This window comes from Oryx dammah, unplaced genomic scaffold (assembly GCF_014754425.2).
Source record: "Oryx dammah isolate SB20612 unplaced genomic scaffold, SCBI_Odam_1.1 HiC_scaffold_13, whole genome shotgun sequence".
NCBI lineage: Eukaryota > Metazoa > Chordata > Mammalia > Artiodactyla > Bovidae > Oryx > Oryx dammah.
This window is the reverse complement of record NW_024070197.1, coordinates 57,161,375-57,305,553: the sequence shown is the minus strand read 5'-3', so window position 1 is coordinate 57,305,553 and position 144,179 is coordinate 57,161,375. Positions and strand designations below refer to the sequence as shown.

Sequence of the window (144,179 nt, the reverse complement as noted above, 5' to 3'; positions counted from 1 at the left end):
TGTCTCCTCGGGTTTATTTTATTCCTCATTTTTCAGGGGTCATCAGATTCTAAAGGAGACCAGAACATTTTTCCAAGATCTCTTTTACATTTGTGGTAGAATAGAACCTAATTTATAATACAGTGATTCATTCATTTATTTACAGAATACTTATTGGATACCTTCTATATGTCAAGCATGAGGCTGGGGTGCTCAGTGTAAGTAACACAACTCCTGTCCCCCAGCAGTTTAAAATTTATTTGGTTCTCACTCTGTGCCAGGCACAGCACTAAATATACTTCACACACATTATCTCAATTCATCTTTACAAGTATACTAAGTTAATTATATTATCCATATTGTACAGATAAGATGTAATAACAAAAACAATGGTGTCGATGATATGAATATCTAGTTGAGGGCTTACCATGTGACCTAAATGCTTTAAAAGCATCTCAGTTTATCCTCAAAAAAATCCCTAACAGCATTATACTGTCCCTATTTCTCAACTAATAACTGACATTTATTGACCACTTAATATTGGTAATATGACCCTAAGCACTCCATAAGCATTATCTAACTTTTTTCAAGAACACCATGAAAGAGACTATTATCCAAGTGCTTAAGGAACACGCCCTAGTTCATATGGCTAGAATTAGTAGAACTGACCTTCTAACTCAGTTCTTTAGAAAAGAATATGATCTTATTAACAATGACACTAGACTACCTCTTGAGGACATATTTTATTCCCAGAATAACTGAATTTCCAAGAAAAAAACAAAAAGATGTCAATGTCCACATTGCAGCCAATACTGAAGAAGGAGAGTTGAGAAATACATTTGGAAGCATATACCTTCTCTATTCACCTTACAGGATTTCCAGATGGCTCAGTGGTAAAGAATCTGCTGCCAGTGGAGGAGACTCGGGAAACACGAGCTTGACCCCTAGGTTGGAACGACCACCTGAAGGAGGAAATGGCAACCCACTCCAGTATGTATGCAGGGAAATCCTACGGACAGAAGAGCCGGGTAGGCTACAGCCCTAGAGTTACAAAGAGCCAGACACGACTGAGCACAGCGCCCCCACACACACACATACAGCTTATGGTTCTGCTTGTAATTTGGTGTCTTCCACCTTGTAAACTTTTAAATATAGACTGAAATTCATCTTCACTTACCATAGGATTTGCATTGCTAGTAGACATGGTCTCTAACAGATCACTAGAAAAGAAACATAAAGGACTTAAAGCCTGAATTCTCCTTAACTCACTGCAAGTACCAATGCTCTCTAGGTAAACTTTGTGCATGCATGCTCAGTTGCTCAGTCGTGTCTGACTCTGAAACTCCATGGACTGTAGCCCACCAGGCTCCTCTGTTCATGGGATTCTTTAAGCAAGAATACTGGACCGGTTGCCATTGCCTTCTCCAGGGATCTTCCAGACCCAGGGATGGACTTGTGTCTCCTGCATTGGCAGGCATATTCTTTACCACTGCACCGTATGGGAAGCCCAGGTAAATCTTTACTTTGTAACATATCAAATTCACTTAAGACTGCCTCTTGAACATTCTTAGAGACAGGTGCAAGAAATATGGAATTTTTGTCTACTATAATGATGTCCTGAAAACTACTCTTCAAAACACATGTGTACATACACACACACACACACTCATTCTACACAGCTGTAAAATGGAATGGAATGGAATGGAGTGCGAAGAGATGAGATGGAATAGAATGAACCAGAATAACATAGAATAAAAAGTCCCAAGTTCAAATGGAATGGGACCGCACAGACTAGAATGTCTAGTAATTAAATATAACAGCATGGAATGGAGTGGAAGAGAAGAGAAAAGAGGAGAACGGAATAGAACAGTTGCGTGACATCTGACTTGTTCCAGCATTCTTCTTTTTTTATACTTGTGGTCTCCAAGAGGCAGAACTTGTGTGAATAGCTGGTTCCTGAGAGCCATAGCAGCTCATGCTGGGCTTTGTAGATCAAATTAGCACCACTCAACAGAGGAGAGTCCACTCCATCAAGGAGACCCTCAGTTCAGAGCATTCAACACCAAGAATCTTCTTTTACTTCCAGGTAGGAGAGAAGCTGGGAAATCCTAAACTGCACATGGTCCCCTTTAAAGCTTTGCCTTCCTTGGAGCTGGAAAGCTCCATGCTCAGGGCTGCTGCTGATGCTGGACATAAAAATATGTCCAGAACAAAGTGCTTTTGAAGTAAAATCACAGATAAAGAGTTCTGGGTCTGGGTAGTCTGCCTACAGCCTTCAGAAACACTACATCGAAAGATCTGGATATTGCTAAGAGGTTATGAAAACCCATCTGACTCTTAGATGTCTCATATCTTCAGAGAAGGCACAGGAACTTCCAGAGAGCACTGTTCTAACAGCTCCCTTGGGTCAGCTTTGGAGCCAGGACTGTTATCCTCCTGAGAGTGACTTTATCCTGCATCATCACGACATCCTTGGGGACTGTATCCTTAAACAGTAGGCTGTGAGCCTGGAAATCAAGAAGGAAGACTGAGTTCAAGAAAGCTGATCTATTTAAAGGTGCTGGTGGGAATGGGGAAGTCTCTGGTGAATTTAAAAAGTCAAAGAGTCTCTGTGACAAGACCACAGTCATCTTACCAGCTTCCCTCAAACATGTATGTACATACTGGTTCTGTTTCTCTGGAGAAGCCTGGCTAATACACTATTGTTTTGCCCTTTCTCCCATTAATTATGTAATGTATGAATGTTTCCCCTATTAATTTACATACATGTATAGATTCGGGCTTCCCTGTTGGCTCAGATGGAAAAGAATCTGCCTGCAATGCAGGAAACCTGGGTTCAATCCCTGGGTTAGGAAGATCCCCTGGAAGAGGGCATGGCAACCCACTCCAGTATTCTTGCCTGGAGAATCCCCATGGATAGAGGAGCCTGGTGGGCATTTCTCCATGAGGTCACAAAGAGTCAGACACAACTGAGCAACTAAGCACAGTAGAACACACACAGTACGGATATAGATATATGTTATTGTTGTTGTTCAGTCGCTAAGTTGTGTCTGACTCTTTGCAACCCCATGAACTGCAGCATGCCAAGCTTCTCTGTCCCCCACTATCTCCTGGAGTTTGCTTAAATTCATGCCCATTGAGTCGGTGATGCCATCCAACCATCTCATCTTCTGTCACCCCTTCTCCTCCTGCCTTCAATCTTTCCCAGCATCAGGGTCTTTTCCAGTGAGTCAACTCTTCACATTGGGTGCCCAAAGTATTGGAGCTTCAACTTCAGCAACAGTCCTTGCAATGACTATTCAGGTTGATTTCCTTTGGGATTGACTAGTTTGATCTCCCTGCAGTCCAAGAGACTCTAAAGAGTCTTCTCCAGCACCACAATTTGAAAGCATCAATTCTTCAGCATCAGTCTTCCTTATGGTCCTACTCTCACATCCATACACGACTACTGGAAAAACCATAGCTTTGACTATATGGACCTTGGCTGGCAAAGTGATGTCTCTGCTCTTCTATTATAATGAATTGGCTCATGCAATTATGAAGGCTCACAAGTCCCAAGATGTACAGTTAGCAAGTTGGAGACCCAAGAGAGCTGATAGTACAGCTCCAGTCCAAATGCGGGCAGGCTCAAGACTCAGGAAGAGGGTTTTAGTTTGAGTTCAGAGGCAGGAAAAAATATTGATGTCTCATACTGAAGGCAATCAGACTGGAGGAAATTCTCTCTTCCCAGGAAAGGATCAACCCTTTGTTCTATTCAGGCCTTCAATGGATTAGATGAGGCCCACCCCACATGAGGGAGGGCAATCTGTTTTACTCTAATTATTTAAATGTTAAACTCCAAAAACACCCTTACGGAAACACCCAAAATAGTGTTGGACCAAATATCTAAGCATCCCATGGCCCTGTCAAGTTGACACATAAAATTAGCTTCCCAAATGGGTTCATTCATGCAAAACAATATCAGACAGCCATTTTTTAATGCAACAGATGTACATATTCCAACATACAAGAATGTCCATGATCTGATGTTAAATTGCAGAAGAGTATATATACTATGTATGACTCTGTGTGACATAGTATATGGTCCCACATGCATAAAAGAGAAAGTAAATATACAAAAATACATATACATAGACATTTTTTGAGTTTGTGCAAATACAGAAAACGTTTTGGAAAGATATACAGCAGACACAATGGTTTCCTTCCTGCCCCCATCCCATCCCTCCCCAGAAAGTAGGGGAAGAATGTACAGTGTGATAGAGAAATTTGCTTTGTTTTGTTTTTTATAATAATCACTAAGATATGCTAGTGAGTGAAAGTCATTCAGTGGTGTCTGATTCTTTGTGACCCCTATACAGTCCATGAAATTTCCCAGACCAGAATACTGGCATGGGTAGCTGTTCCCTTCTCCAGGAGATCTTCCCAGTGCAGGGATCGAACCCAAATCTCTCACACTGTAGGTGGATTCTTTACCATCTGAGTCACCAAGGAAGACCAAGACTACTGGAGTGAGTAGCCTATCCCTTCTCCAGTGGATCTTCCTGACTCAGGAATTGAACCAGGGTCTCCTGCATTGCAGGAAGATTCTTTATCAGCTGAGCTACCAGAGAAGATATGCTAAGTGCTTGCTAAATGCTTCAGTTCAGTTCAGTTCAGTCGCTCAGTCGTGTCCAACTCTTTGTGACCCCATGAGTTGCAGCACGCCAGGCCTCCCTGTCCATCACCAACTCCCGGAGTTCACTCAGACTCGCATCCATCGAGTCAGTGATGCCATCCAGCCACCTCATCCTGTCATCCCCTTCTCCTCCTGCCCCCAATCCCTCCCAGCATCAAAGTCTTTTCCAGTGAGTCAACTCTTCGCATGAGGTGGCCAAAGTACTGGAGTTTCAGCTTTAGCATCATTCCTTCCAAAGAAATCCCAGGGCTGATCTCCTTCAGAATGGACTGGTTGGATTTCCTTGCAGTCCAGGGGACTCTCAAGAGTCTTCTCCAACACCACAGTTCAAAAGCATCAATTCTGCTAAATGCTTGGAACCATGCTAATGTGTTACACATACACAATGCCAATTAATATGCCTAACAACCCTATAAATATGCTCACTTTAGTTTATGGGAGCAGGAACTAAGGCTGAAGAAGAGTAAATAACTACCCCAAGTTCAGAAGACTTGAAGGCTACAGGGCTGCAATTCAACCCCAGGTGTCTGACCCAAGACAGTTCTGCCTACAATGTACTTTATCCCCAAAGAGATGCAAAAATTAAAGATACACATACACATTTGTATATATACTTTAAAACATATATATAAGAAGAGAAAGAATATTTTTAATGTATCTATATAACCTCTAAAAATTTTTTTTAAGAATAGACTCTTATTATTTACTCCAACACAAAAGAAATGGATAAGAACAGCAAGAGGGTAATAGAGAAATGCAGCGGGGAAAAAAATTTTTTACACAGTATGTTTTATTTTGTGTTTCCCCAAAAGCAGAGCCTGAGACAAGGATTTGGGTGCATGTCCCTGGTTAAGAGGTACGTGCTAAGGAAGAGAAAACGCCAACATAAGGAAGTATTTTGGGGTCACTGATGTGGACAATATGCTTGAATCTTCCAGGATTTCTGAGAAGTAGATAAAATGCCTCTCAGAACTTCCCACCCACAGGAGGAGGAGCTGGGTCATTTTCCACTGGCTTCTGACCCCCTAAATGGAAGGCTGTCCTCAGGGGTGTTAACTCCCTCCAGGGAAAGAGTGCTAGGGGTGGTTTGTCTTAAATCAGGCTTAAAGAGATAGGTGAGGAGATTTGACATGAGACACCAAAGGAATCTGTTACAAACACCAAGGGAAAATTACCCAAAAGGGGGACCTTCAGATCATTTTTGCTTTTTAAGCAGTCTTTTTCTGAGAAAAAAATTATGGAAAGTAGCACAGACTATTCATTTTAGCCAACTCTAACTGGTAATCTGCAGGCAAACAGTTCTGAATGGAATGGCAAGGAAAGACAGGACATCCCGCCAACAAAGGTGAATGGGAAAGTCAACCCACAAAAGAGTGTGGCGTCCTTTCGAGAGGCCTTTCAGACACTTGTGATGAACCCCACAAGCTCCACTGCTCTGAAGTGATGCTCAAAGAAAGGAATAAACGGCAGGGAGAGTTTAAAATCAAATTGCATCTGAACTTTCAACTACATTCCTCCTAACAGCTGCTTTGGGGAAGAATCCTGGCAAGTGCTTTTAGATTTTTATTCATGTGCAGACAGGAGAGGAGGTGAGGAAACAATTCTGAGATGAAGAACTCCAAATTATGAGAAGAATGCCAACTGTCAATAATCAAAATAATTCTTCTCTGCATAATCAACACCACGTCGGCACAGCTGCTGACGAAGAAACAATAAACACCAAGTAAAAATAAAAATCTCTCTCTTTTTTTTTCGTGCTACCTTACAAGGAAAATCTGTATTGGAGCAAGGCTTTGTGCAATAGTTCCTGAAGCATGCAATCAACATTTTCTTGAAATTACAGCTGGCATCTTGCATATAGCAAACTTCTTTCTTTCCATGTTGTTATTTATTTATACCTTGTAGAGATGGTTTAATTCTCAATTGCTGGGGCCATCTGCTTGACAATTGATTGCATTCTGCCTGATGGTACACCTCACACTGGAATGCGGAGATTATATATTTCCAGGTATGTCTAAGTTGCATGTGATGAGGATCATGTGATACTTGGGCAGTGCTGCAGAGCAGCAGTACTCAGCCTTGCTATGTTTCATTGTACGGCATCAATCGTTTTGTGGAAGGGGACAGTCTCAGCTTTCTTGAATTAAACATCAGAGAAACCAAAGTCATTAGGGTGTCAAGTGCTGGCTCTGGAATCAAACAGCTTGGGTTTAAAACTGACTCCATCATTTACTATCATGTGACCTTGAGACTGTCAGTCAAACTCCTTGAGGCCTCAATGTTTTCATCTGCTGAATGCAAATAAGAATACTCCCTCAGATGTTTCTGATGGAAATAAAGTATAATAATTCATGTAACATACTCTGTACAATGCATGGCCCACATTAAGGGTATGGTCAAAGTCTGCTGTTAGAACCGCTCTGCAATTAAGGAATATTTCAGCCCTCAATTCTGTTTCCTCTCAGAAAATGGCAATGGCTTCCCTTTGTCCTAGGAGGGCTTCTAATTTCTCCCTAGTTTCTCCCTAATTTCTCCTAATATGATTCAGGTATTCATTTGGTCATGTATGGCCCAAAGAGAGGTTAGAGTCTGGTTCTTTTGGGGCTTATGCACAGACACAAAAGGTCAGGAGGACCCTAGGGAAATGTGCTGGCTGGTTGATTAATGCCCCCTTTCTGAACACATTCCCTCCATCCCCCTGACATTTGATGGAGGTGACTATAGTGCTGTGTGGAGCTGGGCTGACGCTTGGAGATGATGGGGAAATACTCCCTGGGAAAAAGGGCCTCTTGAACTCCTTTGGCTTCTGACTTTGATCCCATCTCCCCAAAAGAAGTAAGAGGAATCCTAATAAACTGTAAGGCTGATCTCAGTGTTCCCACTCTCAAAAATGTATTAATGGCATCCCACTGCTCACAGATAAAGTCTGAGGTCCTAAATATGAACCAATCTCTACAACATGCAGGTGAGGGATATACAGTCCTCGAACAGGTGGAGTCAAGCAAGAGTGGATACAGGTGTGAACTGCAAAATTAACTGAAAATTTCCTCCCTGGTAAAACAATTCTGCACAGTTCCGAGAGAAGCAGGTCACTCAGTCATGTCCAGTTCTTTGTGATGCCATAGGCACGAAGTGGTGAAGAATCTGCCTGCCAACTGAGGAGATGCAAGAGACATGGGTTCAATCCCTGACAGCAAGATCCCCTCAAGTAGGAAATGGCAACCCATTCCAGTATTCTTGCCTGGACAACTTCATGGACAGAGGAGATTGGTGGGCTACAGTCGACGGCATCACAGAGTGAGACACAACTGAGAGACCGAGCACACACACACAATAGTATTATTTACTAGTGATAATTCATAAATTTATCAGCATATGCTAGAAAATGATAAAATCATATTACCTAGTCAGAACTAAGCTCAGGCATCAAGGATATCAAAAGGGAATGAGATGAGAGAGGTAGACGATGGGTAACCAAGCTCAAGGATTGATGCTTAAATACTTTATTCTTAGGCAAGCACCTCAGCCTCTCAATCACAGCCTATTTGTTCTCATAGTACATGTTATTCTAACAGGCTTAATTATCTGGCTTCCAGTTCCAGAACAAATTAGAGTTAGCTAAATTGATGGGAGCAGAGAACTGTTACAAATAGACCTACCGTCATCCCTGAGACATGTAAGACACTCTATCCCTGCCCACCAGCCCTCTATTTCTCATGGGTTTACACCGCCTTTCCCTCCAACATTCCTCATATAATATGATTTCAATTCTCTTTGTCACCTTAGGTCTCTCCTTTAAACCTACTCCATTTTTTAATATCCCCTTAAAGCAAAATTATATACAATGTTGCATGTGTGGCTTGGCCAAAAATTATTGGAGGCCAGGTTTTATGAAGAGGTCACAAACTCAACCACTTCCAGAGACAATGGAATACAGTAAATGAACAAAGAAATCAAGTACAAGACAATAACAAATGGTGTCTCTAATGGTGAATAAATGAAGAGGGAATGCCCAAAGGCATTCTTGCATCTGACACAAGAATATCCAATAGTCTGACCCAGATGATTTATGTAAGCCAATTGGGACATGGCATTTGGCCCAATAAGACTGAAAGAAAGAATGAATATTCCAAGTCCAGGGGAAGAGTGTCTTCATCCCTCCTTTTGGACACAAACAAGGAAGTGTGAGCCATCATCTTGCTCCTGGATGCCATCTTACAGCCTTGAGAGGAGTGCCCACCAGAGGAAGTCAGGACAGGAAGATGGCAAGAACCCATGGCCTGGATGACACCACAAACTGCTGAACTGACCAATCCCAGGGCACACTCAAACTCTTGACTTAAGTAAGAGAATAAATGTTCTCATTGTTTAAGGCAGTTTGCATTGGGGATTTTCAACTTGCCCTCAACAGCATCTTAGAAAGTATAGAATTCAAGTTGTAACATTTAAGCTCTGTGATAACCAAGTAAGACTTAGCTGGTAGTGGTACACAATCTTCAAACACTTGGAACGTGAGACATGCTCTAAGTGTAAAATACTCACAGAATTTAAAATAAGACTTAGTATTAGAGGTATAAAAAATACCTCAGTAGTTTTCATACTGATCACACCTTGAAAAAATGTTTTGGGACATGCTGGGTTAAATAAAATATATTCATAAAGTTAATTTCATCTGTTTCTTTTTACCTTTTTCTTTTAATGTGGCTACTAAAAATTTTTCAAAATTTTATTTATTTTTGCCTGCACCGGGTCTTCACAGATGCATGAGAGTTTTCTCTAGTTGCAGCGAGTGGAGGCTACTCTTCGTTGTGGAGCACAGGCTTCTCATTGCAGTGGCTTTTCTTGTCGTGGAGCAAAACTTGAGACTATATATGTACTCATGTTATAGTTCTACCAAACAGCATTGGTCTAGTTATTGTGCTCTCTCAAGCAGCCTAAGGCCATTAGGTCACATGGAACTATTTACTCATATTTCACTTACTGTCAACAAACATTTCTGCACTTTTCTTACCCCTTCTTTGGGAAAGTCATTTTTCTCCATTCTGTTTTCTATACAGTAATTTTTCTCAGCCTAACTGAAGAACTTACATTGATTCTAATTATCCTAAGTCCACTGAAATAGCCCAAAGGGCATGTTGGAAATTTGGGTGGGGAGGCAATTTGGGTTGTCACATGATGAGGAGGGGCACTGCTGTTATTTGGTGGGCAGGGCCTTGCATGTCTCATAGAAGAGAGAAGACACTTCCCCATGTCATTCCTATAGACGAAAAAATATGCTTATACACACCTGGACAGAATAAAATTCCCTTTCTGTTATAAATATGGTTATTCAGGGGGTTTTTTTTGTTGTTGTTGTTTTTGCATGAGTTTAATGTAAGCTACTTTTCTAGGAATGCAGCTACTGTGAAATCAAGGGAGAGATATGCTTTGTTTGGTCAGAACTTTAGAATTTACTCATCATTTTAGAAAAATCACATCATTTGTAACAATGGCACCACTGGTATCTGAGTCACCAGCATAGTTCAACAGCATTTGAGCTGCTATAGTAAGACAATTTTATGCATATGTCCTAATATATTTATTTCATCCTGATTTCAAAATGTCCAACAGAAAAACTATTGATACTATTCAATTGAAGATTGTCTCACATCTATTAAATCCAAACTAATTCATTGTATCAGAGGCAAGAATCTGGTTGGTTCTGACAAAACACAATGTATGCATTCCTAAAAAGTCACCTCTCCACAGCAAACCACCTGATAAAATCACAGGGCCTCAGGGAAAGTGGAATGAGAGCTGCAATGCTCAGAAATTTCGATAGCAACACATTAAAAAAAAAAGAACCTAATAAAAATGGCAGCGCAGTTTTACACATGTTAAATGGCCAAGGAATACATATGTAACTATAGGCGTGTCATCTTGGAAGAGATCTGAGGTTTGCTTGTGCAAGTCTGAGCAGCGGAAGGGCTGCAGCTTGTGTTATTGTGGAGGAGGCTGAGCTGACCGGATGGCAAGGCAAGCTGTAACACCAGATTTGGGTCAATGTGGCTTCCAACCTGCGGCTTCCCAGTGGCCTGGCGATGCAGAAGACACAGGAGACCTAGGTTCAATCCTTGGGTGGGGAAGAGCCTCTGGAGGATAGCCTGGCAACCCACTCCAGTATTCTTGCCTGGAGAATCCCATGGACAGAGGAGCCTGGCAGGCTACAGTCCATAGTGTCGCAAAGTCAGACACAACTAAAGCGACTAAACAGGCACGCATGGCTTCCAACTCGAGGTGAACTGAGGCGGCTGGCCGATGTCTGGGTGGTGCACACGCTTGTTTTGTGCATTCTACAGGCTGAATTCACGTGGGTATGGTTTTCTGCGTTACCTTTGTGTGGATAAAACTGCGCATAAGCAAACACAAGTGCTCAAATCGTCCCCTCATGTTGCAGTCACATTGAAACAAATTCATGTTTCCAAAACAAGTATGACAGCAGAACTGAATGTACCACATATGTCTCCTAGCATCATTTTACTGTAAAATTGCTTCCCTTTTATTTCTCGTTATTACATTCATGACATTACAGTGATATTTGGGGATTACACATATAATGAATAGGTAGATTATGTCATCTCTGACATTCCTCTCACAATAACAAAAGTGGGACACCAAAATATTTTCTACAGAGAGAGCACTGGGCCTGAGAGGACCGAGAATCTCGGTTCTAACCTGCTAGGCGGTTGTTAAAGGATTGTTGTTCTATGCAATTGTTATTCCTCTTTAGTTGTGTCATCAATAGATCTGGTAAGTGTGTCTCCCATTGCGCCATTCAAACTGCTGAAACATTTTTTCCAGGAAACAACTTTTCCCAGGACAGAACTAAAGAAAGAGTTCAGGTCATGCCACTAAAAATCACCAACACTTCCATCAACCAGCACCCTAAACCTTCACTCAGTACCCAAACCACCGAACTTTTCATAACTGTCCATCGTTTCCAGAGGCTAGCAAAAGAAACCCTGCCCGGGGTTCCCCTGGTGTTGAGCCAGACCACACTGTCCACCACATTCACAGGATCCTGCCATCTAAAATTCTTACCCACATCTATTCTGGGTTTTGTTTTTATAAATGGAGACCTTTGTAAAAGAAAAGGATAGTGATTCTAGGGCTGGAGTGATAGTTCACAAATTGAGTCACTCAAGAAGCATTTTAAAATGCTTATTCCCAGGTCCTACTCCATACCTGGAGGCAGATCCTGGAAACTCGTATTAAGAATGATTTTTACAGGAGTTTCTGATGTGGAACAGTTACACTTAGAAGCAGACATCTCAATCATCATCTATTTCTTCAGGTGAAGAAATGGTGAATACCAGTAAACATGAGTACTATGCTAGAGGCTGGGTTTCAGAGCCAGGGTTTTCTAACTCCTAAGAGATACACAGTATAATACAAAGTAATGACTGTCACAGAAGAAGCAAGTGTTATAATAAAGCAGTTTCTCAACCTTTTCCCCTGATCTCTCCAACCTAAAGTCAAGCTTTTTTTTTTTTTGGCTGTGCCTCACAGTATCTTAGTTCTCACAACAGGGATTGACCCGTGCACACCTCTCCCTACCCACCTACACACACACACACACACACACACACACACACACACACATGCATGCATGCATGCACACATGCATGGAAACTCAAGAGTCTAACCACTAAGCCACCAAGGAAGTCCCAAATCAAGCATTTTTGGATATTGTTTTCCTAATTTCCTCCCACCATGAAATTTTATATACAGTATATTTTATGTATTATATGTATATCTATGTTTTATACATTAAAAGAATATATTTTGTCCCCCAAGAATGAATTTTTGCTCCCTTGGGGACAATATTGGCCCAACTGAGAAGACATGTGATTAAGGTATATAAAAAAGATGCTGGGAGAGCAGAGAAAGCGGTGACTCACTGCCTGGGACCATCAGGGAGGACAGAGGAGGAAGTGACATTTGAACCAGGTTTTGCAGGATGAGTAAGATTTGCCGTCTGGGAAAGGAAGGGAAGTGGTTCTAGAAGGAAAAGCTCTCAGGCATGTGTGTTAAATGTTTGCATAGCACTGTGTGCTCTGAGGTCTACACATCTACAGAAAGACTGGGGAATTTAAAAATACAAATTTTAGTACAACTTTAGATACAAACTGACTCTTAGGAGGTATCAAGGGGAGGTATCACCCCTTTTGGGGGTGAGGGGTATATACGGAGCAGAAGCTGGGAAGAATGTTGAGTTATTAAAGGTAGGTATTTGGTTCCTTTAATTTCAGCCTATGTCTCAGATGGAAAGACTCCTGAGTAATAAATAATAGAGCACACTTTGGGCATATTTCATTCACCACACTCCCAGACACACTTCGAATACCATTCAAAGCAAGTCGTGAGATCTCTGATTAATATACAACACAGAGCTCTCTCTATACACTCTCAAGGGTAAAAAATATTGCTGAAAAGCCAGTTCTTTTAAAAGCTGAGCATCTAACACCACTTTGTGAATGATAATAAACGGCAGGCTAAGTCAGAAGGTAGACTGGCCCTCTGTCTGGGTCTGAAAGTATTATATACACAGAAACACATGGCAGTTCTTCAGCCAAGAGGACAGGATGGTCTTCCAGAGAGATAAGATCTCCTATGAGACTCTTGGTATTTCCCAATTCCAGCTTGGTCAGAAATAGCAACCTTAACTCTCATGGATTGTTTTCCCATTCTGTTTTTTTCCCTTCATACTTCCCATTCAGGCTGCACTAGGAATGTGTGTCTATTTGTTAGTAAAATTATATGACAATTATTTTCCCTAAGGTCAAAGAAGTTTAGGACTTTTCACCAACCCCAGGTCCCTCCCTGGCTTCATGGAGTTTGTCATCCACTGAAAGAGACAAGCATTGTGCACAAAACTATCAGGCTAATTTCAAACGTGATCATGACAAGGAACAAACAGTATCAGACAAATGAAACAAACATAACTTAGAACCCACAACTACACATGCACATCAAGATGCTTTTCACACTGTGCAGGACACCACGGCAAAGACAAATTCATATTATATGTAAGGAACAAGAAGAGAAAGCCATCTTCCTGAAAGAATTATGACCATGTTTGCCCACTCTATTATTATAATTAGAACTCCATCCATTTGAATGAGTACTGTCCAGCATCAGATTCATTCCTTAATGGTCATCATGGGCCCAAAGAGAATTATGCCAGGATACTGCAGACAGCATTGTTTACAGAAGGAAAAGTAATGGCCCAAGTGCCCATAGAAAGGGGATTAGTTACATGGAAAGAGTCTATCTACGGAGTATTCAAAAGAATGTGCTAGGGTTACAGACACTAATATGAAACTACATCCAAAACACTTTGTTGGGTTAAAATAAACAAAATGTAGCATTCTATCCATTTACATGTAGAGTATGCTTCCATTTGTGTGACATTTAAGTAGAGGAATACGGGTTCAAGTAAACTTGCACATACACAGACTACCTCTGGAAGAATACAGAAAAAGTGATAACAGCGGTTGCCTCTGGAGGCAAGAACTGGGTATATGAAGTCAGGAGTGGTAAACAGACATCATGTTCATAATGTTTACTTTACTATTATTAGAAGCTTGCCACATCTGGTTAAAGGAAAATTATCTCAAACATCATATATGGAGAACAGAAGTGTTAACCAATAATAGAAACCATTCATTTTGTAATCTGCTTCCCATCCCAAGTCTGCCTGCTTAACAGCACTCTCTAAATGTTTATTTTTTTTAATTAATTAATTTATTTATTTTTAATTTTTACTTTACAAAGAAATAAGGTCAGTGGAATTGGATGGGTGGAGAGCAAGGTTCAAATACTATTGGGAGGAAGCCGGGAAGTAAAGAAAGGGCAGGGTAGGGGGTGGGGGGAAGTGGTAAAGGCTTGTGTGGCCAGCAGACAAAGCTTCATGGGGTGTTAATCATAAAGACTGGAGGATGCACCTCTTGTGGGGAAGATGATTTTAAGTGGTATATAGACACTTTGCTGGACAAAATTGATTCATGTAATGAAAAAAATCATTCCCTTTTCAAATCTTTTTTATTCCTCGGATACAATAAAAGAGGAAGTCTCAGTTTGATACAAGTATGTCTTTATGGCCTCTGGGTACTCTCCTGGAGTTAAAATTTGATAACAGTGTTTTGACTTTACTATATTTCTTTTCACTCATATCCTTCTTAGTGCAAGTAACTTTAGCTTCCATTTGTGGTTGTGACATAAAGTTTCCTTCTAAAATATATGTAGTTGATTTCAGTTTTTAAAAATGAACCATTTTCAGTGAAAATATTAAGTAACATGAGAGGTACAGGGAGATGTCCAAAACTGTGCATGTGATACATGAATGACTGTTGTTTGGGAAGCTGGTAGTTGAAAGAAAAATTATCCTCAGCCTGAGAAGTTGAGAATTATCCAGAGCTGAGAAGTCACACAGTTATGTAGTTGTGACTATTGTTGGTTTTTCATTTTCATCCTACTGAATGAGCACTAAATAAAAATGAGGGAGGTAATTATTACAGAACTGAACTGAAGCTGCAGTTCAGTTTTCTTTGTCGATGGTATTTAACAAGAATATCTTTAGTATCCTAGAGCCAATTCTTTGGATGGCTAACACTTAGAACCAAGAGTGCAGGCCGAACGCTGAAGGCCTAATTAAATGTATGAGTCTTGCCTTAGTGTGTCACACCAGCCGTTTCGTTGGCCTCCCAGGAGAGAAGAAACACCTCCACTGAAATCACATTTTCCAACTTTCTCCTTCTCCAGTGCAACCACTTTTTCATTAGCTAATCCCAATTAGAACATTTTTTTACTAAAGCCATAAATCTCTGCCACTCTCAATAAGCATAAATTATATAGTGAATAATCATATTCTGTATCTGTCCAAAAAAATAAGAACCTCTTTTTTTTTTTTTTTCCAGTTCATGAGACTCAGAGTTGCTAAGTCAACACTCAGGCCTTTTGATTTGGGTTTCACGCTCTCCTCTCATCTATAAGTTGTCTTAAATGGAACACTTCTCTTAGGAAGAAAATGATCACCAATGAACTTTTCTAAACTTAGCCACAATTAAATTATTCTCTTTCTTCCTTGTTGTGAGCAGTTTAACGGAGTGGGAAGTGCTGGATCATTGTGCTAAAACCTACCTCTGCCATTTACTGCTGAATGACCTGGGACACTCCTCAGCTGGCTCAACTGAGGAGACAGACCTTATAAGATTTTGTTTCAAAATAAATGGAGAAACTAAATATACAAGGTTTAGCACAGTGCCTGGCACGGAGTGTGTGCGCATTCATATTAGCTGTCCATACTGTAGAAATAAAAGTGGTGATTTTTGTTGTTGTTCCTTTTGTGGTCAGCAATTGCTTAACCCAACATTTCATAGGTTAAACTAATTAAAAGAAACATAGCTTATCCTGTGATTGATTTTCAAGCTCATTTACTAGCCATTTCTCTATGGTTTAGTTTAATTAAATTGAGCAGCATATCAAATATTGATTTTAATAAAATCTTGATTAATATTCAAGCAATTATCAAACATGATTTTTCATGCCATTCCTGCATTTCAATGAAACCAACCTAAAAACTAATTTGCTTTTAAATAAAGAACTTGTATATATATATATATATATACACACACCTCAGGCTATTTTCAGAAATAAAGAAAAAATGGCCCCCCAGTCTTTTTATTAGCATTAGCAAAGATAAGACACAATGTCTGACCAGCACTGCAAAACCTTAATCCAGGCAGTCATGTCATTTCCAATCAGTAGTGAAAGGGGAAAAACAAAATAGAATCAATTTCTTTGATAAATGTTAATTTAGCACCCACTTTGTACAAGGCACTGTCCTACACCATCCAACACAAGTTGAGGTTGAAAGAGCTAATCCTGCAGCCAGTTTTAACATGTGTGGAAGAATTCAGCCGCACAGGAAGTCCATTATTTTATGCAATAATAACCAGAGAAGTGCATGTATTTCAACTCTTGAAATTACTTTGTTGTGGAATTTATGTGTATAGGCTCACTCTTAGGAGAATAAGATGTAAATGTGATGGTATAAATTATCAGTAGGATCATATTAGCAATTACCATGAATATAAGACGTTCTGTAAGTTTTGGTTTGATAGTTGAAGTGCTTAAAAATTCTCTAGCCGATATGTATTGCAACAGCGCCACCTAGAGGATTTGTAAAAACATCACAGGGTCACTTCCCCAGACTCAGCCATTCTTCCTATTTAGGCAGAAAGAAAAGTAGCTACTGCATTCTGGGTCTTCTGTCATTTAAAGCAATTCTGTCCACCTATTTGGCACCTTCTTAAATCTTTAGATTTCTATAGAATAGCTAAATAAAATTGAATATGCAGAAAATCACAACACATTTGTGCAGAGGATCCCAATTTTCCCCCTGGAAGAAGGGGAATTGGGTGTGTCCTGGGACATTATGACGTGAACCACAGCAGTCCCCCTCCCTGGGGACAAACCCTCCTTATTCTGTCCTAAATCCCAGACAGGTGAGCACTTAATGCAGACTGGCTATTTGGTAACAGGTCAAAGTCTTATTCCAACATTTATTTAGAAGAGCTGAGAAGTTAACTTTCTATCGTTTACACCAGCAGATCCACTTACTAACTCCTTCTGCTGCCCAGTGTTCTGGGGGTGGAGTTGAAAAGGAAAAGACAGAACATTTCCCATTTTGTATAGTCCTCATTCTCTCTTTTTTTTTTCTTTTTTTAATAATTTTTCTCAACCAGGTAACTGCTTTGGAGGCAAATTAAAAGGATTAATGTTTAGATAATAAGTGAGTTCTTCCTAAGAACTAGCACTCTCCTTGTATTACTTGGTTTCAGAATTCCAGCTGACTCTTCCCTCAGCTGACTGCAACCTCAGAGGGGCACCTTCGGTAAGGCAGGTAGAGTGCTCATCTTCACTGCCACTTGAGGGTGCTGTCTGCCTCAGAACGGACAGATTCACAACTTGCCACGCAAGACAAAATGTAGAAATCTGAGTTAGCCATACCTTCCTGCCTGTGTATAGGAAGTCAGTGTTCCTACCTAAACACACTAGTAAACAGTAGGGAGCCAGTGGAGGAACAGTCATGATGATTCTCTAAATTTAAAGTTAAGCACTTCGACCTAGTTTTTCAAAGTAAGACTAGGTTTTACCTAGAGAACTCTTTTCCCATTCTGTAAGGAAAAGCCACAGCTAAAGTCACACCAAACTGCAATAATCTTAGTTCTCTGAAACATCTTCCATTTTCTTGCCCACTCTTTCCCTTCTATTCAACCTTCACATCTGTTCACCTAACGAGTGTCTCATTCTTTATGACTCACCCTGTGCTATGTGAAAGTTGCTCAGTTGTGTCTGATTCTTTGTGACCCCATGGACTATACAGTCCATGGAATTCTCCAGGCCAGAATACTGGAGTGGGTAGCCTTGCCCCTCTCCAGGGGATCTTTCCAACCCAGGGATCAAACCCAGGTCTCCCTCATTGCAGGTATATTCTTTACCAGCTGAGCTATCCGGGAAGCCCCAAGTGCTATGAAGGCAGGGCTATTCCTATTCTATTCACTGCATTCCCACGTATTCCCATGGTTCTTGTACAAACACTCCATCAATATTTTTGAAGGAACAATTCCCCTATGTAAGTATGATTCACCTCAAGAAGGACTCTGCGGCTTCATACATTATCTCCATCGCTTTGCCTTCCAAACATGTGCCTCAGTTGTGCTTCCTCGCTTACCTTGTCCTCTTAATCCCTACAGTGGTCAGAAGAAAAACCCAAGATTCCATAATGTAAGCTGCTTCTTGCTAGTCAAGGCTTACAGCAATTCCACGTGGCAGCCTGGTCACAATCTCCAGACTGACTCTAGGATTTGCACACTACCCATCTCAGCTACTGAGTCACTGCAAGAGAAGTGGCCAATCAAAATATTATATTTGCAGGACAGCTCTTTCTCAGATGTCTGCTGTTCTCTTAGGAAGCAGCAGTCAACTGGGAGGAAGATGAGAACCCTCCCTCTTTACAAGTAGATAACAAAGTCTTCTCTCTCGTATGCAGTTGGCCTCAGTTCAGTTCAGTCGCTCAGTCGTGTCCGACTCTCTGCGACCCCATGAATCGCAGCACGCCAGGCCTCCCTGTCCATCACCATCTCCCGGAGTTCACTCAGACTCATGTCCATCGAGTCCGTGATGCCATCCAGCCATCTCAGCCTCGGTCGTCCCCTTCTCCTCCTGCCCCCAATCCCTCCCAGCATCAGAGTCTTTTCCAATGAGTCAACTCTTCGCATGAGGTGGCCAAAGTACTGGAGTTTCAGCTTTAGCATCATTCCTTCCAAAGAAATCCCAGGGTTGATCTCCTTCAGAATGAACAGGTTGGATCTCCTTGCAGTCCAAGGAACTCTCAAGAGTCTTCTCCAACACCACAGTTCAAACTCATCACAGCATAAAAAGAAGACAAGGAAGATATTTGTTTCTGATTGGACCACTTACTGTATCCATGGAAGGACTATGATATTTTGGAACTAGGTAAGCGCAAGAGTGTAAAACAGGCACTCAGAGCCATCCTGGGAAATTTCAGAGTGATATGAAATGGGATTTATCACTCCGGACTCTTATTCTGTCAACTGGCTTTTTTGCCTCAGAGACTGTATCTACAAGCTTGACAGGCTCAAGGAGTCACTGTGAGGGCATATCATACACTGAGGCAGGGTATATCAAAGTGCTTGGAAAACTATGCCCAGCTAACAAAAAATAAGAGAGAAGAAATTGTTAACAGAAGGCCCACAGACTTCCCCAATACCAATTATATTTCGTTTTTAAGGGTCTGGAGAGAATATTTCACTGCTTACATCCTCACATGGGTTTAATTAAGAAAGAAAACTTATAGAAAAATTAGCCACGCATATCCTAAATGATAATCAGTAGATTCTGAGAGTAAGAACCAGGTAGAGATCATATAGGGTACAAGAAAGGGGAAACACCATATATAGTTGTGTCATTTTGTTCCATATTTGTAATTATATGGATGGAAATATACATGCAAATGTTTACATGAGTAAACATTTTTCACTCAGTCACCTCAGACAAAGCTATAGTTTTTATTCATTCATAAAAAATGTTTTTATCATAATTACTGAAAACTGGAGTAACAGAATAAGAATTTCCTGAAATAACCAAAAGATATCAAGCCACGGTTTCAAGAGGCACAACAAATGCCTAGCATTTTGTTTGTTTTGCTTCAATTTAGTTTGTTTCTTTTGTTTATGGATGTTCAATTTCTCCAGCACCATTTATTGAAAAAGCCATGTTTCCTTCACCGAATGCTTCTTCACCTTTGACAAAAATCAGTTGGGAATATTTGTGTGGGATTATTTCGAGGTTCTCTGTTCTCTATATATTTCGAGGTGCACTGATCTATATATTTAACCCTCCACCAACATAACCTAGTCTTGATTATTATAGCTATATATCTTGTAATTGAAATTGTATCTTGAAATTCAGTACAGTGGTTTCTCCAACTTTATTCTTCCTTTTCAGAATTGTCTTTGCTCTTATATTTTTTTTCAATACAAATATTAGAATAATCTTCTCTGTATCTTCAAAAAATTTTGCTGGGATTTTGGCAGGAATTGATCCTGTACATCAGTTTGGAGAGAACTGGCATCCCTTCATTTACTTTGATCTTCATTTTCTTCAATCAGCAGTTCATAGTATTAGGCATACAAATCCTATGCAAGTTTTGTTATATTTACACCTGAAGATTTTATTTCTACAAGTTGTTTTCATAGATTCCATGGCATTTTCTACATATTCAATAATCTCCAAATAGGGACAGTTTTATTTCTTGATTTTCAATCTTTTGAAAATCATTTGCCTTTTGGGTCCTTTTCTTGCTTTACTGCACTGGCTAACTGCTCCATCACTGTGTTAAAGGGTAGCAACAGAGGATATCCTTTTTCCCAATTTTTGGGGAAAAGCATTTGTCTTTCAGCATGAAGTATATTAACTGTAGCTTTTTACAGACACTCTTTATAAAGCTACAGTCCATGGGGTTGCATAGAGTCGGATATGACTAAGTGACTAACACTTTAGAAAGTTATAGAAATTCCCTTTTATTCCAAGTTTGCTGAGTGTTTTTTTTTTTAAATCATGAATTGGTATTGAATTCTGTCAAATTCCTCTTTTTGCATCAATTATTAATCATGTGACTATTTTTTTTTCCTTAGTCTGTTAACGTAGTGTATTGACTACTGACTGACTTTTGAATGATGAACCAACCTTGCATTCCCTGGGATAAACTCCAGTTGGTAATGGTTTATAATTCTTTATAATTGCTATTTCTATTTCTAGCTAATATCTTGTTGAGGGTTTTACATGTACACTCATGCAAGATACTGGTCTATAGTTTCCTTCTCTTCCTTTTTTAATACTGTCTTTGGTTTTTATAACAAGATAATGCTAACTTCATAAAATGAATTGGGATGTCTTCCCCCTTCTACTTTTGGAATGATTGTGTATAAATGATATTAATTAGTCTTTAAACATTTTGCAGATTTCTTTGGTGAATCTCCAGTGGAAATTTCTTTTGGGGAATTTTCAAGTTACAAATTCAATGTCTTAAATAGATACTGCTGCTGCTGCTGCTAAGGCGCTTCAGTTGTGTCTGACTCTGTGCGACCCCATAGACAGCAGCCCACCAGGCTCCTCCATCTCTGGAATTCTCCAGGCAAGAACACTGGAGTGGGTTGCCATTTCCTTCTCCAGTGCATGAAAGTGAAAAGCAAAAGAGAAGTCGCTCAGTCGTGCCTGACTCTTAGCGACCCCACGGACTGCAGCCTACCAGGTACACAGCTATTTAAATTATCTATTTCAAACCAGGTTTTTGTGGCAGGTGATTTTAAGGAATTGGTCCACTTCATCTAAATTGTAAACTGTATGCATGCAAAGTTGTGCATAATATTCCCTAACTTTTTAAATCTCTGCAAAGTATGTAGTGGCATTCCATGTTTCATTGTGATATTGCTTATGTGTGCTTTTTTTGTCTTTGTCCATCTTTCTAGAAGTTTGCAAATTTTATTGATATTTTCCAAGTACCAACTCTGATCTTCTCTATTGTCTTCTGGTTTTAAACGTTTGATTTCTGCTCTTATGCTTATGATTTACACTCTTCTGCTTCCTTTGGTTTTTTGTAGGTTCTCGATATGAGAGCTCACTTTAAAATGTTTTACCTTTTCTAATGTAATAATTTAATGGCTATAAATTTCCCTCTCATCATTGCTTTAGTTATATCCCACAATTTTGATATGTTGTATTTTCATTTCCATTCAGTTCACTGTATTTCTATTCTCTTAAGATCTCTGTGATTCATGCATTATTCAGAAATGTGTTGTTTATTGTCCAAGTGTTTGGAGATTTTAATATTACCTGTTATTGATTTCCAACCTGACTCCACTGCCCCTGGAAACATACTCTGTTTGATTTTAGTTCATTGAAATTTATTGAGGTTTGTCTTATTGCCCAGGATGGTATATGCTCTGTGGGTACATGAAAAGAACATATATTCTGCTGGTGTTGGTTAAGAGTATTCTATAAATGTCAAGTAGATTCTGTTGGTTGATAACGCCACGTTCTTTATCGCTGGTAGTTTTTCTGTTATTCTTCTATCAATCATTGAGAAAGGGGTCTTGAAGTCTTCAATTGTTACTGAAGATGTGTCTTTTAATTCTGTCACTGTCTATAGTTTGCAGCTCTGTTGTTTGATGCATACCTTTTTAGATTTGCTGTATCTTCTCTGTGGATTGATCATTTTATCGTTAAATAATTTTCCTTTTGTATGTGGTAATTTTCTTTGCTGTGAAGTCTACTTAGCTGATATTAACATTCTTGCTTATTCTGATTAATGTTTACATGATATTTCTGACTCCTTAGTGGAAGTGACTAGAGAGCTAATAAACACAGCTGGAGGCATCTCTCCACAGGGTTTGCCTGTCCACATGAAGGTGGCTGGTTGCTAGTAGTTAGCTAGAGTACAGTGGTTATTTTCAAAGTATTTCCATCTTGTTGGCTGGCCCTTCCTGATCCTTGGACTCAAGAGTAGGCTTTTGGGTTTTTTGTTTTTCATTTCTGTGCCTATCGGCATTTCTGCATTACCAGCCTCTTCAGTTCCTAGTCTGGGATATAGGAGGCAAAAAAGGAACCCAGGTAACTTACAATCATGTCATTCCTTGGGTCCCAAGGTCCCTAGCCAATCTGCCTGATTTATTCCATCTGTCAAAGTCTTCTTGGGTTTAGACATATAATTTGCAGGACTTTTAGTTATATTCCATGGGAAGAATAGGGAAACATACATCTACTCCATCTTTCCAAAAACAGAAGTCACTGGTCATTTTTTGAAGAATTCTGACAATCTCTTCTTCAACTGGTGTGCTCAGTCTGTATCCATTCAATGTAACTGTTGATAAATCAGAATTTAATTCTACAATTATATCTTTTTTTTCTGATTGTTCCATTTGTTTTCCATCCCACTGTTTGTCTTTCTCTTTTAGGTTATTTGAACAATTTTTAGTACTCCAGTTTATCTATTATGCTATGGAGGCCTGGCGTGCTGCAATTCATGGGGTCGTAAAGAGTTGGACATGACTGAGCAACTGAACTGAACTGAACTGAATGGAGTTTTGGGGCTTCTCTGGTGGCTCAGAGGTTAAAGCATCTGCCTCCAATGCAGGAGACCCGGGTTTGATCCCTAGGTCGGGAAGATCCCCTGAAGAAGGAAATGGCAACCCACTCCAGTATTCTTGCCTGGAGAATCCCATGGATGGAGGAGCCTGGTAGGCTACAGTCAATGGGGTCGCAAAGAGTCGGACATGACTGAGCGACTTCACTTCATTGTATCTGTATAAATTTTTATTGGTTCCTCTACGGATTACACACCTCACTTCAGAGTCTACTTAGAAGTAATACTTGAACACGCGTCAGGTAGAATGTCAGGATACATCCCTTTAGCCTCCCTACTCTGTGTTGTGATTTTATACACTGCATTTACATACTTTTAACAATGCTTTGTTTTCAACCATCAAACATATTTAGAAGACTCAAGAGAGGGGGAAAAATGTCTATTACAGAGGTCACCAAGTTTTTCAGCGAAGATCCAGACAGTAAATATTTTAGGCTTTTCAGGCCATACAATGTGAAGGTAATGATTGGAAATGACCATGTGGAAGCTTCTGGAATGTGGGCAGTGTTCTATTTTCTGACCTGGTTGGTGGTTACATAGGAGTTCACTTTGTGGTAACTTACTGATTGTATATTTTCTTTTAGGCACATGGCCTGTGTTAGTAACTCACCAATCAACTTTTGTGCACCAAACTGTTTTGTGTGTTATACCTAACAATGAAAGTAATTCTGAACTAAATAGACTAGAGACCTTTTGACTGTATTATCAGGAAAAAGAAAGGGGGGGAGTATATAAAGGACATGGTTCTCTTATTGCTCCCTTCAGTCCTTTCTTCTTTGAATAAAATTAACAGACCAGGAAATAGTAACAATTTTCCCTCACCCCTAAGATACTGAGACTATCTACTGAGTGCAGTGCACAAGGATGGAAACTGCTTGCTGGAGTGAGAAGTTTAAAAATGGGAATTGTGAAAAAAATGAGATGAGAGGTAGATAAATTACATTAGATGAACATTTTAAGTGAATAACTGGAGAAGAGGAATAAGAGAACAAAGGGAAAGATGTTTAGTGAGAAAGTCAGTAATACAAATTCTAGATTTTTTTCATAAGGAGGGCATGAAGGAAAAGGAGGTTGAAGAGAAAGTAGTCAAGAAGGGAGAGAGGACAGGAATAGGGGAGGGAAGTTAAGGAGGGAAAGGCTAGAGAAAGAGAAAGCTGAGAAAGAGGGAAAGAAGGGAGCACAGGAATGGAGGAAATAAGGAAGGACACTAAGGAAAGGAAACGACACAGGAAGTGACGTGGCCAGATGGCCCACAGTGGGCGCCTGACACAAGCCAAGCAGGTCACCCACAGAATATCTGTGACCCCTCCCAGAAACTCTCTAAGTGAGATGCTGTCTTTCCTATTTTATAAGTGAGGAAACAGAAGCTCTTATAACTTACTTTACTCACAGAAACACCCTTAGAAACATCAACCCTAGCTGCATGTAACTCCAAATTCTGTGCTCTAGGAAACCATTTAATTACAACAGAAAAGATTCCCTTACAGGAAGTAAATGCTTACGTTACACTTGAGTCCTGAAAAGAATTACCCTAGAGGTGGCCTTTGTCCAAATATAAAGTAGAAAATGGCTGATTTTCTGAAACTCTAAATCTGTCATTCTAAAATGGTACTGGGTCAGTTATAATACTTACTGATGTCACTGACATCCCCTAATTCTGCTTCAGTATTAAGGGCAATTTTCCAGCAAACTGTTGTTGCTGTCGCCATTTAGTCGTAAGTCACGTCCAACTCTTTTACAACCCCATGGATTGTAGCAGGCCAGGCTCCTCTGTCCATGGGATTTCCTAGGTAAGAATACCGGAGTGTGTTGCCATTTCCTTCTCCAGGGGATCTTCCCAATCCAGGGAGTGAACTCGAGTTTCCTGCACTGGCAGACAGATTCTTTACCACAGAGCCATCAAGGAAGTCAAAGAATCTAGTGTATACTTTTTTGAGCAAAATCACTAGCGTACTAGGAGAAGTTGTGTTTAAACTGACAAATAATGCCTTATCTTATGAGAAAATGGGCACAAAGTATACTCCTTGGCTCATTATTTAGTATTTGCCAACTGGTAGGAATGCCAGTTCCTTTATGGGATGGTACTGAAAATACCAAGATAAAACTCGAGCTCATGAAGTTACCTGGATTTCTTCAGATTAAACAGAGAGTAGAAACAAATTATTAGAGAGAGAGACTCCAGCAAAAAATCATCTCACTTTGACACAATTATATGTGAAGAACAGTCGACTTTATCTTTGCATGTACCACAACTTTGGTGGTCACTTCAAGAGTACTTGCAAAAAGTATTATACATGAAGTCTTTCACTTTAGTTCAAAGTTATTGAACTATAGTTAGCATTTACTGTGGGTCAAAAGAAGTGGTGAGGGGATGAACAGAAGAGAAAAAAAGAAACAGGGGTTCCCATATACTGAGCATGGGTATAGGGAACATGATAGATGCTGCCAAGATACTTTATACAGGACAGCTCTGGATATTCATTATAGTCCCTCAAAAAGCATAAAAATTAAACCATGCTGCCTCCAAGGAATAATTAGAAGTGAAAATCAATACAGAGAAAATGGCTCATATTCTCCTCATTGATTTTCTGTGCACAGTGAGTCAAACTTGACTGTTGGTTGGAAGTCAGTTTGGCTACTTCTTATTACTTTTTTCAGCAGTTGGATACTCCTGCCAGTGCCTTTCAATGCAGAGTCTCTCTTTGCTCTAATCACAGCTGTCAGCTATTGAATGAGTTTGACACCCTGACTTCAGAAAGGAGAGGATTCACGGACCACGCATATGCAGTCAGTTCCTTCATTAAAGTTGACTGACATCAGTGATAACATGGTGCACTGCCACTGATTTTTAGAAGCAAAACAAATGGCTGCACAACCAAGTAGGAAACTCCTGGATCTAAAACACCCAGAGAGCCCAAGAATCAGTGTTTATACAATTCATCCAGTATTGCAATAGATGCCTACACTTTTATCACTGAAAAGCATACAAGTTATCAGTGCAGAACTAGATCTGCAAACACACACACCAGCTCCTCCCCCAGAATCTCAGTTGCCCATTCCAAACGACCTTGGCTGGAGTGTCAAGTGTGGAGTGAAAAGGGAGCATGAGTTAGCCATTGTGACTTGGCTTTTTGAGAAGCAGTAAGTTTCTCAAAGGAAAAAAAAAATGAAGCAGAACTAGGGCTTCAGCAAGTGTTTCTGTACATAACATAGTATCAGAAAAGGGTAAGACTCCAAGTTGAAATGGATCATCTAGTCCCAAGTCAAGTTTAAAATTTTTCCAGTGCCTCCCTGACCAGGAAGACAAGGACCTATTCAGATTCTAGATGACTTCCCTAGCAATAACCATGCCTTGTTTGGTGTAACTCACTTATTAGAAACAAAAGCACAAACTGAGTCAGTATTACAGGGAGCCGCTATAGCGGGGTCCCTATGGAGATGCAGTCCCAACTTGACCACTTATTTAGTGCATGCATGCTCAGTCGCTAAGTCATATCCAACTCTCTTTTGATCCCACGGACTAGGCTCCTCTGCCCATGGGGTTTTCTAGGCAAGAATAATGGAGTGGGTTGCCAATTCCTTCTCCAGGGCATCTTCCCCACCCAGGGATGGAACCTGTGTCTCCTGCTTGGCAGGCGGATTCTTTACCACTGAGCCACCAGGGAAGACCTGTCTAGAGTTCAGTCATTCAAGTTCTCTTCAAACCCCAGGAGGAGATGCCAACCCAACCACAAAATTTTCCCACTGTAACTCATGTACACTCTGTCTCTTCCTCCCAGACTACTAAGATATATCAATGCCCCTCGGAAGACCAAGAGACTTGTAACCATCCCTAGTTGACCTTTAACTTGTTTCCTCCCTCAGTTCCTCAAATACCCAGTGGACTGCTCTTCTACGGAGGTTTGCAGAACCTCAGCACTAACCTGCCACTTTTCAGCAACTCAGAAATGTGGGCAAATGGCTTTGTAAAAAATAAAATAAAGTCCTAGTGGGTTAAATATAAGTACTGGGAAGCAGCAGCTCTACAACTGAGGGAAGAGCAGCTTGGGGGTGCTACAACCACAGGAGAACCTAAGACGTTATGATGACACTTCACCTACGGTGTTGGGGGTGGGGAGATTAACTTAATAAATATATATTTACTATGTTCTGCGACTTCACTCTCACTTTTCACTTTCCTGCATTGGAGAAGGAAATGGCAACCCACTCCAGCGTTCTTGCCTGGAGAATCCCAGGGACGGCGGAGCCTGGTGGGCTGCCATCTATAGGGTCGCATAGAGTCGGACAAGACTGAAGCGACTTAGCAGCAGCAGCAGCGATATATACATACCTATTGTGTATATATATGTCTTCAATTATAAAGAAATGTGCTTGGTGGGCGGGGGGAACAAATGTGTCAGCCCGGCACAAGGCAGCGCCTCAGGAACTCCGCGGGTCACAGGGCAGCTGAGTCTATACCTCATATCACCCCGGGGTCAGACGGAACCACCCCGGTTTATTTGCTCCAGAACACGTATCACACTTGGACAGTACTGCTTCGTTTGTCGCGCATTTTCTGTCTCCCGTTCTAGAACGTACCGCAGGCCCAGAGAACGGGACACGGTAAGTGGTCAATAAATCGCTCTTGAACGGGGAACTGGCGGTTACCGAACGCGTACCTCAAGGAATGACTCAGTGAAACTTCGAACGAACGACTCGAAGCCTGGCCTAAGTACCTCAGTTCTCCTCAGCTCAGGTGAGTGCTCGGGGCAACGGTGCCCAGCCCCGGGCTACGGCGGCCGGGAAGGTCAAACCAGTTCCGGGCGGAAGTGCAAGCTCCGCAGGGCCCGCCCCGCGCGCACGCAGGCCCGGGTACCTGCTTCCGGGAGATCACTTCCTCCACTGTCTCCTAGCAACGGCTGGAAGCGTTGTTGACATCCCAGGCCGCAGTGGCGCAGGGCTGAGCCCAGAGTCTCGCCGGCCATAAGATGGTAAATCCGGGATCTCTGTCAACAACCCTCCCGCCAAGGGTGCCGACAGGCAGGGTCCCTTCGCTGCCCAGTTCTCGGGGCCGTAGGGAAGGTTGGGAGCTCCAGAAGCTTCTTGGAGGGGCGACACGGAGACGCTAGAAGGACCAAAAGGGGCGACCGTGGAGGAAGGGAAGATGCGTAGATGGGGGAAGCTTTCTTGGGGAATAGATATCTAGGGGTGTCTTCTGGGAGTAATACTTGAGGAGGAAGAATATCGAGAAAGAGATACGGAAGGGATGAAAGATCCTGAGGGGACTGAGTAATCTCCTCGACAGCGAGGGAAATTTGAAAGGGAAAGAGGCACTGTGGAGGAGAAAAAATCACCCTGAGAGGAAAGAAAGACATGGGACAGGAGCGCAAGGGAATGGAGGAGAGGGGCGAGAAGAAGGAGCTATTGAGAGAAAAGAGGAAGTAGGGATGGGAGAAGGGAGGCGAAGAAAAGGAAAATGGAGAAAGAGGAAAGGTCGAAAAAGAACAAACCGAAAGCGTTTTGGGTGTGTTTTGTTTTTAAAGGAATGAAAAGGTATTGACGATGGGAATTAAGAGACTATATTGGGAGGGCTCAGAAATCACGAAAGGAAAAAACACCTGGGAAAGTAGAGGGACAGGCTGGGTCGAGCAGGGAGAGAGAAGTAAAACAGAAAAAGATAAAGAGGTCAGCGGATCTTGTAAGGAGCAGTGGACATTGTCCTATAGATGGCACAAAAAAAGTAGTTATTTAATCCCCTGTACAGGTATTATGCTTTAGCGCAGTGTTTCCCAAAGTGAGATGCAAACATAAGTTGTTACTTTAAGATGGCTCAGAAATACCAAAAACCAGAGTGAATCACATCAGAGAAAGTTATTCCTCCTTCATTTGTTTCAGCCTCTAGACTATATCCAGGAGAGACTTTCTGGCACTTTTAGGTCCTTTTAATACTTTGGCCACCTCGTGTGAAGAGTTGATTCATTGGAAAAGACTCTGATGCTGGGAGGGATTGGGGGCAGGAGGAGAAGGGGACGACAGAGGATGAAATGGCTGGGTGGCATCGCCGACTCGGTGGACGTGAGTCTGAGTGAAGTCCGGGAGTTGGTGATGGACGAGGAGGCCTGGCGTGCTGCGATTCATGGAGTCGCAAAGAGTCGGACACGACTGAGCGGCTGAACTGAACTGAATGCCACTATCATCTATCATCAAGTAGTTTTTATTTTTCACCTGAAGTGCAAACCTCAGGCTCATAATTTTCACTGGAGTAGAATTTATTAATATGTTCTCTCTTTTTTATGGCTATTTCTGCCTGTGACAAACGATACAGGGTTTGCATTTGTGGTAGTGATGTATAGTTTCCTTTTAAAATGCATTCATTTAAACTTTTAGCAGTGAGATAATTCTAAAAATGTGCTGGGTGAATAATATAGATGTTATTTATAATGGCAGAAATTGAAAACCTGTTACACGAATGCCTGAAATTTAGAAAACACCTGCTATAGTGGTGGAAAGAGGAAATAAGTGCTCCCACCCACATTAGGGTCAAAAGAAAACTGAGTCAAAAGAAAACTGTCTTTTGACAAAAGTAACAACGTTCACCCATACAGTGTTGGAAACAAAATTAGTTTATAAACTCTCATCAAAAGACTCTGCAGAATACTGTTTGAATTCAGAATATCCAGTGATTACTCTGTTATGAAAAATATGCAGGCTGGAAAAATTATTCTTGATTTTAGCATTTGTAGAAGGAAAGAAACTGGTACAATATAGTCTATGCATAAGATTCAGAAAGCTAAATTTAAAACCCAATAATGGGATTATAACATTTATGGTTGAACATTCAGCTTGTCCTGAGATCCAGGCTGTAGTTACCAACAGAATCCTGGGATACATTGTTTTCACAGAATATTTTTAATTTAATCATCTGAACTCCCAATTAGATGACATTTACAACTGAGAATATGATTTCTTACTAAGTGATGCTTTTAGAAGGAAGGAGGTAGTAATATAGCTCTATAAATATTTTTTTAATCTATAATGTAGAAATGGGATTTTTTGTATGAATACAAAAAGATCAATGAATGAAAGATGACCAGGAACAGATTTCTGTTCAACATAAAGGATACTTTTCCAGTGAATAGAGACAGATAAAAATGAAGTGAGCTCTTGTGAGGCAAGATTTCTGTCTCAACAAAAGTTCAGGGCAAGATGTTTTTCAGGGTTATATGTCGAGAATCTTATATAAGTTTGCATATGGGTGTTGACAGTTTCAAAGCTCTCTTCCAAAAGCTGAGATTTAGCATCCAATACCTTAGTTTAAGGAGACAGAGGAGTAGGGATCTTTCTAAACATTACTCTTTTTAGGACTGGGATCACCATGAAGACTCTGGTTAATTTTTTTCCTGATCTCTTCCAGGCAGAGGTGGAGGAAACCCTAAAGAGGATCCAGAGCCATAAAGGGGTTATAGGAACGATGGTTGTAAACGCAGAAGGTAAATACATCACAGGCTGCCTTCTTGACACACAGAAGCAGACCAAGAGCCTTTTTAGTCTTTGAAGTCTTAGGCAAACAGCTTGGAATTTTAAATCAAAAGTATATTTTACATATTTTAGCTGTATCATTTACTTATCAAACATCTATTGAGTGTCTATTAATTACATGCCAAGCACTCTGCTAAGAGGTAGGGAAATAAAATTTTTAATGTATATATATTCCTAAGAAGTGCTGTACATTGTCTAATTTTTAAAGCTTTGGTAAACACTCTTCTAACATTTCAGGAGGAGCTATAAAACTGTTACAACGAAGATAAGAATACCATTGTTGGCAGTTTGCTTTCATTTTGAAATTGTAAAGCATACAGTGTTTCAATCTTCATTTTAAAAGAAATTGTCCCTTCGCCATAGCTAATGAAATCTTTGAGAATTAATTTTAATGTAATTTATAGTATAGTCTTCATGGTTATAGTTTAAGGAGGGCCAATACATTTCCACCTATGAAATCTGTAGACTTATACCAGAAACTTGCCTGTTAACAGTCCACAGAGCCTTCTCTCTGGCACGTTGTTCCATGCTTAGCTTTGGTGGCAGCCTCTTAAAGGCTTCTGCTGGCTTCATTGCTAATTCAGGCATCCGTAAGGGCGAGAGGTGCCACAGATCCCAGAATGTTAGTTGAAACAAGAGTAGCTACTTCACATAATTCATGGTATAACCATGGAATTGGCACAGTGCCAACTCAGTGCTTGGCAACGGACTCTCACTGCTAATCATTATTGTGGAGCAAATCCATCAATAAATATTTATTGAGCAACTACCCACTGAAAGTCTGTTTAAGCTCTGAACTTCAATCCCTTATTATTAAAAATGGAAAATAACCTACTTTACTGATGATGTGACAAGTAAGTGAAATAATAACTGTCAAGGGCCTGGCACAATACCCAATACTTAACAGAATTGTAATGAAGTAGTTCTGTGAATGTGGAAATTTTTAATTAATTTGTACAGATAAAGTATTTGATGTGTTTTACAAAATAATAAAATTTTTAAATGCTCAATGTCAAGAGAATGTCAAGTAATAAATTCACCCAGCTTGAGTGATCAGGAGGGAGAGGTTTTAACGTCAGCCTACAGGTAAAAGAGCTATGCCTAATATTTCCAGGAGGCAGTCCAGTCTGAGTCCATTGTTCTGGTTGAACTGATTTTAGTTCCAGGATTTGCATAAGCTCTATCACACCCACTAAGATTTGAAGGACTTCACAGAGAGGCTGTATTTGTTTTCTTTGGCTGCCATAACAAAGCACCACATACTTAGTGGCTTAAAAAGATTAGACGTTTATTCTCTCTCAGTTCTGGAAGGCTAGAAGTTGAAATCCAGGTGTCAGTGGTCCAGGCTTTCTTCAAAGAAGCACCCTTCCTTGCCTCTCTCCCGGCTTCTGGTGAGTTCCAGCAGTCCTTGCTGTACGCTTGCTTGTAAACGCATCGCTCCCACCTCTGCCTCCATCATCATGTGCGTTTTCCTCTTTGTACTCTCTCCTCCTCTTATAAGGACCTCAGTCATTGGGTTAGGTCCCACACTAATCTAGTATGATCAGTCTTCAAAGGCCCTGTTTCTATATAAGATCACATTCTGAGGTTTAGGGGAGGCTTGAATTTTGGAGGGGACTCTATTCAACCCATCTGGTGGCTCAGACAGTAAAGAATCCGCCTGCAATGCAGAGGACCTGGGTTCGATCCCTGGTTCAGGAAAATCCCCTGGAGAAGGGAATGGCCACCTACTCCAGTATTCTTGCCTGGAGAATTCCACTGACAGAGGAGCCTAGTGGGCTACAGTCTATGGGGTCTCAAAGAGTCAGATACAACTTAGCGACTAACTCAGGTACATTCATTCACCAATCCTGTCCCCGAGGACAATGTATCTAATGGCAGACTTAGTCTAAAGTTCATAATCCTGGCAATATGCTTTAAATATCGGAAAAATATCCATACCTTTTGATCTGTAATTCCACTCCTGGGAATTTATTTAAGGAATAATGAAGAAAAGATTTAGGTGCAAAGGATCTCACAGAGGCATCATATATAACAGCAATAAAGTGAAAGTCACTCAGTCTTGTCCGACTCTTTGCAACCCCATGGACTATACAGTCCATGGAATTCTCCAGGCCAGAATACTGGAGTGGGTTCCCTTTCCCTTCTCCAGCAGATCTTGCCAACCCAGGGACCAAACCCAGTTCTCTCACAATAAATACACAGACAAATAAGTAAATAAATCTCTCCCAACCGTAGGGAAATTTTTAAATTAATTATGTAATATTTACTCAATGAACCATTACTCTATTTAAAATGTTGAAGAATATTTAGTCATGAAAAACTACTCACAATATTAGATGAAAAAAAAAGCAGGAAACGAAGCAGTAACCAGTATTTTTAAATCCTAAATACAGCCAGGCACACATACACACGGAAATTTGGAAGAAAAGGCAGGGATGTGTTAACAGTGATTATCTCTTGAGCAGTTGAATTAAAGATGACTTGTATTTTCCTGAGGTCTCTCAATTAACACTTTTCTCATCCAAGGGTAACACAATATTATTTCTCATACTCATTAACTTCTAATTAACCTCTACTAGGAAAAGGTTGTGTTAAGGTTTGGGGCACTTTTCTGAAAGCCAAATTAACCTTTTCCCAAAAAATATAAATGAGGGGCTTATTTTTATGGTCAGATTATTAACAACCAGAGTGTATGACAAGGATGTTTATTAATAGCATATGGTATAAGTTGTGTGACTCTAATGAAATGAAATACTCCATCTCAACAGCCTACTCAAGTTTAAATGAACGTGCCATTTATTACAATGTAGCTTTGCAGCATTCAGAAGTCCCATGAAATTTAACACTGTAAATATTTAACTAAGCTGCTATTTGTGTGTTCTTGTTCTCTTCCAATGGTTTTAGTTGATTAATTCCAGGCAAATCATTTTAACAGGTTTTTAGGTTTTTAATTGTGGTGAGGTAAGGCTTCTACCATGTTTATACATTAAATCTCATCCTCTGCCATGCTCAACAGAGTCCTTTGGTTTCACTATTTGAAACATAGACTTATCCATGACAATGAAGTGAGCTTATCAGTTTAACCCAGTGCTGAGGGGTGTAGGTTTTGTTAGATTCTTTGTTAACATTTCCCATTTATAAAATAATTCATTGTTTACAATATTACAGTCCTGATCATTGAACTAGATACTGGTGAACATGCATATTCGTTTCCCAGACAGTCATTTCCGTTGTATATTCTTATGTATATAAGCCTGATTTCTGCAGGCTCTTAATTTTAAATATTCTTGACATTTCTAACAATCCATCATTTGAATTTCATTAGATTTTATCCAACCATCCAGCCATTTCCTTTTATTTTTGAAATATAATCTAGCAACCAAAATACAAGTGTACAGTTGAAGAGTAACCACCTTAGTGGGATCATAAAGAGTCATATTTTTAAAGCAGTGTCATAAATTCAGGAATATTGAATTTATACTCTTTGTTCTAGAAGTTACATTTTAGGAATTTATCCTACACACATGTATATACAAATGTGAAATGGCATCCACACAGACATATTCTGTCACCTTGTTTATAAAAGGCAAAGATTGGGAACAGCCCAAATGCTTGTCGGGAAGATATATTAGTTACGTGCATTACAAAGCATCCATTCAACAGTCGCATTATACAGCCATTAAGAGGAATGCCCTAGCCTTATGTGGACTGAAGGCACCAACTTCCCAAGTGTATCAAATGGAAGAAGTTAAGGTACAGAATAGAGAATGATACAGTTAAAGAATACAAACATGAACATATTTAAACAGACTTAGAATATCTCTGCAAGGACACCAGAGAAACTGAGAGGAGTGGTTACCTCGCAGAAGGAGAAGTGGGCGCATTCCCTGCCGTGTGCTAAAATTACTTCCTAATAAATTATTTTTTAATTACTTCACATGGTCCCAAGCAAGAACTCAATAAATATTTGTTGATTGATTTTTTTTCCCCAAGGGTCCACAGTGATATGAAGAACTCCAAGAGTTTCCACGGTGCACACTTATTATTCAGGAAGGCTAGGTCTATTATTTATTGACTTGGATCATGAATAGACTGACTAAGTAGGCCCGAGCATCTGATTCATAATCTTGTCATCTGCACTTTAAATAATTTATTCTGCTTGTATTTCTTTTTTGACACTGAGCATGCAGACTTGGTAGGTAGTCACTCTTCGTGATGCAGAATAAAACTGGTCAAAAGCGCTCTTAAAAGGTGGAGTGCTTGCTCCACTTCCAGTCTCCTGCTTGGTAAAGACACACACGCTGTGATGGTTCGCCAGGTGTGAAAGACAGAACTGACTTCTGGAGAGAAAGTGGCCAGCAAACAATAATACAGAAATTAACAAGTTTTCTATGAAACCTTATTTACTGAAAAGGTTTTCCTTATAAATATTGTTCTCCTCATCTTGTTTGGCAAGACCTACTCTGGAGAGAAAGGATATCTTAAAGGGGAAAGAAAGTAGTCTGTTTCAAAGTCAGAGTCGAGTCTGTCAAAGATTTTCATGAAAAACAAAGTCCCAAGTTAGAAGCACTCATACCAGTTTCTGGAGCTACATTCTCTGAGGGAAAAAACCAAGAGAGCCCCCTTAGCCTTTTTTAATGATGGGCCTTCATTTGGGTTCCTGAGGAACTTGACAGCCATCCCAGATTCACCTTCATACGTCCCCCAACACTCAAGGCACATTTGCAAATCAAATCCTTGGAATTCCCTGGCTTATTAGGTAGCTTTCAAAATAATATGAAGGCCGGCTCTGATTAGATACAATATATGTAAAATACCTGGCACAGCACCTGTTCCACAAAAACCACGGAGTGAGCTGAAGAGAGGCTGGATGGATTTGAACGAATGAAATTATACTCGCATATTTGTCTGTTTTTTCAGCTAAATTAATAGTTTCTGTTTTACACTCATAATGAAACAATAGAGCACACTAGTAGCCAAATTTAATCACGCTTAAACCAAGAATGAGTGCAAACCAGGGAATGCCCAGCCAAACTACAGCATCTCTGTGGCTGTGTTTTCTAGCATAAAAATTAAGGTTTGCAAAATACTGTATGAGGAAGTTACAAAGAAATTCTGAAAACCCCTTTTGATATACTCTCTAGCATGTGCAGATACCCCCTTCTATCTCTGGTCTCAGGAAACTAGCACCATGTCACAAGCGGACTTTTCACAGCTTCTCGCGGTGAACTCACTATAGACCGGATGCTTGCTGCTGCTGCTGTCGCTTCAGTTGCATCCGACTCTGTGCAACCCTATAGACGGCAGCCCACCAGGCTCCGCCGTCTCTGGGATTCTCCAGGCAAGAACACTGGAGTGGGTTGCCATTTCCTTCTCCAGTGCATGAAAGTGAAAAGTAAAAGGGAAGTCGCTCAGCCATGTCCAACCCTTAGCGACTCCATGGACTGCAGCCCACCAGGTTCCTCCGTCCATGGGATTTTCCAGGCAAGAGTACTGGAGTGGGTTGCCATTGCTTTCTCCAGACAGGATGCTTAGGGGAATGCATTTCATATAGAAACGTGTTAAGTTACTACTGAAATAATCAATTAACAACTTCCAAAAGATTTGTGTATAAAAGTGGTCATCACCATTAGGTACGAAAACAAAAACACACAACCTAACAATCCAATAGTAGGGGGTTGATCATGTTATGCTGTATCCAAAGAATAGTAAAGTCTACAGCCATTAAAAATAATGTCGATGGCACCGTCAACAAGGGAAACTTGTATGCTGCCTTTTGAATGAAGAAAAAAGCAACAGCCAAATCTACTTTTATAATTTGATCCAACTAAATTTTAAAATCCATGTGGAGGCAGAAAGATTGGAAGGAAATAAAGTAAAATTGTTCCAGTGAGTAATATGAGTCATCACTTTTTCTTCCTTTTTAAAATTACCAGTATTTTCCAGTATTTCTATGATGCACCTATTACTTTTATAAAAAGAAAAAAAATGTTTAACCCATAATTAAATCTTGTACCAGGCATTCCCATCCGAACGACCTTGGATAACTCAACAACAGTTCAGTACGCAGGTCTCCTGCATCAGCTGACCATGAAAGCCAAGAGCACCGTCCGTGACATTGACCCTCAGAACGACCTAACTTTTCTTAGGATCAGATCCAAGAAACATGAAATCATGGTAGCCCCAGGTAATCTGGCCCATTTCATTTCACATTTCAGGCATCTTTCTACTTTACTGGATAAAGGCTTTGTGTCTCAAAGGATGGGGATTGTGGGTTTTAACACGCACTATGACACATCACGTTCCTCAGTTATAAAACGAAGAAGTCTGAATCTGAAAATCCCTTGAAATCAGTCAAGAAGTTGGATTTTGCCCATTTGTACCTGTTGTTAGTAAAATGTTTAGGAGGTATAGGTTTCCTGTTATGTGAACTCAGCACATGGACCTCCTGAAGAGTGGGAGAAATGTCTCCTATCCAGGGGATAAAGCAGAGGGTGGGTCAAAGGTCTATTGGGTCTCAAACCTTCCCTGGGGCAGAGCCCATTCACTGGGGCCACCAAAAGCCAGCCGCCACAGAAATACTTCTTTCCTCGAAGGAGGTGCATTCACAATATTAGTGGATGTCAGTGTAAAACAGGACTCATGTTCCTAAATCTAGTCTCGAGCAAACTTCTCTATAATGCAGCTGTAAAATCAGAGTCGCCCACAAATTAAATAAAGCTTTACCTGCACCTGTGTTCTCACACAAGGTGCACATTAGAATTGCTTGGAGAGCTTTTTAAAAATTTTTACTGATACCTGGAACACCACCCCAGACCAATAGAATCTGGGGCTGGGCCCAGGTAATTTTTTTTTTTTTTGAAAGCTCAACAGATGATTCTGATGTGCAGCCAGGCTGGCAAACCACTGGTCTACACAAGGTCCAAGCGATGTGCTGAAGAGAAAAGCAGATGAGCTGAAGCATTCACTTATTTAATTTTTAGGGTAGCCTAACACATAAGGTGGGCTCCCCTGGTGGCTCAGTGGTAAAGAATCTGCCCACCAAAGCTGGAGATGCAGGTTTGATCCCTGGGCCAGGAAGATCCCTTGGAGTAGGAAATGGCAACCCACTCCAGTATTCTTACCTGAGAAAACCCATGGACAGAGGAGCCTGGTGGGGAACAGCCCATGGGGTCACAGAGAGTCAAACACGACTATGTGACTCAACAACAACAAATTTTTAGGGTGGATTAACTTTGTCCCTCTCTCTCCACAGATAAGGAATATCTTCTGATCGTCATTCAGAATCCATGTGAATAGACCTGCAACAGCCAAGTCCTGTGATGCCGGGCTGAAAACACTTCACTCTCTAAAGATTCCTGAGATTATAATCCAATCTTTTGGACAGTCCTTTCTATTTTTACATTTAAACTCTTTACATGTCTCATTTAGTCCCTTTTGAATGTATTGTAAATTTGTGATTTAACTATATAATAAATAAGTTTCTTAAAGAAACAGTAGTAAAGATTAATAAAACTAAAAGCTGGTTCTTTGAGGAGATAAACAAAATAGACAAACCTTTAGCCAGACTCATCAACAAAAAAAGAGAAAGAATCCAACAAAATTAGAAATGAAAAAGGAGAGGTTACAACAGACAATGCAGAAATACAAAGGATTATAAGAGACTATTATGAACAACTATATGGCAATAAAATGGTAACCTGGAAGAAATGGACAGTTCAATATTCCAAGGCTGAACCAGGAAGAAATAGAAATTATGAATCCAGTTACAAGCACTGAACTTGAAGCTGTGATCAAAAGTCTCCCAAAAGACAAAAGCCCAGGACCAGATGGCTTCATAAGAGTATTCTATCAAATGTTTAGAGAAGAGCTAATGCCTATCCTTCTAAAACTCTTTCAAAAAATTTCAGAGGAAGGAACACTTCCAAACTCATTCTACAAGGCCACCATCACCCTGATACCAAAACCAGTCAAAGACAACACACAAAAAAGAAAACTACAGGCCAGTATCACTGATGAGCACAGATGCAAAACTCAACAAAAGTTTAGCAAACAGAATTCAGCAACACATCAAAAAGCTCATACACCATGATCAAGTTGGGTTTATTCCAGGGACGCAAGGATTCTTCAATATAGGCAAATCAATCAATATGATATACCATATTAACAAATTGAAAGATAAAAACCATATGGTAATCTCAATAGATACAGAAAGAGACTTGACAGAATTCAGCACCCATTTATGATTAAAACTCTTTAAAAAATAGGCATAGAAGGAATCTACCTCAACATAGTAAAGGCCATATATGATAAACCTACAGCAAACATTATTCTCAATGGTGAGAAACTGAAAGCATTCCCCCTAAGATTGGGAACAAGACAAGGGTGTCCACTTTCACCACTGTTATTCAACATAGTTTTGGAAGTCCTAGCTATGGCAATCAGAGAAGAAAAAGAAATAAAAGTTCCTGGGTAGGAAGAATCAATTCTGTGGAAATGACTATACTACCAAATGCAATCTACAGATTCAATGTGATCCCTATCAAATTACCAATGACATTTTTCACAGAACTAGAACAAAAAAATTCACAATTCATATGGAAATGCAAAAGACCCTGAATAGCAAACGCAGTCTTGAGAAAGAAGAATGGAGCTGGAGGAATCAACCTTCCTGACTTCAGATTATACTACAGAGGTACAGTCATCAAGACAGTATGGTAGTGGCACAAAAATAGAATTATAGACCAATGTAACAAGGTAGAAGCCCAGAAATAAATCCATTCACCTATGGGCACCTTATTTTTGACAAAGGAGGCAAGAATATACAATGGGACAAAGACAGCCTCTTCAATAAATGGTGCTGGGAAAACTGGACAGCTCCATGTAAAAGAATGAAATTAGAACACTTCCTAACACCATACACAAAGATAAACTCAAAATGGGTTAAAGACCTAAATGTAAGACCAGAAACTATAAAACTCTTAGATGAAAACATAGGCAGAACACTCAATGACATAAATCAAAGCAAGATCCTCTATGACCCACCTCCTAGAGTAATGGAAATAAAAACAAAAGTAAATAAGTGGGACCTGATTAAACTTGAAAAGCTTTTACACAGCAAAGGAAACTATAAGCAAGGTGAAAAGACAACTCTCAGAATGGGAGAAAATAATAGCAAATGAAACAACTGACAAAGGATTAATTTCCAAAATATACAAGCAGCTCATACAACTCAATAGCAGAAAAACAAACAACCCAATCAAAAAGTGGGGGAAAGTCCTAAACAGTTATTTCTCCAAAGAAGACATACAGATGGCTAATAAACACATGAAAAGATGCTCAGCATCGCTCATTATTAGAGAAATGCAATCAAAACTACAATGAGATAGCACCTCACACCGGTCAGAATGGCCATCATCAAAAAGTCTACAAACCATAAATGCTGGAGAGGGGGTGGAGAAAAGGGAACACTCTTGCACTGTTGGTGGGAATGTACATTGACACAGCCACTATGGAAGACGGTATGGAGATCCCTTAAAAAACTGGGAATAAAACCACCATATGACTCAGCAATCCCACTCCTGGGCATATACCCTGAGGAAACCAAAATTGAAAAATACACATGTATCCCATTGTTCATTGCAGCACTATTTACAATAGCTAGAACATGGAAGCAACCTAGATGTCCATCATCAGAAGAACAGATAAAGAAGTTGTGATACATATACACAATGGAATATTAGCCATAAAAAAGGAATGTATTTGAGACAGTTCTGATGAGGTGGAAGAAACTAGAACTTATTATCCAGAGTAAAGTAAGTCAGAAAGAGAAATATAAATATCATATTCTAACACATATATATGGAATTCAGAAAAATGGTACTGAAGAGTTTATTTACAGGGCAGCAATGGAGAAACAGACATAGAGAATAGACTTATGGACATGGGGAGAGGGAGGAGCGAGTGAGATGTATGGAAAGAGCAACATGGAAACTTATGTTACCATATGCAAAATAGATGACCAACGGGAATTTGCTGTATGGCTCAGGAAATTCAAACAGGGGCTCTGTATCAACCTAGAGGGGTGGGATGGGGCGGGAGATGGGAGGGAGGTTCAAAAGGGAGGAAATATATGTATACCTATGGCTGATTCATGTTGAGGTTTGACAGAAAACAACAAAATTCTGTAAAGCAATTATCATTTAATTAAAAAAATAAAATTTTACTGATACCTGGAACTCCACCCCAGACCAATAAAGTCAGAATCTCTGGGGCTGGGCTCCCAGGTAATGGTTTGTTTGTTTGTTTGTTTGTTTTTAAAGCTCAACAGGTGATTCTGATGTGCAGCCAGGCTGGCAAACCACTGGTCTACACAAGGTCCAAGCGATGTGCTGAAGAGAAAAGCAGATGAGCTGAAGCATTCACTTATTTAATTTTTAGGGTAGCCTAACACATAAGGTGGGCTCCCCTGGTGGCTCAGTGGTAAAGAATCTGCCCGCCAGTGCAGGAGATGCAGGTTTGATCCCTGGGCCAGGAAGATCCCTTGGAGTAGGAAATGGCAACCCACTCCAGTATTCTTGCCTGAGAAAACCCATGGACAGAGGAGCCTGGTGGGGAACAGCCCATGGGGTCACAGAGAGTCAAACACGACTATGTGACTAAACAACAACAAAATTTTAGGGTGGATTAAAATTTGTCCGTCTAGTCAAGGCTATGGTTTTTCCTGTGGTCATGTATGGATGTGAGAGTTGGACTGTGAAGAAGGCTGAGCACCAAAGAATTGATGCTTTGGAACTGTGGTGTTGGAGAAGACTCTTGAGAGTCCCTTGGACTGCAAGGAGATCCAACCAGTCCATTCTGAAGGAGATCAGCCCTGGGATTTCTTTGGAAGGAATGATGCTAAAGGTGAAACTCCAGTACTTTGGCCACCTCATGCGAAGAGTTGACTCATTGGAAAAGACTGATGCTGGGAGGGATTGGGGGCAGGAGGAGAAGGGGAGGACAGAGGATGAGATGGCTGGATGGCATCACGGACTCGATGGACATGAGTCTGAGTGAACTCCGGGAGATGGTGATAGACAGGGAGGCCTGGCGTGCTGCGATTCATGGGATTGCAGAGAGTCGGACACAACTGAGCGACTGAACTGAACTGAACTGAAACTTTATCCATCTCTCTCCACAGATAAGGAATGTCTTCTGATCATCATTCAGAATCCATGTGAATAGACCTGCATCAGCCAAATTCTGTCCTGTGATGCCAGGCTGAAAACACTTCACTCTCTAAAGATTATAATCCAATCTAAGTGATCTTTTGGACAGTCCTTTCTATTTTTACATTTAAACTCTTTACATGTCTCATTTAGTCCCTGGAGTCCGTGGAGTCACAAGGAGTCAGACACGACTGAACAACTGAACTGAACTGAACGGCCACCAAGAATCAGAAGTGTGATTTTGCCCATTTTGCTCACATGCCCAGGAGATTCAGCAGAGTCCTGTGGGGTGGAGGGGAAGCAGGGTGTCCCAGCCCTCAAGGAGGGTTAAGTGCCTTCCCAGGTTAAACAAGGACAGTAAGAAGTCAGGAGCATGATTCTCAGTTGGATCAGCATCACCACCTGCAAAACTCCTCAGGCTTGTCCCTCCATTGCACTAGCCTGAGCAAACCAGGAGCTGGTTCTGAGCAAGGACACACATGTCTAAGACTGCCTAGATAATTCTGGAAGGGTTTTTTTTTTTTTTAACAATTTTTAAAGTATTGAATTTGTCACAATGTTGCTTCTGTTTTATGGTTTTGTTTGGTGGCCCTGAGGCATGTTGGATCTTAGCTCCTCAACCAGGGATCAAACCTGCACCCCCTGTACTGGGAGGCGAAGTCTTAACCACTGGGCCACCAGGGAAGTGCCAGGAAGCTTTATTTCTACTAAGCATTTCAAACACTCTGAAAACAGTAACGATGATAGAACAAATACAACAGATTTTCCACGACCCACAGAGCATAGATGTCAACTTTTGTCATATTTACCTTATATCCATTTTTTCCTAGTAATTGTTTTATTTTGAGATCACTAAGGTTTCACATGAAATTGTAAGAAATAACATAGATCCTGTGTACTCTACCCAGTTTCCGCCATGGCAGCATCTTTCAAAACTATAGTGCAACATCACTGTTTATAATAGCCAGGACATGGAAGCAAGCTAGATGTCCATCAGCAGATGAACAGATAAGAAAGCTGTGGTACATATACGCAGTGGAGTATTACTCAGCCATTACAAAGAATACATTTGAATCAGTTCTAATGAGGTGGATGAAACTGGAGCCGATTATACAGAGCGAAGTAAGCCAGAAAGAAAAACGCCAATACAGTATACTAACACATATATATGGAATTTAGAAAGATGGTAATGATGACCCTGTATGCAAGACAGCAAAAGAGACACAGATGTATAGAAGAGTTTTTTGGACTCTGTGGGAGAGGGAGAGGGTGGGATGATTTGGGAGAATGGCATTGAAACATGTATAATATTATATAAGAAACGAATCACCAGTCTAGGTTCGATGCAGGGTGCAGGATGCTTGGGGCTGGTGCACTGGGATGACCCGGAGGGATGGTGTGGGGGAGGAGGGGGAAGGGGGGTTCGGAATTGGGAACACGTGTACAACTGTGTTCATGTTGATGTGTGGCAAAACCAATACAATATTGTCAAGTAAAAAAAAAATATATATATATATATATATATAGTGCAACATAATAACCAAGAAGTGGACCCCAATTCAGCCCAGCCATGGAGCATTTCCATAAACACCAGAGTGCCTCATGGTACCCTTTTGCAGCAAGCCCCCAAACCTCTGGCACCCAGCAATCTGTCCTCTATTTCCATAATTCTGTCACATCCAGAAGGTTGTTCAATAGATGGACTCACACAGGACATAGCCTCTTGGGATTGACTTTTTTTCACTCAGCATAGTTTTGTTGAGATTCATCCAAAAAATAAGAAAAATTTCTGATTATTCACTTGAATTAAAAAGATTAAAAAACACAATGTATATATAATTTTATGGGGAGAAAGGAATTGCTTTAAATAGGATTGTATTCCTTGCTGGCATGTTTCTTCCTCTTTTAAATAATAAACGTACTGATCTGAATCCCTAAAAAATATTGTGTTAAAATTTTTAAAATTAAGAAACATTATGGGTACAACTGCAGCCCGTCTGCCCCTCAAGGCCTCAGCCCTCTCCTTTCCCAGCCGATTGCTTTTCTGTCTGTCTGTCTGTTTTAAGATGTATCGAATGACTTGTCTCAGCTGCACTGGCCCGCCTGCGGCTGGCCGGGCTTGCCCTAGCTGTGAGTGGGGGCTGCTCTCCACCGTGGCCTATGGGCTTCTCACTGGCACCTTCTCTTGAGAGAGGGTTCAGTAGGTGTGGTGCATGGGCTTAGTTGCCTCCGTGCATGTGGAATCTTCCCAGAGCAGCGATTGAGTCTGTTTCCCCTGCATTGGCAGGCAAATTTGTAACCACCGAACCACCAGGGAAGCCCACCCCGAGGATTCTTGTCAGATGCCCAAGTTACCTTGCACAGGGGTCCACAGGCACTTCCCCACAACTCCTCCAAGACACGCCAGGAGTGAGGGACAGCACAGGACAAGTTTAGTTCCACACTGCCGCAGCGCCAGCTGGCATCCTGGGGGGCTACCATGGCCCCACTCAAGCAGTGTGTTAGTCGCTCAGTGGTGCCCGACTCTTTGCAACCCCATGGACTGCATCCTACCAGGCTCCTCTGTCCATGGGATTTCCCAGGCAAGAACACTGGAGTGGGTTGCCATTTCCTTCTCTAGGGGATCTTCCTGACCCAGGGGTCAGATCTGGGTCTCCTACACTCCAGGCAGATTCTTTACCATCTGAGCTACAATGGAAGCCCCCACTCAAAGCACACCATAGTGTAATCTGAGCAGCAAGCAAGGGCCGAGGCAAAGCCCTCAGATAAAAGGGGTTTGATCAGCACGTGATGAGGGGAGAGGAAGCAGGTCAAGGCTGAGAGAGACCATGGCAGCTGAAGCCAAACAGCTAAGTCTATCCGCACAGCAGAAGTCTGCACCCCACTGCAGATCGCAGCGCCCCTGGAAAGCAAGACCAACATGCATATGCTCTGAAAATGCTCTCCGGATATCCGCAGTATGGCTCCAGGCTAAGAGCCGCTGCTGTTACTCAACAATGGGTCTTACTGGGGTGGTGAGGAGAGGAGCCCAAGACAACAGATAAATATCATACCAGTTCCAGCCTGGGAACAGCCCTGCAGTTCTCCCACATCGTCCAGCCAGCTGAGCCCTAGATTTACAAAGAGGTTGCTGACTCTGTCTCTGCAGAGAACAGAACAAATGAGGAAATGAGCTTAAATTACAGCAGAAGTGAGTTCTTCCTAAAAGGGGGATGAATAAACACAGAAGGGACAGATTGCAGAATAGAGAACCTGTATACTATAGCACATATTTGACTTTCAAGCATTTCCCCCACACTTTTTATTTTTGAAAATTTCAGCATTGCAGAAGAATCAACACCCACCTAAGTTTCATCACATTTCCGACTCAATATTTTACAACATTTCTTCATATCTCTCTCCATATAGTCCATATATAGACTATATGGATATATTATATACTTATAGCCTCAATATCACACTTAAGAAATGTATTAATTGATATAACAATATTAGCTAATATATAGTCATATTCAAATTTCCCCAGTGGTCCCCTCATGTCCTTTATGCTGCTGCTGCTGCTAAGTCGCTTCAGTCGTGTCCAACTCTGTGCGACCCCATAGACGGCAGGCCACCAGGCTCCCCCGTCCCCGGGATTCTCCAGGCAAGAAACAGGCAAGAACACTGGAGTGGGTTGCCATTTCCTTCTCCAATGCATGAAAGTGAAAAGTGAAAGCGAAGTCGCTGAGTTGTGTCCAACTCTTCGCGACCCCATGGACTGCAGCCCACCAGGCTCCTCCATCCATGGGATTTTCCAGGCAGGAGTACTGGAGTGGGGTGCCATTGCCTTCTCCACATGTCCTTTATAGCTAAGTTTTAATCCTGCTTTCTATCAAGGGTAGCATGTTACATTGTGTGGTCATGTCTCTAGCTTTTCAGCTGTTTTCAGAACCCCTGTTTTCTATTCTCCACTTCAAGGTAGTATCAAATTTGTGCTTCTCCCTCGAGTCGCCCATGCCATCTGCTCCCCATCCCCCTTGAGCCCCTCCTGATTGGACCCAGGGGCTGCCTGTAAGAGTCGAGGAAATTCAGCCCTAGAGAAGGTCTTCATCACTCGTGACTGCTTCCCCTTCCTTCTGTCATGACTCAGAGACCAGACATACTACCATGGACCCAACCACACCCTTCAACCCAGAGAGGTCTGGGTACCATAACAATACCCAGTGGTCCAGGGGACACTTCTACATGTGCTGACCATCTCCAACATAAAGAACATCTCGTGAGAAGCCGAGCAGCAAGGAAATGCACTATTGACGGAGAGGATCATTGACATCATCTATCTGAGTCCCTGGTGTTACGGGTGAAGGTTTCCCCTGAGCCAGCTGTGCAATGTCTTTCAGGAATCAAATATGTGAGTTTGTACTGAACTGGTCATGCTATGGGCTTCCCTGGTGGCTCAGACGGTAAAGAATCTGCCTGCAGTGTGAGAGACTGGGGTTCGATCCCTGGGTCAGGAAGATCTGGAGAAGGGAATGGCTACCCACTCCAGTAATCCTGCCTGGAGAATCCCATGAACAGAGGAGCCTAGTGGGCTACAGTCCCCGGGGCCACAAAGTGTCGGACACGACTAAGCGACTAACACTTTCACTTCACTTTTCACTTTTTTGGGAATTGGGGCTCATGATCTCATCAGAGGCCTCATGCTCTTGTGAGACCCCCTCCATACCCTCCAGAAAAAAATTGTTTTGAGGAGGCAGAGATTATCTCACTGTTATACAATGCACCAGAGGCAACGTTTGACTGCAACCCCCAAATCTGTCCTCTCCCCATCGTTTCCCAGCCCACTCAGAGCTCAACAGCAGAGGCACGGCTGAGTGGAAGAGCCACTTCCTCCCTCTGGGCCAGGCCAGAAATGTCGAGCCCCTCTGGAGACGCAGCAGTGGGAAAGCTCTGGCAGGCGCAGGTGCCACCGCTCCACGTGCCAGGACTCTGTGTGGCTCTCCTGAGCAAGAACCTCCCTCCATTCCACCGGGCAGGGAACTCTGCTGCCGTCCTGCCTGCACTTTCGCACCCAAGGGAACATGTAACCTTTTGCTGGAGGCAGAGACTGTGGCAGAGAACTTGCCAAACCCAGTAGCAGTGGAGAAGTACGTGATATTAGGAAATCTGTGCCACGTCTCTCTGCCTCAGCAGAGAGACACTCACATTCCCCTTGGATTCCTAACAGCAGAGTAAATTAGCTCGTTTAAAAAAAAAAAATCACAAGATGTCTGTATCTATAGACTCAAGGTCCACATTCATACAAAACCACGGATAGAGTTTTCATTTCCTGTGAGAAGTACAAGCCTGGACTCACTGGGGCCTCCCTTTAGTCCAACTTGCTATAAATTTTATCTGAACAATAGGAGAGCTATTCACAGACTCTCTGGAGGAACATATCCCAACCATCAATATTAATGAGAATGAACCTGGAAAGACCAGCTTAATAAAATAGATAAAATGCATTTACACATCATTAGCATGATGAGCTCCCAAATTTTCATCACTGAACAGCCAGCCCATTTCAGAAGAGTTTGGTCAGGAAACTGCCCAAAGATCCAGGGAGTACCTGCCTCTCAAAGCCACGTTCACTGTGTATGTTCTGGCTTTTGAGCTAGATCACCTCTTCACAGGGGTAGGTCTGGTGGCTCAGATGATAAAGAATCTGCCTGCAGTGTAGGAGACCCAGGTTCAATCCCTGGGTCAGAAAGATCCCCTAGAGAAGGGCATGGCAACCGGCTCCAATATTCTTGCCCGGAGAATCCCACAGACAGAGGAGCCTGGGGGGCTATACAGTCCATGGGTTCACAAAGAGTCAAAATGACTGAGCAACTCACAATTTTCACTTTTTTTTCACCTCTTCAAAACCAAAAATTGCCATTGATCAAGACTTGGATTCTGCCCCACTCCTTTCTTGGCCTTCAATAAATCACAATCCGCAATATGTCTTTGACATGGGGGGAAATACCCTTATTCTTCTGCATTTAGAAAATGTGTAATAATATATGCTCTTGAATAACACAGCCATAGGTAGTCAATCAACCAATATTTGGTCTTACAGTTCCTGTTTTAAGAAAAAAGTAGATCATGTTTTGGGCCACAGCAGACCTTTCAGAGTGATGGTAACACCTCTAATCAGGAGTCTTACAAAAGACAAACCAGTATTTCAAATCCGAGGAATCATGGATCTGGACTGCCCCCCTAATACAAAACCATCTCTAATAATGGACACTCTGGCATCCCCAGGGAATTTAGGATCTTGAATATTTTAGGTGAGTATTAATAACACTTTGCTCCGTATTTCTTAGGCAAGATTTAACCTAGAGGTTGGGTTGGCCATGTGCTCAGCCACATCTTGGACACAGAAAAAAAAGACTTCCTCCTGGGTTCTGACTTTGGGAAACCTCCCCTCCTTCTTCCCCTCACCATATATGACCTCAGGGCTGCCTCTCTTGACGCCCTCAACCATGAACATTCTTGCTATAGGCAGAAATGATTTTCAAAGTCTCTTTCTCTGTCAATTAAACCCCATGAGATATAAATATAGGGCAGTTGAAACATCATAAGACCAACAGTCTGACTCTACTACTTACTTATTAGCAGGATCCACAACTTCTCTGACCTTCAGCTTGATGTTGTTTAGATTCTAAGTCATGTCTGATTCTTTGTGACCCCATGGACTGTAGTCTGTAGGGCTCCTCTGTCCATGGGACTCTCCAGGCAAGAATACTGGAGTTGGCTGCCTGGCCCTCCTCCAGGGGATCTTTCCAACCCAGGGATCGAACCTGGGTCTCCTGCACTGGAGTGGTCTCCTGCATTGCAGGCAGACTCTTTACTGCGTGAGCCACCAGGGGAGGCAGAGCCTTAGCACCCTTACCTGAAAATATATATAGGCCATAATTCCTACAATGTAGGGTTGTTGGGAGACAAGAAGAAATTACATAAAGCCCTTGATACTGAGGAGATGTTCAACAAAGAGGAGCTGCTATGATCATCAGCATTCTCAAGAGAAGCAGCAAGTGCCGGGAGATGACCATCACAGCAATTATATCATCATTAGAGATATGATCAGCGTCACAATGTCGACATTTGACAGTATTCTGTGGGGCTCGTCACGTAGAACAATTACTGCTAATCCTTTCATCAGACCCCAGCAATCAACCATCTATCTGGGTCTCCAGGATGTCAAGCCACCACTCCATTCATGCAGTGTCATTGTGTCAGGGACTGCTCTTAGGACCAATCTCCCCACTGAGAAATGCATTTGAGTCAGTTCTAGCGAGGTGGAGGAACCGAGAGCCTGTTATACAGAGTGAAGTAAGTCGGAAAGAGAAGAACAAATTTTGCATATTAACACATACAGGTGGAATCTAGAAAAATGGTACTGATGAACCTATTTGCGGGGCAGGAATAGAGATGCAGGCATAGAGTACAGACTTTGGACACAGCAGGGGAAAGGGAAGGTGTGGCGAACTGAGAGAGCAGCGCTGACATATGTACACGCCCATGTGCGAAATACGCAGCGAGTGGGAAGCTGCTACAGGGGCACAGGGAGCTCCGCCTGTGCTCTGTGACACCTAGAGGGGTGGGGGAGCTTCAGGAGGCGGGGGACACGGCTGTGCTTGTGGCTGACCCACGATGTCGTACGGCAGAAGCCAACACAATGGTATAAAGCCATTATCCTCCAATCAAAACTAAAGAAAAAAAGAAGGCATCTACTGTTTAATATGCCTGTGTTTTACCCCTCCCAGGATGTCTACAATAAAACTAATTTGTACTATGTTTAATCCCCCTCCCACCATCCACATTTGTAGCCTGTTTGAACTCTTCTTTCCTTCCCTCTCCTTACCCTGTGTACGCACACCACCAGCTTTCTTATTCAGTCTGGACTGATGGATCAGTTCAATCCATCAGACCAATTTTCTGATCCGTATTAACTGGTTGCATTGCTTCAACAGTCCAATCAAGAGACACTGTGCATTTGGCAGTCCGCCAGGCTTAAGGGTGCAGACTCTGCCTTGTCCTTACCCCTACCCCAGCACCTGGCTGAAACTCTGGCACAGGATGGTGCTCAGTCCTTAGGGTAGATAGTCAAGATCTCTATTCCCACCCGGAAATATTAGAATATTTTAGAAACACTGTTCACTGGATCATGGGACTTGGTTGAAAAGGGGCTCACCAAGTTATTGGGCACCTCTGAAGTGCACATCCTCCAAGAATACTCCAGACAGGATTCTGACCAATTAGAAGGCTTGCACTTGCATGCTAAGTCACTTCAGTCATGTCTGACTCTTCGTGACCCTATGGACTTGTAGCCCGGGGACGACTCAGTCCTAGGGGATTCTCCAGGCAAGAATACTGGAGTGGGTTGCCACGCCCTCCTCCAGGGCATCTTCCCAGCCCAGGGATTGAGCCCACGTCCCTTACGTCTCCTGCATTGGCAGGCAGGTTCTTTACCACTAGTGCCAATTAAAGGCTTCAGAATGTCTCGATTCAGATCGCAGAATGAATTAAAGCAGCTCACTGGGTGCCACGGGCCTCCTTCTGCACCTGTTCCTGCACAACTTCCTGCTTCCTGAATGGCTCCCAGGAAATACGGGGGCCTCCCCGGCAATGCCAGGAGAGCAGAAGGCCCAGCTTCTCAGCAGAGGTCCAGTATTCACAGCTGTACCCTCTGTGAAGTGTGGATGGGAGGCCTGTGTCAGCAAGTTCCAGACCTCCCAGGAATGGGCTGGCGCCAGCCTCATCAGATTACAATGCCCCGAACGGTGCTGTCAGCCAGATCCTTTATCCAACATGAAGTTTAAGTTGTTCACAAACCCTGAACTTTTTGGCTGGGTATTTGATCGTATCTCAGGAACAGAGAGGGAACGTGAACATCTAGTGTCTCCAGGAAAGGGAAAAAAAAAAAGCACACACAACACCGTCTGTGATGTCAGGAGGACGGGAAAGAGGCTGTTATCTGAACGTGTTTACCTGCTCTTGCCCAAGCCAGGTAATTTCCGGGAGATGCAGGCGGAGATGAATAATCATTTATGAAATTACAAATGGATAAAACACACTGGCTCCATCTGAGAACTGAAAGGAGGTGTGCTTCTTAGTCAGGGAAGCATGAATCAGGTGGGGCCCCGTTCAGCATGGAAATCAGAACAGTCTGCCCAGGAGGGGACATGAGTGACGTCATCCCCGCCCTCAAAGAGCTCCGGGCATAGAAAGGGGAGAGGCGTGCAAAGAATGCACTTTCAACACAGTGAGAGGATGGCGATGAAAGCAGTATGTGTGAGGGCCGGTGCCAACACCACGCAGATAAAGGACTGACCAGGGCTTGGTGTTTAAGGAAAGCGGCTTGCAAGCAAATATCCCTGAGCTGGAGGCTGAAGGCCGGACTGGAGTTCACAAAGTTAGGGGGAGATAAAGAGCAACCTGGGCTAAGGGTGTCTAAAGTGAGGCACATTCTAGGTCAGCGGTCTTTCTATCTTGCTTTAGGAATAGACCGTCGTTCACACACAGTGAAGAGTAAAGCTGCTCGCTCTCTGCGAAGTTGGGGGGGTGCGCTTCCATTCTGTCCTCTCCTGCTCTTGGCCCCTCGCCACCACACTTACACAGAACGGTCCTTTGGGGCCCCACCCCAGACCTGCTGAACCAGCCTCTGGGTTTAGAAAGACTCCCAGGGACCTGCATTCTTCCCATTGAAGTTGGATGAGGAAACATGTTTTCGCCAACAAGTGTCCCCGGGAGAGGAGTTAGGATGGGAGTTTATGAACACCACCAGCCTATCCTTGTTCTCTTGAAATCTCCCTCCACTGCCAAGCCCAGGTCACCCAAAGCCTGAGCTAATAGTAAGAGCTAGATAGACAAGGAAAAGGATGCCATATGGCAGTCAACTTATGCCCCCATCCTGACCCAAAAAAAAGAAAAAAAGAGGAAGGAGATGACCTGGAAAATCCAGGCAAAGCTGATTGCCCAGCCAGGTTTCACACACAGGCATTGGGGGTCCCTGGGGCACCTCAGCTGGCCATGTGTCAGGCCAGCAGTTTTAAAGCGGCATCTTTGTGACCTTCGCCTTCACTGCTCCAACCCTCTTGGTGCTCCTACCAGAGCCACAGGGCTCCAAACATCACGGATAGCCTCTGGGGACCAATCCCTCATCTGTGACCACTATCCCTTCCCATGCTGGGTACAACTGCCGCCTGCGAGGAAGGAAACGCCCCTTCCTCCTTTTGCCTGGGCTCCTTGGGAAGTCCATCTTTCAGTGTTTATACACAGGGACCTTTCCTGGGTCCAGACTCCATTCTATACTCAGATGATTCTTGCACTCAGAGAATCAAGGATTCCACAGCACCTGGTGCAAACAGGTTTCTGGCAGTGCCAGCCCACAGGGGCCCTCAGCCAGTGGGTGTAGAATCAGCTTGCCCTAAATCCAGGAGAGGCACAGGCTGCCACTCAGAGGCCCCTGCAGGAGCAGCCTACAGCTCCCTTCCACGGCTCTGAGCCTGGAATCACAGGGCCTCCTTCCTCTGCCCTGCCCTGCTCCTGAACTAGTCCCATGCACAGGACTCTGCGGGCAGGGCCCACTTCTAAGGAAACTGCCCTCAGACAAGGGTCATGGATAATTGTTGTATAAGCCACCCACGCACCTGTTAAATTTATTCCCATGTCTGCAGTCAGGATGACCCTCCTGCGGGGCCGCAAGCCTCAAATCATGAGAGCCCCCAGGCTAGAGGGAACCATACATCTCCCGGAGCCCTGAGCTCCTGAAACACCTTGAATCATGTCCACCTCTCCCTGAAATAGATTACAGTAGCCTTTGAGTGAAATAACTGGGGACGGCCGAGCCACCCCCACCATCACTCCAGCTTTATTGCGCCACAATCAGCAGCCATCTCAAGTGGAGATGAAGCCGTGGAGAGCGGATATTAAAGCCACCTGCCGCTCCCAGCTTCCCCAGATCGGAGGCCAGATTCCCCACCAGCCGTTCCGAGACACCTTTGCACCCCTCAACCCTGCCCGGCTGGTGAGGAGGAGGGCTCCGTTCTTGGGCCACGGAGCCTCCCCTGCTTGTTAGCACCCACCCTTCCTAAGAAGGGGGTCTTCCTGCAACATAAGCTCAGAAGCACAAAAAGATATTAAAAAGACGGTGCAGGCTGGGGGACACACAGCATGCACGGAGTTATCCTCTGTTTTGAAAAGAAAATTCATTGTCTGTGAATAATTCGTGGCATTGATCTGTATTCGAACAGCAGGTTTTGACATCTTCCCCCAAACAGGAAGAGATCATGGGGGCCTCAGAACGACAAGGAACACTTGGTTAACATCAATAGTTGCCACTTATATGCCAGGCACCATGTCAATGTTTAACAGTCTTTTTTTTTTTTTTTTTTGGCACGCAGGATCTTTAGTTCCCCAACCAGGGATTGAACCCACGCCCCCTGCACTGGAAGACTGGACCACCACAGAAGTCCCAGTGTTTAACAGTCTTTGAAAGAGGTCCGCTCATCTTTGATTCACAGGTGAGGAAATGGAGACTCCCCACATGTCTGGTAGTGATGAGTTAAGCCCCACGCCCGGTTCTGCCTGTCTCTAGGGCTAGATTCTCAAGCAGAGCTTTTGCCAGTGATTTGGGTTCAAACTGTGGTTTAACTTCCTGTTATGTTCAGTCACTAAGTTGTGTCTGACTCTTTGCAACACTATGGACTGCAACCTGCCAGGCTCCTCTGTTCTTGGGATTCTCCAGGGAAGAGTACTGGAGTTGGTTTCCATGCCCTTCTCCAGGGGATCTTCTCAACCCAGGGATCAAACCCGAGTCTCCTGACTACAGGTGGATTCTTTACTGTCTGAGCCACCAGGGAAGCCCATTATCCAATAAGGTCCCATTCTTATTCTGTGGGATTTGTACTTCCATGTATCTTTCGGGAAAACTCAGTTCAACCTCTAACAGAGGACAAGCAGCCAGAACCAGAAACTCTAAATTTCTAAATGAGACTCAGAGAGGATGAGGAGAGACCTGGCCTCCTCCCCGATTGAGGGACCCCCAGGTAAACACCTTTGATCTTGAGTATCGATCTCCATCTCTGCTCACTTACTACTTAGAGGATGTTCCCAGAGGAAGAAGCCTGCTCACCACTGCACTGCAGCAGGAATAAGAAAGAACACAGAAGGAGGGAGGGCCAGTCTTTAAAATGTGGCACCCTCCAAATGCAGTGTTCTGGAGGACAACCTCCACAAAGCCATTTTGTTAAGACTTTAGTCTTATGAAACATGTCTCATTAAACTGAGATAGGGTTCTCAGTTGCATGCATGGAAACAAACTCGAGATGGTTTTAGCTGAAGGGAATCTATTTTAAAGAGAGGGTCTTGTTCACACAGGAACCAGGAAGGCTGCAGGACCCAGCTGAAACAATGGCCAGGAATGCAGGAGTCTGACAGCCAGAACCACAGTCAGAGCCCCAACCAGCCCAGTGGGGACACCAGGGTCACTGAGCATGGCCCCGGCCCCGTCGCCATAGCTGCCCATAGGCTTGGACACGATCGCTGAGGACACACAGCTTCCAGAAGATTCCCCAATGCCCCTGACTTCGGGGGCCCCTAACTCCAGACTGGTTAAGATTAACTGGTTGATCATTAAATCATCGGTTAATGATTGGCTAAAATCATTGGCTAAGCCTCCCACATCAGGGATCCAGCGGCAAGGGAGTCTGGGAAAGCATGTATTCAGCTTTTTTTAAAGCTTTAATAGAGACAGGGCTAGGCTTTCCTGGTGTCCAGTGGTTGAGAATCTGCCTGCCAATGTAAAGGGACCTAAAGAGCCTCTTCAAAGAAAGAGGAGAGTGAAAAAGTTGGCTTAAAACTCAACATTCAAAAAACTAAGATCATGGCATCCGGTCCCATCACTCCATGGCAAATAGATGGGGAAACAATGGAAACAGTGAGAGACTTTATTTTTGGGGCTCCAAAATCACTGCAGATGGTGACTGCAGCATGAAATTTAAAAGACAATTACTCCTTGGAAGGAAAGTTATGACCAACCTAGACAGCATATTCAAAAGCAGAGACATTACTTTGCCAACAAAGGTCCATCCAGTCAAAGCTATGGTTTTCCCAGTGCTCATGTATGGATATGAGAGTTGGACTATAAAGAAAGGTGAGCACCAAAGAATTGACACTTTCAAACTGTGATGCTGGAGAAGACTCTTGAGAGTCCCTTGGACTGCAAGGAGATCAAACCAGTCAATCCTAAAGGAAATCAGTCCTGAATATTCATTGCAAGGACTGATGCTAAAGCTGAAGCTCCAATACTTTGGCCACCTGATGCCAAGAACTGACTCATTGGAAAAGACCCTGATGCTGGACAAGATGGAAGCTGGGAGGAGAAGGGGATGACAGATGATGAGACAATTGGATGGCATCACTGACTCGATGGCCATGAGTTTGAGCAAGCTCCGGGAGTTGGTGATAGACAGGGAAGCCTAGCAAGCTGCAGTCCATGGGGATGCAAAGAGTTGGATACGACTGAGTGACTGAACTGAATGTAAGGGACACGGGTTCAATCCCTGGTCCAAGAAGATCCCATATGTCATAGAGCAACTAAACCCGTATGCCACAACTGCTGAGCCAGAGCTCTAGAGCCCAAGCACCTAAAGCCTCTGCTCTGCAATAAGAAAACCACCACAGTGAGAAGTCCATGCACTGCAACAGAGAGCAGCCCCTGCTTGCTGAAAGTAAAGAAAGTCCACGAGCAGCAATGAAGACCCAGTGCAGCCAAAAATAAATAAATCTAAAAAAAATAGAAGGCCTCCGACAATAAGCCATACACTATGGAATTCCACACATATGGGAAGGAGGTTCAAATGTTGAGCAAATAATGAAAAATAGCTCTAAGGGAAGATTAGACCTGCTTATCCAGGAGCAAAGGTAAGACAGAGACAGCAGAAAGTAGATTAGGGATTGCCACAGGAGTGGGGAGGGGGGAGGTGAAGGTGCTCGAGGGTGCAGGGTTTCCTTTTTGAAGTGAGGACAGTGTTCTGGAGCTAGTGGTGATAACTGCACAGCTGAATTACATACTTTGAGAGGGTGACGTGTGTGTGTATGTGAACTATGCATGAGTGTGTGTTTAGTCACTTTAGTCGTGTCTGACTCTTTGCAACCCCATGGACTGTAGCCCACCAGGCTCCTCTGTCTGTGGGATTTCCCAGACAAGAATACTGGGGTGGGCTGCCATTTCCTCCTCCAGGGGATCCTCCCGACCCGGGGAAGGAACCGGAGTCTCTTATGTCTCCTGCATTGGCAGGCGGGTTCTTTACCACTGAGCCACTGGAGAAGTCCTGTATCTCAGTGAAAACAGAAGTCTCAGAGAGGTATCCAGGCTCCTCTTATTAGCAAGCGGTGATGGGAAAGCTGCCCAGCCACGTGCAAACCATGCTGGAGTTAAGCTGTCTGAAGGTCCACAGCTGGGACTCAGAACCCACCGGAAGGGACTTGGAAGCCCAGCACCCTCTGTTCCCTCCCTGGGCCCAGCCAGTGGGATTTTCAGGGCCTGAGAAGAGGGTGGCAGGGCATGCCCCTCACCCTCCTGCCCTCCAGGATCAGGCCTGTATGATGTGTGGGGGAGCGTTCTCAGGGGCCAGGCCAAGCCAGGCCTTTCTGGCAATGCAGACCGTCTGCAGACCAAGTCTTACATCAAACAAATTAAAGGCCTCTCAGCTCTGCAGCCCTGCTCCTGCCTCGCAGCCAGGGACGGGGGGCTGATGCCGGGGCCACGGGCACTCGGACTCATCAGCAGGGGCTGGCAGCACTGAGCGCTGCGGCAGATCAGGGGGGAAGGAGGGATGGGGGGAGCCCCCAGCTCTCGGCCAGCGGGGGTCTGGACTGAGCTGGACCCTGAGTCATGGGGGACTCATGTGGCCTTCCCCTCAGCCCTGGACATCCCCACCACGGAGGCTCAGGGCATACATCTGGCCCCTCTGGCCCCCAGTTCACAGCACTGCATTATGAGAAAGCATGAGGTGCTCAGAGAGTGGGGGACGGTCTCTCATCTGACTCATTTACTAGGATCCAGTCTCAGCAGGAGAGAGTGGGTGGAGGGGGAACCCTCAAACCTCCCAGAGCAGCGTTCTCCAAACCTGTTTGGCCACGACTGGCCGCATCACACCCTGGTAGATCCGAATACAAAATAGAACGCATCTGCACAAAGTAATCCTCACACTTACCACCTGCAGCGCTCTGTGCTAGACTTCATCCCATTCCATTCCTTTTCCTTTTACACAGACACACACACACACACACATATGTAATTTTGCAAATGCTGGTTGTGACCCACAAAAATGATGTCATGCATCCATGAGGGGACACCTGCGCTCCGAATGACTTGCCACACGGGCGCTGTGCAGTTGAACTGGGTTTGAACCAGCTGGCTGCAGAACCCAGCCAAGTGACTTAGCGTCTGGCACCTGGCCACTTTTCCTAACTACTAATACCGTGATTCCTTGTCCCTGGCCTCCGTTCTGGACTGGGGCGCGACTTGCTGACTGGTCTCCCCAAGATGCACCCTGGAACCCCCTCTTTGCACATTCTGGGCACAGCCCAGGGCAAATTTGTGAGTGTGGGCACGCCAGCCCTTGCTCAACACTTCCACACTTTCCCTTTGATCTCTGGATGAAAACAAAGCTTCTGCCCCGGGCTGATGGGCTCAGGAAGCCACAGTGGTGTGACCCCTGCCCCCCTGTCCCTCCCCTCCTCACCTTAAGCCCACCTGAAGTCTCTTCCCTCTTCCTCCTCCCCTCCTACCCCTCCTCACAACTCCAGACCCACCCGTTCTTCTGAGTGACTGGTCAGTGTCCTTACCACGCTCCTGCTTGCGCAGGGACTTTGCACACCCTCTCCCCTCACCTCTTTACCTCGTTCACTCCTACCATCTGCCCTTCAGAGCTCAACCCAAAGTCACGTCATCTAGGAAGCCTTCCTCGACTTCCTGAGCCAAGTCCAACCTCCCAAATAACCCCTCTGGACCACACTCCTCACCCCCATAGTGCTTCAGGGCTGCAGCTTGGTGTTACTTAGAGAGTTACTGGGTTAATCCAGGAGACTTCCAGACCAGGACTTCTCAGTGCCCCCCTGGGAGTTAGGATCAACTAGAGACATTTCCAAAACTGCAGAAGGCTGACTGCTCGCCACTCAACTGTGACCCCCACCTCCCACCTATTCCAATGCTGTTCCTCCGAGATTGTGGCTTCCCAAAGGGAAGGAGAATCACTGGGCCGGGCCCTCAGCCTCAGGATGGCAGCAATGAGGTCGGCTTCCTGCCCCACTGTGTGCCCCAGGGCCTAAGGGAGGGAAGGAGGGGAGATGAAGGAGAAAGAGGAGGGAGGGAGGGAGGGTGGGGTGAAGGAGGGAAGGAAGGAAGGCAAGGGAGGGCAAGCAGCCTTTTTAAGGAGCATACACCTTCCAGCATGAAGAATTGATGGTTCTGCCCTTCTCGGTTCCAGCCCTTGGAGGACGCTAAGGGCCTGGAGGCACGGGGACCTGGGTTCTCAGGGTCCCAGTTCATGGGGTGCGTCCCACTGGCCCTACAGCCCCCCCCCAAAGCTGAGAAGGTGCCCCCACGGCTGGGGTCAGGTGGGGAAGAGTTCTGCTTAGCTGGAGAAGATACGATTTTGTCTCCGTCTCCCTCTGACCTCACACAATGGAGCGCAACCGCACTGACTCTTATCCAAGCCCCTTCCTGTCTGCGTGACAGCACCCCGAGTCTGTAGGGGCATCAGGTGGAGGACTGCCACCTAGGGACACAGCCTGTCCCCCAGCTAGGGGGTCAATGGGAAAAGGCCTCAACAAGATGACAGCCCCCAGTCTCCCAACGGCTTGTGGTATGGAAGGTAAGAGGTCGAATACATAACCCACTCACCTAAAGCCTCACTGCTGTGCAACATGCTGCTAGGGGTGGGTGGGGAGGTATTAGGAACAGTGGCTCTGGAGTCATGCAGACCCGGGTCCCCGGCCCACCTTCCACCCATGGGGCTCAGGTGGCCCCACTTCTCAGCCTCAGTTTTCCCAACTGTAAAATGGAGACAATAAGATGCCCTCATCGGGCTGCTTGTGGGGCAGAAATGGAATAATCAGTCCAAAGTAAGAACGAACGTTTTGGCCAAACCAATACTTAGACTCGAATTTTGCGGCCAAAGACATTCCTTGACTTCTGGCCTCTGCCACTCGCCAACCACCTCCTCCCTCTCCTGGCTCTAGCCTCCTGGGACACCTTTCTGCTCCATGAGTAATTCCAGCTTGTTGCCACCTCAAGGCATTTGTTCCGCTGTTTCTCTTCCAAGAACACTCCCGTCATTTGTCATCAACGCCTGAGGTCTCTGACGGCTCCGTCCTGTTCAAGAGGCCCCTCTCGCCTTAACAAATTTCTGCCCTCTTCCTCCGTTTTACTTCCTTTTGAGCATTTAACAGTAACTGAAATTATCCTGTTCATTTATTTATTTTTTTGCTGACAACATTATAATTGCAGGGGAGGAGGAGCTTCTGTCTCCCCTCCCACCTTCCCTGAATTGTCAGCTCCATGGGAGCTAATTGCTTATCTGATTGGCTCTCGATGCTCTGGCATTATAATGATGCCTGGGGTTAGTGGTACTCAAAACATGTCTGTTTCAATGTCTGTGTGAATGAATGAGTGAGTGAGTGAATGAAGGAGCGGACAGTGCAGTGGTTGGTACACAGTCAGTGCTCAGAAAAGGCTGTTTATTTAATATCCTCATTCTGACGATTACCGTGAGAAAGCTTGTTGCTAATAACGGAGCCCTCATATGTATGGCACCCTCACTACTTCATTAGTTCCCCTCGAGGGGGATAACCAGCTGGGTTAGCTCTGGGGCTCAGTATCACCCCCAGAAGTCAAACTGGAAGCCTGTGATGGGTGCAGGAAGTCCAGACTGGCAGAGGCCGAGTCTGGTGGCCAGATGTGAGGGCAGAAGCTTCCTTGGGGGAGGTATTTGTGTTATTATAAGTGCTAACTCAGGCAACAAACGCCCGCTCTTGGTGCACAGACACACACACACACACGCACGCACACACACACTCCCCACCTCACTCCCACCAGGGCCCTGCCAGGCAGATCCAGCAAATGAGAAACCTCTGGAGGAGAGATCTTCAGGTGCCTCCCTGGGCACCGTCTGCAGCGACCCTCCCATCATTAATACCCCTTGCAGCTGAGCACATGTTTTTTATGGGGATGAGTATAAATAAACAGCAGCAGGAGCCTTCAAAGAAATGACCCCCAGAGGAAACCTGATCTTCAGGCAATTAGAATACTTCTGTTCAGATAATTGCCAGCTGAAAAAGTGAGCCTGGTGCCAATTCTCAAAAGGCGCCAGCACCGGCCACCCCAGGCTGATCACAGCCTCCCGTCTGGCGTGGCACTGGGAGATGGTGCTCCAGCAGGTGTCCCCGAGGGTGTGAGCGGGGATTCTGCCCCTCCAGGGACAGCTTTAGCAAAGCCTTTCTGGTTGTTCCAACTGGCACTTAGTGGGGAGAGGCAAAGGATGCTGTTAAACATCCTGTAACATGGACAGCCTCCACACCAAAGAATTGTCAGCTCAGAGGGTCAGGAGGACGGAGAGTGAGAAACTCTCATCCAGGGTGGGGAGAAGCCTGCAAGGGCAGAAGCTTCTAATGCACTCCAAACACCCACTGCAGGTCTAACACTTTGTCAAACATAGCTCGCGACCCCTGAATCCTCAAAACATCACTATGAGGTTTAATCACCATCCTCATTTTACAGTTAGGGAAACTGAAACTTAAAGTGGTTTTTATTAATAAAAGGGGGCAGCTTGCCCACGATTGCCCTGGCAGTCAACACAGAGCCAGATCTCAAAGCTGAACTGGTGCCACAAAGCCTGAGCTCTCCCCTCCAACCTGGACCATCATGGTTATAAAACTCTATGCCGGTCACTCTTACATAAGCATCTTCTTGACCCCATGGGAAATGTGAAATGGTGGGAATAGCAGGGACTTCAGCTTCCTGTGGACCTGAATTCAATGTCCTGCTCTGCCATTTTTTACCTGCCACGCAACAGGTTATGGGTGTGCTAGTCAAACTCTTTGGACCTCAGTTTCATCATCTGTAAAATGGGCTGATATGGCCCATCAGAGGGCCATGATACTGTGTGTAAACACCTTTGAACCGTGCCCAGCACATCGAGGACCTCAACAAACAGTAGCTATGAGTGTGATTGCTACTAGTGAATTTGAAATTCAGAGCCACAGAGGTGCTGATTTTTTGCAGGGAAATGGGGCCTTGTGGGACGAGTATGGAGGGAAGGGGATGGGCATTGAGTGGGTGAAGGGAGTTGATTCCTGGGGCTGCCAGAACTCTTTACTAAGTCCCCATGCATGGCTTCCTTTGGGGAAAGCCTTGTATTTTGTTTACTGGTGATGGTAGCAAAATGTAACAATTCTCTGTCTCACCAAATGCCCAAATATATAACGTTCCAAGCAGGACTAAGCAGGTCCAGAGAAGCAGGCTGAGATGAGCGCAGGGGAACTTCCCTGCAGTTTGTAAAGTCACCTGGCTTTGAACCTCACCCACCCTGGCCTTCTCAATGATGGAGGGGAAGAGAATTGACACTTCATAACCTGTTGTGTGCAAGTGCTTTTGACATAGCTCTTCCAGTTTTCCCACACGTCCCTGTGAAGTTGTGGCATACACATTTCACAGTTGGGGAAACTGAGGCCCAGGGAGGTTTATTAATTTTCTCAAAGTTGCACAGCTGAAAACTGGAGATCTGAGCCCTGACTCCAGTGCTGGTGACTTCAACCACCTTACCTTAAGCCCATTGAGCTTAGGCAGGATGGCGGCAAGACTGAGGAGTCCACCAGGAGCCTCTCTCTGGCTTGTCTCCCCATCCCACTGGTGCGTGCTGGTCTCAGTGACCAGAGGCTCCAAGCCCGAGACCAGCCTTCTTATCTGAAAAGATTAATGTACTCAGAGGGCACATGGGGACTGAGAATCAGGACCTTCTAGGACAGCACCGAGAGAACGTTTAGCAATGAGACACTCAGTGATCAATGGCTGCATATCTAATATGGTAGCCACCAGCCACAAGTGATGGAATGTGACTACCATAACTAGGGAACTCAATTTAACATTTTATTTTATTTTAAATAATGTGACTTTTAAAATTTAGTCGCTAGTGGCTTCCATATTGGTTGGACAGTGCAGGGAAAACAGAGAATCCTCAGCTTCTGTGCTTTTTTGCCAGCAATGTGCTTCTCAGAGCGCCCTTCCACAGGAATTTCAGGTTTAAGATCCACTAGCCCTCGACTGCTCTGGGCACATGGGTGAGAAACCTCTCGGATGAGCTGAGCTCATGAAGGGTCATCTCATTCATGCTTCCAATCCACAGACACTTGCTGAGATCCTACTGCTCGTATGGGCACCATCCCCGTCCGAGAGGAGCTCCAGAGCTGACAGACACAGGCAGGAATAATGATAACCGTGACATCATCCTAGAGACGCTGATGAGGATCGTGATGACGACGGTGGTGATGGTGATGAGGGTGGTACCATGTTGATGACAGTGAACAGTGTGATGGTGATGTTGGTGGAGAGGATACTGACGGTGATAACGGTGATGGAGAATGATAGCGATGGTGAAAGGCGATGACGGTGATGATAAGCGATGATGCAAATGATGACAAAGGCAGTACACGTATGAGGTAAGAATATGGACTCGGAGTCTCTCTGGATTCAAACCCACATTCATCCATTTACTAGCTATGAGACCATGGGCAGGTCATTTGGACTCTTTAACCCTCAGATCTTTTGAAAACTGAGGTTAATAAAGTATGTCTTCCTAAGATGGTTGAGAGCATTAAATAAAAAATATAATGTGCACAGAATAGCCTGACACATAGGACCAACTGAATTAACATTTTATTATTATTACAATTATTCATTATCACTGATTCAGGGCACACTATTTCCCAAGTTGTTGGACACAGTCTCAACTGGGCCTCACACTGACTCTACTCTCCTTCCCATTTGACAGGTAAGATAACTGAGGCTCAGATAAGTTTAAAGGATTTGAGGATTCTTAGAGCAAGTGGCAGCGCTGTGATTTGAGCCCTGGTCTACTGGGCTTCCCAGATGGTGCAGTGGTAAAGAATCCGCCCACAATGCAGGAGATGGGAGTTCAATCCCTAGAACGGGACGATCCCCAGAGGAGGAAATGGCAACCCACTCCAGTGTTCTTGTCTGGGTCGCAAAGAGTCGGACACAACAGAGCACGCACACACACACACACATGCACCGCGCTATGTCTTCAAAATGTTTTAAGTCTTAACTGCCCAGGATGCTATTAAATACAAATTAGATGATAGGGGTTCTCAACATGGCGCTTGTGGAAAGAAAGAAAGTGAAGTGCAACTTGGGTCAGTCCCATCACTTCTCAGATCCTCAGGTGCCTCAGCCATGAAACACTCCACAGATGTTAAAGGATCACATGGGTGAATAAATAAGACAGTCCGCATAAAAACAGCTGCATGGAGCTTTCACACATAGAACACTCATTATCAGCTCACGTTTCCAACCAGCATTAAATCACCGGGCATAAGCCTGACACACAGTCTACAAATGCCCCAGGCCCAATCTTGTCTTCACGCCCCCACCCCTATGATGACACAGCTCGAACCTCCAAACAGTTTTTTATCAGAATGGGACAAAGGAAAGTGTTATTTCCCCACAAGGCTTTTGACTGCCTCGCAAGGCACAGGGAGGAGGGAGGCAGCACCGGATGCATCCGCCCGAGCCTCTGCCGCAGACCCTCCCCAGGGCTGGGGGCAACCCGCCGCCCTGGATTCTCATCCCAGCGAACTGAAGCGCAGAGGCTCCGTGAGAAACCCTGGAATCACTGACAATCGGCCAGGGAGGAGAGAGGGTATTTATAAACCTGGCGCCTGTGCCTGAGCCCTCAGGAACCTGAGAGGGCAGCAGCTTCCCCACCCTGATGGGGAACCCAAAGAGGAAAAACACCAACACGCTCCGAGCTTGGGCACCAGTCAAAAGCCGCAGAGGGCGCATCCAAGTCCCCTTCTAAATTTAGAACATTCAGCCAAACCAGTTCTCCAGCTTACCCCGCACCTCTCCTCTGGGCTGGACCAAGGCGTTCTTCTGAGAGCCAGCCACACGGATGGGAGCCTGGATCCCAACCCGCTTTGTCTCCATGCTCTTCCCCATGAGCACAGACAGCCAGGACCCCGGGGGCCTCTCATACCTGAGACAGCAGTGCCAGAGGAAGGGATCTGAAGTCAAAGGTGGGAGTTCCTGAGTTTGTGCTGGCTGCTGATGCCAACCAGTTGGAGATCTTAGACAAGCATCTCCAGCCTCCTACTGTCTACTCCGACAGTCTCATATTCATCTGGACCACAAGCAAACCTAACCCGGCAGCGCAGGGTGGGCATCCAACCCCTGCGGCTGAACCAAGATGGAAACTGGAGCCTGAAAGTCCCTGTTCCAAGTCTCTCTCTCCTTCTCTTTGACTGAGTTCAACACATTTATTTCAATATTACCCATGAGTTCCAGGCTCCATTTTTAGTCCAGGGATCAAAAATAGGCATGATGGTAATTATAATCAAAATATATTTCTCCATCTTTAAAGTCCTCCTGCTATTCTAGTACCATCATCTCCATTGATAATCATCATAATAAAAATAACAGAAGCAACTAGCAGCTGTACATAGCACTTACTACATACAGACATTGGTAATTTATATAATTTAATTAAGTTATTAATAGTACATTGTTGTTCAGTCACTAAGTTGTATCTGACTCTTTGTGACACCATGGACTGCAGCACGCCAGCCTTTCCCTGTCCTTCACCATCTTCCTGACTTTGCTCAAACTCATGTCCATTGAGTCAGTGATGCTGTCCAACCATCTCATCCTCTGTCATCCCCTCTTTCTCCTGCCCTCAGTCTTTGCCAGCATCAGGGTCTTTTCCAATGAGTTAGCTCTTCGCATCAGGTGGCCATAGTATTGGAGCTTCAGCTTCAGCATCAGTCCTTCCAGTGAATATTCAGGGTTGATTTTCTTTAGGATGGACTGGTTTGATCTCCTTGCTGTCCAGGAACTCTCAAGAGCCTTCTCCAGCACCACAGTCCAAAAGCATCAATTCTTCAGTGCTCAGCCTTCTTTATGGCCCAACTCTAGGGTCTTCCCAGGTGGCACAGTGGTAAAGAATCCACCTGCCAATGCAGAAGACTCACTAGTTGCAGATTCGATCCCTGAGTCGGGAAGAGTCCCCTGGAGCAGGAAATGGCAATTCACTCCAGTATTCTTGCCTGGAAAATTCCATGGACAAAAGGAGTCTGGCAGGCTACAGTTCATGGGGTTGCAAAGAGTTGGACCGGAGAAGGCAATGGCACCCCACTCCAGTACTCTTGCCTGGAAAATCCCATGGACAGAGGAGCCTGGTCTGCTGCAGTCTATGGGGTCGCAAAGAGTCGGACACGACTGCGTGACTTCCCTTTCACTTTTCACTTTCATGCATTGGAGAAGGAAATGGCAACCCATTCTAGTGTTCTTGCCTGGAAAATTCCATGGACAAAAGGAGTCTGGCAGGCTACAGTTCATGGGGTCTCAAAGAGTTGGACACGACTGAGCCCACATGCATGCGTGTATATGTGTGTGTATGTGTGTGTGTGTGTGTGTGTGTGTGTGTGTGTGTGTGTGTGTTAGTCGCTCAGGCATGTCTGACTCTTGTGACCCCATGGACTGGAGCCCACCAGGTTCCTCTGTCTATGTATATATATATATATCTCAGAACCAAGGTTTGTTTGACATAACAATTAAAATTATGAAACAGCAATAACAATACCAATGCTTTTCTTATTCTCTCACTTAATTCTCATGTTTACCCTATGACACATGTCACATTACCTCAGCTCCCTGCTTGAGTATACAGGGGGTGCCATGCATAAACCCAAGGACAAGCCTCTCTTGGATACCCCATGTAATCTGTCTGTCCTATGGCCCTCCTGGCCAGCTCCGGCTCCATTTCTCTATGGGAGGGTCACTGTTGTCCCCAAAGCCCCACTGCCCAGCATGAGACCCTCTAGCATGACCTCATTCTGTGCGCCAACAGCCACCCAAATGTGAAAGTACCCATTCCCATTTGTGCCACATCCTGTTTCCCTGGTTACAGAACACCACAGCCGTGGGCTCTCGACGCCTTCCCAAGTTTGGATGGATAACAGGCTTCTGATTTTATGCTCAGGCTTTATGGCAGGTCCTCACATGCCCCTGTTCCTGGTCAGAAGCCAGGAACATTTCTTCCCTCAGAATGTTTCTTTCCAGAAGCCTTGGGTGAATAACCCCACGAGGCCACCCCATCATCCCTTAGACTTGCTGGACTTTGCTGCCTCCCGAGTGAACACAAGAGTTGGTGCTGTCCGGCTGGGACTGAGCTGCTGAAGAGCCATGTCTTTCGGTTATCTTCTCAGTCCTGGGTTGGTTTCATCCTGACTCATCCACAGTCTCCCTCTGCTGTTGTAAGAAACCCTGTGCATTGCTGAGATAACTGCTTTGCAGTACGAGTGCTTCTCAGTTCGTGGTGAGCGCTCAGTGATACGGGCCCAACCTCCTTCCTGTCTTCCTTGCACTCATCTTATCAGGAAGGTAAAGGGTTCATGGGAGGTCAGACTCATCACTTCACCCCTTCAAGTCCACGTCCCGACCCCATGGGCTAATCGTAAGGAAGATGAGGTTCTGAGCTGTCAACCGGAAATTCCAAAGCAAGATATGCTCGCTGAACTCTGTGCATGTTTGGAATGAAGAAGCACCCCCAAATGTGGAAGGACCACCATCAACTCTGAGGACAGCCCAGCCCACGTGGTAGTGCCAAGATGGCAGCTGGCTTATAAAACATCCTTGAAGAAACAGCCCCAGCCCCATGGCTCCCAGCCTGTGAGTCAGCAGCCTCCACTGCCGCTCGCTGCTCACCACGGAACTGCGTGTGTCTGCAAAGTTGATGACATCTGGAGTTTCGGTCTCAATCAGGCTGCTTTTGGCAACTACCTTTCCTGCCATGGAGCTGATTCTGGGTATTTTTCAAATTTGTTCCTAGGGACTTCCATGAAAAAAACCCCTAAACTGCATCCCACGAAAGCCACAGCCTGAGATTCCTCGACTGCTCATTTGTCACGCAGTTCGATGCGTGTCCACACCAAAAAAGGTTGACCAGACTGTAAAGGCGCGGCAACAAGCTGCACCCAGACAGACTTGCCTGCGTCTTCTGCCTTCAGGCCCAGCTCTGCCATGTCCCAGGTGTGAAGCTGACAAAGGGCTTCCAGGGGTTCCTCTAACTTTGTCTAAAAAAAAATGGAGGAAGTGAGATAAGTAAAGCACTTAGAAGTTAACTACACATGTTTTAAATGGAAGAACATTTTTAAAATAATTTTATTTATTTATTATTGATGTTGGCGGTGCTCGGTGGGCTTTATGAGGGCTTTTCTCCAGCTGCAGCGAGCTGGGGCTACTCTGGAGTTGCAGGGCCTGGGCTTCTCATTGTGGTGGCTTCTGTTGTTGCAGAGCACAAGCTCTAGGGCATGCAAGCTTCAGTACTCGCAGCTCCTGGGCTCAGCACTTGTGGCTCCCGAGCTTTGGAGCTTAGGCTCCACAGCTGTGGTGCACAGGTTTAGTTGCTCCGTGACATGTGGGATCTTCCCAGATCAGGGATCGAACCTGTGTCTCCTGCATTGGCAGGTGGATTCTTTACCACTGACCCATCAAGGAAGTCCAGAAGAACATTTTTAAAAAGGCTAACTACAGTCAGTATCCTATAAAAAAAAAAAAAACTACCAGCAATTCCTTAATATTATTCACACATACACATACACACAGTTTTTTTTTGTTCAAATCAAGATCTGACATAATCTACATATGATTTTTGGTACATATGTCTCTCCTAGGTTCCCTTATCCCATTGATATTTTCTCCTTTGAAAGTCATCTGGTAAAGGAACCAAATGCTGAAATAGTTTTGACTAATTGCACTGATAGAGTTTTGCTTAACATATTCTCTTGCATATAGTTCCTGGACATTGCAAGCCCAATTTAGAGACAGGTGGTATTATGTCTTTCCTTGAGGAGAAAAATAATGTCCAGTTGACTCCCTTTTGGTGAAATTACTAGGAATGGCAGTCATTAATTACCTAAATGTAATAACTCATGAGGGGCTGCAGCCCAATCTCTTTTAAGAGAAAGAGAGGTGCCTAAGACCAAGAAGAACGAGGGCCACCAGCAGAGAGTAAAGGTCACAAAGCTTAAAACAAGACCACTCCACATTCCAAACCCAGCAGTTGCCATTACTAGTTGGGACTAATTGTGACTTGGAAAAGTGACTTAATGACTTTGAGGCTCATTTCCTTCATCTGTAAAAAAAGAAGGTCATAATATTACCCAACCAACTGGTTTGTTGTAAGGGTTAAACAGCAGATATAAAAGGCAGTGCATGAGAAGTTGAGGAAACACATGCCCTGAGCTCAGACTAAACTACAAAGTGACAATAATGAAAACAGTATGGTACTGGCCAAAAATAGAAACAGAAATCTGCGGAACAAGACAGGGAGCCCAGAATTAAGCCCACGCACTTACGGTCAATTAATCCATAACATGGGAGGCAAGAGTATACAATAGAGAAAAGATAGTCTCTTCAATAAGCGGTGCTGGGAAAACTGAGGAACTACATGGAAAAGAATAAAATTATATTCTATACTACCATATACAAAAATAAATTCAAAGTGGATTAAACACTTAAATGTAAGACAATATATTATAAAACACCTAGGAGAAAACATAGACAAAACACTCTTTGACATAAATCACAGCAATGTTTTCGGATCCATTTCCTAAACTAAATAAAAGCAAAAATAAACAAAAGGGGCTAATTAAACTTACAAGGTTTTGCACAGCAAAGGAAACCACTGACAAAATGAAAAGACTGAATGGGAGAAAATATTTATTTGCAAATGATATGACTGATAAGGGATTAAAAGCCAACATAAGTAAGCAACTCATACAAACATCAGAAAAACGAACAACTCTACTTAAGAATGGGCAGAAGAACTGAACAGACACTTTTTCAAAATGGAAATGCATATGATCAACAGGCACATGAAAAGATGTCAACATCACTAATCATTAGGGAATTGCTGATCAAAACCACAGTGAGATATCACCTCATACGTGGCAGAATGGCTACTATCAAAAAGAATACAAATAGCAAATGTTTGCGAGGATGTGGAGAAAGGTAGAAATGTAAATTGGTGCAGCCAGTGGGAAACTGTATGGAGTTTCCTCAAGAACCTAAAACTGGAGCAGCTATATGACTCAGCAATGCCACTCCTGGGTATACATCCAGAACACCCCCAAACGCCTCACCCAGTGTTCACAGCAGCGTTATTCACTACAGTCTAGACGCAGCAGCCTACCCACCCGTCGACAGATGAACGCGTGAAGATGTGGTATACATACACACGATGGAATGCTACTCACAAAAAAGAATGAATTTTTGCCATCTGCAGCAGCATGGATGGACTTGGGGGGAATTACGTTAAGAGAAGTGAGTCAGATGGAGAAAGACAAATACTGTGTGATATCACTAATGTGTGGAACCTAAAAAAATATGACAAACCAGTGGATAGAACAAGGAAGAAGCAGACTCACAGATACAGAGAATAAACTAGTGGTCATCAGTGGAGGGAGAAGGTAAAAAGGAGGGGGGTACAAACTGCTGGGTGTAAGGATCCATTGTACCACATGGGGAAAATCTTTTGTAAATGGAAAGTAACCTTTAAAATTGTATTTAAAAAAAATTTTAAGGCAATGTATGGTACCCGGTGTATGAAAAGTAATCAATAATTATCCCCCTCCCTTGATAACAACCTAATCTACAAGCTGATAGGGAAAACCATTCTGAGTTTGACCCAAGGAAAATGGCAGACTGAAGAGAGAAAAAGAAACCACCCTCACCTCTTCCGAGGTACAGGAACCACCCCATGCTGTGACCTCCAGAAGAAATAATGTGGCTTTATGACTCAGAGGTTAAAGCATCTGCCTGGAATGCGGGAGACCTGGGTTTGATCCCTAGGTCGGGAAGATCCCCTGGAGAAAGAAATGGCAACCCACTCCAGTACTCTTGCCTGGAGAATCCCATGGAGGGAGGAGCTTGGTAGGATACAGTCCATGAGATTGCAAAGAGTCAGACACGACTGAGTGACTTCACTTTCACTTTCATTTTCATGACTCAACTAGAGCTAGGTTCAAAGTATGATTCTGCCATTTCCTGGCCATGTGATTCTTAGAGCCTCAAGTTGATTCAGCAGTAAAAAAAAAAAAAAAAAAAAAATCAGCTGTCAAGTCACAAAGAAGCCATGGAGGAAACTTAAGTGAAATTAGCCCATTTGAAAAAGCTACATACTGCACAACTCCAACTATGTGACATTCAGAAAAGGCCAAACTATTGCTGTGTTCAGTTCAGCTCAGTTCAGTCGCTCAGTCGTGTCCGACTCTCTGCGACCCCATGAATTGCAGCACGCCAGGCCTCCCTGTCCATCACCCACTCCCAGAGTTCCCTCAGACTCACCTCCATCGAGTCAGGGATGCCATCCAGCCATCTATCTCATCCTCTGTCGTCCCCTTCTCCTCCTGCCCCCAATCCCTCCCAGCATCAGAGTCTTTACCAATGAGTCAACTCTTTGCATGAGGTGGCCAAAGTACTGGAGCTTCAGCTTTAGCATCATTCCTTCCAAAGAAATCCCAGGGCTGATCTCCTTCAGAATGGACTGGTTGGATCTCCTTGCAGTCCAAGGGACTCTCAAGAGTCTTCTCCAACACCACAGTTCAAAAGCATCAATTCTACGGCACTCAGCTTTCTTCACAGTCCAACTCTCACATCCATACATGACCACTGGAAAACCATAGCCTTGACTAGACGGACCTTAGTCAGCAAAGTAATGTCTCTGCTTTTGCATATGCTGTCTAGGTTGGTCATAACTTTTCTTCCAAGGAGTAAGTGTCTTTTAATTTCATGGCTGCAATCACCATCTGCAGTGATTTTGGAGCCCCCCAAAATAAAGTCTGACACTGTTTCCATTGTTTCCCCATCTATTTCCCATGAAGTGATGGGACCGGATGCTGTGATCTTCGTTTTCTGAATGTTGAGCTTTAAGCCAACTTTTTCACTCTCCACTTTCGCTTTCATCAAGAGGCTTTTGAGTTCCTCTTCACTTTCTGCCATAAGGGTGGTGTCATCTGCATATCTGAGGTTATTGATATTTCTCCCGGCAATCTTGATTCCAGCTTGCTGTGTAATGTATCACAAACTTAGCCACTTACAACACAAATGTATCATCTCAGTTTCCATGGGTCTGGGAGTTGGGGCACAGTGTAGCTGAGTTCTTTGCTCAAGGTCTCCTGAGGCAAAATTAAGATGTCAGTGGGTTTGGGTCCTATCTGAGGCCCAGGTCCCCTTCCGGTCTCGCTCAGGGTGTTGGGAGAATTCAGTGCCTTGTGTTTGTGGACTGAGGTCCCTGTTTTCTTGCTACAAGCCACTGACTGGTGGCTGATCTCAGCTCCTAGAACCCTCCTGCCATTCCCTACCATGTGACTCTCTCCCTTTGGCCTCTCAAGTCTGAACCTCTGAATACTCCATCTCTGACCTCTAGTCTCCTGATGGTTCAACTGGTTAGAGCAGCCCCACCTCACTCAAGAACAGGGGATTATATCAGGTGGCAATCTTGAAGCCATCTCAGTATTCCACCTACCACAGGGCCAAATCATTAACCAGCTTTCTTAAACTAAACAGTTACGGTCTCCATCTGTGGAAACACCACAAACAACCAAAGATAAGAAAATTATTTTTACACACCCAGAGTCAAAGCAGAAATACCTTTGTTTAATAAAAAAGAGCTGTGAAAAAAATAAATATTTTTCATTTTTTTAAATACAAAGTAGACATTTTCCCCTTCTTGTAAGTCAGGAAATATCCCCTTGGAAGTATTAGTTTCATTCACTCATATTTAATTGATTACCCACTGTTTGTAGGCAATATAGAAAGTAAAGGGATATATAAGGTATATATTCCTGCCCTCAACCTGAACTGAGAATCCCATTCGCTCATATGTTCATGATTTTATTTATTTTCATTCAACAAACAGCATCTTGGCTTTCTCTCTGTGCAAGGCACAAAAGCGCCAAAGATTCAAAATTGGTTTTTGCCCTCAAGGAAACTCACAGTATAAAAGCAACATCTTGAGTTGCGGTATCATTTAATATTACTTTCAACTGCTTTAAAGGCAGGATCGGTTCTGACAGCTTGAGGACAGTGTATAGAAATCAGATTGTTGGTAGCATGGTGCAGTCAAAAGAAAAGCAGCCTTGGAATCTAAACCCAAATGATCAAGTTGACATCATCAGTAAGGGAACAAATGGCCCTAATGTGATGCACTCAGACAGACATGACATGGCTTCTGTGATCCTCCTCCCAAAATGCATAACCTGAATTTAATAACAGGGAAAGAGGAGACAAACCCCAAACTGCAAAACGTAACTAGCTTCTTATATTCTCTTCCAACTGTCAAGGTCAAGAAAATCTCAGAAAGGTGAAGGAACTGCTCCAGGTTAAAGAGGAACAAGGAGAACTAAATGTGATGCGTCACCTTGGATTGGATTCAGGACCAGAAAAAGGACATTCGTGGGACAATCAGTAAAGTCTAAATAATTAGATCATAATATTGTTGTTAATGTTAATTTCCTATTTTTAAAACCGTGCCATGTTTATACAAGACATTATCATTTGGGGGATCTGGGTGAAGGGTATGTGTAATTGGGGGTGTACAATTTTTGCAACTTTCTTGTAAGTCAAATTATTTTAGAATGAAAAGACAGAAAGACACTCTGGAATTCCCACTCACTGCTCACTACTGTGTGTCCTTGGGCAAGTTATTTCACCTCTCTGAGCCCCAGTTTTTCTCTCCTGTTAGACTGAGGCAGGCAAAGAAGTGGGTACAAAATGAGTACACATTTTTCAGTTGTATGTCTGCATATGGATTTCCCTGGTGGCTCAGATGGTAAAGCGTCTGCCTACAATATTTCTTAATTCTTAAAACAAACAAACAAACCCTAGAAGAGGTGCCGAAGGCAAAAGGAGCTGAGTCATCACATGACATCCATCACACCATGATGGAGGGAGAATGTGAACTCAGCTCCATTTGCCGCCAAACGCCAGGCTCTCCCGGCTTCCTCTTGGCCATTGCTATGATGAGAATACTACAAGCAATGCAAGACACAGGGAGGAGGAGAAGGGGGAGGAAAAGACTCCGCAATCAAACAGGAAATGTGGCCAAGAGGAGATACAATCTTAAAGACACAACCACAAGACTTCTTAAAAAAAAAAATTGTCAACCACAGATCTCCTCTGCCAGGAACTGGCCCACAACGTCTGAGTTTTCTCTTCTTTTGTCAGTAACTGCTTGTTACCATCCAAATGGCTGTGAGAGCAGCCTGCAGGCCCCTCTTTGGAAGTGAAAGTGTAAACAAGTGTGTCTGCGCGAGACAAGGAGGCGTCTTGGGACACCGAGTGTGGCCTGAAGCTAGAACCCATTGGGCCCCCTGGCACCGCGAGACAGCTCATTTGCCATCTGTCCTGGCAGAGCCCAGGGCTCCATGTTTGACAATAGACGGAAAATCTCAAGGACACGTGTCCCCCACCCCTGCCCCCCAGGCGGATCCATAAGTGCTCTCTTAGCGAGTGTGTGTTCTGCACGTGGGGGCTAAGCCCGTGGACCCCAACTGTCCTACAGCCACAAATCATTGTTAAGGCCCTTAATCCAGGCGGTTAAGTTACACCCCACAAGTCACCATCTGGCTGGGGGTCCCACATGGGTGGGGTCTCCTGGCACTTCCTGAATGACACCAGCTTGAATGTCAGTCCCTGATGACTGACTTGCGGAGACCCTTGCTGCCTGCCAGTGTGCATCGTCCGCTCCTCCCCTGTGCTCCAGACAGGTTTCCACTGCTTTAAAGACGGGGAAGGGAAGGAAGTAGGTATCAGGCAATCAACATGTATAGGACACCTACTACGTGCCAGCTCTACTGCGGGCACTTTCTGCCTTCAGCTTCCATGAGCATCATAATGACCTGTAGGGAGAGCTATTGTGCCCACTGCACAGATTAGGAAATGAAGATTGCCATTCAATGAAGTCAGATCAGAGACTTAAATGCAAGATCTTCTGCCCGTATAACAATCATATACACCATGCTCTTTCCATTGACATCGTTGCCGTTGATCTCTCCAGTCACTTCTCAGCAAGATCTCGCCACATTTCTCACAAACTGACAGCCTTGGAGGAGGAATTTTCACTGATTTACATACGCATATTGGTGCTTCCTGCCTGCCTGGTGCCCTGGACAGTCTCCTCCTGATCCCTGGACAAAACGGCAGCGGCCCTATAAAGTGTCCCCCTCCCACTCTCTGCCCTGAACCTCCCAGTCGCTCCAGATTGGTGCCCCCATGAAGCCTGTGGGCCCCTGGACGTTGATATCTCAACTTGCCTTGGTGCCCAAAGGGCTCTTGTCCTCACCCCCAGCTTAGGAAGGCTCCTGGACCATCCTTGGGCCCAAGCCTCTGCATCCGCATTTCCAGGAAGGGGTTTGGAGGATGGAGTACAGACCTCACTGGAAACCTCAGAAGCCAAGAGCTTCTGATGGGGCCGCCTTAGGGAATCCCCAAGGAAAAGGGCATCAGGCCTCGCACACGTTCCCATCGAATCCTCCCAGTAACCTTAAGAGAGGCAGCAGCATGAGCCCCACATGCAGGAGGACACGGGGGCCAGTGAGGGAAAGGCTGCGCCATGGCGTCACAGCCAGGGGCCTTCTCTGGGGAAGCGGCCATGCAGCCACCAGCAGAGACTAGTTCTCACCTGGGAGAGCAGAGGGACGTTACATTTCCTACCCAACTTCTGCCTGAGCCCAGACCTGCGTTTGCCCCCATCTAACAGACGTACCCGAGTCCCCGACTGATGTAACCCAGTCTCTCGGCCCGGCCTTCACCAGCATAAGTACTGATAAGGCTACTCTTGAGTCAGTAGCAATGCTTTGCCAACAAGGGTCCTCAAGATGAGAGTGTGTTTATATATGTATGTAGGTAAGGACCTGCTTAATCTCACACTTTAAATAAATCTTTATATATATATATATATATATAAACATGCATATATGTAAAGTTCATTTCACCACTAAAGAGTGGCTATGCACATAGATAAGACATGGAAACAAAATATCCATCAACAGATGAATGGATATAGAAGGAATATTACTCAGCCAGAAAAGGACAAAATAAGGCCCTATGCAGCAACATGGATGCAACTACACATGATCATCCTAAATGAAGTGAGTCAGAAAGAGAAAGACAAATACCATATGAGACCACTTATATGTGGAATCTAAGATATGACAAAAAGGAACGTACCTATGAAACAGAGACAGACTCATGGACGTGGAGAACAGACTGGTGATTCAGGGAGGAGGGGCGATGGGGGGGCAACCAACTGGGAATCTGGGACCAGCGGATGCAGACCTTATATATGGAACGCATAAACAACAGAGTCCTACTGTAGGGCACTGCTGCTGCTGCTGCTAAGTCGCTTCAGTCGTGTCCGACTCTGTGCGACCCCATAGACGGCAGCCCACCAGGGTCCCCCATGCCTGAGATTCTCCAGGCAAGAACACTGGAGTGGGTTGCCATGTCCTTCTCCAATGCATGAAAGTGAAAAGTGAAAGTGAAGTTCCTCAGTCATGTCTGACTCTTCACGACCCCATGGACTGCAGCCTACCAGGCTCCTCCATCCATGGGATTTTCCAGGCAAGAGTACTGGAATGGGGTGCCATTGCCTTCTCCAACTGTAGAGCACAGGGAACTACATTCACTATCCTGTGATAATGGAAAAGAATATTACAAAAGGCTGTCTATGTACAACGGAGTCACTTTGCTGTACAGCATTAATTAACACAACACTGTAATTCAACTATATTTCAATTTTAAAAAGTGACTATGTGCCAACAGCTGTTCTAAACATTTTGCACATAGATAAAACCTCATTTACATATGTATGTATGTGTGTATGCTAGCCACTCAGTCGTGTCTGTCTCTTTGCGACTCCATGGACTGTAGCCCTTCAGGCTGCTCTGTCCATGGGATCCTCCAGGCAAGAATACTGGAGTGGGTTGCCATTTGGATCTTCCCAACCAGGGACGGACATGACTGAAGTGACTTAGCAGCAGCAGCAGCAGCAACCAGGGATCAAACACAGGTCTCCCACATTGCAGGCAGATTCTTTACTATCTGAGCCCACATATAATGATAATTATATATAATCTCTAAAGTTTATATATGATACATATATATAAATCTCATTTATATAAATTTTGCATATATAAGAAAATCTCACTTAACCATTAAATACGGACTATGTTAGCAACTGTTCTAGAGACTCTATATAATTATGCAAATCTCATTTAATCATTAAAAAAGACTTCATGCCGACTCTTATAAATACACCTAATCTAATTTTATATATTAGTGTCCTTTGTATATTTAAATAAATCTCACATATATAAACTCTCACATATTCATACAGTCACATATATACGTATGTTTTTATAAATCTCATTTAATCATTTAAAAACTCCCTAGAAGGCGAGCCCAGTTGTATTCCCCGAAGGCTAAGCAAGTTCAAACACCCTGTGCATGTGATACCAGGACTCAGCTGAGCTCCAAGCACCCCAACTCAGATCTGCCCGCCCTAAACCCCAGAGCTGTCCCTGCCTCACTTAGGGGCAACCCCAAATCCCAGGACCAAACTTGACTTGTTCTCTCTAAGTCTGCCTTCAAAATGCACTCAGGATGTCACTCCTTCCTATTACCTCAAGTGCCCGATCCCCAGTTCAAGCTTTCATCGAGGGCAGACAACCACCAGAGTCTCCTTGCCCTCAGCTCCCTTTTGCCCAAAACTACAGCAAATCTGCTAAAAGCACAGGTCAGTCCTGGCTCCTCCTTCCTAGGCCCTCCCACCTCCCTTAGAGTGGAAACTTGAATCCTCAGCCCAACCCACGAGGCTGTACAGCATGTGTCTCCCATACGAAGGCCTGCCAGCATGCTGAAACCACCACTCGCAAGAGTTTTGGGATGTAATGTATGAATCTAACATCTACTAAGGAGGATTTGTAAGAATTTCTTTGGTGAGAACTATGCTACCTACCACCCCTTCACACACACACACACACACGTATACACACCCTGGAGTGAGTGAGAAGGCCTTTCATCTGAAGTCAAAGGAAATGAGGTTTTATCAATTTATATGTATCCCCTAAAACTCAGGTAACACAGTAGATTGGCATCTGACTCGTGCCTGAGAAATTCAGTGAATGAGAGGCCAACTAGCTAGCTAGTTAGCCCACCAGGGAGGCAGTTGCTGCTGCTTGGGATTCAGCCTGTAGTCCTTGATCTGTGTGAACAGAGGTTGCATGAATGCTCCCCTGAGCCAGATGGGGTCTAGGCATGCGGGATCATCTTATCCTACAGGGACAAACAGACCTCCACTGAAGAAGCTGGCAGTGGACCCCAGACTCCTAGGGACTGAGGAGGGAGTGATGTGCTGACGACACAGTTTACCAGCAACTGTAAGAGACTGGCCACCATCAGCTGAAGAAATCACCAAGAAACCCAGATGGGTTCCCTGAAAGAAAGTCAGTATAAACATTTATGGGGCCCAGAGAAGGAAAGCCCCCATGTGACAACAGCACCACTTGGTCCTTATAAAATCTTTCAAGTGCTCCCTAATCCAACCAGGAAAGGAAATGAGAGTCAGTAAGAATGAGTGAAGTCTTGACATTGAATGAACTTGGAAGCATTGATGCTTAAGTGGAACATAATCATCTTTGACAACTGAACTGACATTGTGTTTGTCCTGAAAGACTGAAGGCAGGAGGAGGAGATGACAGAGGGTGAGATGGTTGGATGGCATCACTGACTCGATGGACACTGAGTCTGAGCAAGCTCTGGGAGTTGGTGATGGGCAGGGAAGCCTGGCGTGCTGCAGTCCATGGGGTCGCACGGAGTCACACAAGACTGAGTGACTGAACTGACAGCCTGTGTTTTCATCTAGGAGATGATTATCCAGTTAACCCAACTTAAAGAAACAGTGAGAGACAAAATTTGGGGATTATACTCCATCACTGTTCATTCAACATACTGGCGGTCCATTTAATTGTTGACGTGTCTGACCACGTGAGACCCTCAGCTCAGTTCTTCTCACTGCTGGGGGAGGCCTTCTTTCAGTATCACATCACATCAAAGGTAGCCTGGGAGAGACAGTCAAAAGAAGGGTTAGTCTTACAGACGCTTTGCCCTAAAACATCTGAAAGGTTTCGTCCAGTCTTCTGGAAGGACCAGACACAGTCAGGAGCAAAGGAGTTTCCAGGTTTGACCTTGACTGCTCAGGATGGAGTCAGGACTTCAGAGAAAGGGCAGAGAGGTACACAAGACAACACTGATGCCACCAAGAACAAGAGGGAGGGAAGGGGACCGTCAGTGGGACGACCCTGGGCTCCCGGCCAGGGTGGCTGGTCCACGCCGCTGGATGCAGATTCAACGGAAAACTACCACCACCGCACCATCCTCTAGGTTCTGAGGGTGTTGGAGGTTACGTAAGCTCTTCTTTCCAGTACCACATTGCGCACAGTCTGAGAATTAAGGCAGGATGATATGTCTTTCTCACACGCCTGGACCCCAAGATTCTGCATGACAGGGACTGTCTGAGTAATCTGTGCCTGTCGGCACTGGTGTGGCCTCGAGGCAGAGCTGGGGGCTCAACACCGCCGCTGGATGGACGGACAGGTAGTCCCTTCCACAGAGTTCCCTGCTGCCTCGAGCCCCTGACAGACTTCTTCTTCCTCTTTCCTGGGGCCTCCGTGTCGTCTCCAGAGCCAGGCGTCCTCAGCAGCATGCTCCTCCTGAGAGCCACGACGTGACAACCAAGGCAAAGAGAACAGACTTCGTATAATTCCATAGTGACAAACATGCTCGTGAGACACATGTGCAGCTGGGATTGTATAAAACCAAGCTCTGCAGAGGTTTATCTCCAGTGAGGAGGGATCGCTATGCAAAGAAACATGCTGGGTGGGCCAGGGAAGAGGTGGATGCTCCTACCAATTTCTGACAAATCCTACCTGCACCTCTCCCCATTTCCAGGTCCTCTGTTACCAACCCACTGCCCCCCAGCAATCCACCAGCCGGAATTACTGAACTTGAAGGTAACTGTGGGTGGGAGGTACTTTTGCTCCCCAGGAACCCAGACACAACCTAGAAGCTTCAGATGTTGCAACCCCCTGGAGACCTCAGAAATGTCTCTGTTTGGAAACTACAGAACTCGTCTGTGAACTTCACCTGCCAGGCTGCCAAAGGGAGGACACGAGTGAACGCAGACCAAGTTTCAACCTTTTTATTCAAAGCAGCTTCTCACGATGTATAAATACTGCATATTAGCACACATGAAAAATACAACTTCTAAGGCACCCAGAAATGTGTTCATACACGTTACAGGACCATTCACAAAGAGAGTGTACAATTTGCTCTAGACAGTCAGCATTTGATAAATCAGAAGATTATTATCCCTCAGTACTGCACCCAGTCTCGGATAATATTTACAGCATGGTGAGAAAGGGGCGGTGTACCTGCTTTAGAAGTCTATGAAGTACTCATACTTACAGATATTCAGAACTAGTTAAAGACTTTCCCATGATAACCTGGCGAAAGAAAACGAGTAGCCTAATTTGCAAAGGTCTCCTTGGATTTTGGTGTGTGTGCTAGATCCGTGATCAAATCTGAACACTCCCAGGGTGGGCCGGATACATTTTTTGGTAGCCTGCTTCATTATCAGAGGTTTGGTAATAAGCCTTACCACTAGAATCCCACTGCTTCAGTATCAGATCATTTCTCAGCCGGCCGATGGATAAATGGTTTCATTGTGGATGAGCATGGAGCATCTACCTAGTATGAGGAGTGAAGGGATTTCTTCCAGGGCTAAACGGGAAGTGGAATGGGTTGATGGAGAACAAAAAGGAGGTAGAAATTTGGCAACTGTAGGATCTGGCTGCTCAATATAGACACGTCTGAAGAGAGGCATCTACACAGATGGACAAATCCTATACTGGTCAGGGACCCTGCAGAATGCCAGACCTCCACTCTCTACGGTACTGACATGGACAAAGGCTGGGACCACACAGCAGAAACACCCGCCTGGGACAGCATGTTTCAATCTGAGAAACTCGTCTTTCAGAGCCTTCGCAAGGGGATGACAAATCCCTCTGTAGGGCCAGCCAGGGGGAGCATGAGGCTGGTGGACGGGAGCAGCTTCTCTGTGCCACGAAGCATGCACACCTCTGCCTAAATGTGCCCACAATCTATGGAACTCATGCTTTGCTGGAATAATGGAATTCTTTGGTCCTTGGTTTTATGAAAGGCAATATTTTCACAATCCTGTCAACATGGGCATCAGCAAATGACTTCAGGCTGGGACTAATGGCACAGGAACACATTAAATACAATATGGAAAATTTCACACCCTCCAAACTGCCCAGAGTCACCTTAATGAGCTCCAGAGTGAGGCCAGGTGTTGGGCCAACAAGGGAGGGTCAACCCACAGAGAGGTCAGAGCAGAGGCTAAAAACTAGATGTCAGTTTTTCTGATTGACACACACACACTGCAAATATTTGAAGCCAGTCTCTATCCTAGTGGGAGATAGGTTGGCTTTATGAACATGTATTTTGAGATGAACCGAATAACTTGACTTTAGCCATTCTATGGCCCTGGTCTCAATATCATCTTTGAAACCTTGATAAAGAGAACCAGGAGGTAACTACAGAAGCAGGGCCAACGAGAAAGAATCATTTTTTTAAGTTTAATTTTCAGAGTTTACTTGGTTTTATCAGACCCTGGTGGACACCCGTCCAGTGAGCTCCACGACTTATGCGCCGTTCAAACAGCCCAGAGTGGGCTGAGACGGGCTCAGCTGACGCGTACGTTGCGCACCTAGGTTGCCTCTGCCCTGCTACACTCAGGTTCAGTATGGCTTGACACACCTACTTCACTGACAAGACATTCAGCTCATGTGGGAATGCGGATGACGTAACTGAAATCGACTTCAGATTGTCTACACAGTAAGACTCACATGTAAACTTTGTTAACATCTCTCACGGAGTGCTGACTGCAGCCAGACTGGACGTTCCCAGGTCACCTGCAAGGAACCTGGGGTCAACCGCCAAAGTCAGCAGCAGGAAATGCCATTGGTTCAAAACAAAGGATGGACCAGCGGCCCTCCCTGTGGCCATGTCTATACCACATGAACAGCACACCGGGGGGCTCCAGAACGCCTGTCCGGGGCCCCTTTGTATGGCCAAAGACAATCACCACGGTGTCTAACTGGTCCCTGCTGCCGTCAGCTCAACTGCACTCTCCACATTAGCCACGCTGTACAGACTGCACAGAGTCCATCCACATGGCTTACGCTGCTTTAAAAAAACAACCCGTATTACCTTTTTTTTTTTTTTTTGCAACAAGCTTAAGGCTCTGTTCACAAACTCCATCAACTGCCACACAGTGAGAATTTATGGGGAGATCCTCAACTACATACATAGTTGCAAAGGTTGGAAAATTTTACTGATCCTAATGGTAAGGCTTATTCACAAATTCAATACATTTTTTCAAACTCAATTACTTTGAAAAAAAGAAAATTAACCGGCTCTCTAACAATTTAGGAGCACTCAATTCTAACGGGAAAAAAAAAAAAATAGAAAACCATTGGCACCAAACCAGAATGCTATTTCTTGAAAGAACAAGTGATATTAATGGAAAAGATTGCCTAAAACGCAGATCCTAACTTATCACAGAAATATAAAAGTTTATATTCTGAAAATATATATACTGTATTAAAGTCTGTAAGCATTTCAACCAAAATTTGCAGAAATAACTAAGCAACACTTATCTACAACAAAAATATACATGCAAGACAACCCCCAAATGGTTTCCCTTAAATATCTACAAAAGCAAAGTGTAGATTTTTAAAGATCATACAAAACCATTTACAGAGAATAAAATAAAATACTTAAGAAATCTCATTTAGAGTCTTAAATACTGTGTATATTAGTGAGGATGTCTAAACTAATATATACAACAGATCTCAGTATCTGAATACAGAAACACAGAAGAGAAGCAATTCTGCATTTTAAATATTCACTTAGGAAGATCTGAAGGTGTTTCTATATTTTTCTTTGTTAAAAAAATTTCCACAGAAACTGGCTTGAAAAATTATATGAATGTGACTAAATTTCAAATTAAAAAAGTGTACAAAATTTTTTAAACCAACCAATCATGGGAAATGCAATTCAGCATCCAGTGAAGGCTATTTTTCAACATGGGTATCTGGAAATAGAGTTGCATTGGTCAGAGTCTAGTGTGATTATCATTTTTCCATCCTTATACTAAACTCCACATGGGAAAAACATATTTTCATGCTTCAGAGAGAACACTTCCCAGTTTACTTTATACCAAACAAGAGTAATATTTTAAATCAATTCTCTACTAGCTTCTTAGAGTTATCCAATTTCATTTCCTAGAGGGTCATTTTCTATGGTTTTCACCCACAGACATTATTTCAGAGCAGGAAGGGATATATGGGTATATCCGCCTTAGGCTGAGCCATTCCAAATGGTGAGGAGCTCTGACCATCTTTGCAAAGTTCTCCAAAAAGCCCTCCTGAACCATGCTGTTAACTCAGATGCTTCCACTGCAAGGCCCCGGATGCTACTCACCAGGGGCTGGAGGAGAGGGGAGTCCTTACGCATGCCTCACAGGATGGCACACGGTGTACTGTCCAGAAGACTTCTTGATTCAAGAAGTACCCTCATCTTCCACAAAGGCAACCTCAGGACAGGGCTGCCAAGACCAAGTACAATTCCTCTAAGACCTGCCCAGGCTCTGCGTCATGACCGACTGGGTGGGCAGAGGGTGAGACAGAGTAGAGAGAGGGGAGAAAGGATCGTATGGATGGAGAGAAGTTTCTTGGGTAGAAGATAAATGAAAACCTGGGCTCCATCTCAAGAAGGCTATGGAGGACAAACTGTGACAGACACAGGTTTGGTGAAATTCAACCCATGTCGGCCGTAAGTCGACAGCTCATGTCGGTTGGCCGTAAGTTTCCTGGATCTCATCTCTGCATTATCAAAGTGACTATTCAGAAAGTGAAAAACTCAGTGGTTTGGTCTATCCTGTAGCCAACAGGTTAAACTGGCTTTTGCCCTATTTGTGGAACATCCTTCTTCAACTGACTGTACAGAAACAGCCGAAACACAGACTGTCGGGTAAAACATCTCCTCTTATACGTGGAACCTGCCCAGGCATTCCACCTGAGTGATGGTTTCACGTTCCTACCTTATCATCAGAGATCCTGGAGGTATTTAGAAGTTTGGATTTGATGATCCAAAGCTATGTTTTAGTCCAAAGCTAAAACACTTCTGGTTTTTTCTGGCAGGGGACAAAGATGGGCACTGAGCCCAAGAAATTTCCAAACATTGTCTTCCATCTCCATCCAACAGGAATCCTAACTCTGCTTCTAGAGACGATGAAGTGTTGTCCCTAGAAGGTAAACAGAAAGCAAGGTGCTCTTTCTTTAGACGGCTTAGTGATGGGAGAGAGATTACCTGCCAAGAACGAGCCTGTCCAGGGGCTTTGGCAGAGCACACGTTAGCTTTCTCAAAGGAGGAGACAAACCCAAATAGAGATGTGACCACAGGCATCTGGGCAAAGGGAGGTGCTTCCCTATAGTAACAGTTCCTATAGGATCCCACGTGGACCACGGTGGTGGGTAGGGGGTGGGGGTGGTGTACACAGGACTTCAACCCATCTTCCTGTGGATGGATTTGGCCAAGGCAGCTGTCTCCCTGCCGAAGGAAGAAGCAAGTGAGATGTGTGCTCTTCCCTGACTCTCTTGAGGTCACAGGAAAAGCAGTGGGGCTTTCTGCAGAGGGAGCCAAGAGAACCCAGGTTCAAGTGCAGAGACTCCACCTGTCCTCTGAAACACAAAGCTCAGCACCATGAGTCCTCTCCACCTGCCCGGCCCAGGGTGCCCACCTGCCTCCAGAGGAGGGAAGAGGACCAGAGAGGAGGGGGAAGTGCAGCAATGACCCTCCCTCAGCCGCCCTCCCCTCCCTCAGCTGTGCCCAGCTCCCATCGCTCCCCTCCACTCTCTCCAAGGAAGGGCCGGGAGGGGCTAGGGACTGACAGAGGGCAGAGGAGATGGGCAAGTGGAGGTCCTTGAGAACACTCGGGGGCTGGGGTGGAAATGGAAAGATCCTCCCCCCCTGAGAACCAAACTCCCTCTGGTGTGACCCCCACGCAGAAGAACATGGCCCTGTAACCTCTCTGCTTGAACCCTGATGCTGACCTTCTCCTCTGCAACCAAAACCAAGGCCCAAAACCAAAACCTCTCCTCCCCCATGGCCGATCTGGGGACTTCGGGCTGCCAGCCTGAACACAAACGCTGGGGCCCTTCTGTGGCCCACGGGCAGAGGCCTAATCCCTGGTTACTGCTCCCTCATGGGAGTAAAGAGCCTGAAAACAGGACTTCTGGAGGCAGAAAGACTTAGCCCTGCTACTGACAGCCCCACAGAGTGGGGACTCTCCCCCACCTCTCTGGAAGGCCCCCACCAGATACCACTGCCCACGAGAAAGGGCACTCTGAAAGTCAAGCCCCAAAGGAAGAAGTGTCCCTCAGTAGTATGCAACCCCCAGGGGGCCCAGCCCCACCTGTTCCCGACATCCAGGGATTAGGGACTGGCTGTGTCTCAGGACCATTCAGGCGGGGGAGGCCCCTTTCTCTCCTTAAGGGCAGCGGGGCAAAGAGAAGACCCTTCCATGATTTCTCCTAGAACAAGTGTTCAGCGACCACGGAGCTGTTTCATATACAGAGAATCTGGTGCAGGGCCGTTCCTTCCAATCCTAGCAAGCCCATTTCTATCTCTCTGGATTTTACATCTACGTGGTTCATTGGTAGAATGCACCAAACAGCTCGAACCCTGTATGGGATTTGGTCTAGGGCAGTATGAAAATAGTATCTGCGTGAACAACAGATACCGTAACGTATAAACAAAAATAAATAAATTAAATAAGTCTGATTAAAGGGGAAAAAAAACCCACTTTCCTAGTAGTTTGTGTGTTTTGCAAAACTAGCTTTACATATAATATACATAAATTATCAGAATTTCCACTTACATTGTTTTAAAAAATATATATTTAACAAAACACTCCTAAATGTACAATATCTGGGTTTTGTAAATCACTCGGTTGGGTTGTTAAGACCAAGCCCTAAAAGTCACACAGACATGCATCAGAGAGGAGACTGAGGCCGGCTCCACACAAGCGTTCTGCTCATTGCTCTGGAAAATCCTCTAAGACTGGTCGTCCCCCAGTCACTGGATCTGCCCTTAGCCACAGACAGCCATGGCAGCTGAGTCTCCACATCAGAGGCACTGTGTAGACACAGCCTGAGTCAGAAGGACTGGTGGGGTGAGGGGACTGGTCTTCCTTCCTGGACAAGGATGGTGCATCTCAGCAAGTGGGGCAGGACAAGGGCGCCTGGCAAAGTCCTGGGAAGAGATAGCCCTCGATGGCCCTCCAGCCAGTTGGGGTTTGAGGTGTGGACTCGGGGCAGGAGGCCAAGCACACTGCGTTTCCCATCATTACACAAAACCAAACCAATGAGGAGCAACCAAAGGACACAAGGAAATGGACACAACCCTAGGGACAGAGAGACACCTGGACAGACTCCTCGGCCGAGCATACACTGGGCTCCGATCTCTGAAACACAGGGGCGGAGCTAGAAGTCAGGGGCCCTGCAGTGCTGGGCCCTCAGACTTCGTAAATTTTGTCCTGCAGGTAGCTGAAGAGGGAATCCAGGCCTTTGGAGGAGCTCCAGAGTTGCTTGAGCATGATGCACTCTTTCTCATTCACGTCTTCAAGCACCGACCTCAGGAAGCTCCGCACGAGGCATTTTGACTCCTCCAGCACCTGCAGGGAAATGGATGAGCCTCATTAGCCAGGCGCCACGGACTCTGCTCCCGAGGGACGTGCTTGGCCTGGGTAACCTGCTGATGTCCACAGCTAGAGGAGGCGCCTCCTGTGGTCCCGGGCTTCCCAGGCCGCTGCCGCTTGGCAACACCAGGAACAGGTTGCACATGTGCCCAGAGGTCAAGCCCTCGGTCCCTGGGATGCATGAGTGGGACCTATGTTAACCCCGACTGCAAGGACTTGGTCTTTTACCTAAGGGTGACAGATACTCAGTATCACTTTCTATGGATGTCAGGAAAAAACTTGGGGAAATACTGCTTTAACCTCTGTGTGCTACCTAACTCAAGAATGGCTGGGATCACAGAGTAAGATAATGAAATGAACTAACGGGTTGCCAAAGTACCCACAGGACCCGCCTCGACAGCAATGTCCCTTGTTCAGGCTTAGCAGTAAGAGCAGTGGTAATAAAAGTAGCAATCCTTGAAATAGCAAGTAATAACAATGGCAATAAATGGCAGTAACGAGCAATAATAGTGACAACAGTAATACTATAGTATTATAGCTGTGATAACAGTAATGTTAGTGGTGGTAATAACGGTAACAGTAGTAACAGAACTACAGTATTACCGTAGCAACCATAGTAACGCCAGCGACAGCAATACGACAGTATTATATTGCAGCAGTATTAATGATTTGAATATCAGTAATACAGTAGCCAGCATGGTAAAAATAGCAATGACAATCATGGTCATGAGTAAGAACAATCACAGCAATCACAGCGACAGCAAAGCCACTATGACCACCATCAGCTGTCGGCTCTATGACGGGCACTCTCCCCGCAGCTGCTTATTTCCAGCTCAGGTTCACTCCACAGACAGGCAGTATGTTTATCTCCGCATTACAGATGAAGGACCCGAGCTCAGGGAAGTAGACGTGCCCACGGCTGCCTGACGGACATGCCCTGCAAACCCCTGGCTGATTCTGTAGGCCCCACGGCTGCCTCAGTCTGGCAGAGGCACAGCTGGCAGCAAAGTGTCCAAGCATCCTTCGACTTGCCTCCCCATTCTCTGCGGACGTGGGGACTTCAGTTCTCAGGCTCTGCGGACGTGGGGACTTCAGTTCTCAGTCTCAGCAAGCGCTTTCAAACAGAAAACAGCAAGACAACAGCTCCCTTGCTCAAGCAGGCTGGAAGTGGGCAGTGACCATATCCTTCAGCTTGGGTTGGAGGCTCACGGGTGGTAAGAAGGGGCCGGCTGATGAAGGATACCTCTTCTCTCCCCCAAATTTCTCCAAAGACCACCATCTCCGGGGGCTATGGGGGAGATTCCTGTCTCAGGTGAATCACCCCGAAGCTCCTGAACTCCTGTCTGTGGACAGGAGAGTCTTCCTTGCAGGACTTCTTCAAAAGCCGGTTTTGTCTAAGCACCCCCAGAGGTCAGACTCCTCAGGGGAGCTTTGGGGTCTTTGTCCTCCTGCCTTTTCAGCCTCATGGCCCCCCAAAACGCTGTGCGCCAGCTCACACCACCAGGAGCCACTGCCTGAACCCCACGTGCCCTCACTCACACTGCTTACCCCACTGAGGACGTCTACCCACCCCTGCAGGCAGTGGCCCCTATGGCACCAACCACCCATGTCTGCCTGGGCTCATGCAGTTTCCTGGGACTTGAGACCTCTGGGGCTAAAACCACAGGAGAGAGTTCTGGGTGAAGAGTTGGCCGCCAGAGTCATCGGGAAGATTAAAAGAGAATCCACATAAAGAGCTGAGCAAAGGGCTCAGCCCATGACAAACAACCACCAAGAAGGCAGGGCTGTCCCCACCCTGCCACCATCCCTGGGACCACAGGCTTCCTGGAGGCAGCGCTGACACAGTCGGTGTCTGTAAAGGCTGGCGGGGGCAATCAGGAGGTGAGTGACCACAGGTGGGGACTCAGGGTAGACGGGGAGAAGGGGGAGGTGACCGCTCGGCCCCCACAGTCCAGCCCAGCTCCCCGTGACGCTGGAGCACAGAGAGTGTCCGGACCTTCTGCTCTCAGAGCACCTTTTCTCCTGCCCAGCCCTTTCTCCCCCATCCCCGGGGTATTCCCACGCCACGCTCAGAGCGATTTTTATGAGATAAAGTCAACAGTTAAAACCCAGTGCCTCCATGGAGGTATTATTCACTTATCCAGTTTTCAAGGAGTCTTCAGAGTTGAACTGTAGACTTTAAATGTGCCACGCACTGGGCGGGCAGGAGAAATGAGGTTCCAGGGCGGCAGGAACTGTTGTTTATCTCTCAGCTGGCTCGTACCCTGCCCTTATTCGCTCTTGCTTCCCCTTCTTTGAAAACCGTAGATGATTTGTGGGTCTGTGCAAGTTTGGGAGCTCTAAGGCACCACTTCTGCCCCAGGCTATAAATCTCTGAGGTTTTCGCACTGCACCTGACGTGGGATCACCTAACGGTGCTGACCTCTCCCTCTGGATTTAAGCTCTCAGCATCGAGACTCAGCCTCTGTGAAATCACAGAGGGCCTCCCATGTACTCCCTGTGTGACCTCTGGCAAGTCGGACACTCCCTTCCGGTCTTGCTGCCCCCACCTGCAGAGACGCAGAACTCACCACCGCGCTGCAGGAGGCCATCTCCTTGACCCGCAGCATGACCTCCTGGCTGAACGTGGTCGGCCAGAAGACCTGGGACACCAGGCCTCTGCTGCATGCCTCCTGGGCGGTGAGCTTCCGCCCACAGAAGAGCATCTCATTGGCCTAAAAAAGCAAAGGCAGGAGAAACCTGAGAGCCGGTACGCCTGTGAGCCTGTTAACAAGTCAGCGTGCTGTGGGTAATGGTCCCAGCTCTCAGAGGTGGCATCCTTAACTGGGGACCAAAGATGCCGTGGGACCTATTTGCCAACGCTTGTGTCTGTTTGCATCTTTCTGAGCAGAGGGCCCCCAGCTTCCGTTAAATTCCCGAAAGAAGTCATGTACCTATAGGAGCTTCGTCTGCCCAATACCCCTCCCCGTGTCTGGTGGCAGACCCCCCAGGAGGGACTGGGGACAGTTCAGAGTGGACACCCCGTCCTTGATGGCTGATATGGGAATAAGCACCACCTAGACATGAAAGCTCTCTGTGAGGTCCCCAAGCTGGAGAGGATGGGGAAGAATCTTCCTCCTTCTCTGGCAGCTTAAGCCACGCAGCCCAGGGCTACCCACTGCTGTGTCTGTCCCTGCTCCGTGGAGACGAGGAGCTGCAAAGACAGGACGGATGGAGAACAAGAGCCCTGCTGGCTCTGGGATTCCGGGGCCTGGCACCCCCAGCAGGGGCCCTACTGCTGGACCTGCCAGTTACGGGAACCGTTAAACTCTCTGTTCCCCCCATACCATCCTTTAAGCCACTTCAGCTGTCTCCCTCACCGACTGCCTAAAAGGTCCTGAGTAACAACATGATCCCGACACAGAGAACGCACCCTTTCCAGGGGCCCAGGGCTGGATGCAGGCGCTGCCCAGCAGCCAAGGGCAGAAACCCCTCCTGCCTTCCGCAGAGTCCTCTGCACTCTGCTCCCCGAAGAACTTCTCTCCGCTGTTATTCGTGTTCTGGGAGGAGCTATGCGGATAAGGTCCTAAGCAGAGGCGGGGCACAGTGCAACCACCACTGACACGCACGAGTGGCCCTCCCACTGACAATCAGGGCAAGACAGCCGTAGCCCCTCCCTCCTTCAGGACGAGTTCCTGCCTCCTTCCCACACCGGACCATGCAATCCTCTCCCTGACTGCTGTCGACCGGCCTCCCCTCCCGTCCCCTTCCTGGCTCTGCACGCCTTAGCTGCTCTTAGGCAGATGTTGAAATGCCAAGCTCTCCCAGCCTCTGGATCTGTGCACCTGCTTCCCCTCTGCGGGGGGTCATGATGACCCAAAGGACAATCTTTCATGCCCGAGGAGCAAAATTTGTCAGGTCGGTAACAGGCTAATGGATGCATCTGGTTGGAGATTTGAAGACAAACGCGCTCTATGTATTTAGAGACAAGACACCATCTCAGGAAGGAGAAATGAGGGGAAGAAACCCAGTGGAAGAAGCCAAACGGGACACAGTCAGTTGGTAAAAACAGGTCTCAATCGGGAACACTTGGAGTTTCAGAAATGACTGAAATGAAAGAAGAGACAAGGCTCTGCAATGTTAATATGTTTGTGACCACCAAGGCCGGGAGGAATGGGGCAGAGCACAGAGGCTGAGATCACAGGGGAAAGTGCCTGCCTCATCTGCCCGCCACTGTGGAGGCTGCAAACCACCTTGCAATCCACCCGCTGGGCAGGCTGTGTAGACACCGGTGAGCAGCAACCCCAGGGAGGCAGAAGAAGCTGAGACAACCTGCAGACGGCACAGGGAGGAGCAGCCCTGGGACCCTACCCACACGAAGGGCTACGTCCTAAACACCAGGACAGGGGAGGGGTGCTCTGGCGCCCCAAATGTGCCGCAGAGACGAGGAGGCTTACCAGGGCGACGCCCAGGATCTGGGGGAAGGTGTAGGAGGAGCAGCCAGCAGGCGTGAGGCGGATGGTGGCGTACGGGGTCTGGAACCAGGCCTTCTCGCTGGCCCACACGATGTCACAGAGGGGCAGGATGGAGGCGCCCAGGCCCAGAGCGGGCCCATTGATTGCCACGACGATGGGCTTCTTGAACTGGATAAAGGCCTTCACAAAGTCCCTGGGGAAAAGAGAGGATCCTCTTTAGCAGGTGAGTGGATTCGCCAAGACCCACAGACAAGCTTGATTCTGTTGAGGTAGGAAAAAGCCTCCCAAGGTGCTGGGAAGCACCCACAGGTCATCAGGGGACCTCCCAGATGGCGAGCCCTGGAGCCACAGGCACAGGCATGGCATCAGATTTTCAGGGGAAAACTCATGGGATGACCACGGTTTGCCCAGAAGATCCCAGGTCAAGCCCATGGTCCCAGCACTACACCTGGCTACCCTGCCCTCCCACCTCCAAGACAGTAATGAAGAGCAAATATCCTTAAGGAAGACACCCTGAATGTTAACGTTCAGAACGGAACTAAAAGGAGGGTTTTATAAGGAGGGGTATTTGAACTCAAGGAGAGAAGGAATGTTCTAAGGGCAGGGGTGAGGGTGGAGTGGGTGCCTTTGGCAGCATGAACCCCTTGTTCCTGGAGGTACCCCAAGTTTGGCCCGATGATCACCCTGAGTGAGCTTTAGACCATGGGCACAGGTGGGGACTGATGACCTCTAAAGAGTTCTTTCAGTATCAGGACTATCTGATTCTGAATTACCTACAGGCATACCAGACTCACCGAGTGTGGTTCTACAATGTTGATGAAGGTCTGTATGTTTGGGTGGCTTTGGCCAAAACTGGGGAAAGATGCTGGGCTCCCCTGGGGGCATGAAGCATCGGGCTCCGTGGCTATGGATCAGGCAATGTTGCCTCCCTGTCCTGCACCGAGCAAGCTTTCAACATGCATCTTGAATATTAAACAGGGGCACCTACAACCACCTCTGGTCCTCTGCCTTAGGACACTCTTCACCTTTCCTCTCACTGCTTTATAAGGTCCATAAAACATTAATGTTCATCTGGACATGGAGGAAAAACCCAGGATGTCTAGTAAAGCCTGCATCCCTCATTATTTTCAGGTGGAAGATTGGAAACTAACAGGAACTCACAAGAATAAAATCCAGACTCCAAACCGTGACCTTGGTCTGCCTCTGCCTCCCTCTCCAGACTCATCTCCTGTCTCTCTCACCTCTGCTCACTGTGCAGGGGCTGCATGGGCCTTCTGAGAGTTCTTGGAAAACTCCGTGATCAGGATTTGCAATTATCCCAATTATTTGCTGCTTGCTTAAACTCTCCTCCTCTTCCAGTTCTTTAAGGAAACTCACAGGTCTGCCTCATGCCCTGCTTGGTCTCCAAGCACATCGGGATGAACACTTGGTAAACCATCTCCCAGAAAGAGAGCAAGGCCGGTAGATGTGTGGTAGGCAGGCACCGGCTGGTCATCAGACCCGCTTTCCCTTCCCTCTTCTTCCTGGGGTTACTGTTGGAACATGGTCTCCCTGGCAGCTGGCTATGCCCAAGTAACCAGGTGCCGGCCGCCGTGAGCAGAAACCAGATACACACTTCTGGGCCTGGGACGAGAAAATCTCCCACCACACAGCCCCCCCAGCCCTCTCAGCTTGACAGGCTCAGCAATCTTGGAACACGTTTGTTGAATCACAAAATGGCAGGTGTTTGGCTTCCTGACTCAGCCCTTGGGGGACAGCCAGGGGTCGATCAGTAATATCTACTCCGAGTTCACACACCCAAGAAGTAAATTTCTTTCACAGCTGAGCCATTATGTATGTTGGGGGTTCATTTGTTACAGCAGCGAATACTTAACTTATACAAACATCAAGCTGATTCATCTCTTCTCAATTGATACTATTCCCTCAAATTCATCTCAAAAAATCTGGGTATCACAGTGATATGCCAGGATTAGACTGGACTGTGAGAAGACGGCTTAACACTCCTGACGTGGGGTTATCTTGGGACCTATATGTTGTCACGGAAGTATGCACCCAGGCTTGAGCCGCTGGATTTCCTGACTTCTGTGCGACTCTGTAGTAGACTCTTTGGGACGTACCTCAGCCACTGTTGCCCAGCGCAGCTGACCCCAGAAGGACCCTGCTGCACAGAGGGAGATGTGGCCCTATGGCCTTCTGAGTCCTGGGTTTCCAGTGGCCTGTTTCCTAGCTTGACTTCCTAACGTCATGGCCCCAGTCACTGGTTTTAACAGGAGCTTTTTGCCAAATGCAATTTGGAATCTGCAGGGGGATGTGGGGCTTCTTTGCAGGGTCCTTGGAACCATGGGGTTTGGGTTTGGGATTTTCAACAGATGTCCTATTCCTAAACCCCTTGGTACAACTCCAGGATCTTGGATCTCACAGTTGGGAAGGACGTTAAGAGACAGGCAGGGAACCAGATCTTCCACTTGGCATAGAATCACCTCCTGAGGATACATCACAGCCTCTGGTGCACACTCTCAGTAAAGGGGGCCCACCCCTATCGGGACACCCCCCCTGCTGCTGCTGTGGCCCCTCTGATACTCTGCTTCACCATCCACATGACAGTCCTTCCAGAAAGTCACTTGGGCACTCATGACTCTCCAGGAGCTTCCTCTTCCAGACCCCAGAAACTTTCATGCTGTTTTTTCCAACCTGAGCTCTGTGCACAGGCACCAAGGACCCCCGAGGAGGGCCCAAGCATGCTCAGCTCTGACCCTCTGACCCTTCGACCCACCCTTCCATTTCAGTCCAGCGTGCTAAGTGTTGTTGCTTTGGTTGTGTCTGACTCTTTGCAACCCCACAGACTATAGTCTGCCAGGCTCCTCTGTCCATGGGACTTTCCAGGCAAGAATTCTAAGTGGGTTGCCATTCTCTTCTCTATTCAATCCAGCAGACTTGCAAATTCATTTCCTTGATATAAAAACGCGGTGAGCAGACCCCTTCCTTTTCCTCTCACCTTGAGCAGATCTCTATCGCGAGGGCCCGCTGGACGTGGAAGCCAGACAGCAAACAGGATATTGCATTACAGACGCTGCCACTCAGATATCTGATCCTGGCCTGGGTGCCAGGGCAGCGCTGGGGAGATGGCTGGCGTGTCCCCCCATGTCAGAGTCCTTCGGGCTCATGCCAGCCTCCACTCAACCTGAGCCCACGCGGGGAGCTGCAGGCTGGGCTGACATGGCAGGAGGATCAGGAACTTTGGGGGCTGGAGGACTTGGCCTCCAGCTTCAACACTGCCCCTAATGAGTGGGGAGACCTGGGACAAGTCACCTAGTCTCTGAAGCCTCATTTGGCTTCTCGTAAAATGGGAAAGCCAGAGACTTCAACGTGAGGGTCCACCCAGCACCAGCTCAGAGCCTGGCACGTGGGTCTCTGTCATCATGGCCAGCACATCGGCCAGGGAGGGCGGACACAGCTTTCACACTGTTCCCAGTGGACCGTGAGCTCCTCTCCTGGCCCACAGGAGACTCGGAGCAAACTCCTGCATCCAGGGTGTCCAGAGTCTACCCGGAGCACTTGGCAACTGTGACCCTGCTGCCCGTTCCCTATAACGGGAGCCATGGGGTGCAGCCCCCCACTGCTAACCTTCAGAGCCAAGTTGGCCGAGATGGGGCATGCAGGCACCAGGCACACACACAGTGACAGCCACCCTGGGCCCCCACCAGAAGCCCGCTCCATCATCAGATCCAGGCTTTTAGCTAGACCTCATGGCTGGAAGTAACGGGAAGAACAGTGAAAATCATTCTTTACACCAGTCCTAAGTACTCATTATGGGCCAGGAATGGACCGAGTACTGCACACAGGTAATCTGACTCCTTCTCGTCCCAGCATCCAGCCAGCAGGCCATGGTCTCCCCTGTGAGGGGTTCAGGTGAGGCTGGCCTCTCTGCTGGGATGGAGCACACAGCTTTGTTTGGGTCCTGGATATAGGCTTCTGTGGAGTGAGTCATCCGAGCTCTTCCCACATCTGCTAGTTCATTCAGCGAACATCTGCAGAGGGTGGACAGCTTCCCGGGCCAGGTGCAGGCGTGCTTTCTTTAGGAAACTGTCAGGATGGGGAGGGACCACGGCTGGGGTGCCACGGCCGCGTGTCTGGCCCGGATCCTGGGCTCAGCCCAGCCGAGATCGCGCGTAAGAACTGCAAGGGATGCCAGCAGCTTACAAGGTTCTGTGGCCAAAATACGTATCGGCCTTGGCAGATTCTGAACAAAGTTCTTTCACAAGAGACCTCTCAGACTGTAAATTTCTTAACATGCCTGGAAAATCCGCAGAAGAGGGGACAGACCTCATTTATCAGCAGGGTCCCTCATTCACGATGCTTCTCTGGAAAGCTGCAGAAAGGTTTCCGGGAAATGCCTCTCGAGAACACTGTGGTTCTAGAGCTTCTGGTGCATGTCTGTTAAGTCACTTTCAGTCACGTCTGACTCTTTGTGACCCTATGGACTTACAGGCCACCAGGCTCCTCTGTCCATGGGATTCCCCAGGCAAGAATAATGGAGTGCGTTGCCATGCCCTCGTCCAGGGGATCTTCCCGATTGCTGGTGCACTCAGTCAATGTGGAGAAGCCTTCTGGTTGGTACACGGCAGGGGTTCCTGATCTTGCTTTCATATTAGAATCACCAAAGAAATTTTGAAACCCAAGACATGCTGCCCCAGCGCTCCCCTCACTCATTAAGCCCAAAGCTCCTGAAGATGCTGCTGAGCCGCTGGGTTTTGGAAAAGCTCCCTGGGCTGAGAACCAGTGGTCCAGAGGACGTGTGGTCCCCAGACAAGTCATGGCTCGGTGGTGCGACCTGCTCCCTGGAGAAGGAGCACTTAGTCCACGTAAGGGGTAGCACTTCAAGGCACACCCTGAAGGGCAGCCTTGCTGCCCACTGAAGACAGCCTTGCTGGAAGTCACACTCACTTGCTTCTGACAAATCTGTAAAGAATGAGGCTGTAACCACCCTTTGCTTTCCCAAAGGAGATACTGATCTATGGGAGTAGATGTCCGCCCCAGGATCCCAGCTTTTGCCCCAAAGACAACGCAAGAGGGGGAAATGCTCCCCACCCAAGGGTCTGCATAGACAGAGCTACCCACGTCCCTCCTCCTCCTCATGGCTGAGCTGTGTCAGCTCCATGAGGCTGGGACGCCCAGAAAAGCAAAGATTTCACCATCAGGCAGACGGTGGGATTAGTGTATATAATACTTGGGCATTACCAGAGGCTGGGTTTAATGTGAGGAAATAAAATCTCTTTTTGATAAAAAAATAAAGTGGGATATAACCTAGAGTGTAAAAGCATCTCTAATTTTGGCAGGAAAATATTGGATGTCCAATTAAACTCTGAATTTCAGATAAACATAAAACAATTTTCCAATAGTCACGTACAGATATGAGAATTGGACCATAAAGAAGGCTGAGCACCAAAGAACTGATGCTTTTGAATTGTGGTGCTGAAGAAGACTCTTGAGACACCCTTTGCACTGCTAGGAGATCGAGCCAGTCAATCCTAAAGGAAATCAATTCTGAATATTCATTGGAAGGACTGATGATGAAGCTGAAGCTCCAATACTTTGGCCACCTGATGTGAAGAGCTGACTCAGTGAAAAAGACCTTGATGCTGGGAAAGACTGAAGACAAAAGGAGAAGAGGGTGGCAGAGGATGAGATAGTTGGAAGGCATCACTGACTCAGTGGACATGAGCTTGAGCAAACTCCAGGAGATAGAGGAGGACAGAGGAGGCTGGCGTGGTGTAGTCCATGGGGTTGCAAATAATTGGACATGACTGAGCAACTGAACAATTTTTTAGTATAAGTGTATCCCAAGTGCTGCATAGGATGGGATATACTTATGCTTTTAAAAATGTTTCCTTGTTTGAAATTCAAATTTAACTAAGCAGCCTGTATTTTCACGTGCTAAACCTAGGCACATCCCCCGGCGTGTCCAAACTCACCTGATGGCCTCTGCGATCCGGGTGCTCTCCTTCCTGCGGTCGCTGGACAACCTGCCAATCAGGTAGGAGTAATCCAGGCCGCTGCAGAACACGCTGCCCACAGCGCTGAGGAGCAGCAGTTTGCTGTCATCCGTGGCTGCGTTGCAGAGCGCACGCCGCACTTCCTTCATGATCTGCAGGCCGAGATGGATTTGTGGGAATGGTGAGTGGTCCCTCTAAAAGCAGAGTGCCTCCAGGCCTGTGCAGAGCCCTGGGCGTAGAGGAGAGTGAATCTGCTCTGCCCGTGCAGGGAGCCTCCCCTGCATACACGCCATACCCAGACCAAAGAAAGAAACCCAAACCCGACTCCCTGTCCCATCTCCGAAGCAGCACAGAGCACCAAGGAGGTGCCAGGGGGGTCGGCGGCTGCAGGCTCGGAAGCCGGGTGTGGAGCTGTCTAAGCCTGCTAAATCTCAGCACGTCCTCAGCCCGCATTGCTTATCTGGCCCTTTCCAAGGTATGGGAAAATATTCTTGTGCACAGCCCAGGCAAGGTATGTCAGCTGTTGCCAGAAGTCCCAGTTTAACTATGCTCCTGCTTACCCTTTTTTTTTTTAAATAGCAGCAGTCATTTATTTGAGTATATACATATATTGGGCTTCCCTTGTGGCTCAACTGGTAAAGAATCCGCCTGCAATGTGGGAGACCTGGGTTTGATCCCTGGGTTGGGAAGATCCCCTGGAGAAGGTAAAGGTTACCCACTCCAGTATTCTGGCCTGGAATGTATAGTCCGTGGGGTAGCAAAGAGTCAGACACGACTGAGGGACTTTCAAATTCAAATTTCAAAAAAAAATACATATCAGTGCTGCTGAGGATACAAAGTGCTAATACCATAGCATATACCCAAAACCCACATGCATTTATATAGACATTGCTACCTAGGATCAGGTTGCATCTTTTGGTCCCAAGATGCAATCCTGTCCATCACAGTTCTCTTCTCCAGTTTAATATGTATTGACTTGAGCAGTTCCATACATCCAGTAACAGCAACGCTATCTTGTTTATCCTTAATTCCACCAAGATGCTCACATGGCTCAGAGGTCAAGTGGGAAGTGAGCTTTGGCACCAGACCGACCTGTAACATTTTCCGGGTGCCAAGGAAAATAACCATTAAACCAAGTTCTAAATCCAGCTAAACCATCATTCAGAGGCAAGGGTAAAGATCAGGCATTTTCAAGCAGGGAAGGATGGGGAGAAGGGATGGTCAGGGAGTTTGGGATGGACATGTACACACTGCTGTATTTAAAATGGATAACCAACAAGGACCTACTACTGTATACCACAGGGGACTCTGCTCAATGTTATGTGGGAGCCTGGATGGGAGAGGGGTCTGGGGGAGAATGGATATGTGTATATGTATGGCTGAGTCCCTTCACTGTTCACCTGAAACTATCAGAACATTGTTAATTAGCTATGCTCCAATATAAACTAAAAAGGTTAAAAAAAAAAAGATTAAGAATTTTCAGTAAAAGAATGCTTACTACCCTTAGGCCCTCACCGCAAGAACTAACTAAAAAGGAATACACTTCAAGAAAAAGAAAACTATACTCACAAAGAAAAACTGACTTGCAAGGAAAAGCAGCCAGCACAGAAAGGAGATAATGTGTCAGTAAATCAATGTAAGAATTGACTATAAAATCATCATCAAACTGATAGAGGCTGACTGAAGGCTGGAGTTTGCACAAGGTAGAACTACAGCTTTAGGCAATAATACTGGGTGGGAAGGCCAGAGTTGGGGCATGCCGCAGCTCTGGAAACGGTGCAGAGGTCACTGTCACATTTAGGCTGATGCTTTTGGCTGTGGCGTTGGAGAAGACTCTTGAGAGTCCCTTGGACTGCAAGGAGATCCAACCAGTCCACCCTTAAGGAGATCAGTCCTGGGTGTTCATTGGAAGGACTGATGCTGAAGCTGAAACTTCAATACTCTGTCCACCTCATGCGAAGAGTTGACACATTTGAAAAGACCCTGATGCTGGGAGGGATTGGGGGCAGGAGGAGAAGGGGATGACAGAGGATGAGATGGCTGGATGGCATCACCAACTTGATGGACATGAGTTTGAGTGAACTCCTGGAGTTGGTGATGGACAGGGAGGCCTGGTGTGCTGCGATTCATGGGGTTGCAAAGAGTCGGACACGACTGAGCGACTGAACTGCACTGAACTGATGTGTACATAACGGGCTTCCCTGATAGCTCAGATGGTAAAGAATCTGCCTGCAATATAAGAGACCCGGGTTCAATCCCTGGGTTGGAAAGATCTCCTGGAGAAGGGAATGGCTACCCACTCTAGGGTTCTTGCCTGGAGAATTCCATGGATAAAGGAGCCTGGCGGGATCACAAAGAGTCAGATATCACTGAGCAACACTTTAACTTTTTCCCTTTCATGTGGACACAACTTAAGGAAAACATCTCAAAAGTACATGAGTTACAAAGAATGGATGGGGGAGGGTGTAAAATAAAAAAAAGCTCACCCAATCCAACAGAAGTTAGGGAAGCAGGAAAAGTAAGTGCGGAAAGTGCATGAAAAGAAAAAACAAGGCATGTACTTGCCTGAGTGGAGCTGAGAGTCCAATAGGGGAGACAGTAAAGGAACAGGCTTTTGAACGATTGTTATTAAATATTCAAAAGGCAGAATCGTAAGGTACAGTGGAGACACTTTACGAGACCATTGTTTTTTAGATTGTACTTTAACTGACCATGCCCTTTTATTAAGCATAGAGGTGCCAGGATTGCATCCATGAATTTCCACATAATATTTTACCTGAAACAAAACTTCAGTGAGGGAGGGTATGGTATCTCAATCTTGCAGATGAAGCAAGGAAGACTCAGAAAAACAAAGTCAGGGCTTCAAGGTCACCAGCAAGAGGCAGAACCAGGATACAAATCTCACCTCCCTTCTCTGCCCACTACTGCATACTGAGGGATGACTTAAACAAACGGGTGACTCTTTGTGGAGAAAAAAATAAAAAAACACATGCTGAGACATCAGTCTGAATCAGAACTCTTGGGGCTTGAGCTCCATGAGAAGGATGGGAGAAGTGCTTTCCATTCTAATGGGGATAAGCCACAGACATTCATTTAAAACATCAGGAAAGCTAACAGGTGACTATCGTGTGGGTCCTTTAATCCATCTGCCTCCAGAAATAGACAGGCTCTCACCTATACATGAGCTCTGTTTCTCCGAGAGGCAAAGGAAAGAAAACCCTGCGCTGGGGACGTGAGCTGTAATTCTTCACGTGACTCCCCACCTGAGGGCCTGCACGCTTGTCAAGGAGTGGAAACAAAACCGAGCAGAACGGCCACCCTCTCTGTGAGTTAAATGGAAAGCACATTCGTGTTTTGTTCATGCGATGAAAGAACAAACTAAGTTTTAATTTTTAAAGTGTACATATCTTGGGGACTTCCCTGGTGGTCTACTGGTTAAGACTCTGCACTTTCAATGCAGGGGGTGTGGGTTTGATCCCAGGTAAACTCCCACCTGCCTTGAGGTGTGGCCAAAAAAATAAATGAAAATGTATGTATCTAGTTAGTGTATTTTTCCTTGGCCTTTCTCATGTTGATAATCCAACTTGGATGGAAGGCTGAGGTTCCTGCTTCTTGAAGGACCCCTACCAGTCATACACTGTAACTGAAATGTGGTTCTAAAATTCCTACACACTCCTGTGTCTTCTAAAACAGAGCACACTGAGCCTGTCACTGCCTCTCCATGTCACGTGCTAGCCTGTGATGGAGCAGTCCCCTCAGAGGTTCCTGGGCACACCTCTGTTAACAAACGGTGCCGGACCACTGTGCATGTGAAAATCCTGGGTCCCTTCTTGATGCCCACTGCCCTGCTCTGCACTTGGGGGCCACCACCTGCTCCTGTGCGAATGTCCATTGGAAAAAACACACCCCTCCTCTGCTGCTTCTACCTTCTGAGCTGCCAAGGGCTGGAACCAGATAACCAAATCCATTAAAAGTGGGTATTAAAAGGGAGCAGACCAGGACCCCTCTCTCTCCTTCATCTCTGCTTGCTGAATCCAGTCACCCAGGGCCCATATCCACTGCGACCACCCTCATGAAGGCCTTCTCAAATATTCCCCACAAAATGCCACCTCCTTCTTCTCCTGACACCCCAAGAGCTTTAATCCCCTCCTATGACACTTCTACCAACTCCCTGGCAGAATGTGTGCGTCCTTACTTTATCCTGCCCTCTCCCTAACTTAAATCCCTGGGACAGGCAGCCTCTAAGGTAGCTGGTATTCACACCTGCGTGCAGCCCCTAGTGACTCACTTCTAAGAGAATATGGTAAAGTCATGGGATGTTCCTTTCAAGAGGTAATTAAGATACAGGATGACTAAACTTGTCTCAGCTTTTCCTGGCCACAATCCAAGGCTTTCAGTATCTTAGTTCCCCAACCAGGGATCGAACCTGTGCCCTGGTAGTGAAAGCACCAAGTCCCTAAGCCAAGAAATCCCCTCAGTCGTCCTCTTTCACTCTCTCTCTCTTCCTTGAAGCTCTCAGTCTGGGGGAAGCAAGCTGCCACACTGTGAGCAGCCCTATGGAGATGCTATGCCATAGTCCACGGTGGGAAGCCAATGGCAAGAAACGGATGCCTTCGGCCACCAGGGACCTAGGCCCTGCCACCAGTCACTAGAAGGAGCGTGGAAGTGCAGCTTCCCCAGCCGAGTCTCAGGTAAGACTGGAGGAGCCACTGATGTGTCTGAAGTGTGTCTGAAGTGTGTGTGTGTGTGTGTCTGTGTGTGTGTCTGTGTGTGTGTGTGTCTGTGTGTGTGTGTGAGAGGAGTGGCCTGAGCATATTCGCTTTTCCAGCAGATCCCTCTGCTGCTGACGAACAGCTAACGGGGCAGGAATCATGAACGTGGGCAGACTTGTTGGTGGGCTACGACTGATACGATCGTGCAGACAAAACAGCTAGCAGTGTGGCCTCTCAGAGTTATGGTGGAAATAGAAAGAAACACGACTGGCTTGAGGATGGTGTGGACACGGCAGATGTACCCCAGAGGGTGTGAAGATGCCTCCAGCGGGCCTGGGGGCCCCTGTGGAAGGTGGAAGGTGAGGCTGGGGGCTACAAAAAAAAAACCCAGAAACACAGTGAGGGCCTGAGGTCCTCTCCTAAGGAGAAAGTGGATGTGTTTTTAATCCCCAAGACTTTGGACCATCTATTTTGCCGACTCTTTCCTACAGGGGCATTTCCATTATTTCCCTGGCTCTTTGCTATATTCCAGGCAAGGAGAAATATGACAACACATGTGCTAGCCTCAGAATCCGGTTAATACACCCAGTAATGTATGAATTTCTGCCCATGGGGCCAATCCCGCCAATGTCACATACACAACTAGAAAAAGAATTCAGCTGTGACCCTGAAAGCAGCCTCCTTCCAGTCTCTCCCTGAAAGAGCATGGCTGGGTCTGCTGGCGGCCACTGTAACACCTCTGTTTCATCTTAACAATAGGAACATTCACTGAATACTTCCTAGGTGTCAGGGACTCTGAGAGCCTCTTTTGCAGACATTATCTCTAACCCCACAGGGACTACACTGTATGATTCCTATAAATGAGAACACTCAGAGAGGCAAAGTAATCCCAAGGTAGCAGAAAAGGAAAAGTGTTGGAGGCGGGATCTGATCCCAGTTATGCCGGGAGGGGCAGGGCTCCTCTGCTAACTCTGTGCATACTAAGTTGCTCAGTTGTGTCTGACTCACTGTGACACCATGGACCGTAGCTCACCAGGCTTCTCTAACCATGGGATTCTCCAGGCAAGAATACTGGAGGGGGTTGCCATGCCCTCCTCCAGGGCACCTTCCCAATCCAGGAATCAAACACACGGATCTTCCGTTTCCTACGCTGGCAGGTGGGTTCCTCACCACTAGCGCCGCCTGGGGAGCTGTGTTCCTTCACTAACATCACATCACATACTTTCACGGCTACTCTACTCAGTTAGCCAATTTATCCATGGCGTCAATCCACTCTGGTTGCTGAGAGAGCTGAAAACACCAGATCAATAATTGTTTTTCCATCTTCCTCCTGTTCTGTTACTGACAGACACCAATTAGGAGTAAACCTTGCTAATCAACCAAAGCTGAGTCTCAGGAGCTGAGAACCCGGGCGCCTGAAATTAGTCAGATGCCACACGCTTCTGTGATGACAAGGCAAGAGTTAATACACAAAGCTGCTGCAAAGAGAATGGATGAACTGGGAGGCTCCACATCTATTCGGTTCATCAAAGGAAAATACCGTGCCTGTTTCAAGCACGCTTTTTAAAAGTAGTGAAGTAGAAAAAAATCTGAGAAGAATTGGTCCCTTGGGAATGTTTTGTGAGGAGCTTAAAATAACAAGGTTTCCAGGTGTATAAACATGTGAATGGTGGCCTTTGGGATAAACCACAGGCCCTGGACTCTGAGATCTATGCAGAGGTCTACACAGAGGTCTTCCGCTGAAGGTGGAGGAGGGAGTGACCCCAACACCTGCGCTCAGAAGAGGGGTGATGAGTCACCAGCAGCCCCTACCTCCACAGCCCTGGCCACCCTCTTCCCTCACAGGCTGACAAACATTCCTCCCGGTACCCACACAGCCCCCGAAAAGAACCACAGTCTATGTAAATCATAGTGACAAGGGAAAAAAGGTAATAGAGAAAAAAAGGTAAATTGGACTTCAAAGAATTTTGAATTGAATATCAAAGAGTGCTATCTAGAAAAGAAAAAGACAACCCACAGAATGGCAGTACCTTCAAATGACAGGTCTGACAAGGATCCAGGATCCTGACAAGGATCCGGGATCCAGAGCATTTAGGGAATGCTGGTGATTATAGGAAGTTCAAGGACGCAGCACTGCCCGTTCCACCCACTTCCGGGGCCCCCCGAGTTGCATTGGACACGCCAGCAGTGCCAGACCATCTGCACCGCCCCTGCTGGGTGGGTCACCAGTGACACAGCCACCCCCTGACTGTGTCCCCCACCCCAAACCCATCCCGGGGTTCACCCTCCAGGTCTGCACTGCTGCTATGGACACGGGAGTGCAGTACCACAGGAACGGGAATGGGGGTCTGCACTGAACTGTCTGCAGTGGCCAGGTGCTGGGCTGAGGGCCCTGCCCTCTGAAGCTGCGGGACCCCAGCCCTATTCCATTCTCTAGGCCCACGCTGTCTCATCTGCAAGACGTGAACTGTAATAATCCTATACCAGAAGGTGGGATGAAATGGGGTAAGTAGGACGTAGTGTGCAGAGCCCTGCGAGCTGCACCGTGCTCGTCTTGGTCACTTACCATTCTATGCCCTGCCCGGCTTGGTCCAGCAGGAGAAGACTGCTCGGATGCAAGTCTTCTCACACTGCACTATCAACAGTCTCTTCACTGCCATCTGCTAAGCACCCCCTCTTTTGAATGGTGTTGTCTATGTAAATGCATTATGTATTCACTGCTTCACTGTTCTGCTCATCTAGACATAAGTAGAATTAGCATTTTAAAAAGTAATAGAGACGGAATCCCCTGGCGGTCCAGGGGTGAGGGCTTGGTACTCTCACTGATGGGCCCTCAGGCTCAATCCCTGCTTGGGGAACTAGGATCCCCCAAGCCACCATGAGCCACAGTCGAAAAGAAAAAAGAAAGTCAGAGAGAAAAAAGATTAACTGGACGTCAAAAACTTTAGAATTGAATGTCAAAGAATGCTATCTAGAAAGGAAAAAGACAACTCAGAATGGCAGTATTTTCAAATCATAGCTCTGACAAGGATGTGATATTCAGAACACAAAGAGAATGCTTAAAACTCAACTATAAAAAATTCCCAGTTTTAAAAATAGGCTAAGGATTTGGACAGACATCTCTCTGAAGAAGACAGACAAATGGCCAACAGGCACCAGAGGAGATGCCCAACATCATCCATCATTAGGAAAATGCGAACCAGAACCACAGTGAGATAGCGCCTCACGGCCACTAAAACGGCTGTAATAAAAAAAGACAGACAATAACAAGTGCTGGCGAGGAAACAGAAAAATGGGGACCATCATACACCACAGTTGGCGGTGTAGAATGGAGCAACCACCAGGGAAAATAGTTTGGCACTTCCTCACAAGGTCAAATATGCCGTTACCGTTGTTACTGTAGCTCAGTCGCTCAGCTGTCTGACTCTCTGCAACCCCATGGCCTGCAGCACACCAGGCTCCCCTGTCCTTCACTGTCTCCCAGAATTTCCTCAAACTCGTGTCCACTGAGTCGGTGATGCCATCCAACCATCTCACCCTCTGCCATCCCCTTCTCCTCCTGCCTTCAATCTTTCCCAGTAAGAGGGTCTGTTCCAATGAGTTGGCTCTTTATGACCCAGCAATTCCATAATTAGGAATATAACCAAGAAAACCTTATGTTCACACAAAAACACATACACAAATGTTCATAGCAACATCATGCAACATAGTCAAAAGTGGAAAGTGAAAGTGTCAGTCGATCAGTCGTGCCCAACTCTTTGCAACCCTGTGGGGGCTCCTCTTTCCATGGGATTCTCCAGGCAAGAATACTGGAGTGGGTTGCCATTTCCTGCTCCAGAGGATCTTCCCGACCCAGGGATTGAACCCAGGTCTCCCGCATTGCAGGCGGATTCTTTACTTTGTGAGCCACCAGGGACGTCTGCACCGAAAGAGGAGCCAACCCAGACGCCCCTCAGTGGAGAGCTAACAGACAAAGTGTGGCCTACCCACACACGGAAGAGGGGCGAGGCACTGATCATGCTGCCACATGGAGGGACCCCTCAAATACTGTGCTGAGCAAAATAAGCCAGCCACGGAAGGCCACGCATTGCACAGTTCTGCATCTATGAAATGCCCAGAAGAGGCAAATCCGTAGAGACAGGAAGGCTGTTAGTGGTTGCCAGGGACGTGGGGAGGGAGAATGGGGGTGACTGCTAACAGGCACAGGGTTTCCTTTGGGGGTGATGGAAATGTCCGAGAATTAACGCTGATGGTCGCACAGCTTTGTGAATACACTAAACACCACCGAACTGTACATTTTAAAAGGATAAAGTTTATGATATGTGAATTATATCTCAATAAAACTTTAAGTGAGCTGAGTGAATATGATTCCATCTATATTAGACATGCTGACTACCATTCAGTTTTGCTGGAGAAGCCCAAGATGTCATGTTTGGTTTCTGGGGTCAATACTGACTAATTCTGTGACCACGATCAGCTTATTGAATCTGTTTCCCGGGGTCTTCATTTTCAAAATGGGATACTGTAGTCATGGATCATAAATATCAGACGGATGACAGATGTAGTGAGATCAGTAAATTGGGTCCCCAGGTCAAGTCTGCCTGGGTGTGGGTGGTCTCCACCAACTCCGGAGGGCTCAGAGAGCCAGCACCCACCCGCCGTCCCGTCCCTCTCACCTCGGGGGTCAGCGCGTTGTTGTCCGAGGTCTGGCTGGACAGCAGGATGTGCGTGAAGCCCTCTTCCTTCCGCACGACAATGTCCCGAAACCGACAGTTGCTTTCGTTCTGGCGGACGCTGTACCTGAGCCTTTTGTCGAAGACGTAGTCCTTCTCAGCTTCCAGCTTCCTCTTCACAGGGCTGTGCAGGTTGAGGCCCCCGTTGGTCAGAGCAGAGCCTTCCAAAATCAGAACACAGAGTGAGAAGCTGACTGCAGAACAGCCACACAGGAGCGCGGCGGGAGAACACTCAGATTGCCGTGGGAAGGGTGGGATGTGGCTGGGACCTCCGGGCAGCCTCTGTTCTGGGTGGTGAAAGGCTACATCTCCAAACATGGAAGAGCACAGACAGGACTCTCTGTGAAGGACCCCGCACAATCCTTGATCCCCTCTCCCACACATCCACCCGTGAGCGCCCAGGTTCTGCTTGGATGCCTTCAGCAATGACGGATCCAGGAACGGTCCATACACAAACCACAAACCAAAAATACTGCAGCTTTACTCATAATCAAAAACTGGAAGCAACCAATATGCCCTTGGGCTTTCCCTGTGGCTCAGCTGGTAAAGAATCTGTCCGCAATGCAGGAGACCTAGGTTTGATCCCTGGGTTGGGAAGATCCCCTGGAGAAGGAAAAGGTGACCCACTCCAGTATTCTGGCCTGGAGAATTCCATGGACTGTATATGGGGGCACAAAAAGTCAGACACAACTGAGTGACTTTCATTTTCAACTCTGGTTCATTCACACAGTAGAATATTATTTTGCATAAAAAGAAGTCCACTATCAAGCCACAAGAATACAGGAATGACTCTTCAATGCATATCACTAAGTGAAAGAAGCCCGTCTGAAAAAGCAACACATACTGCATGATTCCAATTATATGACATCTCAGGAAAGGCGAAAGTGTAGAAAAAGTAAAAAGATCATTGGTGGCCAGGGATTCAGGTGGAGTAAGAGGAGGGCAGAACTGGTGAAATGTAGGGGACTTTTCTAGGGCCGTGAAACTACTCTGCAAGATATTAACAATGGCGAATATGAGACATTGAACATTTGCCGAAACCTGAGGAACTTTACAGCGTAGATGCCTTTGTTGCTGTCGTTCGGTCGTTAAGTCATGTCTGACTCTTTGCAACCCCGTGAACTGCAGCATGCCAGGCTTCCCTGTCCTTCACTATCTCCCGGAGTTTGCTCAGATTCATGTCCACCCAAGGATGGAACGCAGAATGTGATAAAAAAGAATCTAACTGTATGACAAGCATATGAAACCATCTCCCTGAAGGAGGACGGGGAAAGGTCCTGACTGAAGTCATTTTAGGAATGAGTGGAGTCTGTAAAACTAAAAATAACCTGCATGGAAGCACTGGAGTCCAGTTGATAAAGTTGACTCCTACAGAGGTAAACTGTTATTTAGTCACTAGGTCATGTCTGACTCTTTGCCACCCCATGGCCTGTAGCCCACAGCCTCCTCTGTCCACAGAACTTCCCAGGTAAGAATACTGGGCTGGGTTGTCACTGCCTTCTCCAGAGGATCTTCCTGACCCAGGGATCGAACCCACAACCTTCTGCACCGCAGGCAGATTCTTGGGCGTCCCTGGTGGCTCAGATGGTAAAGAATCTGCCTGCAATGGAGGAGACCTGGGTTTGACCCCTGAGTTGGGAGGATCCCCTGAGAAGGGAATGGCAATCCACTCCAGTATTCGAGCCTGAAGAATCCCATGGACAGAGGAGCCTGGTGGACTACAGTCCATGGGGTCACAAAGGTCAAACACGACTGAGCCACTTTCACTTTCACCTGAGAAGCCCGTGGAGGTAAGTAGGAGTTAAGAATTCTGACATCATGCACGAATGCTGGAGTTGAACAATTATGTAAATATATAGCAAGTGGGAGCGGAAGGTTTCTCTGTTTGAGTGGGAGTTATAGAGAAATAAAGGGAGGGAGCTAGAAGGATCCACGTGTTGATTGATGAACACTGAAGACATCACTATGAGCTTAACACAGGTACAGATGGTTACGTACAGAAATATTTCTAGATAAGCGTGTCTACGCAGGTTCGTATACACAATGCATTTTCTCGCTGTCGGCTGAGAAGGCCCAGAGTCTGGCATCCCAATAGCAGTGGGCACCCCAGGAGCCCAGGTCTTGATTTCTGATAACCATTCTCAACAAAAGGAACAAGGGCTCTCTGGAGAAATAGGTGATTCCACGACTGGGGCAGGAAACAGGCGAGATAAGCTTGTAGAGACTGAAAGGAAGGGAGTAGCGAAACCAAAGCCAAAACAAGTAACAACCTTCACAATGACAACACATGTCAAAGGACACAGGCGGTGGCTGGAAGAGCTCTCAATGGCCACAGATGCAAGAATTTGAGCAAGTAAAGTATTAAAAGTACATACTGTGTTATAACTGGAAGTAAAAAATAAATATCCATGAGTCTGCTGCTGCTGCTGCTGCTAAGTCGCTTCAGTCGTGTCTGACTCTGTGCGACCCCATAGACGGCAGCCCACCAGGCTCCGCCATCCCTGGGATTCTCTAGGCAAGAATGCTGAAGTGGGTTGCCATTTCCTTCTCCAATGCATGAAAGTGAAAAGTGAAAAGGAAGTCACTCAGTCATGTCCGACCCTTAGCGACCCCATGGACTGCAGCCCACCAGGCTCCTCCATCCATGGGATTTTCCAGGCAAGAGTACTGGAGTGGGGTGCCATCGCCTTCTCCGATCCATGAGTCTAGACTGAAATAATCAAATGACTGGATAATCGGGAGATAAGAGACATGAATCTGAGCAAACTCCAGGAGATAGTGAAGGACAGGGAAGCCTGGCGTGCTGCAGTCCATGAGGTCACAAAGAGTTGGACACGACTTAGTGACTCAACAAGAGACAAATCTTCCATGGAGAATTCCAAACAGTTCATGTAGATGCTCTGTTCTCAAGGAGGTAGAACATAGCTTCTTTAAGAGTGTGCTTCATACCTTCCAAACAGGGTAGAAAGTGGGTCAATGGGCTTAGTGGGGGAAGAGGAACAGTGGAGAAACCTGACTGGGGCAGATGGAGAACCCAAAGCCCCGTGATCAAGACCACCACCGACAGGGATAAGTCATGGCGTGGTGTGCACTCCTGATATAATGTGAGGGAGAAGGCGCTGGACCTCTGGGGTCTTCCCCTCAGAAGGGATAAGTCATGGCGTGGTGTGCACTCCTGATACAATGTGAGGGAGAAGGCGCTGGACCTCTGGGGTCTTCCTCTCAGACACCTACAACCCAAGTCTAATCATGAGAAACACACAGACAAATCCTAGTTGACGGGCATGCTACAAAATACCTAATCATTGTACTGCAAGAATGTGAAGGTCATCAAAACACAGGAAAATCGGAGAAATTGTCTCAGGGCAGAGGATCCTAAGGAGACATGGCAACGAAATGTGGTCTGGGATCCTGGATAAGACTGTAGGACAGATGGTAGGATAAGGTATGGACTTTAGTTGATAATACTGTATGGATTAGCAGTTCATTAATTGCAACACATGGACCCTGCTAGTTTAAGATGTCATAAAAACAGGAGAGGCTGACTACAGGGTACACACAGGAACTCTCTGTATTTTCTTTCCAAATTTCCTGGAAATCTAAAACTATTTAGAAAATAAAGTTAACTTTAAAAAAAATAAAACTATACCCCAGGTGATTCTGACATGCAGGAGGGTCTGAGTCCCTAAACCAGTGGTTCTTACACTTGAGCAGACACCTAGATCACCTGGAGAAGAGTCGACCAGCCGGCTGGGTGCACCCCAGGCTGTTGCCCCTGCTCCAGCGACCGGACTGTGAGACAGGCTCAGGACAACTGTCAAGGTGGACTCAGATTCTCAGTGAGCACGGGGGTGGGGGTGGGCCTTGGAATCGCAAGAAGCAAGCCAAAGGCAGAGACCAGGAAATGCTGCTCTGGAGCCCTCTCCTATCCCACCGAGATGAGCGCCCAGCCCCAAAAGGGCACAGAAGCACCAGCCCCCATGTCATCAGACAGCCTCTGAGAAGCCTCCTCATTTTGTCCCTTTCCATTACCCAAAGCGAGAGGGCTTTGTCAAACACCACAATGCAGGTAAACGACTCAATGAACTCCGGAAAGCAAGCGTGAGCATTTAATTAAAAGGCTCGTGGAAAGGGAGCTGTTTCTTCAGGGTCAAGCTCAAAACCTCCAGCTCCTGAGAAAGCCTTCCTAATTGGAGTCGGCAGAGGCGTGCTGGGGACCTGCTGGCAGAGGTTAGCGCATCACGGGAGCTGCTCTCAGCGGTGGCCACCCGGCTCACCCGTGAGAAGTCAGAAGCTCAGGCTCCAGAACAGCAGTGTTTTCCCTGGGGCTGGGAGAGGTCTGACTTCACCTCTCCTGCCCTGCAACCAAGTCAAGGTGCTGGCTTACTTTTACATCAAGGAGGAGGACCTGAGGGTTACCTTTTCTGAGCAGCTCTGTAAGCTGCCTGTAAATTGCTCAACAGTCCTACAAAACCGCCCTTCTTGGTCCATTTTACAGATAGGAAAAGTGAGGCACTTGCAGGGAGCCATAAAGGTTTTAAATGGCAGAGCCAGGATTAGAGGCAACTGCCCCTCCTTCTCTTCATTCATTCAAAATCTAATGAGTTATCACCTCCTCTGGGTCAGCCATCACACTAGATGCTGGAGGTCCAACAAAAATCAGAGAAATAAGGCCCATGCCCTCCTGGAGCTTGCTTCATGCCCTCCCAGAGGGTGGGAGACAGAAAGAAAACAAATAAACTAATCATTAAAATAATGATAATGGGAAAAGATAGGGTAACATAATAAAGAATACTGGGGGTTCTCGGTGAAGGAGCCCATGGTCTTTCTGTTAAAGCATAAGGGGAAGCAGCCCCTAAGGGACCATCTGACTAAATAATCCATAAAACTATATAAGAAAACAGACCCATATGTCTATTATTTACCAGGACACAGGGCTCACATCATGAATGCTAACTTGGAGGACATACCATCTCTGGGCGAAGGAAGGCAGGAAGCCTCTGTGAGAGCCTGGATTCACTCACATACAATAGCGTTAAGTCACCTTTCTGAGACCCACTCCACCCTCCCACAGAGCTGCTCTCAAAGCTGCTACCCTTCTGGGGCACCATGCCTCCAGAGAGACAGGGGAGGCTGGTAGGGAAGGCACCATGGGGAACAGAATACGCTGGAAGCAGGGAAGTTCAGGGCTTTGCGGCCAGACAGCATGGGAATCCCAGCACTATGTCAGCTCATCGGGAGAAGGTGGAAGCCCACGAGCTCTCCAGCGGCGTCTCCTTCGTTATAAGCTGGGGTCAGTGGTATGTGTTTTTGAGGGTTGTTCCATGTTAATTTAATTAAGGAACCAACATGGGATTAGCAAGGGCGTGGCTCGTTCTAGTCACTTTCAGAAATGTTAGCTGAAGGACACCAGGTCACTCCAAAGCTGAGGAATCAGTTGGTGAGTCTGTGTAGCCCTAGCTCTCCTGCTCCAAGCCCAGGACATGGGTCCGGGGAGACGGGGTGTTCCAGGGGGAGAAGGACTGACAGCCTGATGAGGCAGAGGGCCAGAGTGAAACCGAGGGACGGACCAGCCTTCAAAGCCCACACCCCTCCTCTCAGGCTGGGGGTTCCCTACTCCCTCTGCACCCCCACTTTCCACACACGGAATGGGAGATGTCATCCCTGCCTCCCAGGATGATCAGGCTGGTTTCTTTCCTTCCACTCCCTTCAAGCCTTCTCACGTTCCTTCCTTCCAAGTACAAAGGAGTATTTCCCATTAAGAAGGGCCCACAGAATCTCACTCTCACCCAGCCCCTCTGCTCCAGACGTGCAGAAGTGAAGGATACAATGCTGGGCTCACAGACAAGATAAGCATCTCTGTGTGAGAGAGGTAGAGCAGCAACACAAAGCTCGCCGTGGGGGTGGGCGCTGGGAGTGGCGGGCAGGAAGGGGACACGGGGGGCAGCAGGACGCACGTCTCCCACGTCAGGCGAGAGGGCGGGGCTGGAGGGTGGAAACCAGGGGACGGCGTGATGTCCTCCACCAAGACAGAACAGCGACAACAAAGCCACATGCTGCCCACAGCCAAGGCTGTACTGGGACCTCTGGGCCGGCTAGAGGGAGAGAGAGGAAGCAAAGAAAGACAAAAGCAACTTCCCTCTTGAAATGAGCCTGTCCGCTAAAATTCCAAAACAGGAAGATATCTGATGCTTAGGATTCTAGCTGATAAAATCAACGCTGGTGACACGGATGGCTCCAAATCAAATCAAATAAATATTATGAGACAGTATGACACGGACTTTGAAATAGAAATGCTTAGAATGCTCCAAGCAATAGACGTGAGGGAAACAGTCATTTAAAATAAATAAATTCTCAGACAAAAGCAGACAGAAAGGAAAAGAGCACAGGGGTAAGGTAAAGAACTAATTAAAAAGCAAATGACAAAGAGGAAAAAAATTGCATGCCACGGATAAAAGATCCCCAGACTAAAGAAAAATTTAAACACTGAGGACAAAAAGACCAAAATTCCTCCAGGGGGAGAAAAACAGACAGAAGATATGGACAGATAATCCACAAATATCACATAAAAACAGCTCTTATGTGTAAGAAGAGAATTCAACTTCGTTTAAAAGAACAATGCAAACTAAAATTCAGAATGAAATAATGAACATTAAAACTACACTGAGAAACCATTTATTACCCATTCACTTGGCAAAAGTTTAGAATCTTGACAATATACTTTTCTAGAGAAGATGTGTGGAGAAGGCAATGGCACCCCACTCCAGTACTCTTGCCTGGAAAATCCCATGGGCGGAGGAGCCTGGTGGGCTGCAGTCCATGGGGTCGCTAAGAGTCGGACACGATTGAGCGACTTCCCTTTCACTTTTCACTTTCATGCATTGGAGAAGGAAATGGCAACCCACTCCAGCGTTCTTGCCTGGAGAATCACAGGGACGGGGGAGCCTGGTGGGCTTCAGTCTATGGGGTCACACAGAGTCAGACACGACTGAAGCAACTTAGCAGCAGCAGCAGCAGCAGAGAAGATGTGGGGAGTCAGGCATTCCTTATTGGTGGGTGGAATGCAAATGGTAGAACTGCTATGGAAGAGAATTTGGCAATCTGTAAGAAAACTGTTCATGCACTTACTCTCAACTCAGCAATCCCACTTCTGGAAGTATAACATAAAATATACACCTATAAACACATATACATGTATGTATAAGATGATTCCTTACAGCAAATTATTCACAATTGCAAAACACCACAACTATCTAAACATCCAAGCACAGACTGGGGAGATTGAACTCTGGTGCATCCACACAATGGGATACTAACACAACTGGAAAAAGAATGAAAACTATTTCTAGGAACTAATGAGTGATTTCCAAAGTGAAGACAGGCAAGGTAAAAAAGTATTTTACCTCTAGTGTAAGAAAGAAGGGGAAATAGATAAATTGGCTTATTTTGCAAAAAGAAACAGAGGAAGGGTAAATCAGAAAATGATTAAATTGGTTACCCACAATGGCTGGCAGAGAGAACAGAGTAGAAGGGATGGAGAAGGAGTTATATATAAATAACTGAATCACTTTGCTGCACACCTAAAGCTAATACAACATTATAAATTAACTATATTTCAATAAAAACAAACAAAACCCACAGAAAATATTACTGGGTAAAGAGGCGTGATGTAGGTAATCTACACCTAAATGGTTCAGAAAAAGAAAAATAATTTGTATATGATCTGTATATAATTTGTACATAAGTTCTAAGTGTGTATGTATGTGTGAGTCTATATAATTACTTATACATGTACATACACACAGATATATACACAAAGAGAGAGCAAGCATGGTAAAATGCTCAGCTCAGTTCAGTTGCTCAGTCGTGTCCAACTCATTGCGACCCCATGAACTGTGGCACGCCAGGACTCCCTGTCCATCACCAACTCCTGGAATTCACCCAAACCCATGTCCACTGAAAACTAAAAGTTATATATGCTAAATATATACATGTGTGTGAGTGTGTCTGTGTATATATATATATCTATGTGTGTGTAGTATATATATATACTCAGCTAGTATATATATATATATATACACACACACATATATATACATTCTGAAAATAAGAATCAAATTAAAATTCCATACAAGGAATACCTCTAGGGAAGAAATATTTGAAGAAATAATGGTTGAATGTTTTTAAGAACTTAAGAAAAAAGACAAATTCTTAGTTTGAAAGAGCATGCTGAGCATGAAACAGGATAAACAGACAAATAATAATGAAACTGCAGAATGTCTCAAAGAAAAAATCTTAAAATATAGCATGGAGATTAAAAAAAAACACATTCTCAAAAAGGACTATCAGATTGATAGCAAAAGCAGTAACAGAGGCCTAAAAAAAAAGTTCCATCAAAATGCTGACGGAGAATAACTCTCAGCCAAGAATTTTATACCCAGCTAAAACCACATTTAAAGGACCAGTTAAATGGGCATTTTTAGATATCCCAAAACTGAAAGAGTTTATCACAGACTCTAGAATAATTATAAATAGAAACTTCAGCAAATCAAAAAGTTAATTTGTAGGAAGACAAGAGACACAAGAAACACAGCTGCTGGTTTTTAATTTAGTAAATGTAATTGCTGGCTGCAAAAATAACAAAAGCAATTTGTGCTGTTTAACAACACTGAGTGAGTGATCAAAACAAAAACATGAGGCTCCTTGAGAAGTCAAAACCAAGTAAGGTCCTCCTTGCTGCACCAATAGCAAGACAGCACATCTGTTGGAAAAAATGTGTAGTTGAATATGCATGCTAAAATTTAAGAGCACAAGTATAGCCTTTGGCTAGCATCCAAATCAGCCCAGAGAGGAAATATATAAAATGTATCAGCTCAATTAAAAAGTACAAAAAGGGCCGTGGATGGGGATGAGAGAGGGAGCAGAGAGACAGAGTTACAAAGTGAAAATGCAAAATAAATTAGAGGAAAAGACATAAATGATGTTAATTGTCACTTAATTTGTGAGCAGGTTAGGCTCATATATTAGAAGACAGAGATGATCTGACTGGAGAAAAGAATCCAAAATCCAGATGTGAGGAAGACTCCCTAAGGACAGACTCTTAAAGACAGAAAAAAAGCATCTTAACTCAGCTAGTGGGAGAAGGAAACCTGTCCGGTCAACTGAGAAATAGTGGAGATACTCAAAACGTGTCAAGAAATGGTGCATAGTTGTCACTGTGCGGCAGGAAGAGGTGTGTCAGGAAATGCATTGCCGTCTGTAAGATACACAAAGGCAAACAGAAAGCTGGTATGTGAAAGGTAAGGGAGCGGCAGCCCTGGGACGAGTGAGGGGTAAGTTTTCAGGGAGGACAGAGGGTAAAGGTCTAGGGGAAGCCACAGAGCACTGAATGGATGAGGGGCAGACCGCAGGACACGACTGTGTGCAGCACCAGCCACTCTGGGCAGGGCTTGGCATCCATGTCCACGTTCTCCACCAGGAACATGGCAAATCCCAGCCCTGGAGAGCACCAAGCTCCCTCCAGAGAGCAAGAAGGGAAGGAGCTCAGACAGGACACCAGAGGATGCCATCCCCAGGTGAGGGGTGCGTCTTCTGTGTTGGCTTCACACTTAACTCTTACTTAGGGTCTAGGGCAGCTCTAGAGAGTCCCTTGACAGCAAGAAGATCAAACCCGTCAATCCTAAAGAAGATCAACTCTGAATATTCATTGGAAGGCCTGATGCTGAAGCTGAAGCTCCAATACTGGCCCACCTGATGCGAAGAGTCGACTCACTGGAAAAGACCCTGATGCTGGGAAAGACTGAAGGTAGGAAGAGAAGGGGACGACAGAGGACAAGATGGTTGAATGGCATCCAACTCAATGGACATGAGTTTGAGCAAACTCCGAGAGACAGAAAAGGACAGGGAAGTCACATCCCTCCCTGTAGTCCATGGGATCACAGAGTCAGACATGACTCGGTGACTGAACAGCAACAATAAGGGCGGTCCTTTGATTATCATGGGCAACTGGGCTCAGAGCCACCTATATCTGCCCGGAACAGTCTGAGAAGGCTTCTTCCACCATCAGTCCAGCATCATCCTCAAAGTCCTTTCTCTCGATTGCCCACTGTTAACACAATCAAGTGAAGAGGAACTAAAAAGCCTCTTGATAAAACTGAAAGTGGAGAGTGAAAAAGTTGGCCTAAAGCTCAACATTCAGAAAACGAAGATCATGGCATCTGGTCCCATCACTTCATGGGAAATAGATGGGGAAACAGTGGAAACAGTGTCAGACTTTATTTTGGGGGGCTCAAAAATCACTGCAGGTGGTGACTGCAGCCATGAAATTAAAAGACGATTACTCCTTGGAAGAAAAAAGAGAGTTCCAGAAAAACATCTATTTCTGTTTTATTGACTATGCCAAAGCCTTTGACTGTGTGGATCACAATCAACTGTGGAAAATTCTGAAAGAGACGGGAATACCAGACCACCTAACCTGCCTCTTGAGAAATCTGTATGCAGGCCAGGAAGCAACAGTTAGAACTGGAAATGGAACAACAGACTGGTTCCAAATAGGAAAAGGAGTATGTCAAGGCTGTATATTGTCACCCTGTTTATTTAACGTCTATGCAGAGTACATCATGAGAAACTGCTGGACTAGAAGAAACACAAGCTGGAATCAAGATTGCCAGGAGAAATATCAATAACCTCAGATATACAGATGACACCACCCTTATGGCAGAAAGTGAAGAGGAACTCAAAAGCCTCTTGATGAAAGTGAAAGAGGAGAGTGAAAAAGTTGGCTTAAAGCTCAACATTCAGAAAACAAAGATCATGACATCTGGTCCCATCATTTCATGGGAAATAGATGGGGAAACAGTGTCAGACTTTACTTTTTTGGGCTCCAAAATCACTGCAGATGGTGACTGCAGCCATGAAATTAAAAGACACTTACTCCTTGGAAGAAAAGTTATGACCAACCTAGATAGACTAAAGTCCGTCTAATCAAGGCTATGGTTTTTCCTGTGGTCATGTATGGATGTGAGAGTTGGACTGTGAAGAAGACTGAGCACCAAAGAATTGATGCTTTTGAACTGCAGTACTGGAGAAGACTCTTAAGAGTCCCTTGGACTGCAAGGAGATCCAACCAGTCCATTCTGAAGGAGATCAGCCCTGGGATTTCTTTGGAAGGAATGATGCTAAAGCTGAAACTCCAGTACTTTGGCCACCTCATGCGAAGAGTTGACTCATTGGAAAAGACTCTGATGCTGGGAGGGATTGGGGGCAGGAGGAGAAGGGGACGACAGAGGATGAGATGGCTGGACGGCATCACTGACTCAATGGACGTGAGTCTGAGTGAACTCCGGGAGTTGGTGATGGACAGGGAGGCCTGGCGTGCTGTGATTCACGGGGTCGCAAAGAGTCAGACACGACTGAGCAACTGAACTGAACTGAACGCAATCATCCTATTTTGTTGAATGCTTATTATGTGATCCACAGAGCTTATGTCGCTTAATCCTGTAAGGCATCATCTCATCCACATTTCACAGGGGAGAAAAGAAAATCCCAAGGTCATGCCCCTGGGAAGGGCCAGAATACAGTTCAAACTCTGAACATCCTGACATCAAACATGATGCTGGACTCAAGCAACAAGACTCAGAAGCCTAAAACTGGTCCTGGGCCCTTCTGCTGGTGGCTGGCTCTGAGGAACCTTCTGCATTTGTTTCCCCCTGAGAGACCACTGAACAACATCAGAAGGAAAATCTGGGTGCTGCACCTGGCTCCAGTGTCCCGTGGAGCTGTTTCCAAGCTGAGCTCATCTCGCCACGTCCTCTTCGTCTCTGCACCCACCTGATGCCTCCACCTGCCAGCAGGCTCTCCAGGGACAAGCCAGAGAGCCACTCACTTGCTCTGTGTCCGCAGGATGAAGCACGGTGCCTGGAAGGCAGCCGTGGTCATCAAGCAAATGGAGGAGTGAAAAACAAACCATGGAAACTAACCAGAGCAGCCTCCTTGCACCACATGCCAACCTCATATTCAACGCTCTCAGTTTTGAGACACGTTCCACGTTCATTTCTCGACACGTTGGTCGTACTTCCAAACCTTGGTATGAGTCTCATGCATGGAAAGAAACAATGGTTTCCTGAAACCAGGCTGCTGTCACACCTCAATGACTAACTTGTACTTATATCACACTTGGCCCTTCTGCTTCACGACAGCCGGGCAAGACCTCACCTCTCAGAGACGCCCACGGAAAAGAATACGGTGTGAGTGCTATGAAGTTTCCTCCCCTTGTGAAAAAAATAGTAGCACCTTCTTGGGGTGCGAGCCATCAGGACGCAGAAGGAAGGTGTCTCCAGACCAGAGACACTGTTTCCCAGAACGCCCTTCCCCCATGCCCTCCTGGTAAAGGTCTCATCCTTCTCAACGTGGATCTTCTGGGACCTGCTCTCTAATTCTTCCAGAGCAGTTCATCCCTCGTCTAGAGGCTGCTGGCACATCCTTTTCCTTTCTTTTTTTTTTTTTTTCTAACATTCTTTACTGCCCCTCCCTTCATTCAATCAGCATGCAATTAATGAATGTCCAGGACAAACCTGGCTCCTGGGATACACTGATGGGCAGAAACAGAGATGGAGCCTGGGCTTAAGAACTTACAGTCTGGGGACTTCCCTGGTGGCCTAGTGGATAAGACTCTGCACTCCCAGTGTGGGGGGCCTGGGTTCGACCACTGGTCAGGGAACTAGATCCCACATGGCACAACTAAGAGTTTTCATGCTGCAACTAAAGATCCCTCATGACGAGGCATAGCCAAATAAATAAATACATGTTAAATACGAACTCACAGTCTGATTCAATGCTGTCCAAAAGAACCCCCTGCAATGCTGGAAATGTTTGCTATCTGCACAGCCACATGCTGCCGCTGCTGCTAAGTTGCTTTAGTCATGTCTGACTCTGTGTGACCCCAGAGACGGCAGCCCACCAGGTTCTGCCATCTCTGTGATTCTCCAGGCTGGAACATTGGAGTGGGTTGCCATTTCCTTCTCCAATACATGAAAGTGAAAAGTGAAAGTGAAGTCGCTCAGTTGTGTCCGACTCTTCGAGACCCCATGGACTGCAGCCTACCAGGCTCCTCCATCCATGGGATTCTCCAGGCAAGAGTACTGGAGTGGGGTGCCATCGCCTTCTCTGGCACAGCCACATAGGGCTACTGAAACTTAAAAAAAAGAAAACTGTCTAATTTTAATGAACTGAAATCTAACGTTAGCCACATGAGGCCGGGAGTACCATGTTGGACAGTGTAGGTAATCACGCTGCAGGAGAATGACCTTGTGTGCCTTGCAAACCCTGACACAGCACAGGCACTTCTGGCTCCCTCTTCACCCATACACAGATTCTTAAAGGCAAGGGCTGTGTCAGCCATTCCTGTGTCTTTAGACCACAGTGGTAAAGAATCCGCCTGCCAGTGACGGAGATGCAAGAGGTGAGGGTTCGATCCCTGAGTCGGGAAGATGCCCTGAAGGAGGAGATGGCAACCTGCTCTAGTATGCTTGCCTGGAAAATCCCATGGACAGAGGAGCCTGGTGGGGCTACAGTCCATGGAGTTGTAAAGAGTCGGACATGACTGAGCTTTAAAACCAGTGCAGCCGGCAGGCAGAAGTGGCTCAGTCATGCTGAACCAATGAGTGAGTGCAAAAATGAGTGCGTGCTACACACAGCAGAGGGCCTAGAGAAGTTTCTGTCGCCTGACCCAAACTGAGAGAGCGAGAGGCTAGAGAGCAGGACGAGAACACGGTGAGGGACCTGCCCCGGCCCCCCTACACCCCCCACGCCCCATGCAGGCGCAAGTGTGAGGCCTTTTCCCTGGCTCCTTTTCTCCCAGCATCCTGCTCACAATCACCATCTCCCGGGAAGCAGACTCCACTCACAGAGGTGAGGGAGGCATGCAAGCAGCCGAAGGGTGCTGCACCCCAGAGCGCCGTGGCCTGCAAGCTGTGGAGCGGGCTGGGCGAAGGGGAGGCTTAAAATAGACAAGAGAGAAGACTCATCAGTTCCGCAGTTGAGGGAAACCGTCCTTTGTTGACGGTGGGGTGAGGGCTTTCCAGCTGCAGTTCTTAGAAGAGAAAGTGATAGTTCTTACACTTGAGAACCGTTTCCTGGTCTGTGGTTGACGCACCAAAGATCCCCAAAGTGTGGCCGGGTCTGAGGGTGCGCTGGGAGGGGAAGTACAGGGTGCAGAGCTAACACACCCGGTCTTCTCCAGTCTCTGCCGGGGAGGAACGGGCTGCTGCCCACAGACTCCGCAGGGGGGGCAGCAGCTTCTTTCCGCAGAAACGGGGCTGGGGGTCAGGTGTTTGGAGCTGGGCGGGGTATGGGAGTTGGCGGTGGTGCTGAAGTTGAAAACACCCTCCAATCACCCCATCCTCTCATATCGAAGAGTTCAAAGAGCCCAACATGCAGTCTATACTTGTACAGCGTTTCGCAGCTGGTCCTCATCCAGCCCCTAACCGTCACCATGGACAGAATCCCTGATCTCAGGGCTGAATTCAACAGCAAAGCTCAAGTTTACAGGTACGTTCAAAAAAAAGAATCTTCCTTTAGGCAGTATGCTAAGTGACACAAGTCAAAGATAGATACTGTATGATATTGTTTACCCTGTGAAAACTAAAAAAATAAAATAAAACAACAAAATAGAACAAACAACAACAACAAAAAAACCCAGCAGACACACAGACATAAAGAGCAAATTAATGGTTACCAGTGCAGAGGGGAGAGGCAGTATGGGGTGGGGGTAAGAGAAGTATTATTGCATATAAGACAGGCTCTAGGATGTATGGTACAACACGGGGAATATAGCCAATATTCTGTAATAATTGTAAATGGACTGTAACATTTAAAATTGCATTAACAAATAAGTAACCGAATTTTTAAAAAAATCTTCTTTAGCCTCGTTAGCCATCATCTGGCATGTTATAATCATGCCTGATAAAATAAATACACTAGGAATTTCAAGAAAGCTTAACGCTCCCAAGTTACTTCAAACCATTGAGAGTGATGGGCGTATATCTTACGATATCTGTTGTCAGTTCTAAATGTTTTTAACAGCAGAGCATGAATTCAAAATGCAGAATAACCTGATGAAAACGAAATTGTTTCTAGAGGTGAAATCACATCTCTTGTGTTAAACACCCCATGGCCATGGTGATGCTCAAATCTTTGACCAGAATCCTGGCACCCAGAGGATACCCTATTCGGCTATACCCAACAGCTGAATTTGCTACCGAATTCAGCCCGACGGTCTCCAAAGCAGAAAATGACTCCACTGGAAAGCCGCTTTCTCATCTGTTCTTGTCACCCCTCCGCTCACAGACTGTACCTTCTGGCCTCACTCTAGTTTCCAACCTCAGTTCCCACCCCCGCCCCTCAAACACCCCAACCTCCAGGACGATGTCAAGTTTCCTGCTTCCGGGCCATCTTTAGCTGTCCCCCTGGCCCCGAATGCCACTTCCGTCCACCTTCACACCTGGAGTCACCTGAAACGCTTCCCTCTCAGGCAGCTGACTTCCTCCCAGAACAGCCACTCCCTCGGGGCCCCCATGGCGGCCTGTCTAGGCCCTTCCTGAGCGCTTGGCACACTCGGCTTTGTGGCTGGCCACTTGGGAGCATCTGATTCCTTAATTAATGAGTTCTTTGGAAGTCCAGGCTTGTCGTCTCTAATCCCCAGCTCCCAGCACGCAGTGGGCATAAAATAAACGTCTCTTTAACTGGGTTGTAGAAAAAATGATGGTATTGGAAGGCTAAGGGATGGGTTTTTGACAAAGAAGTATTATCTGTGCTTACAGACAACCCCACCCCTCAGGAAGTTGAAGAGCCGAAGTTAAGAACACAGGTCTGGAAGAAGAAAAACTAAAATATAAAATTTTACAGTTTTTAAAATAAACAATAACACAAAATAACAAAAAGTATTTTTTAAAGAAAACAACAAAAAATAAACTTAAAAAATTAAAAATAAAAAAGAAGAACATGGGTCTGGAGCCTGACCCACTGGATCTGCATCTTGGGGTAGCCACCTTCTGATGGATCAGTTACTTCTCCACATGCCTCAGTTTCCTTATCTGTAAAGGATTCTTTACAAGCTGAGCCATCAGGGAAGCCCCATCTGTAAAAGGAGGAGAGAAAGAGACCACCCCCAACCCCAGATTAAATTAGTCGCCACATATTATGCTGCTTAGAACCGGGCATGGTGCACGGCATGAGCACAACAAATAAATATTAGGTATTTTTGGCTTGGTATGAAAACTGACCCCGAAGCTGGGAAAGACTGAAGGCAAAAGGAGAACAGGGCGAGAAGGTTAGATCACCGACTCAATAGGCATGAACTTGAGCAAACTCTGGAGACAGTGGAGGACAGGAAAGCCTGTTGTGCTCCAGTCCAAGGGGTGGCAAAGAGTCAGACACTCTTTAGCGACTGAACAACAACGGAAACCGCCAATTTGTCCTTTCCCCATCAGGTTGCTTTCTTCCTTAACTGTGAGCACCTTGCTCATCAGTATACATGGAGAACAAGGCACGGAGTGACCCGCTCCTAGGTACACGTGCGGGCTCGCAGCAGTCACTAAATGTTGGATGAAGAAAGCATAGATGAAGTTGACCGATGATGTCGGAGGTCACTGTTACCTATTTCCTAGAAATCTGCTCAATAAAATGCAGTTCCTGCTTGTCCAGAACATTCTCCCTTCTCCCTTTTGCCTGACTACACTCTGCAGGTCCGTCAGGTCTCAGATTTGATGCTCTCCTACCTGGAAGACCCTCCTCTCGTCTCCTAACCCCAGTGGGCTCCTCACTCATTCAGAACACCCCCACATCCTGTGAGCTGGCATGCTGAGCTGCCTCCTCAGGTTTTCCCCCGAGAACGCGAGCTGGGTGAAGACAGCAACCATCCCACATACAGCCGTGGCCTTGGCACCCGATCCCACACCTGGCACACGCAGCTGCTCCTGCAGTCAGATGTTTCTGTCTCGCCACCCAGTGATGCTAGGGGCTGCTGGCGGGAAGCCAGGGCAGTAGGAAGACGCCTTGCTTAGACTCTGGGGGCTCAGCTTGGACCCACTTTCCTCCCACGTGCAGAAGCAGGCAGAGGGCGGGGAACCCACAGAGCGCTAGTGTGCTAGAGAAGGAAGGGCTTGGGATCACTGTCACCATGACGCAGGCGGGAGGGCTGACTCTGACTACCGACCACCAACACTGAGGACACAAGCGGCGGGCCAGTCATCCCCCCTTCTCAGAAGTAGGGCCTCTTGAGTTTGCCTGCTGGTTGACATGAACAGAATAGCCATGAAGATCCTAGCGTCAGTGGACGAGCAGCAGGGCACGTGGGGCAGGGAGGAAAGCGTGCCTGCGAGCAGAGGAAGAAACCCCATCGGAGGCCGTGCCGTCTGGGAAAGGGCAGAAGAGAAATCAACACCCAAGGCACTGAGCGTGTGGCCCCATCACCTAACCCTCTGCAGAGGGTTCTGTCATCGCCCGTGGACAGAGGGGAAGACCGCCAAGGCTCCAAAGCTGCAAGCACCGGCCTAGAGTCACTGGCTCAACAAGAGGCAGTTTGCACTTGAACTCATGGACCCTGTGCCTCCAAAGCCCCTGCTCACTCTTTCTAGTCTCTTCCTCACCACTGCTGCCTCCAGAATTCACGGCAGGTTTAAAGGAGGAATCCCAAAGTCCTTTCTGGAAACAGGGCTTCGATTCAGAAATCTGCTTGCGTTTTCTCTGCCACAGCAAAGGACTTACGCTAAACAGAACATGTGACCCAGACAATGCACTCTGCCATAAAGGATCACGTCGAGCCCTTGACTGGGGACGGGCAGGGTCTGAGCCCTGGGGCTTCTGTAAGAGCTGGGCGTCTCCGTGATTAGTAAGGGTGGAGAAAGAAGTGCAGCCAGCAGGGCTGCTGGTGGGTGGTGATGTGAACAACTGTCAGGCAAGATGCTGAAAGGGAACCCTTCAGCTGATGAAGAGAGCCCACGTCAGCGTCCTCTGGGCCACGCTGCGGGAGCGCGACGTTGAGAAACGGGAGACAGCCCAGGATGGGAAGTGCCGCTGAGACGAGGGATGGGGGAGCCTGACAAGAGGACTCTACGGGGGCTCGGGCCCGGGGCTCCAAACAGAAGAGGCTCCCTGCTTCTCTCTGCTGCGTTCATTCATTCGGCAGGACTTTCTGAAGCGCCTCCTAGGTGCTGAGCAGTGCTAGGTGTTGGATCTACAAGTGGGAGCAAAGCCAGAGCCCATCGGTGCTCTCTGGAGCCGACAACCCAGGGAGGGAGGCAGAGGCTATCTGAGAATTCGGGCTGTGACCGCGACAAGCCGAGGTCCTGTGCCATCCGTGAGGAAACGCAGGTCTAGCTGTGCAAGCAGATGGGAAGCTCACCTACCCGGGGAGTCAGGGGGAGCTTCTGCGGGAGGGCTGCTGTTGAGCAGAGCCACAAAGCATGAGCAGGTGGGTTAAACGCCCACCTGAGGGCTGGCGGGGAGGGTGCCGAGGCATACACGGCACACAGAGACCGCGTGGGGAAGGAGGCAAGGCGGGCCTGACCGGGGAGGCTTTGCAGGCCTGCGGAGTGTGGGCTGCACAAAGGGATGCCTCGGTTCCTTCCAGAAAGTCTCCCAGACGCCCCCCCACTGCAGGCTCCAAGCCACCTGGTTCTTAAGCCAGCCCTGGAGCTTCAGCCTTCCCTGCAGGGCTGTCCAGAATCTTCTCTGTGATGTGGTGTCGTGTACCCACACGCTGATCCTCGGCTTTATGCTTCTGGGGGTGCTGTCATCTTCTCCCACCAGCCCTGCCTTTTTCCTTGCTCATTCCGCCTCATTCTATCAGACTCTGCTTGCATGTCACCTCCTCCAAGAAGCCCTCTCCTAACTCCTTTCCCAGGCTGGCTTTGGCACCCCTGCTTGTAACTCCCTCAATATCTTCTGCATCTCTCTCCATCATGCTACGAAGGACTGCCACTCGACAGTTCCTGGTATACAGCAGTCACTCAGTGAGTACAGTTGAATTAACAAATATAACAAGGGATTAGAGTATATAATATATAAAATGCTCTAAAACAATAAAAGCTTCCCAGGTGGCTCAGTGGGTAAAGAATCCATCTGCAATGCAAGAGATGCAAGAGACTTGGGTGCGATCCCTGGGTCGGGAAGATCCCCTGGAGGAGGGCATGGCAACCCACTCCAGCGTTCTGGCCTGGAGAATCCCACGGACAGAGGAGCCCGGAGAACTGCAGCCCATGGGGTTGCAAAGAGTCAGACACGACTGAAGCGATTTAGCATCACGCATGCAGGAGAAATGGGCAGAGGATTGAAATAATATAGCTAATATTTATCAAATGTCTACCATGTGCCACCTAATATTCTAAAGGCTTTCTATGAATGAATTCCCTTATTCTTTACACAACCCCATGAGGCATGATTACATCTACATTTTATGAATGAAGCCTCTGGCCCAGAGAAGCTGAGCGATTTGCCTGAAGCCACGTGGCCAAATGCCTGGTCCACCCACCCTGCTGAGCATCATCCCCTGCTCTGCTTGGCATGACGAGGCTCAGGCCCCTCCCAGGGGAGGAAGCACAAGTGTTGGGAACGTGAGAAGATGCTCACCCTCATTTGTAGACTAAAATCAGAACCGCAGAGCTTGGAAAAGCGTGACGAAGACTGGCAACAGCCAGAGCTGGCGAGGGTGTGTGTCTCGGGAAGCCGCCTGGACACCCATCAGAGAGGCCAGCTAAGTCCCTGCAAGCCGTGAAAGCCCCAGCAGCCAGAAAGGGGAGGCACATCCACTCCCCTGACACAGATGGAGTTTCAGATTTAAAACACAGTGTTCTCACCACCTCCAGTCTCTACCCAGATGCCACCTCCTCAGTGAGGCCCCGATTTCTTACATGTGCACACGCCCACAGAGGTGGGACTATCCTCGTTCATCATGCCTTCAACAGATCTTTGAGCAAACAGAACGTTTTTACACATGCAACATATAATGTGTAACAAATATAAATAAATATATATACAAGTTGCATAAGCTGAGAGAGTAGTCCAGAATGATCCATAGGGAAATGTGAACATCAGTCCCCTCTAAATAGAATTCAGGGGGAGAAAAGGAGGGAACTTGAATGTTTAAAAAGCTTACACTGTTCATAGTGTTTCAATTTTTTGAACTAAGTTACTTTTTAACTTTAAGAAGGAAGGGAGGGAAGGAGGGAGGAAGGAAAGAAGTCTCGGGGCGGGAAAGGGAGGGGACATTTTGGGGACGGCAGTTAGACAGGCCTCCATTCCAGGCCTCCATTCAGGGTGAAAACCACCCTGAAACAGCAGTGAAGGAATCAATTCTCTGAAAGGTATAAATACCCACAAGAAAAAGAGCAAGAAGGGACAAGAGTGGATACTGCTTTCTACCACGTGGACGGGAAGCGGGATGAGGCAGGGCCAAGGTCATGCCCTAAAGTTTCCGCCAAGTACCTGAGAGGGGGTGGCTGAGATGGGGGCCACCCCCACCCCCCCACACACAAAGCCTTTGCAGCTCAGGACTTGCAGGTGCCGAGCACCATGGAGAGCGGCCCTGCCCAGCCGTGGATACCAGAGGGTGGGGGGAGCCCAGAACCAAGTCAGAACTGCAGGAGGCCCCCTGAGACTGGGCATCTGGGCTAAGTGCACTGGGGAGAGTGCTGGGCTGGGCAGCCAGAAGTGGAAGCGTGACCCCAGCGGAGGCTGGCCACAACTCCCTTCTTCACTTTTACTGCTGACATATAAGCCAGGAGGAGATTTTGCTACTTCGGTCTTTTCTGACAGTTCATCCATAATACAGGATCAGAAAGTCATCAGGAAACCCTAAATCAGAAAAGTAGGATCAGTCCTTTCATTCATGGCTGCCCCGGCAAAGCAACTGGTCCTGTAACTATAACTAGGGTTGGGTCCCCAAGTATCCCGGCATCTCCTGCCCTGGCCCTGCCGGCCTTCAGAAGTCTCCCTGAGTCTTCCCCTCAACACAAGCCCACCTCCTCCCCAGCCTGCCACCCCTCTGTACCTTCTACCCGGGTTCAAAGATAAGAGCAGACAAGCCCAAAGACTCAATGAGCATGTGCAGAAAAGACTCAGCCTCAGTGATGAGTTAAGAAATGCAAATCAGAGAGAAACTGAAGTTCTTCTTTTTGGTTCCCACAAATAATGCTGACAGTTCAGTTCAGTCTCTCAGTCGTGTCCGACTCTTTTCGACCCCATGAACTGCAGCACGCCAGGCCTCCCTGTCCATCACCCACTCCCGGAGTTCACTCAGACCCACGTCCATCGAGTTGGTGATGCAATCCAGCCCTCTCACCCTCTGTCGTCCCCTTCTCCTCCTGCCCCCAATCCCTCCCAGCATCAGAGTCTTTTCCAATGAGTCAACTCTTCACGTGAGGTGGCCAAAGTACTGGAGTTTCAGCTTTAGCATCATTCCTTCCAAAGAACACCCAGGACCGATCTCCTTTAGAATGGACTGGTTGGATCATGGGAAAACTAAAACTACCTCGTTGGTTACTTTGTTTGCTGGGGAGAAGGGCAAAATCACCAGTACAACCCTAGAATAAATGCCTCTGGGAATTTATTCTAAGAAAACAATTCAGAAATAAAGCAAGACAAAACCAAAGAAGTTTTCAGTTCAGTTGCTCAGTCATGTCTGACTCTTTGTGATTCCATGGAAGTTTAGACCCAATCTGTGTCTAACAACAGGAGACTAGGTCAAATGTACATTTTCTTATATATATAAAATGGCATGACTAAAATTATAAACATGAAGACCTGCCCAATATGGAAACAGGCATATGCTATGTTGAGTAGAAAAATCAAGATGCAAGTGCTGTCATACAAAATGCTTTCCATACACACAGACACAAACATAGACACACAAGCAGAACAGACTTTTTCCCACTGTGTGATTAGGGTCTAGGAAGAAAGTTAGATATCACACAGCAAGACAGTGTGACAGAGAAGTTTTTAAAAGCCCTGAATCTCAAAAGTAAAAAGCTGGGTCAGGGGCCTTCCCTGGTAGTCCAGTGACTAAGATCACACACTGCAAGGCAGGGGTCCCCAGCTCAGTCCCCCGTCAGGGAACTAGATCCAACATGCTGCAGCCAAGAGTTCACAGGCCACAATTAAAAGACTCCATGCACTGCAGCTAAAATCCAAAGCAGCCAAATAAATAAATGTTTTTTAAAAAAGCAGAAAGCGGGCATCAGAATTCTGACTCTGGCATGTTACCCTCTGGGGAGTCCTAACTTCTTAAAGGCTCAGTTTCCTCACCTGTAAACTAGAGATGAAAAAGACAAGCTACTCCACAGAGTTGTCAGGACTGGCTGAACTATTGCATACAGTCCTTAGCGCCACACCCAACCACAGCAAGGACGTTTTAAGTGTCTGTTACTGATGCCATTGCTGTTATCATTATCACTAGTGAGGCTCCAGCCTTTGGAGGGCTTGAGTCAGCTCCTCTCCAATAAACGCGGATGTGAGGTGTGCCACGTGGAGAGGCATCGTGGAATTTGGAAAGTGCCTCCCCTCCTGTGGGAGCCTCAGCTGGCCTTCCATCTCTAAAATCAACAAGGAAACTTAAGCCGAGTTCAATGCCCACCAGTTGTTCACAAGTCCACACCAAGCAGATGATTCCATTTACACGTACTGTCTAACCCAGAGGACAAAAGTCATGCTTCCTTGTTACCAGCTGGCTTCTGCCCATGCAGGAATATAAACCCACGGATCTCGACTGTCTTCCCTCCAGACTCTCCTATGTGCGAGTGGTCTGCTGGATAATGCACCCCCAAAGATGTCCCCATCCTCACGCCCAGAACCCCAGGATACGTGACCTGATGTCACAATAGGAGCTTTGTCAGAGGAGACCGTCCTAGATCACACAGGACAGACCCGGTATCACCACAAGGGTCCTTATGAGAGAGAGGCGGGAGAGGCAGAGAAGGAGACGTGACAGCAGAAGCAGGGGGCATGCAGGGCCACGGGCCAAGGGACGTGGGCGACTCTGGAAACCGAAGAAGACAAGAAAACCGGTCCTCCCCGAGAGCCCCCTAGGAGCACAGCCCTGCCAGTTCACTGCAGACTTCGGACGTCCAGGACTCCGAGAGTGTAAATGTGCGTTGCTTTAAACCACTTAGCGCGTTACAGCAGCCACAGGAAGATCAGACGGGCTGTTGCTCCACTAAGAGCACCTGCATTTCGTAGGTGGGACCTGGGCTCTGGGAGTCGCGCTGTGGCTGCACTGCAGCTCACCTGGACGTGCCTGAGAGGTGCGCTTTAGCCCCAGTTTCCTGGGGCGGCAAAGGGGCATGTCTCTGCAGACAGCACTCAGGGCTCCAGGCATGCGGTCAGCACTAGCCGTTCTGAGTCGTCATTTACATACTATAAAATTCACCCGTCCACAGTATACAATTTAGTGATTCCTAAATTCACTTGCTGAGTTGCACAACCATCACTACAGTCAAATTCGAGAACATGTGGATTGCCCCCCAAAAGAAGCCCTGTAACCATCAGCAGGCATTTCCCCTTCCTCTCATTCCCTCAACCTCTGGCAACCACTAATTTGCTTTCTGTCTCTATAGATTTGCCTGTTCTGGACCTATCAAATAGAGAGTCCTTACCGTAAGTCGTCTTCTGTGACTGGCTTCTCTCACTCAGCATCGTGTTCTCAGGAGTCATCTACACTGTAGCCTGTGTCAGCACTTCAGTCCCTTTTATGACTGAATAACATTTCATTGTCTGAATATAAAAAATTTTGTTTACCCTTTCATCAGCTGATGGACACTGCTAACTTTCATTTTCTGCCAATTCTTCTAGCCCTGAAATGAACTTTGATAATTAAGAGAATTCCCTAGAAGAGCTGCGAATATGTATGTGTGTGCGTCTTTTACTATAAAGAATAGAGGTTTTAAAAAAAAAGACATAAATGAACTTATTTACAAAACAGAAACAGACTTACAGAGTTCAAAGGCAAACTTATTGTTACCAAAGGGGAAATGTGGAGGGAAGGAATAAATTAGGAGCCTGGGATTAAAAAACACACACTACTATATATAAAACAGTGGGTTCAGGATGGAGAACATGTGTACACCCGTGGCAGATTCATGTTGACGTATGGCAAAACCAATAAAATATTGTAAAGTAATTAGCCTCCAATTAAAATAAATAAATTTATATTAAAAAATAAAAGAAAGAAGCCAGTCACAAAATAAATAAAACAGATAACCAACAAGGACCTACTGTATAGCACAGAGAACTCTATTCAATATTCTGTAACAACCTATATGGGAAAAGAACCTGAAAAAGAACGAATATATGTATAACTGAATCACTTTGCTGTATACCTGATACTAACACAACACGGCAAATCAACTATACTCCAATAAAATTTTTTTAAAAAAATCAAGCCTAGTGGAAAATCCTCGTGCAGGACTGACAATTCCATCCCCCTGGAATGCTGAGCCAGCATCTCTGGAACCACTGAAGATGTCTCATAGGAAGGCCCAGGGATGCTGGCCAGAACACTGCCCTAGGACCCTGGGGAAGCTTGCTGGTTTGAACCTAAATCCCTGTAATGCCTTTTTGTAAAAACGGGTCACAGACCTCTGAGGGCTTCAGCATTGCCAGACCTGGCACTAAGGCCCCACCCAGCCCCTGCCATTGGCACTCCATGTCTCTACCCCTCCACGCCTCAGTTTCCCCATCTATAAGCAAGGCTGATCATAGCTAAGCTTGTTATGTTGCTATGTTGTCCAGTTGCTAAGTCAGGGAGCCAGTGAGGGGATTAAATGGCAAGCACTCATCAAACACAAACGGTAATGCTTCTACTGCCGTGGAGCCCAGCACTGCACCATCAGGATGGTCTTTGTAGGGCCAGCTGGCGGGTGTGTGGAGCTGGAGCCCTGGTCCCTGGGGGTCTACCCAGTGAGGGGGGAGACTAGCTTTTCACCAACATCTGCAAACCAAATTTTACCACTGTTTTGAGACCCTTTGCAGATAAGTTACCCCTCACAGCTTGTGCCTGGCGGGACGGCAGGGGACTTCCACTCCCCACCCCACCCTCTTTAGTTCACCACTGATAAATAGGTCTTGGAAACAATTCCTAAGGACTCTTTTTTGAGGTGGTTGAGAGAAGAAAACAATATCTGAGCTGGCAGTGAAAGTGATTAGTCGATTTCCAAGTCTTGACAGTGGTCAAGATTCCATCGGTCTCCTCTGGATGCCAAAATCAAACCCGGGACTGGGGAGCCAACCAGGAGAGCTGATTTCCCCCTTGGATCTGCCGTGGGTCAAGCCGACAGTCAGATTTTCCACCACAGTCAGGCACTTTCCACTCAGAGGCAGTGGCCAAGTTGGACGGGTCTGCACACATTACCCATAAAAGGGTTTCAAGTTCATTCATTCGCACAAGTCGCTCACTTGCCATGCTTTGAAAGACAAAATGTAAGAATCCCTTAGGCTCTGGTGGCTGCTATATGTCTGGAAAATGACCCACTTTTGTAAAAACAACAAGGCTGGTCAAAGTCTGCTGGCCTGGGAGTGGGTGTCTGAAGTGTGTTAAAGGAACAGCTGTGCCCGGGAAAACGGATACCTGCCTTCACAAGAGGCCCCATGTGGACACCCTCTTCGGACTTCCTGTGATTCACCGAGATGGCTCGGGGCCACTGCCTCTGACACTCGGGACCTCTTCCGGGGACAAGCTGGGCACCTCCAGAAGCGGTGGTGATTCTAAAGGTCATGAACTGGGGTCAAGTTCAGAGCATGGAGTGAGGACTTTCTGGAACAGTCACCATTTTGAGGAAGTATAAGGGAACCGTAACAAGCCCAGGGTGGGGGGCGTTATTCAGGACTTTTATCACTATATCCTTAAGTGAAACTGGCCTCTAATTTTCCTCGTTCCTCCCTTCCTTGTCTGGTTTGGAAATCCAGGTTATGCCGGCCTCATCAAAGGAGCTGGGGTGTCTCCTCTTTTTCTGTTTTCTCTGCAACCATTCAGGTATGGGAGAGATGCTTCTGTTCTAGAATATTGGATAGGCTTGCCTGTAAAACCACCTGAGTCCTGTGTGCCTTCTTCTCTCTTTTTGTGAGGGACGTGGAACGACTGATTTAATACTGGAATTTAAAAGCCAAGCCTGGTGGGCTGCAGTCCATGGGGTCGCTAAGAGTTGGACACGACTGAGTGACTTCCTTTTCACTTCTCACTTTCATGCATTGGAGAAGGAAATGGCAACCCACTCCCGTGTTCTTGCCTGGAGAATCCCAGGGACGGGGGAGCCTGGTGGGCTGCCGTCTATGGGGTCGCACGGAGTTGGACACGACTGATGCAACTTAGCAGCAGCAGCAGCAGCAACCCTTATTCAGGCTTTCTGTTTGCTTAAGTTGTATCTTTTTTAAGAAATTGACCACTTGCTCCTGGGTTTGAAATTGAATGTTGTTGCTATTTAGTTGCTAAATTTTGTCCAATTCTATGTGACCCCATGCACTGTAACCCACCAGGCCCCTCTGTCCGCCGGCTTTCCCAGGCAAGAATACTAGAGTGCGTTACCATTGCCTTCTCCAGGGGATCTTGACTCAGCGATCAAACCCACGTCTCAGGCATTGGCCGGTGGACTCTTCACAGCTGAACTACCAGGGAAGCTCTTCAAACTGAACGGCACATAGTTAACCTCCGTTTCTTAGGCTTAGAAGGATTATATCCATCCATCAGTAAACAACAAGGATGAGTCCAAATGGCTTCTGCCCTACCAACATTCCAGGGCCCCCCAGTCAGGGCGTCTTTTTATCAGTGATCAGGAACTGCCTTGTACTGCCTGGGAGCCAGTTGAGCGGTGATCTAGGGACTAGCTCTGGAGTCGGCCTGCTTGGATTTCTCTCCTAGTGCCAACCTGAGCACTTGTAGCCTCAGTCTCCTCCCACGAAAAATGGGTAGATTAACCACAGCTGCCTGTGAGGACCACAGAAAGGACTTCGTACACTCCGAGGCCTGACAGGGACGTTCCCACAGGGTAAGACTTTCGACTCAACAACTTTGTTCCACAAACTTTCACCTTGTGAATTCTCACAAAGGCAAACTCAAGATCCAGAGCAAAAGTGCTTCAGCTCCCCAGTACCACCAGCTGGCGTTCCCAATCGTCTCGGTGCTTATTTGTCCAGACCAGTGGTTCTGAAAGCAGGGTCCCTGAGCCAGCCACAGCATCTGTGAACTTGCTAGAAATGCAGAGTCTCAGGCTCTCTGCCACAGCGGCTGAGTCAGTAGGGGTAGGCGCCGTAATCGTGTTTTAACATGCCCTCCAGTGGATCCTGACGCCAGCTCCACACCTGAGGGCCCAGGGTTCTTGAAAGTCACCGGGCACCTCCCCTGTCCGTGCTTAGTTCTGAAGTGCTTTTAAAGCACAGTTACTCCACGAGGATCAATAAAAGGAAAAACGATAATCGTGGTGAGAGAGTGAGTAGGGAGAGATAAACAAACACGATAGGAGTGAAAGCTGAGATAATTTTACAAGATCAATGGAGAGGAGCCGGCAAATGCTGCGCGTTTGTGTGGGATGACTCATTCAGTGATGCAAACAGTTCTGAAAACACTGAATCAGGCGGCGTCTGAGACACAGCGCCTGTGCTACAGAAGACAGTCATCAGGACGCCAGGACGGTGATGCCCAAAATTCAGAGAGACGTGAACACGGGGCCACAGCGTCAGCGTCGACGGCGAAAACTCATCGGCTTCATGGAAACTGGGGGAACACCAGGCACCTGTGTGTTGTGTTTGGGGCTCAGAGTTGGCTCTGAGTCAGGGATGTGTCCACAGGTTAAAGGCTCATCTGAATCTGTCAAGTATTAATGCTTTGGGCTTCCCTGGTGGCTTAGGTGGTAAAGAATCTGCCTGCAATGCAGGAGACTGGGGTTCAATCCCTGGGTCAGGAAGATCCCCTGGAGAAGGGGACTGTTACCCACTCCAGTATTCCTGCCTGGAAAAGCCTGGCAACGAGGAGGAGCCTGGTAGGCTACAGTCCATGGGGTCTCAAAGAATCAGACACAATTGATGCTTTGGCGTATTTTGATGAAACTGTGCTAACCAATTCTGGACCAGACTACAGGGGGAGTTCACTAATCCAACAGCTCTTCTTCCGTATGGATGAAACAGATTTGTTTCAGAAAAAAAGAGAGAGAGAAAAAGAGAGAGATGCCTGGTAGAGAGTGTATGAGCAAGAAGGAGAAGTTATTTCAGGTTTTAAACCTTTAAAGAACTAAATCACATTCCTACTTACAAGCTTAAAATTCAAGGAGTAATTCTGAATCTACCAACAAAGGACGTGGACTATGAACCATTCATCACTACAACCAAACGCTTCCGTGAGAACTGCTGTATACACCATGGCTGTGAAAATTCAGCATTTAAAAGACACAATCCACACTCCGCCCCCTGAGATTCATTGATGGGCGTAGAGACCATTTTTAACAAGCTCCCAAAGGGACACTGAGGCAGATGGTATCTGGACCACAGAGCCATTTGTCATTACGGGAAAAGAATCAGAAGCAAAAGCCGTCCTGGGCCCCTGCATGCACTTCACAAACATTGCTGGAGAAATTGCTGTCTGAAACCAAAGCACCACCCGCTAGAGCCCCAATTTAGCACTTGTTCCCACAGCTCAGATCGGGGAAGTCAGCAGTAAATGAGTAACGTGTTACATAAGTTGCTTTTCTGTATGCAGAACCTTAATTCACCAAAGAGAAGTTGAAATCATATAAAAAGCAACAGCCCTCCCCCAAAACAAATGCTGGGAAAGCGTGGCCAGGATCTCCCCATCTTCTGCCAGGCAAATATGAGGGCCCTCTGTGCTGAAAACCCTGTTGCCTCCTCTTTGTGCCCCTGGGGTTCCGGGTCTGTGGTGGAGGTGGTCAGAGAAGGCGGGGCTGGGGAAAAGGGGGAAGAAGAACATTCAGGGTCTGTGTGGGCATGGACACTGGCTGTACCAAGGCTTCCCTCCGGCTGAAAACATAAGTGGAATCATGTGTTGCTCGACTATACCTCTGACCCCTGGCTGGAAAGTTCTGGAACCACACAACCTCCTGTCTCGGGTCTTCTTCAAGAACTCCAAACCTCGCGTTTTCTCTCTCTCTCTCTGGCGAGGATTCTGTCTTTTCCTCTTCCCAGTTACTCCAAGACCTGGATATGATGCTATCTCTAACTAGAGTGTTAAAGGCTGACCAGGGCTTGGGCATTTATCACCCCACTGACCACAGAAGACGTCAACCCAGGTGCAGAAAGGCGCACCATCTGTAACAAGCATGCTATTCCTACCAGTGTGTCAGCCTCAGGAGTCTTCTCAACAACGACCTAGAGACACCCAGTTTCAACTTACTGGAGAGCAGGTTCTAAGTTTCAAAAGGCACAGCCCTAACCTATGCTTTTATGCCTGTCCTCCAAGCACCTAGCATAGTGACCAACTCTTGGGAAGAACAGAAAAAAAGTAAATTGACAGCTGATGCAAAACGTAACTGCCACCCCATTTTACCACAGAGCAGGTCCCCAAAATGCAGGAGAGCCACCAGGAGGTGCTTGTTAAAAACCCACGTTCTGGGCTCCACCCCAGACTTAGGAAATCAGACTCTACGGGACCTGCCTTTTAAGAAAGTGCCAGGGAATCTTACACACAACTTTGAGGACCACTGCCCTAGCCTTACGGAGACCTGAAGGACACCAATATTATAGGATGCGATCAAGCCAAAGGACCTTTCAGGGACACTCAAAACCAAACAAGAGAAAGGCACGTCCTCCTCTCTACGCAGGCGTGGGCCCGAGTAGAGTACAGAATGTTCAACACTGGGAATAAATAAGGCCAAGAAGAAATCAGAAACAAGAAAGGTCCAGAGAGGCACTCAGCGTCAAGGCCTCCAGCAGGGCCGGCAGGCGTGTCCCCGTCTGTCTCCCCCCATCCTGAATCAGGTGGTATCGACCAGACCCAAGGACGGAGTGCACCCAGCTGGCAGCCACGCCGCCCCTGAAAGGGGCGCTGAAGGAGAAGCAAGCCTTTATCACAACCTCCACAGGCCTGGCGTCCCTCCACCTTGTGGCCTGGCGGCTGGAGTCAGCGTACGGCCCTCCCTGACACTGCCCTCCCACCCCTTTCTCAGGGCGGCCCCCTCCTGAGCAGGGCGGGGGGTGGGGGGGGGCAGGGGGGCGGGGTGCTGCTACCAGCCAGGGCGCCCGCAGTCACCGCCAAGCCCCTGGGCCTCCAGCCGAGGAGCCGCCAAGGCTCCCCTGCCCCAGACGGGGAATCCCTCCACTGCTGGCGACTGTCACGGGAACATCAAACAGGAGTGTTTGTGCCAGGCCTCATTCACACGAGCCCACTCCTCCCCGAGAGATGGATTTTTTAAAACAAACAGCTTTTCCATATGCTAGCAGGCAGAGTCATGTCAGCATCAGGGATCCCCAGACGGAAACGTGAGTCAATCTGGGGCAGAGACTGCTAAATCAATCCCGTTTGGGTGAAATTCCTCTCTCTGGAGAAACAGGGACCTCAAAAGCGGATTGCTCGGATTCCCCCCAGCGGGGGAGTCCCTGAGGATGCTCTTCCCAGCCACGCACACCCTGAGTGCCCTGAACTCTGACATCACTATCCCCGTAACGTGCCTTGTCACCCCATCCTTCCGGGAACTCTCCCAGCCCGCCCCACCTGCCTCCTGACACCCTCTGCCCACACGCACTCCAGTTCCACCCGGGGCATCGGAGGGCCCTACTGTGTTGGGCACAGGTTGTCCACACCCGTTGCAGGATTTCCTGACGTCCCAAGGCCTGGAGTCCTGGTGGCTAAAGAGAAAACTTCACCACGTGGACACATGGGTATCTGAGAAATGAAGCAAGGCAGGTAACAGGTGCAGACAGCCCACCTGGAAGACGTGGCCGCTGAGGACTCAGTCAGGAAACCATCTGACTACGGAGGGAAAGTCAGACTCGAGAGCTCGAAAAACCTGGGTCACTGTTTCCTCTTTCCCCAGTTGTGCCTGTGAGGCCTTGGTCAGAGGGAGGGGGGATTCCAGCATCTTTGCTGGGTGACTTGCAAGAGGGGGCAAGAAGGCACCAAGCCAAAGGAGCCTGGCGGGGGTGGGGTGGGGGGTGGTCCAGGCAGCCTCTGGGACCTAATACAGACTGGGGGGCTGATCATGTGCGTTAGCAAGAGATGGGGGCAGGGAGCTCCAACTGAAGGGCCAGTTTGGGGAATTCCAAGTCCAAACTGGGTCTGAGAAGGAGGAGCAGCCCCTGGCCCAGACTCCACCTCTCTGGGTTATGGTGCTGGGTTCACAACGAGATTGAAAGCAAGGGCCCTGGGAGGCGTGTGAGCCCCAGAGAGACACTGGCCTCCGGGGACATGAATCTCAGGTCCTGGGGGTTAGGGACTCTGAGCTGCCCTCAGGGCAGGGCCTCTAGAGCGGTTACCATGGCCTCGGGCGTCCCCGAGGGCAGCTGGGGATGGTGGACCTGGGACTGGCCTCGGCCGGAGTGTCAGTGGCTTGGCCTCCCCCACCTACATAGGCGTCCGGGACAGGTGTGGGCAAGGGATTGAGCCCGCAGGGCCCCAGGTGAGGGAGCCAGGGCAGGGGCCCTGTGTTTCCCCAGGCTGCCCGCAAAGCCCCATCCGAGAGGAAGAACAGCCACATACCCAGCCCATTCTCCGCCAGCGCCGCAGGGCTCCCGTCGCAGTCGCCCAGGTCCTGCTCGCCCACGTCGTTCAGATCCAGGTCGGGCTGGTGGGACCCGTCTCCAAAGGGCCTCTCATCCTTCTCGGAGCCGGCGTCCCCATTCTCCATGCCGTTCTGCGCCTTTTTCAGCGGCATGATTTGCAGGCCACTGGGGGTAGTCCTGTAAGACACCGTCTTGGCGGCCCGGTCCCCGCCCGCGGGGGGCTTGGCCGAATAGCCTTTCTTGGGCTTGGACAGGGAAGGGTTGACCCGCTTCCGTTTGTGGGAGGTCCCTTTGCTCTTGCTGGTGTCCGCGGGCCTGTTGGGGAGCTTCTCGACCGAGGGTCCTCGGCCGTCCCGCAGGAGCTTGGAGGCGCCGGGCTGCTTCCCCGACTTGAGCCTCTTGTCCTTGGCCAGGTGCAGCCCGTTGAACTCGTCGATGAACTCCTCACAGTGCAGCAGGTGGTGCTCGGGCTCCCAGGTGTCCTCCGTGCTCCCGTAGCCTTTCCACCGGATCAGGTACTCCCATTTTCCCTTCTTGTTCTTCCTCTTGTCTACAATCCTTTCGACCTGGGATGCGGGAGGAGAATCAGGAAAGAGAGAGAGAAGGAAAAAATAAAAATCAAATCACTGCCAGGTCACAAGAACAACACAAGGATAGAGCTGTCCATCCTGGCTAGGGGGGCCAGGAGGCTGACCCTCCCAGGAGCCTTCAAGAAGGCTGGTTTATTTCAGGAGATCGCTGAAGGGAACCAAAGGCACACACGTGGTTGTTTCCCACGACAACTGCATGGTGCCATGCCTGGCTGGTTGCCTCTACCTGTCCGTCCAAGGCTTACTCTTTCTTTTTTAAAGATTGGATGTGGACCATTTCAAAAATCTTCATTGAATTTGTTACAATATTACTTCTGTTTTGTGTTTTCGTTTTGGGGGGGCCCTGAGACATGTGAGATCTCAACTCCCAGGCAGGGATTGAACCGGCACCCCCTGAATTGGAAGGCAAAGTCTTAACCACTGGACCACCCAGGAAGTCCCCAAGGCTTACCCTAGCTCAAAGTCGCATTGTGAGCGTTTGCGGAAGGTCTTTATTCTTTCTGTGGCACAAAAGTGGAATCAGACTTTTAAAGACCAATTTGGTGTGGGTTTTCCACCCACTCTGCTAATGTGTCCTTACTTATCATAATACTAATGATTAGTAATGTTTTCTGGGCATGTGTGAGGAGCCAGACGCTACTAACTGCTGGGCACGGATGCTTTCACTTCATTTTCTCTGGACAATAACCCAATGCCGTAGGTGTTCCTCCTATCCCCACTTTACAGAGAGGAAACGGGGCTGAGAGATTAAGTCAGTCAACTAAGTTCCAAACTGGTAAGAGCAGAACTGGGATATGAACCACTCTCAGCCCAGATTTATTTTCTCACTCACTGCGGCTACTGCTGCTAAGTCGCTTCAGTCGTGTCCGACTCTGTGCGACCCCATAGACGGCAGCCCACCAGGCTCCCCCGTCCCTGGGATTCTCCAGGCAGGAACACTGGAGTGGGTTGCCATTTCCTTCTCCAATGCATGAAAGTGAAAAGTCAAAGTGAAGTCGCTCAGTCGTGTCCGACCCTCAGTGACCCCATGGACTGCAGCCTTCCAGGCTCCTCAGTCCATGGGATTTTCCAGGCAAGAGTACTGGAGTGGGGTGCCATTGCCTTCTTACTCACTAGGCCATACCAAATCTCTCAACTATAAAAATCTTCCATATTGACCAAAACTGCTTGGAATCAGTGACGCCCAATGTCCCCCTAGTTGGCTCCCTAGCTGCAACATAACAGGTACAACTGCCAAGCAAGGTGATGGTATGTACCTTGCATAACCCCCCAGAATGTACATTATTACTAACCCATTTGATAAATGAGGAATTAAGTATGAGGCAACCGGCCTACAATGCAGGGCTAGGGATGGTAGAGGTAAGATCCGAACGTAGATCTGGTTTTCAAGTCATCTGCGTACCGTCAAAGGTAAGGGAATCTCCGTCTTCAAGTATTATCTTGGGAAAGCACACTTAAAAAATGCCAGTCCCAAGGCTAATAACTGGTGAAAGAGGTAAAGGGTATACGAGGGTTTATTTATTACTCTCTCAACTTTACTATAGGTTTGAAATTTTTTAACTAAAAAAAAAAAGAAAGAAAATTTCCATTGCTCTACCAAAAAAAAGAGCTAAATTTCAAAGGAAAAGTAAACTATTACATTCAAATGTTTATTACATTTCAGTGTCAATGTAATTTTCTAGGATGGAACTTTGACCCAATGAAAGTAATAAGTAAAGGATATGCTCTTGAAACTCATAGAAAAAAAAAAAAGAAAACCAACAATATGAGAGGGAAAAAGTGGTTACACTTAGAGCTGGTAACTGTTAAAGATGGGTAATAGGTAAACGTGGGTTCATTTTCAACTGTTTATGTTTGCATATTAGAATTTTTATGTTTAAATTTTTCCATAATAAGAAGTGAAAATTTCTGAAAAGTGAAATTGTCTCACAATATCTGGGTATAACAGAAGCTATGCAAAATAATTAAATGACTTTCATTGCTTTGCACTTAATAAATATCTTAATAGCTAGACCATATTGCCTCTTTATAATACTGCTTCTTCATAGACAATTTAAATTGTTTCCTTAATTGATTCATCTCAAATCGAATTGGCCTATTTCTATTAAAATTTGTTTCCTTCTAAAATGCGCTCTGAACATCTGTTTTGGATTGATTATATAATTTTTAGAAGTATCACACAAACTCTACAATAGCTTGAAAATGTAAAATCATGCCAAACTAATCAAACTTTCAATCTCTGAGTCAAGGAATGGGGCTAGCTGGGTATTCATTTGTGATAATGTTGCAGAAAGTTGGGAGTGTTTGTGGAGGAGCCTGCAGCTTTGCACATTTGTAGGATTTTGAAGCGGAGAAGGCGATGGCACCCCACTCCAGTACTCTTGCCTGGAAAATCCCATGGACGGAGGAGCCTGGTAGGCTGCAGTCCATGGGGTCGCTAAGAGTAGGACACGACTGAAGCGACTTCCCTTTGACTTTTCACTTTCAGGCATTGGAGAAGGAAATGGCAACCCACTCCAGTGTTCTTGCCTGGAGAATCCCAGGGACGGGGGAGCCTGGTGGGCTGCCGTCTATGGGGTTGCACAGAGTCGGACACGACTGAAGCGACTTAGCAGCAGCAGCAGCAGCAGGACTTTGAAGGGGAAACCGTCTGCACGTTTACAGAGGGAGGAAAGTGCACAAACAATGGCACTGCTGGAAAGAGCAGCATTTTGGAGAAGGCCAGCCTAGGAGTGTCACGAGGACGCCCAGATATGTCTAAGGGCTATGAGTTAAGGCCACAAATGTGTGGGCATGGAGGTCTCCAGCTTCAGAAAGCATGTGCTTGACCTCCAGGATGGAGAAACTCCTTCCCCAAGATGAAGCAGAAAAACCATGCTAGACAAACAGCCAATACAATCATTGGTAGGTAGGTGGATGGATGGATGGTTGAATGGATGAATGAACAGATGGGTGGATAATGGGATGGATGGATGGAAAAATGGATGCTTGAATGAATGAATGAACAGATGGGTGGATAGTGGGATGGATGAATGGATGGATGGATGGAGAGATAAACAGATGGGAGGATAATGAGATGGGCAGGTGATGGAAAGATATATAAATGGACAAATGACTAGATGGATGGGGGATGGGTGAAAGGGCAGGCAGAGAGGTGACTTTAGGAATAAATGGGTGGATGAATGGATGGCTCACACTCATCAAATGAGCTTAGTATAGTATTTAAGAATGCAGGCTACGGAGCAAGACTATCTGGTTTAAATCTTCTAAAAAGTTGTGTGTTCTTGATCAAGTTACTAAATCTCTTTGGGCCTCAGATGACTTGCCTAGCAAGAGGGAAATAACAGCACCTACCACCTAGGGCAACCGAGGAGAATATACAAATAAGGTGTTTAGCATTCCAGGGTAAAGGTCACTTCACCTTGCACATCCTCCAGTGAATGCAAACCTGGGTAGTAGCTAAAGACAGTGTGTCCCCACCCAGCAGAACACACATCCTGAGGGTATTTAACTCCTCCCCAGGAGAGTCCACCTACTTAGAGAAGCCCTTCTGAGTGGTGGAGATGCCATGCAGAGGGAGCGGCTCAAGAAGCCTTTAGTCAGCAAGGGTGCAGTGTCTACACGGCTACTTGGGGCCACACTGGGAAAGCAGCTGGTTTTCTTCCCTCCTGGTTACTGGTTACTGGAGGATTCAGTCACAGTTGGCTTTATGGGGGACAGAAAGGCCATTGCTTCCACCTCTGGTCCTATCCAGAAAGCTACTGGGTGATTTGACAGTCATTTCTACTTAAGTTAACCCAATACCAACAATGAGCAGTATTAGCAGGACCATTATTAGCCTGACGTGCAGGAAAAAAACTATTGGCTCTTCCACTTTGTATATACGTGACCCTGGGCAAGTTGCCTAACCTCTCTGTGCCTCCCTGTCCCCATCCGTTAAACAGAAATAGTAATAATAATAATAAGAGCTTTCTGCAAGGTTGTTGGGAGATTTAAAAGGAATGAGGTATGATGAGAAAGTAGTGTCTTGAACATCAATCATAAAGCACTACAAGATGAGTGGAACTGCTCTGAGAAGTACAAAACTTCAGGTGACAAGAGTGCTTTTAAATACATTTTTTTCTTCCACAGTTTACGCACTTTGTAAAGAAAAAAACAAAAGCAGTTTTTTTTTTCCAGGTTTACAGAAGCAACTGCTTTTTCTGAAAGACCAAAATGCCCACGAGGCGCTCAGAGGAAATCTAGCCCCCAGACAGCCCCTGAGACTTTGAGTGCACCATCTCCTGGGACCTACTCTCCTTCTTTACATCCCCGGACAGGTTTTCTGACCCTCTTTTCCTCTTCTTCTCAGGAAAGCCTCACATAGAACCAGAAAGCTAATCTGTTCTGAGGATAACAAAAGCCCGCATTATTTAGGACTTGAGTGTTAAATGACCGCAACATTCTCTCTGGAAAATCTCTTTCCCTGAAGCTCCCCCAGCCTCCTCCACTGTCCCTGACTCCTTGCACCTGCTGAAAACAGAGACCTGGGCCCCCAGGTGCTGGCAGCTCTGCTTCTGAATCCCCACCCTACCTGCACAGCCCTCCTCCAGTAGCTGAAACTCACCTTCTAAATGAACACAGTTGTCAATTCCCTGAACCTGCAGTTACCTACCAATGCACATTAAAGTCACTCAGTCCTGTCCGACTCTTTGTGACCCCGTGGACTATACAGACCATGGAATTCTCCAGGCCAGAATACTGGAGTGGGTAGCCTTTCCCCTCTCCAGGGGATCTTCCCAACCCAGGCATCGAACTCAGGTCTCCCACATTGCAGGCCGATTCTTTACCAGCTGAGCCGCAGGGGAAGCCCTACCTACAAATCATGAACACTATTAAAAAAGCACGTACCCACACACCTGCCACCCTCTTTTCAAAGGTAAACAATCTGAGGCCCCGAACGATTCCTTGGAGTTCAACCAGATCATTAATTAACATTTCCCCTCTGTGATCCCAGCTGATACCGATGGTATTCTCCTGCAGGTGGGGGCAGGGAAATTTTGAGGCAGTCATTACCAGCACTGCAATGACAAGTGGACGGCTGTGTCATTAGGAACAGGATGATGCCAGTCACCTTCTGTGGTACATGCTAAGTGAACATGCTGGGAACTGTACGAAGAACTTATAAGGAGTCAGATTTCACCTTTCCACCCGAGCTTTCCCCTGAGGAGCATTCTCACCACTGACAGCTGAGGAAGCTGAGGCTCAGAGCAGGGAGATAACTTCCCCTCCACCACCCGGTCAGCAGGCAGTCAGCCAAGAACGGAACCATAGTTTGTCTGACTCCTCGGCAGGAGTTCTTGGCCACTGGCTACACCTCACTGGAGGGAAGCCACTGGAACCAAGCAAGCAAGTTGCCAAGCATGTGGGCCAGCAAAGCAAAGCGACGGGCACTGAGGAAGAAGACGGCTTCATGAAGTCGCTCACCCAACACTCTAATGAGTCCACGCGCAAGGCACCGCAGGCCCTGGCGAACCCGCAGACCGCCAGGACGGTGCCCACAGGCTGCAGGAAGCAGAGCGCTTCAGCGGGGCGGCACAGAGTCAGGGGGAATAACCATGAAAAGTGCTCTGACGGTGGAGAGCAA

At 46.4% G+C, this 144,179-nt stretch overlaps 2 protein-coding genes across 2 annotated transcripts; one reads left to right on the top strand and one right to left on the bottom strand.

Annotated features, from left to right (window-relative positions):
• Positions 1-28,266: 28,266 nt before the first annotated feature.
• Positions 28,267-38,448, top strand: DYNLRB2 (dynein light chain roadblock-type 2). The gene is made up of 4 exons (XM_040254072.1): positions 28,267-28,393; positions 30,817-30,892; positions 36,964-37,131; positions 38,200-38,448. The coding sequence occupies exons 1-4, from the start codon at positions 28,391-28,393 to the stop codon at positions 38,241-38,243; spliced, it is 291 nt and encodes a 96-aa protein (XP_040110006.1). The 5' UTR covers positions 28,267-28,390; the 3' UTR covers positions 38,244-38,448.
• A 41,256-nt stretch (positions 38,449-79,704) lies between these two features.
• CDYL2 (chromodomain Y like 2) lies at positions 79,705-139,348 on the bottom strand. Its single transcript, XM_040253574.1, has 6 exons — positions 137,941-139,348; positions 106,200-106,417; positions 96,791-96,963; positions 90,801-91,011; positions 88,935-89,078; positions 79,705-86,340 (listed from the first exon to the last, which is right to left on the bottom strand). The coding sequence occupies exons 1-6, from the start codon at positions 138,113-138,115 to the stop codon at positions 86,182-86,184; spliced, it is 1,080 nt and encodes a 359-aa protein (XP_040109508.1). The 5' UTR covers positions 138,116-139,348; the 3' UTR covers positions 79,705-86,181.
• Between the last annotated feature and the right edge of the window lie 4,831 nt (positions 139,349-144,179).

What these genes read in the sequence shown, in the direction of transcription:
- DYNLRB2 (XM_040254072.1), top strand. An exon ending in GATGGTTGTAAACGCAGAAG is followed by an intron (nt 30,893 to 36,963) that starts GTAAATACATCA and finishes ATCTTGTACCAG; the next exon opens with GCATTCCCATCCGAACGACC. An exon ending in TGAAATCATGGTAGCCCCAG is followed by an intron (nt 37,132 to 38,199) that starts GTAATCTGGCCC and finishes CTCTCTCCACAG; the next exon opens with ATAAGGAATATCTTCTGATC.
- CDYL2 (XM_040253574.1), bottom strand. Translation starts at nt 138,115, where the DNA reads ATGCCGCTGAAAAAGGCGCAGAACGGCATGGAGAATGGGGACGCCGGC. An exon ending in CGGATCGCAGAGGCCATCAG is followed by an intron (nt 91,012 to 96,790) that starts GTGAGTTTGGAC and finishes TCTTTTCCCCAG; the next exon opens with GGACTTTGTGAAGGCCTTTA. An exon ending in AGATCCTGGGCGTCGCCCTG is followed by an intron (nt 89,079 to 90,800) that starts GTAAGCCTCCTC and finishes TTGCTTTTTTAG; the next exon opens with GCCAATGAGATGCTCTTCTG.